A 144179-nucleotide genomic window follows, 5' to 3' on the forward strand; every position below is an offset into this window, starting at 1 on the left:
GTTAGAAAAAAGATCATGGTTTGTGTTAAAATAATAATGTAACAACGTAGCTAGCATAAGCAAATAACAACTGCCCTCAGCGGATTTTTTTATGTAACGTTACGTAACAAGCGTAACAACCAGGTCTCCTTTGGAAAAGAGATTCTATCTTAAGGGATTTTCTTGTTAAATAATGGTTAAATTAAAAAAAATAAAATAAAAATGAAAAGTCCAAATAGTTCCACTGTAAGGAGGTCAAGGGAATTATTCATGACACCATTATAAAATCATTTTCCAATGTAATAATACTTAATGACATCTTTATGACAAGTCCAAATGGTTCCACTGTAGTTGAGCTCAAGGGCAAGAGTCATGACACAATTATAATGGCCTCATGACAGCCAATAGCAAAACCATCCACATATGACAGTATAATGTAAAGTTAACACATAAGGCTAAATATAGTTTCTTTAAGTTTGATAATTAGCTATGACATGTTTATGTTGTCTTGGCTAATGTCAAGTTGTCATTACAAAGAAATCTCCGACAATGTCACCATTGACCGACACTCAATGACAACAGTCATAAACATTCATAAAGACTACTTTGTATTCATGACACGTGTCATGTCAGTCTTGCACACCCCTTCAATTTAAGCGTTACCCAACTCTCTTTAAAGTTGTGTTTCTTGTCCCTCCTAAATATTTGTCTTGAGATGTCTTAAATGGAGTGTTGCTTTGACCCAATCTGCTCTTATTTTTCCTTTGTACGGTCAATTGTCTGTGCTTCAAGTACATACCTGGACTGTTCAAAAGAGACTTGCCCAAAGGCTTTGACTGAACTTCAGTCAGTTTCACATCTTAACATCTCAACATCAAAGACAGCTCCTTCTTACTGTATGTCCAGCTCGGTCTCAAAGGTCAGCAGATCGACTGCGGCTTGGTTTCTTTCTGTCCAATTAGTCTGGCATAGTGTGAACTTTGAGCGAAAAATACTGTTTTTAAAATTTAGTAAACCTGATTCAAGTCTAGACTGGCCAGTACACTGCAGGGATGAATTCATGATGATACAGTATATAATGAAAATCAGCTGGTGGGTGGAGGGGGTTACAGCTTTTGTGCATCAACTTTACTTTTCCATTATAATTTATTTTAACATCATAAATCATCATAAATTCTGAGCACCTGCTAAATGTTGCCACTCTTCAAATGCTGGTTGGGTAGTTTCAGCTCTAGATCTAGATTCAGCTCTCTGAAAACTACAAAGCGAGGAATCTCTGTCTGTCCGTTCCTCTGTGTGTTATTCACATATCTCGAGAACTGCTCCTTCGATCCACTTCACTCTTGGTGGGTGTATTGCTGGGGACCCAAGGACGTCCAGTGTCGAATTTGGTGCTATTTGGACAGGCGCCACGTTCAATATTAATAAACTTTGAATAAACAAACACACAGCACGGGGGAGGGGCTTCAGAGCTCTGCAGACTGAGATGAGCATGTCGTCCACAGCGGGCAGACCACGGCTCCACGCTCCGACTGGGCACAAGCCCCCTCAACAATGCAAGCAGCGGTACGTAGTTGCCTAATTTATTATACTGGTACAGTGGGGTCACATTTTCTGACGACAGCCGTCAGAAATGGTGACCTCATGTGTTGTGGCTCTCTCTGGTCACTGGTTTCGGTCGTCACAGATTTCGGTGTAACACCCAAAGCCTACCGGGAGCCAAGCAATAGTTCCGAACGGCCGCGGCTCATTGACTGCCGTTCACTTTACAACCAAACTCTTCTTCCTTGGACACAGGAATTCCCCAGCATTCAGCCCGTTCAGAACAGGCATGTTTTGAACGGGCACTGCAGTAGTGTTCATCAATTTGAAGAATTGTTTCTTTTGGAAAAGTGTTCTCCTTTGATTAGCTAAATCACTGTAAAAGGAGCACAACACAAAAACAATCAAACAACAGATGAGAATTTCCAAGTGAATGCCAGATGCTGCACGGTCCAGCTAAATATTTTTAATTACTTTCAAGCGTCTTGAGTTCAGTCGGGCCTGTCAAAACATCCAGCTCTCTCTTTTGGCCCTCTAATTACATTTTAATTGAGAACAAGGTCCAATTTGCAATAACAACGAGGGGGAAAAGGTTCTCTTTAGGCCTTCCAGCGACAGGTGGACAATGTAAATGCTATTACGCATCAGAATGATACAACACAAGTGTGCGCATCCCATAGACGTCTAACGGAAATCTTAAACAATAATTTACAGGGGTTATTTTCCAGAGTCTGTGTTCTTTGTTTGTTCCCTTTATGATCCTTAATTTGCCATCCATCCAGCAGTGATGAGGAGTCTCACTTCACTTGTTCCATTAACTTTATTGGTAATAATATATTTCATTATGGCCTGTTATTGGAAAGAATATTGCAATCTGCTCGTGATAGCTCACGTCCAAAATTGTTAATTAAGTAAATGAATGGTGAAGCCAAAATAAATAAATAAAGAACACAAATTAGCATACCGTAATTGAATGTCACTCTTGGTTATTCTGCTCTTTGAACTGATGGATGGGTACCATCCACACCATAGGCTGTAATAGGAAAGAGAACAACTCCTCAGCACAAACACACATTGGGACACAGAGTCACACACACTGGTTATCTCGGCGCATTAATCTGCGGTATTGACAACAACACTCAACATAACATGAGGAGTCTGCGGGCAAACAGGCTGTATCTGATGTGTCGTACACACTTAATCGCATCTCAACAGGCTGCTTTGCTATCAATCAATGGAGCGTCCAAAAGATTTATTTCACAAGGCCAACGGTCACATAAAAACACAACTAAAGGAAAAAGGAATAACATTTAACAGTGACAGTGACACCTTGACCTTTCACTTCTGATATGTAGCCATTCTCCGCCATATCAGGGTCACGGTGAATACAAATTGTAAAGCTGTATAGACAAAGCTGACATGTTGACACGCAGCACCATCTCACCAAATGGTGTCTGAATGGCATTACAATTTGTAAGTAATTTCGTACACAATCACAACACCGTTCTCGCTTTTGGCGTGTCACTTCACGCCATATAGTAGCTACGCTCAGAGCTAGGGACTTTGAATAAAAAGGGAAAAAGACTGGTTATGGTGGATGGGTCAAAGAAACAGTTCAACCAGGAGACCGGTGTTTGTGTTCCAAAGTGCTGTTGAGTTATTTTGATGTTTTCCGTACTTATGTTACATTGATTACGTACTATTTTACTTAGTTTACGTATTTATCTTGGCCCAAACATTACGTTTTTCCAATACCTAACTAAGTGGTTTTGTTGTTTAAACCTAACTGCAGCCGTTTCACAGTAACAACTAGGGGTATAATGATACCATTGATCTGGATCGATGTATCGATTCAATGATATAACGATCCAATATCATCGATGCAAAGTGAAAACATCGGTACATATCATCATCTTCAAGATACGCCTTTATTTTGAAATTCCCGTGGCAGGTCTGTTTCACCATTTCCATCCAAGCACACCTCATTCCTAAACATCCAAACAGTGCTAGTAGCATTAGCAAGCGGTGCTCGGAATTGTATCGTGGAAAACGTTGTGATATCGCCAAATATTGTATCATTGTCCAAAGAATCAATAAAATAATGTGATGAAACGACGTTGAGTTAAAATACTCATCCCCATCCTTAAAATGGCGTGCTATTTATACATCTTCCCATGAGATCAGGTTGTGAAACGAGCATTGAGGTACAATTGTCCGATTTTGAAATTTTCCAGTGCAGAGAATTGTAATTTGTGAGAATACATAAAAAAGTTGCATAAAGTAATTTCATATTTTGACACCTCGTGTCCTCCTGAGTGGGCCAAAAGGTTTGGCTGTTATTGACAGCTCCAGCTCATGAGAGTGGAAAACTGTTAATGCAGGTGTAAGTAGTCCCACAAGGGAATGCTGCTCCATTAAGGTGCTGCAAAACGTAAAAACTTGCAGTAAAATGTGTTTAAAATGTAATAAATGTTTTCATTGTGACCAATGTTCTGTTCACAGAGCAAGCCCATTATTATTGTACATTACAGAGCTCCCTTTGCTCCTCACTCTGTCTCTGCTTTCTCACACATGCACCTTGAATTGGAGCAGGAAGAAAACGAGTTTTGTGTGGACAAATCTAAACTTGTGAAGGGTATTTTTATACTGTAATTGATCAAAACCACTCCATGTGCTGCTGGCTAGTTTAAACTCTAAGGATGGATCACGTTTCATGAACTTGCATCTAAAACTAACAATTATAGCTCTCTGATAAAGATGTTGGAATAGAAAGTACAGTATTTCTCTCTGAAATGTGGTGGAGTAAAAGTCTCACAAGGCAAAGTATTTAGGTTCATTGCATGATATAAATTTGATTCTATTCTTACCTACTGCAGATAAACACCTCCATTTTTCACCTTTTTATGATGCCAAACTCTGTTGCATCCAGATGGCTGTAACTGCACAATAACCAAACTAAATACTGACAATATGAAACGAGAAAAGAATTGTAACTACCCTTGCAGAATTTATAGGTATGTTAGATACTGAAATGGGCTTTAAAATGTGAAATGATGCCGTCACTACTTGATTAGTAGCCATTCCTGCGGAAATTATTGCCTGCGACTGTGAATACAAAGCTGCACGACGTGTGAGCTCAAAAAGCTCATTCCTTTCCCCTCCTTCGGCTGAAGTACCTTTTTCTAAGCATCAGTATCGCCAGAGAAGATCACACCCTGTATGGCACCAGCTCCATCACGGCTCCCTCTGCCTGGCCTGGAGACAGATTTAAGAGACAAAGGCAGGCGGGATGGCCGCAAGAAAAAGAAGGGGGCTCTTTGCTAGCGCCTAATGAGGATAAGAAAAAATATGAGGTCTTTTTCTTTTCCTTCTTAACTCCTTGAGATGCCTGGGCAGAGGTGATAAAGAAAGCGAGAAAAAATGGGAGTTTATAGAGATGGAGGTTTCCAGAAATAGAAAAGTTCAAAGGTGTTGTCGCCTGCACTGATGGACAAATGTGTCAAAACAACCTTGAGCTGCTTCGCTGCTGTTATTGACCGAGGAAGACTGTCCGCCTAACTTCAGTAAAGAGTTTGCTGCTTTATTTTCTCACACTGGTTTTCCTTTCACTCCTCGGCCAGTTTTCTTATTCATTTTTCCATCATTTTTGTTTCATTGTAGATGAATGCTGCCCCGCTCTAAATATCCAAAATGCTAAATGAACAGTGTAGGAATTCATCTCGGTGCCATGATGATAAAATAGTTTGAGTACATTTGGAAGACTTGACATTAATGACAAGTGGACACTTAATGGTATTAGTCAGATTGAACAAACCATATTGGTTTAGTTGTAAATCTGCCTCTGACAGACAGGTTGACCCTGCAAGTTTGTGGCACTGAGAAACTGAAACTGATCAAAAAATTATATTGTTAAAACATGGCTATGCCTCGTGGCCTTCAACTGCCCAATCAGCAGTTCAGAGGCCAAACCGAGGCAACGTTCCAATTTGCATACTTTTTCTTTTTACTTTTAGTACGTACTGCAGCTGCCCTTACAAAGTACGCACTGTAGGATGCGGTATACATACAATTGGGAGTATATATTATAGTAGTAGTGGAACCATGTTGGGTTTGATTGGTTGGTTGATAACTTTTCACTTTATGTTGAATGTCTTGTGCTTCGTTGTGTTTTCTTTGTCTTCTAATTTGTCTTCACCATGTTGGAAATAAGTGTTTTCACTTCAACATGTTATCCTTTGGATATTTTTTGTGTTTTCTTTGTCCAATAATCCATAAATAAAATCAATCAATCAACCTGCACATGCACATGCACACTTCGAAATGAATGTTCTGCAGCCGTGTGATACTTTTATGAAGCCCCAAAACTGAACTTTGTATATTTTTGTCTGAAAACCTTTTACTAAATTGTTCTCTGCGTTTTTCCTTTAATTCGTCACCTATCTATTTATATAACCTATAACCTGGATATATAACCAGTGTTCGTCTTCCTAGTCTGAATTTTCCAGACAACAGTTTTGGTTCTATTTGGTGTTTTCATTGCCAACGATTGATGGATGCCAAAATAGTGTAGCTGACCTTGTTGGCTATAGTGGGGTTTTTTTCTCTTTTGCCAAGATAACAGTGCATCTACAGTCTACAACTACACTTGGTTCAACTGCACCATTACAGCTGTGACTGTCACATTGATGCCACCTAAACATAACAATCTAATTTGCAATGCATCGTGGCCAACAGCTAAGTTCCAGCATTACCTATTTGAGAGCTACTGTGGTTTAGAACTCTATTATCTTTTATCCATTCGCTGCTGTTTTTTTCGGGGAAATCTTTAGCTACTGGAGTCCAAGCTATAGCTGCTCATGCATGACTTGTGGGTAACACAGCACACAGATGTTAACTATCCCTTTATTACTCCCCTCAGACTGCTTGGTGGTTGGACAGAGATGAACTGTGGCTGTCGGCAGCTTTCAACTGTGAATAAATGGGTTTCACAGTGTGAGTGCAAAAGAAAGAACTACCAGAGAAGAATAGCCAGATTCCCCAACAGATCACTTCAGTCGCCCTTCCCCTCACAGTCACCCCTAACATTTCCCTGGTAAACACTGTGCCGAGAGAGCTACAGGTGCTGTCCTGTCACTTCCAATTAGATGCCAGCTATCCACATGTAGAGCTCCGTTAAGCAAGTGTCAGGACATCATTAGCAACGGGTCAAACTGCATTATGCTCAGACACCCCAATCGTTATGGCCAAACAGGCTGGCTTGTCCACGGCACACAGAAAGTAGGTGTCAGTGGAAGGTAAACAAGACTTCACTCAAACATGCATACCATTCCAGGGAGATTTTCCCACTCAGAGAATCGTACAGTAAGCTGTGTTTTCTCCTCAGACAATAGCTTGAATGTCCGGCTTCAAGTGCAGCAGCCAGCGTTTGAGCAAACATGGTGTCTGGTGAAACTGAAGAGCGTGTTTGATGTCCTGCCAAGCCTCGAGGACACAAGGACGGCTTCGCCAGCCGTTTTGCTCACGAGTCTCCAAATGTTTACAGGTAAACCTGCTTACTGAGACCCGGAGAAGCCAGTTGAACTGACAGGATAAGGCAGGATGTACATATGCAGCGTAAGGTAATTACTGCACGGCTGTCAGAGCTGCAACAAGCAAGATGAGTCACAAACTGCCTTTATACAAAATACACAGCTTCCAAAGATGCTGAAGGTGAAGCAGCTCTTCTTTATGTTTCAGTGGTTCCATTTTCTAAAGTGACTTTGTTTAAATAGACAATACATACATGACACCATCAATTAACACAGTACAATACAATAATATCATATGATTATTATTATTATTATTATTATTAGGCTATTTTTTAGTGATGTTGGAAATATAAATATTGAGTTGTCAACTTTCTGACTTTATTGTACAGTTCAAAATCATGGGAGAAGAGGATTCAAGATTCAAGAGTTTTATTTGCCATTTGCACCTAATTACATTGGAAATTCTGAGCAGCTTACACTTTGATTACCGAATACAATAGCCTAAAGATCCTCTAGGAAACTTAATTCAAATGGGTTCTTTGAGGAACCAGTTTTCATACTTTGGAAGCCCAAACGTTCTTGCAGTCACCTCTATGTTCTTGGAGCAACCGAGAGGTTCTTCAAGGAACTACTCCAGTTTTTACAGCGTAGACCAATTGAAATTTGGATGATGGCACTAGATGAAAAGTCAAGGGGGTCACCAGTGTTATTACATTTTATTCTACAGAAAACATGTCTTGGCCAAATTTCATGGCAATCCATCCAATAGTTGTTGAGATATTTCACTTAAAATCACAAATGGGAACCTCATGGTGGCGCTAGAGGAAAAGTCATGTAACCACCAAAGTCAGTAGGAATCATCCTGTGGGGACTATGAAATTAATATTGGAACCATATTTTCTCAATTCAACACTTGTTGATATATTTCAGTCTGGACCAAAGTAGTGACCTGGCCAAGCAACCCAGCAACCGTATAATAATAAATAATAAATAATAAAGATTAATGAAAAAATAATTACAAAAAAAGACCAAGCCTAAAAAAGCCATTGAAGGGTCAGTTTATCTAGTTGTATTTTAGTTCTATTTGCCCAGGTTTTGAGAAGCCTTTAGATGTTTGAACCTGATAACACCAGATGGATTAGAGCTGCACCCAAATCAGAATTTTTTGTTTCGACTCAGATTTGGCTGTTCAATACCAAGATTTGACTATTCATTCTTTTTTTTCTTCATATAGTAGACTATCTGGCAATCAGATGCAAGCTACCTTGATTTTAATCTCCTGGACCAAAACATATACTGTATATTTTTTCTCATTTTCATCTGTTGAAACATTCAATCAGTCTCCAAATCCCACAATTCTGATCTGGACTGTCATCCTGTTGACTTTCCATTGACTTTAATTTAATTAGAAATAGTTACATCAGATTATGTGTACTGGAATGCGGCTCACACCTATAATGACATACAATAATCTCTAAGCAGCTATCAGTCACAGAATTCATTAGTAACCATCCCTCGATGTTAAGCGAACCGGTGTTTTGCCTTCAGGCACTTTCCATTAACCTTCAGCTCCTTTTAAAACACACCCATAATGATAAAATTCCCTCAGTGCAACTTCCTATAACAAATCTATTAGTGTCCAATCCAGTATGTTTCTTCGGGCACGTCCCAAGCTAAACGCTTTCCAGAACTAACGTTTCTCATTACAGTAGTAAACATTTGAAACAGTATGACCTGTTAACTCAAAAAACCTGTAAACCGCTGTAGGGCTAAATAATTCTCTCTATTAAATCTTCTACCGGTATAAAGCTGCAGTCAGATGAAACCCTTGTAGCCTCTAACAAATCTAATTTTCTGGACTGTAGAGAAACAGTCCTATTCCTTTGCTCTGACTGATAACAATGCACGTTTGAAAGTTTGACAGGAGTTTTGATTGTGTTTCATAAAACCACTAACACATTGCATTCAAGGAAAAAAAATAAAAAGGTGTTACAAGGCAGAGAGGAGGAGTTCAGTACTGTCGCTCCTCTGTGTGCTTGCCCGGGACAAATCGAGCAGAGCAAAGCGAAAAGCAACGGGACGTTTTGAAATGGATTAATGCTCCCACCGTTTGAGGTTAACAGCCTGTCGCTGGGCTTCCTTATCAGATGGCTAAGATCAATGGCACAAACACATCCGCTCCCCAAACAATCTTGCCGAGTAGCGCTGGACACTGCACTGAGAATGAAATAAAATCATTATCCAGCAGCTCCCGAAGCTATTTTATAACCATTTGTCTTCCGCATCTCACACGGCGTAAAGAGCAGCATCCATTGACCTGTTTGGGAAGACTGATATTATTGTTGGAAGACAGTTTCAAAACTTGAAAACAAGGTGACACCTGACACTATAGAACAAAACAGTAAAATCTGAAATGCACTGGGTGATTATAAATGTTGGATATGTGGACTGACAGTATTATGTATTTTGAATCCCAAAGCTAACATGAGTGGGAGTAATGGACACAATATGCTTGTTTCATCGGCGCAAATGGTCCCCATCTGTAGATATGCAATTTTGAATGATACAGCACAATTTTATAATTTATAGCAAATTATTTTGCGGACCCCCTGACAGAGTGCCACGGACCCCTGGGGGTCCCCGATCCCCAATTTGAGAATCACTGATGTACGTCATCATTGTTTCCAAACTGTAAAAGGGTCTACGGAGTAGAAGCAGGACTTAATTTGGGCCAGAACATGATCCACGACCTCCCAGATTGGGACCGGCACCTATTTGATTGGATTTGGCAACCTCCTTTGTCACTATCAAACTCTGTGAATCCATTATGTGTGAGAATGTTAATGTGATCTGTTCTGTCGTTCTTTTATGTCAATCCCTCAGGTCATACAGTGACACCTGAAGTGTGAGTTATGTGCATATGAGCCACTGCGATTTGAATTAGGATATCCTCAGCAACAAGGAGGAAACTGGTAAAACGTGTAAATCCCGTTGTTGCGAGCCGGATATGTGGGTGTAATATTGTTGGCATAATACTGTAACCCCCACAGCTAATGGGTGTTGTGGTGAGATGAGTATGGTCAATTATGTCAGAAGATGCAACAATATTTTCTAAGGGTGTGCTACACATTGCATTGTTCATTATGTAATCCTTGTTTAGTTTCAGCACAGCAGCACTCCGGTGTTGACTGTGCACTAGGCACTGTGGTTTTGATGCGTTCCATGACTTTTTTTCTCAGATCAGCAGCAGCTGTGTTCAGGCACCTCCTGATTTACAAATTAAGCACAGAGTAAAGAAAACGAATGCTTTATTATCCTTCCAAAATAGTTTCAAGCAACATTAAGCTTATAACTTATGGAACCATCGAGTGTTTTCCTTGATATACTGTCATAATTGTGTTTGTTGTACTTATGTATTCCTTCCCAGTAAATAAACGTGCTAGCGGCTCTATGTATACAGCTACATTGAGCCCCGAAGGAAAAACATGTCAGTCACCAACAGCACTGATTGAAGCAAGATAAACTTTGACACACATTAATGTGTAACACCGTTTGGTAACACCGTTTAAGGTTGTGACACCGTTTAAGGTTGAAATGCTTCCATTTGGATTAGTGGCTTGCAGGTTGGTAAAAATAGAGTAGAGTAGGTGGAGAAGGCGGGAGCGTTTGTCAGTATCAGTCTAAGTGTGGCTATTTCTTGGAAGCAGAATGTGACAGAGCAGACCTCGTTGTTGAAAAAGTTGAAAAAGTAAAGTAAGTAGTAGCAGATTTGTTCCTTTGGAGCATAAACTGTGAATAAAGACGGACGACATGATATCTCCATGGATGTATGAAGAGAACTGGATACACCGTTGGAGGCGGGCTCCCGTTCATTCCTATGAGAGTTGCTCATTGGCGCATTAAGCCAAAAAGGCTCGACTGCTGAGTGATAGAGTACCCGGATCATCAACGTTTTTTTCAGCAAGATAATCTCAACAAATGAACACCACTTTTAGGAGTTTTTTGAAGTGTGAATGCAATCACCAGAAGTAAAAAGCTAACGTTAGGCTATAAACAAACTACATCACGGTCACATAAGTGCGAGTATACACAACCAGGCTGTAAAGGAAGACGAGTCGGCGTGATGACGTTTAGTAGTCTCATCTAGCTACTTTTAAAGCTTTAAAATTCAAGAGTGGGGTATTTATTGATGCATTTTATGTCTTAGAATAAAACGTTAAAATCTCTCTGATCATTGAGTCAGGTAACTGGCGAACAGAGTATTCCTCAATTTTGAAGGTAGAAATTAGGCAATTATCCCTTCAGGCTGTGTAATAGAAAAGTTATACAACAAGGAACATCTCTCGGGGTGCAAGCAAATAATGAATATTATTACTTTTGAAGAAATAATTGACATGCAAATATAGACAAACCCCTGTGTTTTTTGTCATTATCATACAATTTAACAGTTCTTTTAGGACATTTTTGAGGAGAGTAATAAAGATTTCAGAGCAGGTTTGTGTGATTCTTTGGCGATGGTCTTCCCAACTTAACTTCACACACTGCGCAAGATGACATCTAAGCTCAGCTGTGATCAGCCTCAGCACCCTCGTTTCTCTCCTTTCACAATGAAACTAAATCAATTCCTTCATCACAAGAAAAGAAACTCAAGATCCTTCTGTGCCACCTGACACCTCAGTCCCAAAAGTCTGACAAGGACACTTCAGCACGAATCAACAGGTGATCCTCTGGTGCCAAGAAAAGTTTGTATGGAGTGTTGTGCAGCTGCTGAGCTTCTGCATTTCATTTCTGAAGGACTTATTGTCGAGTCTAACTGCAGCTGAACCACTTAGTATAGCGCTTCTCTCTCATTTGAGCATTGATAATACACAATATATTGATTAACACAGCTTTAAATGTAAGATGGCATTAATCTGATTTGTGTTAACTGTTGTCGCTGCACATATCAAACTATAGTGCCTCATTGTTTTCAGGACCAACACATAAATACGAGGTGTGTTACAGGCAGAAGTTTAGTAACATCTCAGCTTGAGTGCTGTGATCACGTCTTTGTTTTCTTGACATTAATCTTGAAGTAATTGTGTTCACATCAGTTGGTAAGGCGCTCAGCGTCTCTCGGGAAATCAAAAGGGGACTCTGCTGAAGCACAGTACTACAGTATGCTGTTGAAATGGGATTTACAGATGAAAAAAGAAAACTTTGGGGAACATAGCGCTCCTTAAAAAAGCATCTCAAATGTTGAATATTTCAAAACAAACCTTTCATAGTCTCAAAATATATGCAGCTACGGTGAAACACATTTTGCTGTTACAGTCAACGAATAGTCTGTCCAATAAATCAATGTAAACAGAGTCAGCTCTTGACTTGCCAAGACGAGGAGCCCATATGGCCTATACGTTTTATGTCTTGGTTCTGTAACCATATTCTTTCCCTAACCAAGTCGTTTTTGTGTCTAAGCCTATAACTAAATCTTAACCATAGCGTTGGCACCATGGATGTATAAAGAAAACTGGTTACAACATCAATTCTTATGAAAGTTGCTCAGTGGCGCATGAAGCTAAAATGGCTCTACTAGCAAATATAAAATTACCCGGATCTTCCGGCAATCTTCCGCATCCATTTGGCCCATAGAGCAGGTGCAGGAGTGTTTTCTTTAACCCCGCCTCACAGTCCTCAGTCCAGCCTCGTCCTGGGGCTCATTCACATGAACGGAGGAAAGAAAATAACTCTGGATTCGGCTATTCAACTGTTCGTACTGGGAAGTTGATTTACCTAAAAAATAATTTTCCGCTGATTTACGGACGTCTCTTTCCCAAAGTAAGTCTATGGGAAAAGTCTTTTGGGCCCAATGGCATCAGACATGGAAGTTGTAATCCACGGTTTGGCCACTGGAAATATTTGCTTCAAACCCTGGCGTTCTTCCTGGGGGCTTGGTTGGCACATCACAAAACTGAGTAATTTTCAACAGTGATTAGTAACAGTTTTGGAAGACGCATACAAATGATGTAATCCTGCTGAGAGGGAATTAGATCACAAAAAAAGTCTTTGTGTTGTTCTAGAGGGCATGGACAGATAATGTATAAAGTGGTTCAGGCTGTTCTCATACACTGTTCGTAGCTATACCTTCGAAAAGAAATAATCTATAATTCATATATAATCTATACGTAATCAATTTGTATGTACTCCACGTAATCGTGGACCAGGACAGGTGACGTAGTATAAAGAGCGATAAAGTCAGCGTAGGGTGGGGGTCAGGGTCGGTGGGTCTTTCACCCAGCAGGCCGCTGTGTGAAACCAGAAGTCAACGTTGACCTATTTGTCACGTAACTTCCATACTTCTGTAACGCCACTGCGGTAGTTATTTTAACCCAAACCATGATTTCCTAAACACTTTCCTAAACCTACCCAAGTAGTTTTTTTTGCCTAAACACCGCAGGAGCTTGTGGATGCAGGTGCAACTGATTGCTTGTGTTGCTGAACATTTGTAGAGATATCATAGGGACCGTTGTATGAGAATACGTTTCGTGGTTTCATTTGGAGGACTTGTTGCTATCATCACCTCACCCACTTGGGGCAGAAACACTGGGCCTTGTGCAAGAACATTTCGTAATCTTATCTCAAATTTCTTACTTTTTTTGTACCGTGGGTTTGTACGAGTGTGCCACGTCACGATTAAGTAACGCTCCTAACTTCCGATAACTGTGTAAATGACCTGCGTACAGTAAACATGATAGATGATAAATGAGCGTGCGTTCATGCGGATTGTAAATTAGCATAATTAATGCTCCAATGATTGAACCATATAAGGCTATGCATCCTGCACCATTCATCTGTCTCTGCCATAGCACGCTATCTAAAGACACGCTCTCTTCAAGGGGCCTGAGGCGCATCCAGAAGAACTAAGTCAGCCATGACGCACCTGGTTACACTTCCCCCGTTGACCTTATTACTGCATGTACAGACAAATTAACCTTCAATTAGTGTGTAATTAATAATGTAATAATCAAGTCGCTTTGCAGTTCGAGATGCTCATATTGATATTTTCGTGTTATACAATAGCATCAATTTTCCAATTTAAATGAATGATGATATCGTTAGGCTATATGAATACATTTAGATGTATATTAGGCTATAATTTGAATTGCAGAATCAAACAGGATAATGTCAACATAATTATGAAGTCTAATTTATATACTGTAGGAATTTCAAACTCAAAATTGCTTCAAACTGCTCAAAGTAAAAATATATACAAATCATTAGTGAAAAACTTGGTTTGGTTTTGATAACATCAGACCAAGCAAAGCACAGGATTCCTACAACAGGTCTGGACTGCTCATAGATTTTGTTTGTACCGAAAATTCTAAATACGCAAAAATTGGTGACAAGTTCTCCTCACTCATACCAGCCACCTAAGAATGAATCTGTTCGTATGAGTGGTTCTTGCTTGAGGTCCAATGTCGTGGTAGAAAATCCATTTGCTAAACAAAAGGGGATCAAGAACACCTGCAGCTCTTTCTCAGGAGTGCCATCGATGCTGTTCATGTAATAACGGAGCCAAGATAAGGAGAAAATAAATTCAATACGGCCAGGGAGGTCAGTCAAACTATACATTTTGCTGGTGAGTTTGATTCTGTTTTAGCCCAACAGCTTTAAAATATTACATTATTGCGTTCCATTTTAGACAGGCTTTAAATCAATATTTTAGATAGATATTTAGTTTGATTTTAGATTTGGACTAGTGTCATTACTGTAGAAAAAATAACTCTCAAACTTGAGATAGGTAATCCATCACAGTGAACCGTTTCTCAACTTTATTTAATTATTGTCAAAGTTACAACACCATCATGTGGTACTGCTGCTGCTTGCAGATCATTTTACAGACTTTCTTTGGTGCTGCATTCAAGAACACTCATGCATGTGAGAATTTTCAATTGGTGGGGTGCCACGGTAGCTTACCTGGCAGAGCAGGCGCCCCAAGGCTGAGTCCTTAACGCAGCGGCACAGAGTTTGAATCCGACTTGTGGCACTTTGCTGCATGTCATTCCCTCTCTCTGCACTTTTCACAACTATCTCTCTCACTATCAAAAAAAAAGTATTTCTAACCGTATAAAGGTTTGCTGTTCTGCAGCCGATTCTTGAGACTCAGAGTTTAGAATGCTTACAAGCACTCCTCTGTGGGGAGTTTTTTAACAATCAGGTAGCTGCACCAACAAGAAGAAAAAGTTCAGAAATCTATATTGTGATGGAATAGTATCTCAGGTCTCTTTTCACATTTTAATGAAATAAATGGAAACCAGTGGCCCCCTGTAAAGGAGAAAATCATCCTAGAAACCTACGGTGTGATTTGGAAACATGATGGCAGTAATATGAAATGTGAACTGGGGGGCTGCACAGATTTGAAAAAATATCTAATTGTGATTATTTTGACTGGTATTGCAATTGCGATATGATTTGCGATGTTAGAGGGTATGATGATTTTTTAGGGCTGTCAAATTTAACGCAATAATAATACGTTAACACAAATTGGTTTTGACGCCACTAATTTCTTCAACACATTAACCCAAGTTGCGATTTTTAGGTTGAAGCGGGCTCAGTTTTTAAAGCTAGTATGGTAGCTGGTATCATATGAAACTAGAAAAACCTAAGGAATCCATTGGTACAAGCCATGTCATACTAGCTTGTCGAGAAGGAGGCTAAATAATGCTCTAAGCTTGCGATAAATTTTGGCGAGGAAAAACTGGTATGGTCATTTTCAAAGGGGTCCCTTAAACTGAATATGGGTTCTATGGGTACCCACGAGTCTCCCCTTTACAGACATGCCCACTTTATGATAATCACATGCAGTTTGGGGCAAGTCATAGTCAAGTCAGCACACTGACACACTGACAGCTGTTGTTGCCTGTTGGGCTGCAGTTTACCATGTTATGATTTGAGCATATTTGTTATGCTAAATGCAGTACCTGTGAGGGTTTCTGGACAATATTTGTCATTGTTTTGTGTTGTTAATTGATTTACAATAATAAATATGTACATACATTTGCATAAAACAAGCATATTTTCCCCCACTCCCATGTTGATAAGAGTATTAAATACTTGACAAATCTCCCTTTAAGGTATTTTGAACAGATAAAAAATGTATGATTAATCACGATTATTTTTATTGATTGACAGCCTTATAGTTTTTAAATTTTTATTCTCAATTTAATTGAAAAACATGTTAAAATGATTATGGTGTGATTTTTGCAGGGATCTGTACCAAACAAAGATGTTTTCTTAAGTCTGTAGAATATGATGTGTAAGCCAAAACATCTCTGCAGCACCACAATATTTAATTTAAAATTATTATTAATGTATTTTGACACACATTTGAAAATTGCAGGAGGCCATATTGCAATTTCAATAAAATTTCAATTAATTGTGCAGCCCTAGAAATATGGTATGGAAAACCCCCATATGTATGACCCTTTTATGGTTATAAAAATCAAATGTAAACAAACTGCAGCACAGCAGATGTTGCTCCTTCTGTGACTTCATTACATTACTGTGATTATGACAGATAAGTTTGATTTAATTATGCATAAGAACATATTTTCCAGCCCTGTAAACAATACATTTCTTCATGCACTACTGAGACGTAATAGCTCATTCTGGATTCAGTCTGTGACATCAGTCTGTGTCCGAGTCTGATTCTTACCGTGAACACCTTGTCCAGCCAGAATCTGGACAAGTTAAAGGACTCCAGTTAAAAAGAAAAGGTCAGTGTACAGCACTGAGATGCCTTAAAAGGTTACATCCATCAAATTTTAATGACATCAGAGCCACTGACGGGACCCCCCGGCAGACAAATAAGTCCATTTAGCAAAAGGGGTTCTTTAAGACGCCTCGAGCACTGTGATGCAACACTTTGTTGTTCTGCTTCAAACTGATCCTTTCTGTTATATTCTCACTTTGTGCAGCTCTATCTGTAGTACCTCAGCAAAGCCTTGGCTGTACTGGATGTACCGGACGCAGCATTCCTGGATTTCTTTTAAAAAGGTCACAGGCAGGCGGACTGTGACTTCTTGCCCTTATACATCCAGTATTTTGTATTAACTTATCGATCCAGTCAGCGTCAACGAGGGAAGCGTAAAGGTTACAGACGAGTGTGCTATCTCTGCACCCTGCCTTATTAACTATGCAACTGGTCTGGAGACATTATACCCGGCAGTAAAAGGAGTCAAAGCTAATATTTTACTGGGAACAAATGCCCATAAATAAACCCTACCTCATCCTTTCCATAATGGTATACTGGCAGTACTCCTACAAGAAATTATCTGAAACGGTGCAACTACGTCTCCGATTCATTCCAAAAATGGATATTTTGCCTCGGAGAGGGCAGGAATGGTAAACACTGCAATAAAAGATGAAAATGCAGATCAATCTTTTTCCTGGCAAAGTCACAACACTGCTGTTTACCTCTTTCCAAAGTTGCTTCTGACTTATTGTAACCCGAGATGAAGGCTTTTCTCTGTGGGGTATGACCATAAAGAGATGCAGCGAGGCAGTTACAGGTGTTGGCCAGATGTTCTTGCAGAATGCTGGGAGATGCATTCAGTGTTTCAGATGTATTTGTCATTGATGTCATTGTTTGTGGCAGCGGAAATCTGCTTTTTTAAGCACACAAAGGACATAAAAATCACCCAAGACAAACTGAATTTGTGCAGAGTGAAAGCCACAAAAAAATACAGTTTCAAGGCAGCAGCTCCGTGCTCAATAATAAGTGAAACCAATCAATCTTTTTACAATGAAGCCAATGACAAACTCCTCAAATTTTCATCTAATTTTGTCTGAAATTAAAGGTTACAAGTATCCTCTATTTTAGCACTTATTACATCTCACAGTCCGACCTCATATTGGATTAATATCCTGTAGTTTCCGTGCTTTAAGAGTGGATAGCACTGGAAAATCTGGCATTCAGATTGAATGCAAATCAGGAGTAGCTCAATTTGTTGCTGGAGGCTCACTGTGTAGAGTGTTTTTTTCTGCGCTCTCACCCAGTACTCACATTTGGCGCTGAGCTGTTTTGCATCTTGTTTGGGTATTGGATTTATGAAACATCTTAATATTGTACAAGTTGCAGAACTATAGCACCGGTACATAATCTAATTCTTATTTGAAGGTAGGTGTTACACACACAACAAACCATCTCTGAATAACGCATTTTTGTATAATAACCTGCTGCTGGAATTCAACGGGGCCTCTTCTCAGAGCAAACATGCACATACATAAAGTGGGGTATTTTCTGTTGTACTCTGGTTTAAGTCTAAAAGAAAAAACATAACAACATGATGACTTGTTTGGAGTCTCAGTGGAACCACTGCAGCTTTACAAAAAGCCTTTTTCTGCCTCGTGCTCTTTTGACCGAGTCATAAGGTCAGAAAAGTTGCTGTTTTCTTACAACACACTCCCAAAACAACTAAACCTCAACACCACATACGTTGAGGATGTAAAATTAAATATTCCCTCCTTGCTGCTTTTATATCCTCAATCCCTTCAACCCATTGAGATGAACCCTGTCGACCCCAACAGCCCTGCGGGTGCCCTCATCTTCCCTCAGCTTTGATCCGGTGCTTAATAATAGATTGTGGTCAGCTAGTCAAGTCTTCCTCTTGCTTTGGGGGGCCTCCAAGGCCTGCAGTTACAAGGCTACTGTACTGCACCTCTCTTTGCACAGCGCACGGACGGGGAGAACTGGCTTCCCTGCCCACGGCTCCTCGCTCTGCTTTCCTGTTTGTTATAGCTTCTGCGGCGAGTCGGAGGTTCATGCCGTCACACAGGGGGACTCAGAGACTCGAAGAGGAGAAATTCTGCAGTTCATTTCCATGTGAGGAAAATTAACCGAGAAAAATAACCACAAGAAATTGCTTTATGTAATCTTTTATGTCTGAGTCTGCATCCTCAATTTATGAGGCTGTAAACAGTATGCGCATATTTCATCACCGCAAGGCGAGAGAGCGAGAGACTGTGTGTCTGTGTGTGTGTGTGTGTGGGTGTATGTGGATGCGTATGCATGTGGTGGAGAAGGGAGGGGGAAGTGGAGGTTTTGTAATCATACCACAGTATTAGAATGTGAATAATGCATATAATCCACCTTTTCAGTGCGAAATAAGACTGGGCCATTAAAAAGCTGCAAACTGAAATTGATGATAAGCATCAGAATTGCCAGGCAATCCACCACAGCGGAGCAGAGCAGTGTGAGTGGTCTCTGAGTAGTTAGATGAAGCTGTTTGGCTGTAGTCGAACATGCAGTAATTGACTTATAGTCTATCTGGAAACACTCTGTCTGGGACGGCTACAGCCTAAAGGTCTTTTCAGACCAAACTTCTCACTAACCCTGACAGATGTTCTGCACGTAAAACCTTTGTATCAATCTTCTAAATGCTGTCTGTGAATTTCATCTTGTGATAATGTCTGTTGTGTTAGTCATGTCATGAGTCTGAAGTGATGTTGATGTCTATGTTTTGATGTTACTGACTCTGTTTGAGCCAGCCCGTTCGCTTGAAAAGGTGTATGAATGCCACAATAATGTTCAAGGCATTTATCGTGCAATAACAGCGCCTTTCTTGATTTCTGCATCATTTGTACGCCATGCATCCTGAACTCTGTCTAAATCTGATTGGTTCTTTCCATTTCAACCAATATAACAAATAGTGTATACTGGATAACATCGTCAACCCTGCCTTTAAGCCCAATTATGACTGTTTTCCTAAACCTGACTATGTGGTTTTGTTGCCTAAACGTAACTGCGGACGTTACCGTAGTTTTGTTGGGTGGTGTATAAATGACGTGTGAAAAACCTAAAATGCGTCCTCATGACACATGGAATGTCCGTGTGATGTCGTGCTATTTATTCGCCTTCCCGTGAGACCAGGTTGGTCACCCTTGGCGCCCTTGGTCGTGTGGTCATTAATAATAAATGATTGATTGATTGATTGAATAATTCTAAAAGACTGAAACTTTGGGAAAAAATCCACTTGACCAGCCTTAACTCAGACTGCTGATGCCTCATATCACCTTCAGATAAACTTTTAAATACATTTTTGCACAGAACGAGGACCACGGATCAAATATATCAGAAGCTAATTATGACCTCTTAATAGCCAGTATGAACAGGAGGAATGATAACAGCGAGCAAAACCTGTTTTAATATTAATGTGGGCACCATGTAACTTTGTACTTATGTAACACCACTTCTAGAGTTATTTTAAGCCAAATTACGATATTACCCGAAACATAACTAAGTAGTTTTGTTGCCTAATCCTAACCAAGTCGATGTTTTCCTAACCATAACTAAAAGGTTTTATTGCTTAAACCTAACGAAGTTGTTTACTGTGAAGACAGAAGTTTATCTTGAGAAGACTGTATGCATGTAACGAGCAGAAATTGACACAAGTTCCTGGACATTTGTAGGAAAACTTTTTCATAAGATATACAAACTGTTGTATGAGAATACGTTGAGCCTATGGTTTTTAAATGACATGCGAAATGCCTAAAAATGCGTTAACTTGACACATTGAAATGTCGTGCTATTTACACGCCTTCCCATGAGATCGGGTTAATGGACCTGTTATGCTTTGTACACATGTATATTCATGTGTGCATGTGTGTGTGTACATTTTTTATTTATTTTTTTGATAGGTGTTTCATTTAGCCAAGGCTGGATATCAATTTGTGAGTGTGCGCTGGAGAAGTCTGGGAAGAGAGCATTGACGTATTGATGTACGAGTTAAGGTGAGACTGCACCATGGGAAAATGGGAGCCACATCCTGTTTACATGTGAATCAATAATGTTACAAGTCTAAATGGTGAGAAACGTCCAGGTCACACTGGGGAGAAGGAATCCAGGATAATGTTGGAAAAAGCAGCAGCGAGGGGGCGAGAGTGTGTGCGAGTGGATGGTGTTGTAGATTCATAAATAGATAACGGGTAGAGAGAAAGAGAACATTGTGCTCTTTGCCATCCTGAAAACACTGTGGTGTGATATAAGATAACTGTAAAGACATAAAACAACACCGTGCCTGGTAAGCTGGATGACAGACCAGAGAGTAGAGAGGTAAATTATTGCAGTATACAGAGGCCTGTGAGAAAGCTTTATGTGAATAAAACCCATCAACTTTTTATCACCAAATTTCAGAGGCGACATCAGCTTTCTCTAATTAAGTGCCAAAAACTTCAACAACAACCTCTGCAGATCTCAGAAAATGGTTCAATAACTGTAAGTAAAAGTGGCTTTTCAGTGTGCTGTCATCCAGGTAGAAGAAGTTCTCACTCTAATATTGTGTCAGAGAATGCTTTGCTGAGCATGCACGCTTTTTTTTTTTCATCCCTGTTTCACATTATGCAACACATGGGAGCTCGTAGAGCTACAGATTTCTGCTGCTGGCCAATGAGCAACTGAATCAGAGGAGATGGGATTGAGGTACCTTGCTTTAGATGGTACCTCGTGGAGTTCATTAAAATGGTTTGTTTTGCATTCAACCTCTCTCATCAAAATTCACTTTGTGTATCATTAAGACTTAACAAACATCATGAATCCTCCTTCCCTCAACTGGCCTTCAGTGGAGCTGTAAATAGCCACTGCAGCTCTTTAAGAATGCAGCCAATGGAACGGACAATCATGCGATTCATCGAGATTAAATATTTTAATCGATTGACCGCGCTATCTTTGATGTTTAACATATCTCATCCGTTCCATTGGCTGCATTCTTAAAGAGCTGCAGTGGCTATTTACAGCTATACTACATGCTAAACATAAAAAATAGGGCAGTCAATCGATTAAAATATTGAATCGCAATGAATCGCATGATTGTCCAGAGTTAATCGTGATTATTGCAAATTAATCGCACATTTTTTATCTGTTCAAAATGTATCTTAAAGGGAAATTTGTCACATCATTATACATCATACGTCACTACAGTTAAAGGTACAGTGTGTAGGATTTGGCGGCATCTAGTGGTGTGGTTGCAGACTGCAACCAATTGAGTACCTTTCTGGTCACTCCTCCCTTTCCAAGACTGCGGTAACGTGAGCTGCTGAGAGCAAAACTGTGGTAACTATTCGCCTCGCTCGGAGGCCACTCTTACCATAATAACACTACTTCAGGAGCAACGGAAGTCAGACGGCGGCAGGCATTATCACGGTTTTGCAGTCTGAGGCTCACATTACAGCCAGTATTTGGTTTGTCTGTTCTGAGCTACTGTAGAAACATGACGGAGCAACATGGAGGACTCCGTAAGGAGGACCGGCTCCTTATGTAGATATGAAGGACTCGTTCTAAGCTAACGAAGACATGATTCTTAGTTTTAGGTGATTATATATTATAATGAAAACACAGTTATGAATATTATATTCCATTTCTGCTAATAGATCCCCTAAAATACTTCACACTGTTCCTTTAAGGTGACCCCTTTAACAGATAAAACTATACAAAATAAACACGTTTGGGTTGTGTTACAGCTTACCGTCGCTGTATTTTTAATACCTGACTGATAAATGAATCGATTTACTGAAACAATGGACTGGAATTATTATTTAACACAAAAAGATCTGTTAATGTTGTGAAACATGACGTACAGAAAAGGGAGGGATGCAGCTTTTTCACATGGAGCAACACAGTGACCCTTCCTATGACTAAGTTAAATCCTGGTTTTCCATTATAGAGGAAGCATGCACACCCTCACTTCTTCATTGAAATAGCCTACCCACAGCGTATCCCCTTGGAATATTTAGTAACTGTATATCCCCCCCTGGCTAATACCGCTGTTCTAAATTCGTATGGTTCTGATCCCCACATCAGCACGAATTAGCACTCTCCATCACTTGTGTGTTTTCGAAAGAACAAGCTGGGATGGTACCATGGCATCAATTAGTCATGTAAATGTCATCATGGTTATTTAGACTGGGTTCTGACACCTCTATTCTGAGCGGCGGGGTTTAAATGAAAGCTTAAAAATGAAATGAGACGAATGGGGAATCTCATCTGATGGTATCCACACAGCTGCGGATAAAATATTAAACAGAGACCTCCGGGGCACGACGGCTATCTGATTGGCAATAAAAACCACTTGAACAATTTGAAACCGAGCTAATTGGGATGAGGAAGACGATGAGGCATGGCAGGAGGGGACACACAATGAGAAAGTTAAGAGAGCTGGGGGCCGACAGCATGTGATCAGCTTATATTTCCTTACCTCTGATTTCATCTTAATCAAAAACAATATGCCGTGTCTTCCCTCCCTGCTCCGGACCGCCTCGCCATCTGTTGTTTTTCTCACTGAATTGTTCTCTTGTGTTGCACTTTGCTCTTACAGTGGCCACGATTGTCCAACTGTACCTCAATTTCTACAGAAATGAAAAAATGAAATGAACAAAAAGCCTTTTTTCGACACAGATACATTTTCCCTCGGCCCAGAATGGAATGAGTCTATCTGTTGGCCCTCACAGAAAAATGTAATCACACTTCAAGAAAAAAAAAGAAAGCGCCCAACTTTGGCTCCGGGTGATGTCGAACTCAGGATGAAGGTAGATAGATAGAGCCGCATACCTCCTAAAAATCTAAGCGCTGTCAGTGCTCGGCATCAACAAAGTACTTTTCTCAGTGCTTCCCTCTCAGGCCTTTGATATGCTTTAATAAATGTTAATAGAATACAGAGAGCCCAGGGTAGAGTTTAGGAATTACAAATTGCTGAGCTCATTCGCAGGCATCCTCATGGGACTTCTTGGACTCCCAACACCTTGACACATTCCCTTGAGGGCTCATACGGGAAGGAATGAGAATTGTGCAAGAATGTAAATTGACTGGAGGGAGAGGCTGCCAAGTGAATGCGCAGATGGTTGTGTCAAGCTGGCAGAGGACGGCGGGGAGGGAGGGAGAGGGCACGGGGCTGTCTTTGGCACACTGCGAGCATCTGGCACTGGTGGCACAGGAAAAAACGTGAATCCCCACTACGCCACTGCCGACAAACCCACCTCCCTCTATATTCGGTTTATCTCACCGCCCAGCATCCGGGGAGACAATGGGGCTGTGAAAATCAAGCCTGTGTGTCCCGTCGCTGCGGGGGCCTCTCCGTTTGTGCTGTGAATGTGGACGGCTCAAGGTTTATGGTAATCTCATCCCAGGGCCGACAGTGTTATGCAGGACTGGGTGGTCACGGGCAAGTGAAGCATAAAGGGAGAGTTGTAGCTGCAGTAAATGAGAGGTTTCGTTAAAGATGGAAACCTTCTCCCGCAACCTTCTCTTGAAGGAGGTGATGAAGTTGTACACGGTGAGCTCCCCTGTGGTCGCCTCTCACGCACTGCATGGCTCATCTTGGCCATGCAGACCTTGCTGGATGTAATGACTGTAATGACGGATCTGTTTTCCTGGTCCTCATTTGTAGACCTTTAAAAAAGATGCCTGAAATGTTCTTGCCCAGTGTGAAGTACACAAAAGGCAGGACATAAATTAGCAGTTTTCGCCCCCTGAACAAAACATTTTGGATCTGAAATGGATCTACAACGCTCCAGACAAGCAGCCCGGTCTCATCAAATGGCGTATGAATGACACGGTAATTTGTAAGTTTTTTTGTGTGCAATAACAATGCCTTTGTTGCTTGAGAGAGACAACTTATGGTGGGTAAAAGGGTCCAATAAATACAGGACTTTCAACCAGGAGACTGGTATCTATGTCCCATTTATTTTTAAGTTACGTTTGTGACATGTTTACCTTTACATAGTTACGGTAAAAATGTAGCGTTAACTGAAAAAACCTAAGAAGCACAATCATGACAAGTGAATGTCGTGAATGACACACAAGGGAATATATGATTGAGCAATGGTTGAAAGCAAGATACTTACATTTACCCAATTACTGCTCTTAAATACAATGTTGAGGTACTTGTACTTTAAGTTAGTACTGTTATTTTTATGCTACTTTATACTTCTACTCCAAAGATTTTGTACCATTTACTGTGCAACATTTACAGACAGCTATAGTTACCAGTGAATTGGCAGATTACAAATATTTTAAAGGCACGATAAGTCGCACAAATGAGGGAGAAAAAGTTAATATTTGGTCTGAGATTATCTGCTCAAATAATCAAATAAGACAAAAAGAAATTGTGTAATTCTCAAAGCATCCTTAAAGGGTGAAATGCACCAGTAACAGTGCTACCAAGCAAATATTGTCTTGGTACTCCTGTGCTATTTGCTCATATTTAAATTAGGTAATATGCAGACAATTGGTGCAAAATTGGCCCCATTCAATGCAAATGTGCCACATTGCAAAAGCAGTCCAATTCACAATGATCAGCGCTGATAGCCACACACAGCTACAGTGAAATTATTAGCGTCTTCAGAGAGTTGGTGGTAACTGAAATGCATTTTGTGAAAATATGTAGCGTACACATAAACTGATATTGATTTTCTTTTTTTTTAGGTGGCTAAAATACGTTTGTCTGGTCAAACTATTTTTTACTTTAAATTAGATTCTCAAACACTCCCTGTCTGGCAGAGCATTTGCTATCCTCAGGGTTGATCTTTACCACACACGGGTTAGTAATATCATACCAGTCTTATAAAGAAGACTTTAATGCACCCAACCCAGTCCTCAAATTCCTCCTGTCCTTCAACTTTTATCTCCAACTCTACTAGAATTCACTGTAATGCAGAAAAAAATTCACTTACCTCTAAACAAGCTCCACTGTACAGCAACCCGGTACTCCACGTTGAAGACACAAGTTGTCACTGCTGTCCATTGTTCATAACGACACTTCCCTCAATGGTCTGTCATGATTGAACGTCCTGAAAATGAAAAACGACAAATTGTTACTAAATTACCTACAATATTTATGTCAATAACCTCCATTGACGACTCTGCACCAGCAAAATGAACTTCACTGTATTCTTAATGGCACCATTAAGATTTTATTACTGTTTTCACAAATTCAATATTACAAGTGCTTACAAAAGTCACGTACAAAATCAAGTCTGTAGGTGTGTGAGTAAATGAATGTGCATGGTTATCTTTGTTGCTCTGTTTGAGAAACCGATGTAAGATAAAAATAGTTTGGCCTTAAAGGAAAAACTTGTTCCATCTATCTTCACAGTACAGTTATGTAACAACCTAAGTTCAGGTGGGCTTTTTACACTAACTTTGATAATGAAATCCAGCACTCTGCGTCAATGACTACCTTTACATGCACACTAATATTCCACTATTATTCTGAATATGACAATATTCAGAATTTGATACGGGTCATGTAAACAATATATTCTGTTTAGATATTCTGAATGAAGCATTTTCTGATTAAGACGTGACATGGGATATGCCGATATTACACAGGACATTTCTGGTCGGAAGGAGAAACACACGTACTGTTAAACATTATGAAAGACTTGGCTATCAATAGGATATGTGCAAATATTTGTGCAAATATCACAACCCCAATCCTTTCAATAAGGTGGTTGAAGGAATGTGGTTGCATGGTGCTCGCATGGTCCAACAGGTCCACCACCGCTGGAAAACATTTTTTTTGATGCAAATAAGCAAAATCGAACAAGCGGCTCCTGCCGTTCCACTTTTCTATATTTTGTCATGATAAACAACATGTTATGACATAGACCCCTGTCAAACACTGCCGAGAATAGCGTCGAAGTGGGATACCGACGCCGGTGATGAGGATGGTAAGAACAGGGAAAAAGACAACCAGGTAGCCAGCTGACTTGTTTAGCTAAATGGGTTGTTTGTAGGTCTGCGTGACGAACGTTACTGGGATGTTTTACGTTAGTCGGAGTATGCACAGCTGCATGTAAATGGGAATATTAATGGAGTATTCATGTTCATTAGCCATGTAAACAGCTTAGTAGGATTATTGGGGTTTCTTTTGGAATAAGTGGCAAAAAACTGAATATTTGCTGCATGTAAACGCAGTCAAAGAGTAATGAGGAGGAGTCAAAAATGGAGTAACCTGGACAGCTTTCGCAACTGTCGCAGGATCAGCACCCTGACAGTGGTTGTGACACTTATAGTTTGTAATGTTAAAAAGCTCCAACAGTGTAAAATGTACATTGTGCGTTTGAAATGATATGTAGCATATCCTCACTATGAAAGATGTTAAAAAAACATCCCCTTCTCTGTGCTGCTGGGCTTTTACTAATAGTAAAGATCTGAATACTTCTGATTGAGACATGTGATCTCAGCTAGAGACAGGGACATATAAAGACTAAAGAGATAGAGACGGATAATAATAAAAACACTTAGAGCCATAGCTGTATGTACTTGAACTGCGGATATGGAGAAGCAGCCAGTGGGAAGCATGAGTCATACTCCCTCTCATGTTTAACACACAGAGAAAACACTGCTCAGCACTCTCCTCCTGTGTCTGCTCTGTTCTTTTTTGATTTGCAACAAAAACCCGTTGCATTGCATTCTCACTGCCGACCCGAAAGGTTTCAAACTGCCTAACATAGCATGTTATCAAAGTAATACTCTGACATTTTGGGAAATACACTTGTTCAGTGACTTAGCAGCATTTGTATGAGAGTTAGGCTGGATATCAATTTCATTTTTTGTTAGCTCAGTTTGACGTGCCGTAACTCTGTGACGTGTTTAGCCAAGCTTGGCACAAAGACTGGAAGTTGGGGGAAACAGCCAGCTTGGCTCTGTCAAAAGGTGACTACAGATTTACATGGTGTCCTGGCTGTACCTCAAGTCTTAAACAACTCTGGAAAGGGGAAACAAAACATTGTGGTTTGACAAGCAGTAAGCTTGCACATTGCAGCTATTGACTGACCAACAGCTGCTGGGCTTGGTGTCACACATAGCATCTCAGGAATCCTGTCCTCATAGTGAAGTCTTTTCATAGGTTCCTAAATCTAAACAAAGCCAAGGTGGTTCTTGAATGTATTGGTCGACAGCTTACAAAAATTAAATAAGACACATTTTGAGTTATTGGAGGCATATTTTGTACAGTGATCAGACGTCCCAGATTGTCCAGGATTGTCCCAGATTTAAGCTGCGTGTCCCGAGCCCCGACAAATATCTGTAAAACACTCAAATGTCCCATTTTTCAACAGTCACTACAAAATGGTCCCGGTTCTCCCCACAATCAAAATAGTGATAATAATATTCTACCTGTTTTCAGCACTTACATAGATATTTATTAAGTTCATTAATACTTAACTCAATATAAAAACATAAACAATGCACCACCCGTCTGAATTCAACACTGGTTTGTCTGTATATGTGTCAATCAATCAATGTGTTGTTGTCAGGCCTGTTGCTATGACGCTTGTGGTTAGCCATTATGCCAAGAGGAGGTGGCCTTTTCTCAAGAGCTCCAGAAGGCTTACTCCTTCCTTCTTAAAGTACCCATCAACATTTTTGATAGCGCACAGTGGAAATGCCGATATAAAAGATTATATTAAGACGGCCAGGTAGCAATATACTATAACTGGCAGAGAATGTGTCACAGCCTGCCATTTAGCCAGCAGCCAATAATTATTAGGGCTGCCAATCGATTAATATATTTAATCACGATTAATCGCATGATTGTCCATAGTTTAACCCAATTAATCGCAAATTGATAACACATTTTTTCATCTGTTCAAAATGTACCTTAAAAGGAGATTTGCCAAGTATTTAATACTCTTATCAACATGGGAGTGGGAAAATATGCTGCTTTATGCAAATGTATGTTTATATGTATTATTGTAAATCAATTAACAACACAAAACAATGACAAATATTGTCCAGAAACCCTCACAGGTACTGCCCTTAGCATAAAAAAGATGCTCAAATCATAACATGGCAAACTCAAGCACTACAGGCAACAACAGCTGTCAGTGTGTCAGTGTGCTGACTTGACTATGACTTGCCCCAAACTGCATGTGATTATCATAAAGTACGCATGTCTGTAAAGGGGAGACTCGTGGGTACCCATAGAACCCATTTTCATTCATATATCTTGAGGTCAGAGGTCAAGGGACCCCTAGCCCTTATGTATTGTTGTTATTATATTATTATTATTATTATATTATATTCAATTATTATATATTATTTATTATTATTTATTGATGCACTGTTGACTATCAACAGTGCATCACAAGATTTGATTAGTTCTACACTACCGTCTTTATATCACTTGAACTCAACACTTGGAGTCACTTACAATCTTGTGAGTGAGCATACATGCAAAAAGAAAAGAAAATAGAAAACTAACAGAGTTCTCTGCACAGACAGATAGCACGAATTGCTGGAGCACCGTGACACCATTATCTCACCCAATCTTCCAAAAAAGTTCAAAGCTATTTAATCTTTGATGGATTGTGGGTAACCATCGTTCCCAGAAAGTGAAATTTGCTTCAAAAGGATCCAGCCTACCTGGTTTTAATACAGAACTTTGATGTCAAATGTCCCATGTCAATAATTCAAATTAGCTTTTATCCCACAGAAAAACCTTATGATTGTAGTTTTCATTTCAATTTCTCTACTATGCCCAGAGGAACATGTACAAAGAGATATTGCATTTCTGCAAAATCACCAGAGTATATGGAAATTACAATCTGATCAGTCATGATTATTAACATTAAATGCATATACCATAAATGCACATAAATCTATCCTAGATAGGGCTGTGTATTAGCAACAATCTGGTGATATGATACACGGGTTACGATTCAATATATTCTGATATATTGCAATACTGTAAGCAAGGTGATATATTGTGATATTTTAAATAAAAATTTCATGAAAACTGTCATAGTATAAAGAACACACCACCATATGCATAAAATCTGAGTTTTTATTAGTTTTATATGTTTTGCATATCTTTGCAAATGAAATACAGTATTGACTGAGTTAATCTTTACATGTAAACTATTAATTAAAAATCGTAAGTGTTTTGAAAATCGATACAGTATCACAAAACATAATATCGCTGTACTCGATATTTTCTCCCATAATCGTCGTGGAAATGAATAAGTAAATAAGTCAAAGATATGTTTGTCCTACTCTTACACTTTCCATCTTAAGCTGCTTTGCACTAAAACATCCCACTCCTTAAATAAGAGTGACATTGCTGCAGAGATGCGTTGCCAACTGACAGTTGCCAGCAGATGCTGATACACGCTTGTCATGAATGATAAAAAGAACTCCCACTGCAGAGGGACAGAGCGAGGCAAGTTCAAATTTTTTGTATCATCTGCTCTCCAGAAGAGTCTTCTGAGAGACAGAGGATTATAGAACCAGTCCACACTCGCCACCAGCCGCTGTGCTGGGGAGGAGGGGGTCTGCAGGGGGCTCAGAGACAATCGGACCATTTCAAGAGCTTTCAGACAGAAGCACTGCGCTGGTTTACCCAGCAGGGGGTGTTTAACCAGCTCATCACGCTTAACAGAGCTACTGGGACTCATCGGCTGCCAGATGACCTGTCCTGTTCTGCAGACTGACAGATTAAAGGACAATTCCCACTTTGGCCTCTCTGATATTCAATGTATTCTGGTTGTTCTGTGATCAAGTGCTGTAATTGAATTCCTTTCAGACCCCTTTCCCTCAAATCTCAACCTTTACTGCTACATCTGTTTCTTACATTTCCGCGACTTTCTGTTGACCGTCCACAGAGAAAGTGCCTGGAATTATTTGAATTAGCTGTGGGTAGAGGAAGATATATTGATGACAACAACAACTGCAGTACAGCAACAGCAAAAGAGCTCACTTTTCAAGGAAATTAAGAGTTTCCTATTTCTTAAAACAGAACTAAGAAAAACTGCAGTGCAGACACTAGAAGACCCCCGAAATCCATTTGCTCAGGCCAGTTTGCTATATTTGAACTGAAGAGCCTCCACTTAGCAGGTTTAACGTCAGTCAGAGGAGCTGCTGTCGACCAATCAGGGACCAGTATTGTGACTTTTCCACCTGTGGGGACTTAAAATACTATTTAGATATAAAATGCATTGACACATAACAGTTAGGAGCATTATTCTGAACCAAAAAACTGAATGAAATGGTGCTCAAAAAAAAGCAATTGAAAAAGTCGGATCGGTGCATCCCTAAAAATGAAGAGTAGCAAGACCGGCATAGTCCTAATAAATCCAGATATTTAAACTTTCATAATCATCATATCATAAAGTGCTTCGACTCAGAGTTTCTATCGTCCCAAAGCGAATGTGGGTGGGAGTAATGGACCCAATATGCTTGTTTTAAATGGTCCCCATCTGTAGATATGCACTTTTAATGCTACAGCACATTGAAAATTATTTCATGGACCCCCTGACAGAATGCCAAGGACCTCTGGGGGTCCCCGGATCCCACTTTGCGAATCACTGGCGTGGAGGTTTGTTTATATTTGTTTGGAGATAAAAATGACTTTTACTGAGTTTTGATGGATTCAGAAAAGTCAACAAAACAAACCTATTGAACCACATAAATGAAAACACTTGATGTTGTAAGACTTTGCTGATGGTATCTCTGAAATAATAACAGAGCAGCTAAGGACCGAGCCGAGCCCATTATTACCCACGAAGCATTTCATTACATCATCGACCCGGTGGTAAGAATTATTAGGTTTCAGGCTCCGCTGGATGACAGTTTGTGACGAATGTGGTTAAAACTGAGAGTGAAGTTCATCCATTATTTCAGTGTAAACAATACTTCAGCAATGATCTCCGAGACTCTGCTGCATTGTTGTGTGAATGATTGGCTTCACCACTGACTGAACTGCTCCACCATTCGGGGCTTGTGTTTTTGAAACAATATACTACACAACCACACACACACACACACACACACACACTCAAGAGCCGGCCTACCGCAGCCTGGCCACGACCCTGTTTTAAATTACCACTTTCTGATGCAATTACCTCCCTTGCTACGGTGGGTGATGTTGGCTTTTTGTTTCACCGCCATTTGTTTTCTGTGTGCGTTCTCTCCGGAGCATCCTGACAAAGACTCCATGACCTTACCTCCCATTTAGACATCGCTACCCGACCGCGCGCAAAAAACAAAAAACAAAGGCGCTACTCTGAGAGAAACGACATTGGGAAGAAGAAGCCGCCGGAGAACTGCTTCCTTCAGCACTTGTTCAAGTTACTAAAATAAAATGTAAAAGTTTGCCTCACTTCACAGAGACTCTCTCTCTCAGCGCTCACACACACACTCTTTGCCTGCCACTTCACAGGAGCAGAAATACTTCCATGACTGGAACTAGTTCTGCTGCCACTTTTGGAGCCCTACAAGGTGGGAATTCACAAATCATGGTTGTGAATTGATTTATATGAATCCCCATCACAAGTTACATCCTGATTATAGCATAAAATCCAAACCGAACTGTTGCCAGCATCACTAACAATGGGTGCAATTATCTGCTTTTTGGGTTCATTCAGTCCAGTGTGAGCTGTTTGGCCCATATAAATCAGTGTGGGCAGATGGCAGATCAGTAAATTGCATATAAAAGCCAGCTAATGCTGAAACCCACAGACAGAAAACAGATAAAAGGAGCAAATGAATAAAGTACTGATAGTCATTATTACAATTCATTTATCACTTTATGCGACCGCCTTCGCTGTCCTCACTTCACCCACTGCAGCGATTGCGATGTCTCCTGCCTGCTAATAACGCGACCGCGGTGTGAAATCAACACAGAGCTGCAGCATCTGTTAGCAGCCTCCAGTTACTCTGGTAATAAACATTTACCTTGGAAAGAAAATGCTTTCTTGGCAACTTTAATTTAGTCTATACAATGCCTGAAAACGATGCTCATCAGGGAGCTACAGTACCAATGCATTGTCTCAAAAATCCAATGACAAGGCACAATCGGACAGTTTTTGACTAACCGGTTTGTACAATTTCCTCCAAACTAAATGATAAAACACATTTTTTTGTCATTACTTTACAAAATATATGTTGGTCATTTGTAACACCAGTCACATATGACCATTAAGGTTTGGTTATACAGGCTCTAAAAATAGAAAAGATTATGGCGGGGGTTAAAAGAGAACAACAATGACTGTTGGTAGGAAACAGGAAATGAATAGCAGTCTCCTGTGTTCAAGTCACACGCTTTGTTGACTAATCCATCCACTCAGACTTCCTCCCGACAAGGCTTAGCGGCACTATAACAACTTCACGCTACTTACGCCTTTGTCACTGACAAACAAGAGTCATAATTCACATGGTCACTTGAGGTCCTTGTAAACTTTAACATATAGGTTTAGGTACTGAACATGCATCTGAACAAACAACAGATGCTGTTATTTTTTCATGTGAGGACAGTCATAAGAGTTAAAATATATGTTTTTCAACATGTGATTTAAAATATTGGCCTGTTTTACTTTTTTGTAACACTTGTGAACTTTAAAGCAACACTAAAAATGTACTTGTTTTAGTACAAAACCAATGAATTTGGGAGTGATAGTCTCCAATCCTGTGTTTTGATTCATGAGGCCTGGTTTACATTTAAAGGGGACATACTGTATTGTGAAAAACTCACTTTTTCAGTGCTTGCACACAAAGGGTAGGAATCACCAGAGGCCCCACAATACGATATTTCCACGATACTTAAGTCATGATACGATCTTATTGCGATTTTAAACATTTTGCGATATGCTGAGTATTGAGATAAGACATATTGCGATATAATGTGATTTAACTTTTCCACAGTTTTCACTCTGCTCATCTCAGTTTTCATTCACATATCTTGAGATCAGAGGTCAAGGGACCCCTTTGAAAATGGACATGCCAGTATTTCCTTTAATATAGCCTAAATTTGGAGCGTTATTTAGCATTCTTCCCGACAAGTTAACATGACATGGTTGGTACCAATCAATTCCTTATGTTTTCTAGATTCATATAATACCATATCTTAATGCTAGCCTTCATCTTTATCTGTGTATCGATACAATAATGCTACGAAAAATATCGCAATAATATGCTGTATCGATTTTTTCCCACCACCTCTATTGTACACATATATTTGGGTATCTGGAGAAATAAGACAACCCAGTCAGTTTTTTTGTGGGCTGCATTGATCAGAAAATTGATTCAACAAGCCATTCACATTTGGCTCCCCTTCCCATGTCACATGCATGCTCGGTAGAATATACCGGCAACAGCTTGAGAACTACCTTTGCAGAGGTGCACCATATTTTTCTCGCAAGCCAATCAGAGCAGACTGGGCTTTTAAAGAGACGGGCGCTAAAACAGTATTTCAGACAGAAGATTACAACCCTGTCTCCTAAAAAAATTACATTCCCATACAACTAAACTGCATTCTCAATTAAGTTTTGAGGGAAACATATTTTCTTCCGGATTACGGTCGCAGTTTTAAACATGTGGTTAACGTTGTAAATTTAAACGAAACAAATCAAAAAACAAAACAAGACTACTTCGTTAGGTTTAGGCGATACAACTATTTTGGTTAGGTTTAGTAAAATATCATGGTTTTGCTTAAAATGACTATGTTTGTTATGTTATGAAGCTATGGACGTAAATTAAAATAAGTGAACGTTGACTTTTAGTTTCACACGAGACACTAACAGCGGTCTCCTGGGTGGAAGTCCTGTGTTTGTTTGACCCATTCACCATCCCGACCTTCTTACAAGGCAGACTTCCGCGGACTACCATTACAAACGTATTTGCGATACGTCAAAAACAAACGTAATCCCCGACAAAATACGTTTCCCTCAAACGTAATTCACATTGTAGTTTAGTCGTATAGTAATGTCATTTTTAAGAGACAGGGTTGAGGGTGAATATTCAGACAGACAGAATGAGAAAAGTAATGTGTTTTTTTTAACATTAAAGCATGTAAACATGTTCTAGAAGAAACACAAAATACGATAATATGAATCTGAAAATGAGCATGATAAATCCCCTTTAAAAGTTGTACCTTTAAAGAACATTTTAGTTATGCCTTTCATTTCTGGCCAGTTTTGTTTGGTGGTGTATTTTTCTCATTTCCAGCCGCTACAATAGAATTTCTAAAACATCAATGGCAAACGTCAGACTTTGGTGTCAGTCACTCAGAATCAAAGAGCCCAGGGCTTATTTCTAATCTCACAATTCTGCACCGACATTCAATAATCAAACAGGGAGAAATCCATCACAGAAGGCGCACAGAGACTAATTTCTCCACCAACAGTTGCCCCAAGAGACTGAGTGCAATACAGCCACGTGATGTGTCTGGAGTAAAAGGAAAGACTCATGTATACTGCTCTATTCACCAATACACACAACAGAAACTGCTATCTTCAAGATATCTGTGGATTTACTCCAAACGTCTGGTCATCTTAATCTAAAAATATCAGATTTTTAGTTTTTTTTGCATAATAAATTATTGGTAATAAAGCTGATTGACAGATACTGAAGGTACACAAATGCACTCCTAGTGGGAAAGTTAAAAAAAAAAAATGTAATAAGTTATCATATTATTTCACGCTACAATAAAACACTATAATGCTGTGGAGGTTCATTCTTGACCTTGGAAACACATGTACTGGGATGAAAAAAAACTCAACGTTCACTTACTATTCCCAAAGCTTTCAGCCACAAGTGAACCTTGAGTTTCCCCTAGCAATATGGTTTCAGTTTTATTTACTGAGGTCATGAGACAGAAAGTTTCAGCATGAAGTTTGCGGATTAGTAAGGAAGTGAGTCACTGTTTTTGCTGCAGAGTCTGAGCGGTGAAGATATGGAAACATGAGCAAAGAAAACCCACAGTATGTGGATGGCTGCATACAGTATAGGAGTCATTTGGACCTTTTAGGGTGCTTCCTCAAGACAACATTTAGTCCACTCTAATCGAACTCTGGTGCGGACTAAAACAATCGATCCGAGTCCGCTTGTGAGAGGTGGTCTCCGTTTCCACACCAACCAAAACGCAGGTTGCTTGTGTTATGATGGACACAGGTAAATGACAGGTTAACATGAGCGAGAGGACTGACCTGGACTTCTGCAGAAGTCCGATGTTTGCTTGGCATCTGGGCCGAAGAGAACATACAGAATGTGTTAAATAAAGTCCACAAAAATAGTGATGTTTATAAAGTCATAAACTGGAGGAGAAGGGATTCGTGCGCACAGTAGATCAGTGCCGAGTCAAAATGAAAAAAACTTTGACAGCATCAAAGTCTGCGATTCCCTGCGTAGACCGGGCAGCTCTTGAGACGGAAAAGATAAATTAGCTTTTTTTAAATTTGGTCCACTTTGATTTGTGCACTGTTAAACTGAACCAGACTAAATAAAAAACAAAAATATTAGTTTAACTCTGGTTTCGGACTAACCAAACGGACTATGGCCTGCAAAAGTGCCCTTAAATTCTGTCTTCACATGAATCTGGATCCCCTCAGTGCTGAGCAGATCTACTGAATCCGTTTGGTTGAGGTTTGACTGTAAACTCATGGATCATAGGGCTATAATGTATTATGTGTCAGCTGATGTTGGGAAGTGACAGACAGGAAAACTCAGGGCTGCACCGCATGATTATGGCCAAAATGATAATCACAATTATTTTATCAATATTGATATCACGATAATTTATCACGATTATTCACTGATTTTAGCAACAGCATATTTTATTGCACTTTCACATTAAAAATAAACAGAGCACTGTTTTCACTTCCATGCTGTGCTTCATCTCTGTTAATGTACAAATTTGGGCTGCACGATGTTGGAGAAAACTGACATTGCAATATTTTTTTCTGCTATATATATATTGCAATATTAAAAAATATAGGATATATTCACCCTACCCCTTTGTTAACTACATTTTAAAGTTAAATGCTTCAATCTGGTGCACTTCGAGAGCAAAATTAGCAACATTAAGAAATAGCAATTAATACCAATTTTATGCTCTCAATTTAATCATAAACATATTGGTTGTTGGAGCTGTTGTAGATAATATCTATAAGTGAAGCCAAAACATGTCGATCACCGGCTGGTGGCTGGCTGTTAGTTTAGGAAGCACTTAATTTGATATGCAGCAGATTTTTTTAATAGCAGAACATGCATTTTAAACGTAAATATCACAGGCGATCATGTTTATTTAATTGTGGAAAGCCAAAATTGTGATCATTATTAATATTCCATTAATTGTGCAGCCCTAGTGTGCAGTCATAGATGGATAGGTTTCACATATGTGTGTGTGTGTGCATGTACTGAACCACACATGGCATACGTGTGTACATGATATGTCTGGATACTGTATGTGACCTTTTAAGAGTATGCGTGCGTCACTTGTGTGTTTGTGTGTAAGTGCACGAAGGAGGGGGTGGAATCGGTACACAAAACCACGTTAGAGCTGTCACAAGCAGAGCTGAAATTGGATTAGTGTCACCCGTGATAAGGCGAAGGGGCGAAAGAGGGAAAGGGAGAAAATTGGAAGAAAGGAAACGGCTATTTCACCACCACTACCTCACACTCCCCACCTCCACCTCCCACAATAATTTCATTTCAAATTCCAGGCACTGAATGCATAACCGCACCGCCATGCCGTTATGGAGCCGGCTGAAGTTAATGGAATATTTATATGCAGACTGTGGAACCCTGAATTTCCTTTCTTTCCCGAACAGCGTGCAACCCACCCCAATCCCCACCTCCTCTACCTTTCTCCTATCTCTCGTTCAAGAATTGCCTTTGTTAGGATTTGACACTATTTTTACACCTCCAACAGCACTGCATTTCCATCGGCTGTAGTTGAAAAGGCCTGTAGAGAGACAGAGGAGCAAAATGTGAGCAGCTTTCGCCACGTAGAAATCAATGCAACGGGAGTAACAACAGACGACCCCGGCATCATGTACTTTTTTAAACGGCGGTGGAAGATTCAATTAAGCTAATGCAGAGGGAGACCAACCGTAACAATACTCTGGACCGATATCGCCAAAACTCTGCATTAAATACTGATGGAAGGCAGGAGAGAGGCCGGCGTTAGAGGAGATTGAGTGCAGGTCTGCGTGGAGAAAGTGTAAAGAGAAAAGTAGCAGGTGGAGTAAAGGATGCTGGGGGACTGGAAGGGAAGATGGAGATGCTGACAGGTGAAACTGAAAAGAAACACGTAGGGAGGAAGGGGGAGGGGGAAGAACTCCCAGAGGAGCTATAAATATAATAAATACAAGAGAAAGAGGCCCTTGGTTGCTGCATAAAGCCACAATAAGATGCCCCGACGTCGTTAGCATTCAGCCAGCGTGGCATAATAGCCCAAGCTCCTGCTGTGTCTATAGTAAAACCAATAAGAGGGAGGTATCATGGGATTGTGCTGGAGAAATATGGCACATTCTTTCGCAGTAGAGCTGCTGGGGCGCTGAGCGAAGGGGATTGAGAGATAGGACGACTGGGATACAGATAGTCTCCCATTAAGTATTCAACCACGGGGTCACAACAGTTACAGCTACTCCACAGAGGCAGAGATTTCCATTTTTGCCACATCCCAGAATTCATCCCTGTAGCTTTCACAGTCCTGCTACACCGAAGGGATTTACAATGTTATCTGGAGGGGCTGCTGGTTGTAAACAATAAGAAGCAGTTTATTGCGGGAGTTTGTCACCCAATAACTTTGCGGTCTGACTCAGTCGAAATGTTTGTGCTGATGCTTTAATCAATGTCCCGCATTTGAATAGTGAGCGCTTTCCCCTGCTGTGACGATAAATAACAAATGATATCAGCCACCTCAATATTTTTGCCGGAGCTGAAAAGGTCCGACTATGCATGGCTTCCTCCGGTGACCCTGATATTCTCCCCAGAGATTGGATCATCCCTCCGTTAGGCTGGCTGAGCCTGATAACTCCTTTTAACAGATAACAAGCAGGGACAGAAAGGAAATACATATGAGAAAGAGTGAAATTCACACCACCTGTATGTGTGGCAGGAGGAAGAGAAGAGGGGAAACAGTGTGTCCGTTTGTGCGAGTGTGTGTCTGTGTGGGTTGTTGTTCACATCAAACAATGGGAGGGAGGTGTTCCTTGGCTCCCTGTTAGCGTTTGAAAAATGACATGAATGGACACCTTTTGAAAAAGCAGCACCTCTTCTCTTTGTGGGAAAGAAGGAAGGCAGGGTGTAATATTGGTGGAGCGAAAAAAAGAAAAAAAAAAAGATGAGTCATGTCGTCTTTAATGAAAGCGTCCGCGGCATCTGTGTGGAGTTGCGGGTTGGCACCATCAGCACATTGTTATCTCCCTCTGTTCCCTGGCTACGAGGCAGCGGCGGACCTCCCAGGCCGCCCGTGTGGCACAGTCGCACTAGAGGCCATTAAAGACAGGCAGCAGCACCTGGCAAATAGGGGAACACTGGGGAGGCCGAGGGAAATGAAGGGAAAAGAAGCGAAAAGCCACACAAGAAATGGAACAGAGAGCGGCTCATTATCGCTCAGAGGGCTAGCTGTCAGCACACCTTTGGTTCCCTGGTGGAGTGTAGGTGTGAGGAGGAAAGTGGTGGCTGGATAAAATTAATTCAGGCTGACAGTGTTTTCATAATTAGACCTCTACATGATAGGTGTGAGCCTCCTAACCTTCCAGATCGGAATTTAAATATGAAAAAAGTAGTAATTTTTCCAGTGTTCATGGCCAAGTCTGGTCCTTTTTATGGTGGAAAATTATGTTTTGAATTTTATTTTGCAACAAGACAGATATTAAAAAGGCCACAAATGTCATAAAATAATACAATGTCTGATCTTCCTTGTCTGGACTTACCAAAAGGCCAGAGTGACACAATTGTTTTTCTTAATTTCCAAGCTCATTTCCCCCCAGCGGAAACATTGAACAAAGCAATAATAAATCAAAGGTGTTGTAACAGTGCCCCCTAGTGGACATGGTGAGAGAAGTGGTGAGCTTTAACCTTGAATCTGCAGGTGCTCTGTCACCTCACTTATAGACACGGTGAAGCAGCACACTTGTTGACACTTGTTTAATAAAGCTTCAGCTCTTGTTTTACCACATGTACCTGGTTTTATAATGCTAAAATATTTTTTTCAAAAACAAAAAAAAGCAAAAGTAGTCCCTGCAGGTCAAAACAGACATCATGATAGGAGTCAAAACACAATTGTTTTTCACATTTCAGTCTTCACTGATCGGCGGTAGATAATGGCAGCCTTAACGGGAGGCCCCGGATGTTTTGAAAGGATTTATTCAGCTTCACTTCACAAACGATGCAAAACCCTTTCAAATGCCGATCTCGACACAATGCCCGTCAGTTTAATGTGCACCTGACCGTAATTATGCAAATTTGAAGTAATTAGCCAAGAAACCTGCTCGCCCTAATGAGTTGTTGCGAAAAGAGTACAGGCTAATTTGGGATAATGAGCCTCACATTGTGCGCTTCGGTTTACATAACACAAAATGTCTTTTTTTAAGGGATTCCCATATACAGTATAACAGCCACCCACAGACTCCATCTCCATACAAATGTCTTACAAATTAAACCCAGTATGTTTGCCAGTCCACGCAGCTGAGAATCTGAAAAACATTTTTTTTTCCTGCTACCTGCCACAAACATGCCTTGGTGCTGCTATTTTGGCCCCGGTCACCTATTGACCTGACAAGAAAGTGTCAGAGGAGAGCACACATGTCAGCTGCAGGTGGAAACTCTCAGCAGGGAGCGATGCTGCGGCTGTTTGGCTGGCTGGCACAGTTGCACACCAAGATATCACAGGAGTCAGGGACTGCAGGTAAGGGGACTTCTTTTTTCACTTTCCCATCCTGTTTTTTTGGTTATATTTTATGTATGTGTTACTGTAGTTAACTGGTGGGATGGGAGCATCACAGGCTGCCTGATTTCCCTGTGATATTTTTTTTTCAGTAGCTTGTATTTGCCACGGCGGTGACATTTTACTGCGAGTGTAGAACAAAGCAGCTGCAGCAGGCACAGCACAGTCACGAATAAAATACTTCCATTACGGAGAAGCTTGCTCTTTTCTTAGAGGTAGCTGGCAGTCTGAGAAGGTTACCTGAGGTTTCATGAGGCTGTGTGTGGGCAAATTTCCTTCTTTCCGGCCATTCATGCAGGTGGATAGAGCAGTATGCATTTACATTTTCTTTTGGCACTGAAAGATCTCGTTACACTTAAGCAAAATGTCTTATTTTAATCTCACAAGAAGACGGTGCCAAAGGTCTGTCCTCTCAAAGAATAAAATGGATTTTAAAGAGATTTTCTCAACGGTGATATTTTAAACTGCTGACCCGAACGAAGATGAGTCCAACCTGCATTTTTGATCATGTCATTTCTTCCCTTTGTCTCTCCTCAGTTGAGCAGTTAACTTCGGCGTCAATCTGGAGGTTTCCAACCCACTTAAGATGTACGGCCTGTACTTAGAAGCAGTGAACGATTACATAAATGAATCCTATGGAGAGGATGTGTGGAGGCTGATCGAGAACCGAGCCGAGATACCACACCTCAAGTTTGTCCGACATCAGATGTACAAGTAGGTTGTTGTTTTTGTAAATCACGTTTCCCCATTATACTGTGGTGCTTAATACTGTGGGTTTTCACTGCTTGAACAGCAACAAACACTGTGTTTTGGCAAAAGAGTCAGTAGACACACATAAGATTACAGTCATGCATAGCCTATAGCGCCCAATTTATGAAACTACGCTGTAGCCGAGTCTGATCGCTCCAAACCAGTTGATGGAAATGCGCCCAATTCGCATTGCTTTTTTTTGCGACATTTCGAAAGTTTGCTTTAAATTCGCTCGACAAATGAATGGAAAGACGACTATTGAACACTGTCATAGCATACAAGGATAATAGCACAGCAACCTTACGATGCTTAGACGATTGCTCCATTTAAGTGCAGCATTTCAAATATGACAATATTGAGAATTTGATACGGGTTATGTAAAAGGCATATTCCGTTTGGATATTCTTTATTAGGCTTTATTCCAAATGGAGCATTTTCTGATTAAGACATGTGGGATATGCTGATATTATTCAGGATTTAGGAGCATTCTTTGGATATGTGTACAGCTTATTCAGAATATGCGTCTCAATTGGGGTTTCTACAGCAGTTTGCAACACACGGCCTCTTGCCTGTTTACAGCCAGCTCTGAGCGTTGTACACAAACCAACCAGCCAACAGTTTGCAGAGATGTATGCCGAAAAGAAAAGGAGAAACACACCCACTGTTAAACATTATGAAAGACTTGGATATCATTAGTTTTTTTGTATCTGCGCAATATCACAACGCCAACCTTTTCAAGAAGTGGTTGAAGGAATGAAAGAGGGAGGATGTGTTCACATGGTCCAACAAGTCCGCCACCGGTTACGTTAAACACAGTGGTGCTAAATAATTATACATTTAAAGCTTGTATTGTTCATTTATTGTTTTGACAATTTAGAGACTGTTTACAGACTCGATGATGTTGTGCTCACTCCTGCATTAAATTGTTTGATTGAACTTAATCAGGTTTTTACAGTTTGGTCATGTCTCTACTGAAAAGCTGAGTTTAAAATCCCATCGGGACAAATAGCAGTTATAAGCAATAGGGCTGTCCCCAACCAAAGAAATTCTCAGTTGACTAACACTCATACGATTTTGTCGATTGTTGATTTAATTGACAGATCTGTAAAACTGAGTTTCCTCAACAAAGAATCACACAAAAGCACCACTTTAAATCTTGTGTTTACCAGAGAAATAAGCCACTCCGCATTGACTAAGAGGAGGCAGCCCTAATAAGCAAGAATACGTCAAAACAAAAATGAATCAACGAGTTTCCCTCTACTGTACAGTGACAACCTGATCCTGCGGTTGGCGAAGGCAGCAGGAGAAGTTCTGGGAAAGACCCACGATGAGCTGATGTACGCCTTCGGGGTCTATATGGTCAAGAGGATCGGAAACTACGGATATGAGCGGATCTTAAAGGTTGTCCTTTGGTTGTCTTTAGCCAACAGCAGCATTGAATTCATGTCCTGCCTTCTATGCTCCATCACTGACTGACAATACATTAGTGACTAAATGCATATCCTGCTCACCTGGTCTCTGACACTTGGGTCCAGTGGGCCCTATATACCGATCATACAGTGGGGCCCATTTTAACAATCTATAGCGCATGGTCTAAAGTGCATGGCGCAAGTGCATTTAGGGCGTGTCCAACTCTACTTTTGCTCGTTAAACGGTGCATAATCTGGGCGCAAAGTAAAGCGCAAGGGGCGAACAGGTTGTAATTAGCTTATTAATTAATCATATGTGTGTTTTGGGTGTAGCAGGAATCAAATCAATCAGTGTCATCTCCCCTTTCCTTTAAAAGCCAGGTATGCGTGCACATTGGTGCATTGTTTTTCAAAGGCAGATTTGGCAAATTGGAGAAGTGAGCTGTTTTCTGCTGAGGAAACGGATCTGCTCGTGTACAAAGTGAAAATGCGTGAGCAGATGTATGTGGTGCTTGGCCGTCTCCTAATTCAATGCAGCCGGGCACTGCCGGAGAGGCGGTGCGTAACGCGCGGATCCATCAGCCTCAAAATGCCGCCATTAAGGGGGAGAGAGTTCGCAAACTTTGAAGTAGCCAACGTCTACACATGCACACACAGTGGGATGATGAGAGGAGATACCAGAATTGTCACCTGATGCCTGAATTTTCTCATTCAAAAATAGAACAAAAATAGAAAATACAACACTGTGTCAGTATCAGTATCTATTGTGGGGTTGAAAAGTGAGCTTTCGGAAGTGGGAGGAAACACAAGAGCAATGACTGCTTAGCACCAAAATAGATTCTCACTACAAAGTATTCTGACAACATGGAAAATTACTTTATATTGAAGTATTGTTCACATTATATAAACCATGGTTAATGTTTACAATTTAAATATCTCCCATCTTTTCTAGGTTTTGGGGCGAAATGTGCGCGACTTCATCAACGAGCTGGACAACCTGCACGAGTACTTTCGCTTCTCCTTCCCCAAAGTGCAGCCGCCGAGCTTCTGCGTGGAGGAGGAGTGCGAGACGAGCCTCACGCTGCACTACCGCAGCACCCGCAAGGGCTTCACTCAGTTCGTCAAAGGTAACAAGAGGCTGCACGGCGGGGGAAACAGTGGGTGATCAACAGGAAGCTGGGTTTGATCCCCAACCCCAAGACCTCTCTGTTGTGCAAAGAGGAGATCTCCACCCAGTGTTTATGTGTGGGTTTCTGCTAGGGCTTTGCAATCAATCCAATTTCAATCCAATTTTAGCTTCCCAAAATTATGAAAATAAGATAATCGACATACTGTATAAAACATCACGGTGCCATATTCCGTTTCACAATCTCATTTTGTCTAATTTATTATCATTTCAGTCAAAACGTGCTTGAGATAGACAATGAACAGTGTATAACATGCCTTTCATTTGGTTGTAATACACTACAAATAAACCAATCTGCACTTCCAGCTGCATTACCACCGAAAGATCATTTAACTTCGATGACATAAAAGCAAAATTATGTTCACCGTGTGTGGAAAATATACTTTCCAAGTCTCTGCGCATTAATTTCCATACTGTAGATATGATAGTTGGAAAAGTCATTCAGAGCACTGGAGTGTGATTTCCAAAATAGTAATGCAAAATAAATGTAAATTGTAGTAAACAGAATAACATATCCAAGACATACAATACATTAATGAACTGTAGGTTTTGAGCTTATCACATTCGGTTTCAATTGTTTTAATTGAAAATGTTGAAAACGGATGAATATGGGATCAACAAAATCAATGATACAATAGTTATTCAATATTTTTATATGGTTAATAATTTCACCTTTTCAATTTCTTCCCTCCCGTTAAAAAAAATATTTTCAGAAACTGAAAGTGATGAGCGTTATGTACGGTATGCTGTGTTGAAAAGTAAAATAAACGATGAGTTGCCATGCCAATCAGACAAGGTCAATCTATTCAATCATTGATTCAAAATGACTCGAGTAAATTCCTCAGTTTACTCTGAAATGAAGTGTCCACAAGCCCATTTTGTCTGAATGTCTTACAAGCAAAAGTTGACCTCTACACATCCATAACCGGCGTGTGTAATTGTCTCTTGCAGGGCAGCTCTCTCAAGTGGGACGGCAATTCTACAACACAGATATCGAAGTGGAAATTCTGTCTAAAGAGGAGACGGAGAAAATGACGTATGTGGTATGTACTCAAGCTATAAGGTCAAGTATCAGTCGAGCTGTCGAGCGTCCGACCTTGACCCCCGTGTCAGCTCTAGCAGCACGGAAATGATTCCATCACCTCCAGCCAGGCGGAGTTCTTGTTGACACTCAGACAGCAAGTGTTTATTGGATGGAGATAAGTGTTTATTGGGATGGGACTCTGGGTACACTATGAATTTACAGGAGAACAAATGTGAATTGTGTAACCTCTCATATGTCTGTTGTCTTACGGTCTAGTATCAGCTAACATCAATGTCACCCTGTTGTTGAAGTGTTGTTCTCATAATCAGAAAGTCACTGTTTGGATTACTGAAATAGCCAGCGAGCCTTTCACTATCCACTAACCCAAGGTTACACTTATTATCATACAGTACCTGATGAGGTCCATTGGTATCCATTTCATTTTTATTTTGGCCTCACTTTTTAATACGGCATATTTATTTATAAGATGTAAATAATTACTTTATTGATGTTAGTAACAATTTAATGCTCTATAGATCACAAATAAGCTATTTGTAACTATAACGTTTTGACTTCAGTTATAGAAGGTGGAAAACCCACAACTTTTAATTAATGACTCACACATGTTTAACATTATATTTAATGGCTTATTAGAAGGTGAGACATTCATTAATAAAACATTCTGGAAATTTAAAGTTTTAATAATTTAAATTGTAAATATAAATATTTTGGTATGGATGCTCTGGTGCTCTTTTCCAAAGGGTAAATAGCTGTTTCCAGAAAGAAAGAAAAAACATATTTTGTGAGATTTTTTTGCTTTTTAAATTATACACATCATCAAAAGCTCAAAGTTATAAATAAAATAAATACTATACTATAAAAATACTTCATTACATCAATAATTTTGGTTTATCGACTGTAGTTAAGAAGTTAAGGTTGTTTCAAAAGCACCACAAAAACATCAACACTACCTGACTTGTATTTCAAAGGTTTAATTAACTTCACACTGCTCATCCAGGTTTATAAGATGAACTTCGACAACGCCGCCTTCAAACACCGCATGCCCCAGCAGAAAACGGCGCCAGGCTACGAGAAGCTGCCGATGAAGCAGGGCATCTTTTTCGACATGTTCCCCTTCAGCGTCATCTTCCGCCGCGACATGACCATGTACCGCATCGGTGACGGCCTCAAAGAGGTCTTCTCCGACCTCCAGGGCAAGAAGGTGGACGAGGAGTTCACCCTGATTAGACCCATGCTGGAGTTCAGCTGGGTTAATGTGAGTTCACAGGTCCAGTTTTTCTTGTCATATTTGTAAATACTAAATTTCTCACGTGATTTTAAATTACTGCCTTGTGAACTTACTAAGCCACACAAATCTTTTTTGCTTTCTCTCCTCAGATCTACACCCATTTGAACAATGTGTTTGAGCTGTTGTCTAAAGCGGTGGTGGAGAGCAAGCAGAAGGTCAACATCCCCAAACTGAGCAAGGAGGAGCCCGAGGAGAAGGAGGAGAACGAGAGGGAAGAAGAAAGAGGTACTCATCCTCTCCATTTCAATCATTTCAAATGTATTATGTATAAAAAATAGGTTCATTTCAAATGGATGGGATCAAGAAATGTCCATCGAGTCACTCCCTCATTTTGCCTAAGGTCATTGTATCTGGACAGAGCAAAATAAAATATTTATAATATATTCAGGTGGAAATGAATATCAAACTGATCGGAGCCGAATGACTATTGTTCATTCAACAAGAAAGTTAAATGCACTGCATCATCAAAGCACATATAACTATATTTAAATACATACATAATGAAACAGTAACACATCAAACAGCCTGGTGAATGGCAGAATAAAAGCGGATGAAAAGATTTGAATAAAGAAGAGTCATTTGTTGCATATTGCTACGGGTGTAATGTTTTCAAGAAGAAATGACAATACCAGTTGTTATCTTAGTGTTATGTGTAAGAAGGAAACGTAACAATCCAGAACATAACCATCAAGAACGCACTAGGACAGAACTTGTAACAAGACGATGAATTTGTAATATATTCTCATTGCCATTCGGCTATTGCCTGACTGTGTGATTGGAATTCACACATGTATGCCTTTCACTCACTTGCTTAACTCACAACCTGGTTCATAACAGTCAGGTCTCAGCAAATGCCATACGAATGACACGCCAATTTCTTAAGTCATTTTGCATGCTATGACAACACTGTTCTTGCTTTTGCTGTGTCATTTCACGACACGTAGTCTGTACTGACTGCAATGTAAACGTATCCGCGTGAATATGCTGCGATCAGAGTTAGTAACGTAGAATAACGAACGACGCTCAGAGCAAGCGAGGAAGAGCAAGTGACGTAGTATAAGAAGTGACTGGGGGAGGTGGATGGGTCAAACAAACAAACAGAGGAAGGTCATCCAGGAGACTGGTGTACGTGTTCCAAAGTCTCGTTGACTTATTTTGTGACTTATTAAGTGACGTAACAACGTGGCATTAAATGGCATGCGAAAAGATGTTTCACCAGTGGGCAACCTCCAGTTCTGAAAAGTGGAGCCAATGCGAAAGTTCCTTGAACTTGCATTCTTTCTAATAACCAGCAGGGGGCGACTCCTCTGGTTGCAAAAAGTCAGATTGTTTAGAAGTCTATGAGAAAATGAGCCTACTTCTCACTTGATTTATGACCTCAGTAAACATTGTAAACATGAGTTTATGGTCTCAATCACTAGTTTCAAGTCTTCTTCAGTACAGCATGATGTTCATTTAGTAAATTATGATTCCATTTAGAGTCAAATAGACCATAAAGCAGAGGATGTTTTAGGGCGTGGCTACCTTGTGATTGACAGGTCGCTACCACGGCATTGTCCGGTCTGGGAGTTGTCCCTGTTTTCGTCTTAGAACTTTAACCCTTTGACAGTGTGTTCTCAGTTCATGAATTGGTCGCCTAAAAAATGTCTTATTCAGCGTTCGGTTGTACTCAGCCCCACCCTCTCGTGTCACTTATGGTTGCAAAACACCAAGATGGTGGTGGCCAAAATGGCGATCTCGAGGCTTCCAAACGGCAGTCCACAAACAAATGGATGATGATGCAGAAATGGCTATTTATACGCATTGCCCATGAGATCGGGTTGTTCATTCAGTCATCCATCCTCTCACTGATTCTGTTGCTCTCCCTCCATCAGAGGCCAACGAAGTGGAGGAGATGAAGGGCTCAGACCAAGAGTACAGCGGCGCTCTCACCCAATACAACAGCTCTGCAAACTCTGGAGGGGAAGATATTGAGCTGCTGGCGTTCCAGACTGTCACCGGTAGGAGCCTTTTCACTTCTTGCTAGCATGCTTTTAATTGCCACAGTCCTGTTGACCTGGTTGTCCCTCATGGTTCTTCTCAGGAAAGGTTAGTGAGACCATCTTTGAGGACATGCGGGAGCCTCCAAAGAAACCTCTCCACCTGAAGGGCCAGATGAAATACGTCCCCCAGTGGGACTCCCTCATCTTCTTGGGGACACCAATGTAAGACCACAGCCTATACAGACTGACTGTGTTTAACGGTTTTGACTCAGAACAAGACGTCTTCACGGGTCCACTTGGTTCCTAGAAATGGCCTTTTCTGTGCCAATGCCAGCTGTAACGGGGGTCAGTGTGTATGTAATATTGGAAACTCCTTTTCTTTATTTTATACCAATTGCAGAAAAATAAATTTCAGTTATGTTCCGTGGTGTGTTGCCACCCTATTTATCCTTAATTGTTTCACAGAAATTAGGGTTGCTTTTCCCCCCAAATCGTATATCTAATTTTGGAGATTGAATTTATGTATGCTAATTCAGTGAATTCATTTCCATTCTCTTGCTTTTCTTCTCCTTATTCTTGCAGTATAGAGACAGTGGAGGACATGATAAAGATGGGTGTGTATGTGAATGATCTGAACCTGCATGACTCCAGCAGAGAGCTGATTTTGGCCGGGACACAACAATCGGCTGAGCTGCAGCTGGCCCTCGACCAGGTGATGAAAAACCGCTGAATCCTTAGTCTGCAGGGATGGAGCATCGGACTAACAAAGCAGACTTCAACTATAGGGAACTCAATTGTACAATTGTACAAAATCACAGACCAGGGGGCAGTTTGAGGTGGTTCATATCGCCTTATAAAATGTACTGAAATAAGACTTGTATGATTCAAAGCAGAAGTCATATTATATGATACGCTGAGTGCACAAAATGTAAGAACAGCCTGACCAGGTGAGCCCAGGTGGAAGCTCTGCTCCCGTATTGATTTCACCCATTAAATCCACTTCAGTCATGCAGGAGAGGTGTGGATTAAGAGGATTAGAGAAGGCAAAGAGGGTTTCTTGAGCTTTTAAAGAGGTGAGACTGTAACTGTAGACTCCTTTGTCCCATTTCTGATCCTCTAGGAGCAACAAAAATATGCTCAGCTGATGGTAATCATCAAGAAGCTGGACGAAGAGAAGAAGAGAGGAGATTCTTTGCTGTACGCCATGATCCCTAAAGCTGTGGCCGACCGCCTCAGGAAGGGGATCACTGCACTGGAGACATGCCAGGTACACGGCAGTGCTGTCATCAATGATAGCTGTCCTCGAAAAAACACATATCACTGCCAATATGCACAATGTAACTGCTAAACTGAGGGCATAGATGTTTGCTGCAATCCAAATAATATGCTGCTGTGATCACAGCACACACTTTACTCAAAGGCAGCGCACATCTTGCATTTCAAGCACTTTTAGTTCCGGCGACCCACTGCACATTGAGTTCAGGGGTCAGCCATGCAACAGTGCTCTTAGCTCGGTAGTGACCTCCACATGAAATGGAACTGCCAATTTCTGACGAGCAAAATAACAAGTTTGCAAACAACAGAAGAACAAGACTTCAATCGCAGCAACATCCAACATACAAAATTTCAAAATAAAAATGACATTACCACAAACTAATCAAGAATGAATGTCCATCCACACTAAAATACAACAATAACAATGACTGAGTGACCCTGAGCTACTCACAAGCATCTCTGTCTGGTATATAGGCACCAGGGGAGTATACTGCTGTTTGCTCACAGTGTGAGATTGACACGTCTTTATGTTTGTATGTATCCCCAGGTCTTCCCAGATGTGACCATCCTGTTCAGCGACGTGGTCAAATTCAACGAGATCTGCATCCACATCACACCCATGCAGGTGGTGGACATGCTCAACGAGATCTACATCGTATTCGACACGCTCAGCGAGAAGCACAACGTCTACAAGGTCAGACCAAGAATGCGGCACAGCCTGATGTGTCTGCATATGATTCACTTACTTTAAAATGTCTTGCAGAGTTATCTTTGACATTTTTTTAAGTGTTTATGGTCAGTTTTTGTTGCCTTCTAAGGTTTGTCCATTCCCCGAAAGTAAAATCCTTACATTATGTAGTATAAAATTCCAGCAGAATGTTCCTGTTTCTTAAAGTGGGAAAACTGGGATTAAAACAAGTCAGAAAGTTTTGTTCAGTCTCTTATCACAATGTACAAATTGTCACTCTCCCTTCTGTTCAGGTGGAGACGATTCGTGACGCCTACATGGTGGTGGCGGGCGTGCCCAACAAGACCACCTTTCACGCGCACCACATCTGCGACATGGCCCTGGACATGCTGAGCTCTATCGACCACCTTAAAGACCCCTCCACCGGGGATAACATCCAGATCAGAGTCGGTGAGCAGTATATCTATCTGGAGCTTTAGTGGCTTAGCTATGATAACACAGACAGATTAAGTTGCTATTTTGGGTTTCGGAATGACCCTGATGAAGGCCACAAGCCGAAAGGCATCTGTCTAACAGTAAAGTTGCTCTCTGTACTACAAATTCTTGCTGGAGTTTTGACCTCTTCAGACTTTTTGCACCTTGGAAGTAAGTGGATTTGTGCCAGAAACCACCGCTCTGTTTTGGATTTTGCAATCGGGAGGTCACGGCTCAGGGTCAGACACCCATTACTGATTCAGTGTCTTGATCCCTGTACTTCAGACATGTCCAGGTATTTTTTATCCACTCAACCACCACCTTTAAGTGACAGCCCCCAAAATATAATCTTGAGATCTTGGGACACAATAGAAAGATTTTTCCTAGATAAAGTACACAGTTCGAGACACTGTTTCCTTACTGTCACAAGGGGTCGCTGTTCTGATGTCAACCCTAACCACTGACATCTTTTCACAGTATGGATCACGTTTTTTTATCAGTTGTATATCCCTACCTGTGTTTAAGATTTAGTAAAATCATTTTTTTACCTGAGGACATGAAACAATCAGGCTCCTGGAATTGAGGTGCGTAAATTGTGAGTAAATATTTTGAACTAAGGAAGCATTAAATAAGTTATGAGTTATGATCAACTACAGGGAACTGGCATGACCTGTGACAAATACTATGATCTTATGGTCTGTAACTGATATAAATAAGTCATGACGGCGCATTAGAGCCTAGATAAGCCTACTACTCAGAGCAGAGATCTGATCGACAAACAAAATGGGGAGCTAAACATCCATTCATCCATCTATTCTAGAAACCATTTGTTCTGATCAGGGTCTTGGCCGCTGGAGCCTATACAAGCATGCATTGTGCTAGAGGGTTGTCCCGTGACAGGTCACCAATCGATATATGATACTAAACTCCTGAAGAATACGTTGCTTTTTCTAATGGCAAAAAAAAACAACATCTTTCCAGTCAAGGCTGGAAATTCAGGAAATTAGTATTAACCAACAAATCTACCACTCCTGCACAAATATAATATTGTTTCCAGTGGGCTACCTCTGAGAAGTGAAGCCAATGATGAAGTGCCTTAAACCTGCATTCTTTCTAATAGCCAGCAGGGGGCGACTCCTCTGGTTGCAAAAATAAGTCTGATTGTATAGAAGTCTATGAGAAAATGTCCCTACTTCTTACTTGATTTATTACCTCAGTAAACATTGCAAACATGAGTTTATGATCTCAAATCGCTAATTTCAAGTCTTCTTCAATACAGCATGATGTTCATTTATTAAATTATGGTCCCATTTAGAGTCAAATATACCATAAAGCAGGGTATACTTTAGGGCGTGGCTACTTTGATTGATTGACAGGTCGTTACAGCTGCGTTGTCCGGTCTGGGTGTTGTCCGTGTTTTTGTCTTAGAACTTTAACCCTTTGACAGTGTGTTTTCAGTTCATGAAAGTTAATTGTAACATTTTTGGTCGCATGAAAATGTCTTATCCAGCATTCGGTTGTACTTAGCTCCACCCTCTCTTGTGTCACTTCTGGTTGCAAAAAAAACAACATGGCGACGGCCAAAATACCAAACTCGAGGTTTTAAGACGGCAGTCCTCAGACCAATGGGTGACTTCATGGTGACTACGTCCACTACTTGTATACAGTCTATGATTGTTTGTCATGTTAAGTGACTGCTGCCCCTTTCAAGGTAAAATACGAAGTGCAATTTATGAATGAATTGTTTGAATTGTATTTTCCACTCAAAAACACGGGAGAAAGGATATATTTTCTGCAGGTTGTAGTCTTGACTCCCTCTGTTGTCACTATTGGTTGCTTATAAAGATAACCTTGAAATTTAAGGGCCTGGATGAATGTGGGCTATGTGAGGAGTGCAAGCTAAATAACTACTGTGAATCAGTTTGAGTCCGTAAGGAATATTTGCCAATAGCTGCAATAAAACATGTATTCAGGCAGTTTATGAATAAATCAGTTCATGTTTGGTTCTATAAACTGCTCTCTCTCTCTCTCCCTCTCCCTTAGGTGTTCACTCAGGTATGGTGGTAGCTGGCGTGGTGGGTCTGAAGATGCCTCGCTACTGTCTGTTTGGCGACACTGTGAATACAGCCTCAAGGATGGAGAGCAACGGAGTGGTGACTACACTAACATATTTTACAACCCATCGCCCAGCAAAATGTGCTCAATAACCCAGGGCAATAGTATAAATAACTGCAACAACATCCATGATTTCCCTCCATCAAATTCATGTAGATTAGTATGGAAAACCATTTTCTGTTTAATGACGCCATTGTGCATGCTGCTTTTTAGTTAATGCAAAGGCAAATCGCTTCATTTGCTTTCCATTACTTACAGTAATGTACGCTAATGTCATGTTTTGAGGGAAATGTGTTCTATGATGAAAAGAAATTAAAAGCGAGGCAGTTTGTGCAGAGCTTAATGCCACTTTACTGTACACTCCCATAAGGGAAGAAAGCCCTGAATGAACTCTCATTTTAGAGCCCAAATGTTTTCACTTCCCTTTGTTGATTTTAAAAAAGGTTTCTGTGCAGATGGAGCTTGTGTTTCAATACTACGCTTTAACAGTAGTTGTCTGTATGTGCGTCTGTCTGAGCAGGGCATGCAGATACACATCAGTCAGACGACCAAAGACCACCTGGAACATGAGCCCTATAGCATTGAGGAGAGGGGCAAAATCTTTGTGAAGGTGAGTGGTTAATACCAGCAGGGTCTGAATTAGCATCCGCCACCCGCCAAATGCGGGTAAATTGTTAGCAGTGGTAGTAATATCGTCAGGCCACCCGCCACTTTTGCAGGGAGACTAAATGCTCGGGATTGGAATAGACAATCGGTTCCGTTTGAGAACCGGTTCCTTGTCCGATTCCTAACGTCCTAATGCGAGCTGTAAGCAGGTTATAATGCACAAGTAAAACTACTAATGCCAAGATTTTTTTTTTAATAAAAGCAAATATTTAAATAGAAATAAAAAATGTATGCAAATTACCACTATAGATGACAATAACAAAGTATAGTACATTACTGTGTACAGTACCCTCCCACCCCCGAAAAATAGGGCCCCTCCTAGAATATAAAATATATCGAACATTGAATGACATCAGATCTAAAATGTTATTCCTTCATTTTGCACATAGATTTCAAAAGTGGCAGATAAAATGTATGAGTGGCAGACAAAAACAATACTTGCCTGCCACAGTGGCAGACAGTGAAAAAAGTTAATTTCAGACCATGAATACCAGCCACAGACACACACCTTTTGCTTGTCATTTCTTCCTGCAAATTATGGCTTTCTTATCCACCATCCACTGATTGAGATGGACATTATGATTAATACTTTACATGTCAGGTTTAGCCGGTCATGTAGCTGTAATACTTCAGGCACTTCATCCCAAGATGAGAGGTGTATAATTAGAAAAAATGGCACACCTGCCTGTGCAGAGAGACCAGCTGTTGATTATTACTGAAAATACTAGGGTGTCCTCAACCAAAGAAATTCTTTCACATGCCGCATCTTAAAAAAACGTGTGGAAAATGCCAGCCGTGCCGCGTTCATCCTTTTATCCAAGGTGCTACGAAGGTTGTCCTACCATTACTAAGCAACCAAAACCTGCGGGCTGCGATGACGATGAGTAAGTTGCGGTAATTTACTTAGTTGACTAACACTCATATGATTTTTTTGACTAAGCGATTAGTTGTCTTAATCGACAGATCTGTTAAGGCCCAGACGCACCAACCTGTCACCAAAGAACTATAGCGCCGATGAAGGCCACCAGTTGCATTGCCTCACGTTGCCTTTGTCTTGGCCAGAAAGTTGCACTCGAACACACCGCGAAGACTACAGCCAGTTAGCACGGACGTGAGAGGAAATACCTCTCCACAACAGCAGGCGGCGGTAGTCTGTATTTGTCATTCAAAAAGGGAAACCGGAAGACAGAGGACGGCGGATATATAAGTATTATTGTTATTATACGTATATGAAACAAACTGTGTGCGTCCTCTTGACTTTACTCGTTGGCTTGCTTTCCACACTTCCATTTCTCTTCTCGTGCACCGATTCGTTTAAGCTGAACAGCCAATCAGAGTGATTTCTCTCACCGACGGGCGCCACCGCTGATTCAACATGCTGAATCGGCCGGAAAAACTCTGACAGGGGCAGACTAGAGCCGACGGTGTGGGACACACAGAAAAAACTAGGCCGACAAACGCTCACCGACGGCTCCAAACTGTTCGACGACCGACCGTCGGCTTGTTGTGTCAGGGCCTTAAAACTGAATTTCTGCACAAAGAATCACACAAAAGCACTACTTTAAATTTGTTTACCAGAGATGACCATAACCAGAGTTTCAGCATGAAAGAAACAAAAAAAAATGACTAGTGGACTAAGGAAATCTTAGTCAACGAAGACAAAAACAACGACTAATTGTGTAATTCAGTATGGAGGGCAGCCCTTTATAATACTCTATATATACTCTTTATAATACTCCATCTTGAGCCAGTTCTAAGATATTTTGGACCTGATAGTCAAGGCGTTTTAATATTGATGAATTTTAGAGACATACACTCATACATATCTGATCAACACACTATCTTCCTAACATCTCCCAGGGTAAAGGCTACATGAAGACCTACTGGCTAAAAGGAAAGAGAGATCTATCGTTCAAGACCCCGGCAGAGCTGCGCTACAGCGGTGAACAGAAGGACTCTGAGGACAAGAGCTCTAATGGGTGAGTAGACAAAAGGAGAGCAGTCAGCACCAAATAACCACTTTTCTTCTGTGCACAGTGTGGACTCGGGATGCCCCCTGTTGATTTAGTCAGAGCTGTGCTCATTGCCCCCTGCAGCACCAGACAGCAAGCAAACTGAGAGGCTGTGTTAGGTGCTTTTGTTTGTTTGAAGGAGTCATGCTGACCAGCAAAAACTAAACTTTTACTCAGATGGGGCAGTGCAACCGTCGGGTTACTGAAGCAAGACAAAAACAAAGCGGAGTGAGACAAAACAGGCAACACAGCACTACAAAAATAAGTTCCTTTAGTGTGATGCCTTTGAGACTAGTTTTTCATAAAATTAAAAATGATTCTGCCCCATAACATAGTCTAATTCTACTTTTACTACAGTGCAGTGTTCCTTGTTTCAATATTATTTTTTTTGGAAAAGAGGTGACTATGAAAACTGTACTGTTCTGGAAAAAATTATTATAAATGATTTGATTCTGTTGAATATAAGTGGAATATGGTCAACAAGGACAGATTGATCTGCTGGTTTAAAGCCACCCTCCAGCCAGTTTTACTTCCTGTTTTTTAACATGCTTTCTCAAACAGAGCTAGGTATATGGCACTGAATTGACCACAAAGGAGACAGGAATCAGCACAACACACCGACTCCCTCTCACTCGCTTCCTTCTATATCGTCTCCTTGTGGCGAGGCGGTCGTCTGGCTGCTGCTGCACCGCTGCATGCCGGCCACAGCGCACCGGAGGACAGATAGACATGTTGCCGAGGTCCACCGTTTGAAATGCAGTTTTGGGACCTTTTGGAGGTGTCTATGATCCGTCCTGTGGTGCGGTGTGGCTGGACACAACACCGGCGTGCGGCATCAGCTGCTTTCGATAAAGAGGAGAGCATGAGAGCGTATTACCTGCAGCTTCTTCTATAGTCACATGTTATATTCCTGTTTTAGCAACAACCCTCTTTTTTTAACTTTGAGCACAAATTATTTGTCAAAGAAAATTGGCAAAATAGTCAGGAAATGACTCAAATAAATATACAATATCATAGAAACCAAAAATACACTTGAGGGGGGCTTTAAAGAAAATATGATTGTAGGGCAGGAATAAACACTATCTTAGATCTGAGTGTCTATACAACCGTCATCCCTGGGGCAAAATGTAGAAATATTTGATTTTACACTCAAGACAATTCTTTTTATGTCTTTCATGAATCACTGAGAAACTCTACTAATGTGTAACTGCACTAGTTCCATAAGCATCAACGCTAAGTGCATGGGCTCCAACATCCTCATCACCAACAATGAGGAGCAAGCTGAAGGGAAGTCGAGCCCCAGCGACCTCCCCCTGGACATCCTGCCCCCACCAGAGGCCTCCAACGAGCCCATCGCCGTTTCGGCCGAGCCTCCGGAGAAGGAGAAAGACAAAAAGACTAAGAACAACAAGGGGGCCAGGCTGGATGTGCCCCAAGGAAACGCACTGCCGGAGTTTTCGCCGCCCGCTGAAGGGCTGGAGAACCCGGGTCCAATACTTAAAATGAAGAGAAACAGCGTCAGGCACCAGTACGCCAAGCTACCCACCAACCTGCCCATGCGCAGCGCCTCCTGCTCCATTCTGTGAGCAGATGATGATTGTAGTGTGAGAATACGAGACGACTCCAACATGCGACGACGGTGTGATACGGAAAATATCATTGAAGTTTAATCAGGGGAAAAACAAAACCGGCACTTCAGCGTTTTCAACATTTACGGTTTATGACTGATCTGCATGCTGAATGCCATATCATGCCAAGGGGTTGAGAGAGAGATAGGACTTTTGTGACATTTTGATTAAAATAAGACTTAAATGGCGACTTAAACTGAAGAATTGATTTTTAACATTTCCCACTAAAGTTCCCTTTAATTAAGGTAAAGTTTGTGCAACATTTAATGCTTCAAATTCTTGACAATCAGATGCTGTTATCTTGATTGCTTATAAAAGATGCACTAAAAGTTTAATTATACTTTAAAAAAAATATAAAATGGAGAAAACCAGCATGTTGTTCCTTTGTTTCATTAATTTCATGCATCAGAGGATATGCCCAGTATAGAAATTGGTACTTTTTTGGATATATCAACACCCCGAATACTTTAAATTTACATGTTTCACAACAGGTTTCACAACATGCTTCCTTATGACGACTGTTTCAAAGAAAAGGAAGTACAATGTCCTCTACACGCAAACACTGCACAGAGAAACAGAGAACTTTAAAATTGTACTACAGGTGTTGACAGCCATGACAATTACTTTATTTCTGATTTTCTTTATGCTATCTGCTGTATTATTTTTTGCAGCTCTACAAGCCATTCATGAAGTCACTGCTATTACTTCTACAGGTATTATGTTAAAATGTATAATGACAACAAATTACAGGATGTTTTGTAAGATTAAAGTAAGCCAGGCGGGAGCATACACAGAAACATAAAAACTAAATGATATGGATGCTTCATGAGAGGTTGTATTTTATTTTGTTTAAACTAGGCATATAGTCATTCGGTAGGCATTTGGTTGGACCTTCACAAAGAGTCTTAAAGAGTTTCGGTTCTACTTCCTGTATGTAACTGACTGCATTTGTTTCACTGTATGATAGTGTTTATTTATATAAAACTGTATGTACAGCCACTAAAACTGTCATGTTTTAATTTGTTTATAATTAGGTCATGACCCACATCTACAGGTTAAAGAGGTTTCAAAAAAGCAATGACCTGCCAGTTACAGGTGTGACCAAAATGCACCCGTTTCTGGCTTGTGGCTGGTGTGCACTTCCAACCTGATCACTACGTAACACTTAATTTAACTGGGGCATAGTTTCCTATTAATTTCCTAGGAAGTTTTCTGGAAAGAACTATAACATTTGAGACTAATTATAGGGAAAATATGAATTACCTTGAAAGAACTGCTCCACTGAACCCCAAGTAAATATTCATTCATTGTTTTATTATTAGAAACTTCTCCACATGTCAGCTGACCGTCTATGGACTACAGTACAGGTTATCTGGGTTACAATAGAAATTAATTGGAATTAATTAATTGCAAGTGTACACCATATTTATTTATTAACACAAAACAAAAGGATTTTTTTCTGAATTTGCAAACTCAAATAAAATAAAGCATTACCCAAAAACATTTAGACTCTTACACGCATATTACCATTGTCATGATTTATCAATTTTTATTTCAATTAATTAATCAACAAAATGTCAACATGCAATCATATGAATCAGAGAAAAGTAGAAAATCATCATGTGAAAGACTGAAACCAACAAAATATTTGACCTTTTAGCAACGCTAGTGTGCCCACAGTGTCAATATTATATATACTGTATATCCATATAGAAATAACGCACCAAACAGGTCTACATAATAACTCCAATAACCTTGTTCTACATTATTTACAGCAGAGTCATGACAGCATCATGTACAGCTATTTTGCTGCTAATCCAATTTTAGCTCCTCAAACGAAATAACTAGTGCAAAGCTCTCCTGTACACCACTTCCTCACGTGCGTCAAACACACACATGAAATAAACACAAACAGGTTTCAGTTTCCTGCTGCCTCTTGGTTCGGTGGTAAAGGACTTGAAGCGGCGCGCCGTCATCCTCGCTAACACTCCGGGATCAATATATTTGAACAACAAATCCTTCTGTTTTTGGAGTACTCGCTCCTTCAATAGTCTCCTATTTTCTATTCAGATGAGTCAGATAGTTTCGCTGGTTTAGACATGCTGCAGTAACGTAATGTCCTTATCCTCACATGGCATTTGTTTTTGGTTCTTTCTCAAAGACAATCAAACCTGTTGTCAGTAGACCAGGCTACCATTGGCTCGTGAGAGCTGGGGGCGGGAAGGTAGCTGCAGGTGCATCATGATTGACACATTCCTCTGCAAATCATGTACTACAGAACGGGAGTGAGACTGCAGTTACTGCCATTGGTTACTCCGCCCATATTTTGCTGCCCTTACCAAACTTATTAGAAAAATGAACACTAGAACATACACCAGCGTGATAAAGAACTACCTAAAATGATAGAAACCGTCTTTGGGAAAAATTTATTTGACGTGTACTTTGACTTTTTAAGTTTGGCTCATGTCCCATCCACTAACATGGAGGAGGCAGGATTTATGATCTATACTGCAGCCAGCCACCAGGGGGCGATCTAGCTGTTTTGGCTTCACTTTTGGGGAGCTGTCATGTCGTCCTTTATAACTACACAGTTCCAAAGAACTGCAGAGAGGAAGTGAGTGAATGATCCTGGTTCAGTGTCATCTGTTGACACTACAATGCCTTTGAATAGCCACTAGGAGGTGATGTGATAACCACAAGTTAATGAATAAATGAAAAAGTTAATAAATCAGGGACTGGGAACAATGACCGATTTACTTTCCCTGAAGTTCTTCTCATCTCAAAAACAAGTGAGATGGAAGAATGTTATATCTGATCAGGGGAGAAAGTGAATCTCTGTTAACTGCAGACTGATCAAATTAAATCTCTGGCCTCCCCTGAACCAGCATCTGTTCATCTTGATCTGTGCTCACCATCTATCTCAGATTGCTGCGAGTGGAAAGACAGCAGGAGTGCAGAAAGCACCTAAGCTTACCAAAATCCTCCCTCCAATTCAGGGCCCCAAATCTTCAGGCGTGACTCCCTGACCTCGGTGGTTATGAGGTCAGTTATTCCTGTCTTAGTCATCTGGTGATAACACGCTGCCATTATGTGAGTGACTATACGTGTGTGTGTGCGTAAGAAGGTCCATGCGATCTCTTAATGAAAGATAAGTGACATAATTGATGTTCCTCTCATTATCTCATAACCAAAAGAGGCAAGTGTGTAAGCTGTGTACGGTGCAAAGGTGAAATAGGTAAGAGCTCATTTCAGGTTCAGTGCCCTCCTGCACACATACTGCACGCTCACTTATACTGTACGCCCCAACGCATGCAAGCGTGCACACTTACACACAGATACTCAGCTCCCTGCTGATGTTTCCTTGTGAGATGTCATTACACGATAAAGAGGAAGCCATCAGGAAACCGCTTAAGCACTACTTCCTGTCTGTTGCCACGGTGACAGACCTCATTCTGCAGTTGCAAACTTTACCAAGACTTTACTCGAGTTAATTTCTTGCAGAAGGGCTGAGTGGGAGGCAAAACAAAGAGGCAGGTGTGTTTCGGTCTGCAGCGCTCACTGGTGGGCTGGTGTCCTGTCCAGGCACTCCTTAGTCCAGCTGGGTCTCAGCGTGACCTTTAACCCCGACATCTGACAACGATTAACATTGGCGAGAGTTTATTGGATGGCGCTTTTTGAATGGCCTGTGCTTCAGCCAACAGCCTCTCAGCACAGCTGGTTGCCATTCAGATAAACCTACAAATAAACTTTAGAACCAGGGGACACTTCCTGATTCTAAATGAATCGTTGAATTCTCAACTTCAAAACCTGCAGACATGTTTCCTGCTGTTGCACAAGACTGCTTGAACAATACCAGGCTCAATAGTGGTTACTCATGATTTATATTACCCTCATCTGTATTTATTTTTCACCCACTCAAATAAGATTTTAAAAGGGTTGATACATTTTATGGCATCCAGCTCAAACAAAGCTTTATTCATAAGAGTGATATTGGCCATCAGATTTTATTAGCCTATGCTGTGACTACAATTGAACTGGCTCCTCTATAGGGGGATAAATCACTTTATCAGGGACAAAGTGCACTATGATGTCATTGTGCCAGATTTAGTAGCCAGTCTTATCTGCAGTTAATTCAGCTTCAAGTTGAGATTTTTTGTCATTTTAAAAAGCACATCTAAAGTGTTAATACAAAAAAGACTGACAACATTTAAGAACCCGTAGAGAAGCTACGGCATACCAACACTTTCTCATCCCAACTCATCAGATGCTGGTGCTTTGTCAGACCCCCTCGGCGTCACTTTTCGGTCGCAGTAAACACAAGCTTTATGTTGTGAATTAAACAAAAACACTTTCTTAGGATTAGGCAACAAAACCACTTAGTTAGGTTTAGGAAAAAAACAACATGGTTGGGCTTAATATTACTACATTTGTACAGTGGAAATAACCCTGAATGTTGTGAAGACGGGACACGAATGAACAGCTTATCGTAACGTGAATGTGTAACTTAACACGGGACTGGAACAGCGGTCTACTGGATGAAAGCCCTGTGTTTGTTGGACCCATCCTCCTCCACCTCCCACCCACCGTGTGCGTCTCTTTCGCTCTTTAAACTACACCACCACAGCACTTTCCCTGATCGTTCAATATTGACGGGGATGGGTTTACATTGTAGTTAATGCAACGCCTGGTGCGTCTCATACCGATGCTAAAGGGTGCCTTGTGCTTCGGTATCGAATGCCGACAGCCGTGACAGAGCATCGGTGTTTGACGCCCTTGGAATGAGAACTGGCTGGGCATATATGGCAATCAGTCTTGACAAGACAATTGTTCTGTAATTACAACAACAAAAGAGACGACTAAATAGTGTTACGAGCAGATATAAGACACACAGGCTTGAGAGACACAGATGCACGGAGCAGGATAAAAGTATTACCATCGTGTCGGCACTGTGTTTTGGCCATAAGCTTTATATCAAAAGTACCACAAGTTGGTAAAAGAGTTTAGTTTCAGTGACTGTGTGCACGTGTGTGTTAAAGACCTGTCTACTCATTGTTTTGATTCTACCTTGAATACGAGACACATGGGGAGGGACACACGGTGCTCAGCCGCACTGACAGGAGCTGCATTCCAGCGAAGGTGAACACACAAAAAAGGGGTTAAGCCACTCCCCTTTCAACTGGCTGCATCCCTGGATTATTGCTAAATTCTTTCTGGGGTTTTCACTTGTCAGAACAAGCAGAGAGCACAACGTCAGCAATACAGAGAGGAGCAGGCAGAGAGACAGCCAGAATCAGACAGAGTGGCAAGGTGTGATGAGAGAGGGCAGGAGAGAAATACAGTGGGTTTGAAGAGTTTGAATTTCAGAGGGAAACACAAGATAGGCAAGTGAGAGAGGAAGAGAGAGAGAGGAAGAGAGAGAGACACACACACTGAGGGGTGTGTCATAGCAATTTAGTTCCTCAAGGAAGTACAACTCAACATTATCTTAAGACAGGGTGGCAGCTCTGACAGAAGCGCTGCAGGAGGGCTATTCTTTCAGGTTTTTTTGGTTCTGCTCGTGGTGAAGATGAAGGGATCTCATTAAATCAACCGGCCTGCGCTGTCAACCTGAGACACAGAGCAGAGGGAGATATCTGACACAGACCAGGAGGGAGGGGGACTCAGCACAAACACCACACAGGTAAGAGAACTTCTGCCGTGTTCATGTGACAGTCAGGAAAAAAATCCTCTGGGCTCCAGATTAGTGTTATGTTCTCCTTTTTTTAATGTTCTTGGAAACATTAAGAGTATTCATCGCTGGCACCCAGAAGAGACAGACTGAGTGGAGGACAAATTGTCTCCACTTCCCCATCTTGAGTTGGGAGATATGCATGTATGCGCTTACAGTCATGCTGGAACAAGTACAGTGTCATGTACAAATGTAGAGCGCACACTTGTTGTTTGCACACGCTGGGAGTTGCTCAACTCAAATCTCGAGGCAGTGGACTTTCCCTTCTTCACTGGCCTACTTTGATTTGAAGTCATAGATATAGACAGCGAAAAGGGCGCAATGTCACTCACACTTTAGTGCACAAACAAGCTGTGGGGCCTCTGCTTATGACTCTCTGCCGTTTAGCCAACCGCCATCTGTTTCGCTTCCCTTTTGAGGCATTGTAGCTGGGTGGGTTGAGCAACGAGTTGTGCAATGCTGATAGACAAATTGCAACATGTGCTTTTTGAGGATTTCAAAATGCTTTCTTGTCTATAAATAAAAAGAACATAAAACACAAGATTTGTCAAATGAAGAAGGCAACTAGCCAACCTTATACAGATTCCAATATGTCACTGAAGTAATTGAACATTAGAGTTTAAACAAGATCTACACATCTGAACCTTCAGCCCTGTTGCCTCCCTCCAGTTCAAAACGAGACAGCGGAAGTGGCACAATACTCATCGTGCACAGAAAGCTGCTGTAGAAGGACACAGAAATCCTGCAGCTTTACTGTTTGAATCCTCTTTGGGTTCATCGCCAGGAGAAAGTTTCTACCAGTTCAATACAGCCACCAGTGATGACCTTTCAACAATAGCCTCCTTGTTTTCACCTGATTGAGTGGTATGGCTTTTTCTGTTGTTTTTATTCTGGAACATTCTCATTGTTGAATCTGATCAAAGGCTGCGGGCAGCTAAAAGAGACCTATACCCTCCTCTCACCTGTTGCAACTATGTCTACTCTAGTGGTTCTCAAAGTGTGGGGCGCGACCCCCTAGTGGGGCGCATAGGCATGACAGATGAAGCGGGAGTGACTGAGGGGAAAGGGCGGAACAGTAAACATATCAGCTATAGCAATGGTGTTCATACAGACAGGTAGTCTGTACACAGGTTTACAGAATGGAGAGGTATTTGACAGGGACTGAAGGAAAAACAGATGATGCTTTGGAGACGAACAAGACAACATGCTCGTCTGACGGTAATCAAAAGAAAATATGAACAAAGTAGGGCTGCACCAAATAGTTTGAAACTTTATTCATAACGTTGGCATTCAAATTATTATCATTAAGATCTTACAGAAACATTACATTCCACCTTCTCTTCCCCCCTCGCTCTCAAACACACACAGTACTCACTCCAAAAGTCAAAATTTATTGAAAAGAGATAGATGTAATAATTTCCAAAATTCACAAGATGTTTTTATTTAATGAAATATTCTGCTTTAATCCAATTTGTTGGCTTTTCAAAACAACATTTTCACTGTGGTCAAAAATTTTTTTACTCTCCCACACAGACCGGTGTTAACGGGGCTTTCTAGCAGCAATCTCACAGCACCATAAATCACATTTATATAAATATTAAGTCTGTCAAAGCTAACACGATAATAGCGCGCTGACGCCACTAATTTCTTTAACACATTAACGCAATCGATCTTTCGGTGGTTGTAGCGGGCTCAATTTTAAAGTCGGAGTGAAGATACTGATATCACATGAAACTAGAAACCCTAAGGAATCCTAAATAACGCTGAAAACATGCACTAAATTTTGCCAAGGAAAAACTGTCGAGGCCATTTTCGAAGGGGTCCCTTGACCTCTGACCTCAAGATATGTGAATGAAAATGGGTTCTATAGGTACCCACGAGTCTCCCCTTTACAGACATGCCCACTTTATGATAATCACATGCAGTTTGGGGCAAGTCATAGTCAAGTCAGCACACTGACCCACTGACAGCTGTGGTTGCCTGTTGGGCTTGAGATTATGATTTGAGCATATTTTTTTATGCTAAAAACAGTACCTTTGAGGGTTTCTGGACAATATTTGTCATTGTTTTGTGTTGTTAATTGATTTCCGATAATAAATACATACATACATTTGCATAAAGCAGCATATTTGCCCACTCCCATGTTGATAAGAGTATTAAATACTTGACAAATCTCCCTTTTAGGTACATTTTGAACAGATAGAAAATGTGAAATTAATTTGCGGACAATCATGCGATTAATCGCAATTAATTATTGTAATCGATTGACAGTCCTAATTAATATGAATTATAAAGAATGCAGTGGGAGACGAGGAGAGACGAGGGTGTATTTTATGTCTGAAAACTCAGACAGGCAGCTGACAGTAGAGACCCAACAAATTCAGAGACATTTATAATCTTACATTCCAGTCACGCCAATAAAAAAGTGGTTCGATGAAGTTTGAGTAGAAGTGTGTGTGTGCACCACCACCACCACCAACCACTGGTGTACTCCACCTGGCTGCCGTGGAGATGAAAGTCAGCGAGGATGTCCATCTGTCAAGCTCGCAGTAAGGAGGACCTGCTGCACTCTAATAACAGTGTAGGGCACGTTTTGATCGGCTGAGTCAAACAGGGCTTCATGAATCACCCTCTTAGCCCTGTGAGAAGTTGTATCATCATACTTACACAATCTGGAAAAGGTGAGGAGACAAGCACACACAAAAAAAATTCCAACACGTTTAGTCACAAAAACACCTGAGTGCAAAAACAACCGGAAACCACTTTTACTCAAAAAGGCACAAGTTCATACATGTACGCAAACACTGAGGCCCGATGCTGGAGTCATCTCAGGAATGCTAAATATTTACCTCTCCTGTCTGCCTGGATGGCTCAACCAATCAGCTCTCTCTCTCTCTTGACTGTCCATTAACCTAATGTTTAAACATTCCTCACCGCCTGGCTGTTAACAGTAACTCCGAAATGATGCTTCCACCTGTTATTTTTCATTTTGCTCTCCTGACTGTATCAGATCTCACACAGTATATAGGTGCTTGTCAAACCCAGCAGGAATTTGGGAGGGAAACAAACACTTGAACATGTAATGCAGTCACTCCCTGGTGGGTGCCAACAACGAACCGACGCTTAAAAGCCCTCTTCAATCCATCGCTACCAGAAAATTGATGCTCAACATTGAAAGTGTCCTCGATGTGACCGACGTCCATTACAGAAAAGTGGTTTCATGGCGATGTGCTGCCTGTAAGACAGAAATGTTTCAAGGCTCTCTTCAAACGGCCTCAACCTTCTGATAGATCTGCATAAAACAAACAGTGTAGAAACACAAAAGGCCAAGCAGTCTCCTGCTGAGGAGTTCCATTTCACTATGTGGAATACCGGCTGATGACTACACACTGTGCATGTCCCTCAAATCCCTGTAGTCTTTTTAGCAAATAAATGAGATTGAAGCATGAATCTGAAATAGCTATCACGCTGCTCCACTTCCATTATCACCGTTAAGGGAAATTAATCTAATGAATGTTCTTTAATTCCCCACAGGGAACCCAAAGCTTTTGTAACAAAGCGAGCTATTAGAAATGTGACACTTGTTCGAAATTAATGGTTGTGCATGTAAAATGGAACCTAGTGAGATCTCCTATAAAAGTGATTGTTTGCTTATTATGGATGCCGCTGCTGGGACGGGGAGGGTCACAGCCGGCGCTCCGTATTTGCATGATACGATCGTTAACGCGACCCGATCACTTTTTGGGTTTATTAGCGAGCCGTGGAGTCGTTGGTTCACAGTGCTGACTGTGCATCACTGAGGTCGGACAACGAGAATATCATCATTTGAATAACGCTGTCTAATAAGCATAAACAGGCATGAGAGAAACACATTACAGCCACCATCAGGCTGTTATCATTGAGTAAACTGACGACCCCTGACTAAAGGGCCTTTCACATAGGAAAGCGGGAACGGCACCGCTGGTGCTCTGAAACTCACTATTTGCGAAAGCTTGCGCGGTGCAACAACAGCTTTTCGTAGCGCAAACATGAAAGGCCCATAAGTGACATTTAATGGATATTTCATGTTATATTCAATGCATAACAATAACAGTAGAGAACAACTGATAAACTGTTCAATTAACCCAAATAGTGAACGCAATAACTGCAGGAAGTTTTAGTTAATTAGCAATTTGGATGAATTTTGAGCAGATTATTTCCTGTGAATATTGCATCAGAGATGAGATTGTTTTAGGAACCTTTAATACAAATCTCTGTATTATGTATATACTGTATATTTTATATTTTTAACAATCATACCTACGGCCGTATATGGCTTATTTTTTTTTTACAAATTCAGTGTTTTCTTCTCCTTGACACTTTCATTGTTCTATTAGCTCTTTGGTTGTTTTAACTGCGTACTTCTCTAATTTTTAAATTAACATCTTACATAGGGCTGTCAATCGATTCAAATATTCAATCACCATTAATCGCATGATAGTCCATAGTTATTTATTGCTCAATTTTTATCTTTTCAAAATGTACCTTAAAGGGAGATTTGTCAAGTTACTCTAAACAACATGGGAGTGGGCAAATATGCTTGTTTTATGCAAATGTATGTATATATTTATTATTGGAAATCAATTAACAACATAAAGCAATGACAAATATTGTCCAGAAACCCTCACAGGTACTGCATTTAGCATAAAAATATGCTCAAATCATAACATGGCAAACTGCAGCCCAACAGGCAACAACAGCTGTCAGAGTGTCAGAGTGTCAGTGTGCTGACTTGACTATGACTTTCCCCAAACTGCATGTGATTATCATAAAGTGTGCATGTCTGTAAAGCGGAGACTCGTGGGTACCACTAGAACCCATTTTCATTCACATGTCTTGAGGTCAGAGGTCAAGTGTCCCCTTTGAAACCCCCCCAGAAACCTCCTCAGGTTGGGAACCAGTGCCCTATAGGCCAGTAGTTAAGGCAGTCTGTTTGGGGTGCTCACTTTCTGTTCATGCTCTGTCACTGTTGCAATCTGGGAAAAGCAGGCATGGACCTGCCTCAGCTATGCAACCTTCCTGTTCCTCTCAAATACTTGTCCACACAGGCCAGAAGTGGAATTTAGTGCAGAAAATTACACTGAAAGATGTTCGGTAACTGTTTGAACACTCCGGGTCTATAAACGTGTGATTGTAAGGCCAAATGACACAGGAAGTAAGAGAGGATACACAGAAGTCTCAGTGGCACTGATGCATACAACAGATACTGTATGTCTTTGTAGACTCTGTCTTACTCATCGCAAATACTTTGGATTAAGGTGAAGTTGGAGTTGAGAATTTATAGAGGACTTTATAGTGTTCTTTATGTGTGTGTTTGTGGGATTGGAGACAACTAGGAGTTATTTACCAAGCGTAAGTATTCTACAAGGACACACCGTTGCTTCATCTATCGTAAGAGTCATTGTAATCTGATCCTTTCAATCTGGATTTTTGCTTGCCCAGTCTTCTCTACTTCTCCAATAAGAACATCAGCTAAATAAAGAGTAAACGTAGTTCTCCTTCGTGAATGATCCACTCCAAATCTGCCTGCTTTCATGTAAGAGATTAGAGGAGTAAAATCAAACGTAATTTAAAAGGAATTAATTCAAACTGTGTTGACAATCAAAGATAAACAGTGGATTTTGTCATAGCGTGCAGCATGCATGCTGATGACCTCCCGGGGGGCTTCTCTGTGATGGATGCTAGGTGTGGTTAAAGTCTCAGCGGAGAAATTAAAAGCCTCTGTGGAGTCTCTTCCATGGTACTTTTCCCTTTTGGCTTCATATGTGAATGTCAGATACAAAAACAAACACAAACTGGAACTAACATTACATAAAAGAAGTGTTTCAAATGTGACATGAGGCATTGTATTTTCAGTGTTTAAGGGGAGACAACCCAGGAGAATAGGGAAAACAATTGTAACTAATAGATATGGAAATTATTTTTTGTATTACAAGTTTTCTGAAATGTTATGTTTAAATATGCAAATAAGGCATTATATTATCAAATATGTGCTAATTCTTATACATTTCCAGAACAGAAATCTGAACATTGGATAAAGCCAGCTTCAGTATTATTGTTTCATTTTCTTTACATATTAAAGTCAAAGGTTTATACAAAGGGAATTATTAATATATCTCTTTGTATCACTCCATAAATCAGAAAACACTGTCAACAATCATTAAAAAATAAATTTTTGTGTTATATAAATCAGGCTATGAATGATACAGTATATGGACAAACCCCTCTGTAAAAATCTTCAGAATATAGATACGAATGAAACTGGGAAGTAATACTAATAAGTTTATGTTTAAATATTCAAATGAGGCAATATCTAATGGTAACTTTTGGGGAATTTAGGAGAAATCTACAGACGTAAATAGACAAAGTAGTAAAATAAACACATAAATGTGTATTTTAGATGTTTTCCTTTCCACTAATCTGAAAGAAGACACGTTATGGAAGCAAAATAGCCCAACATTTTTAAAAATTGACCAGTGTATGAAAAACAATGTTTTTGCCTGTATAGTGTCTCGCAGCACTGAGCAGATATCAATTTATTTTTATCTTCATATATGACGAAATATTTGAGCTTCAATTGTTAACATTTGCGTCACTGAAATACTTGTGTGTGAGGTGTCTGAATAGCTGGCAATCTGAAAGTCAGAGACTCAAAGTAATGACTGGAAGGTCGCCAGTTCAAATCCCCAGATCGTCTGTGAAATTTGGATAAGAGAGGTGAACATATGTTGCCCTCCCCAGCCTCCATAACAACAAAAGGTTGGCCCTTGAACATGGCACTTAAACTCCAACTACTCCAGCTGCTTGTTGTCGGCCAGTAAATGACTGAAACTCTGCCGAGCAGCAACCAGATGTTGTACTTCCTCTTCTTTTAAGGCTCTCTCTATAAATATCTTCATTATTTTTGGAAGAGTGGGAACTCACCCTTATATTTAGCACTTGTATTCGTTGGAGAAAAGCAAGTATAAGTAAGAGCAAGTATTTCTATTGTTAATTGCCTGAGGCTCTGGATTAGCTGTAATCTGGTGTCAGGTATGGGCTGTGACAGGGAGTCTTTTTCCATGTAGAAAGAGCACTTTTGGAGGAAACAACTGTCCGTGAGCTCACAATCCGCTCAGAGAAAGCTGGACTTGCAAATGTTAAATATATTTGTGATTGGGAGTATTATGTGCAGTTTGCTAATGTCAGTCCTAATGTATTAGCACTACTAATTTGCAACATTCACTACTGCACTTTTAATCACCAACTCTCTGGACACAATTTGAAAATAGTTTTTTCTTTCTCCCCGTCAATACAGGCAACCATGGACGCCTTCAGCTCCAAGGACATGGCCTTGAGGGCGCAGAAGAAGATCCTCAGCACCATGGCCACCAAAAGCTCCATCCAAATGTTCATTGACGACACCAGCAGCGAGATCTTGGACGAACTGTACCGCGTCTCCAAAGAGTACTCAGGTAATAAATCGGAGGCCCAGAAGGTGATCAAAGACCTGGTCAAGATAGCCGTGAAGATCGGCGTGCTGTTCAAGAACAACCGTTTCAGCACAGAGGAGCTGGGGGTGGCCACAGATTTTAAGAAGAAGCTGCACCAGGGCGCCATGACCGCTATCAGCTTCTATGAGGTACGATTACACATTTTAATGTACACGATATATATGCAGGCTTTGGAAAGCCAGAACTTGAGTGATCGGAGATTAATGTACTCTACGCTGACACAGACAATCCAATTAGTAGATAAATCACATAAGGATAAGGACAGCGGTAAACTTGTTCAGGAAGGAAATTTCCAACAGATGGACTGACACAAAACAGTAAATAACCCCTGTAATCTTTCTATCCTGTATTCAAGAGTCCAACTCGGCTTTCATAACATACGACAGAACATAGATGGGTTTGTACCATTTAGAGTTTAGATTTACAGAAATTGACAACTACAAGAAAGGTTGTCATTACTAGATAAAAAAAATAAAACCTAAAAGTGTGTGCAGCAGTATTTAATAACAGGGTGTAGCATTTTGGGGGATCTTTTGGCAGAAATGGAATATAATATTCATAACTATGTTTTCATTAGTGTATAATCACCTGAAACTAAGAGTCGTTGTGGTTTCATTAGCTTAGAACGAGCCATTTATATCTATCTAAACACGGCACAGCTGGCTCGTAGCTAACGGTACCAGTGAAAACAACGGCAACAGTGCTGACAGAGCCAACAGTGTTAACCTGAGGGGAAGCCTGAAACTAAGGATGGCTTCTGAGCGAGGCGAACTGCGTTACTATGGTTTTGCACTCGGCGGCTCACGTTAAGATGCCACCAAATCCTACACACTGTCCCTTTATACTCATCCCATTCGACTGCTATCAGGCCATTAAATAGGCATCATCAGTCACTACAAGCCCCATAGGGGACTACTACAACTACTACGTTGTTTAAGTAAAACTTAGAAGCAACAACTAACATGTTGTAAAACTGAATGAAACGTCACGTTTTGAACACAAACAAAAGGCTTCTTTAGGTTTAGGCAACAAAAAAAAAGTTACATTTTGGAAAAACATCGTATTTTGGGTGAAAATAAGTATAAACACAAACATATTGTTGGTTTCACACGAGATGCGGACTGCTGTCTCCTGGGTGAAAGTCCTGTCTTTTGTGTCCCATCCATCAAGTTTCACGATATCTACACTACAGCGCCTGACTTGCGATTCTGCTCCTGTCATAATTACTACGGTCACTAAAGGTCACTGTTGTGTTCTTTTGTACCTTCTTTCGGTGATCTACCATGTGAATAGATGATAAAACCTACTAGTAGGCCCCTATTGACCCACATCTATGGTGCTTATAGGGGCTGATAACGCATCTTTAACAGCCTGACAACAGTCTAATCGGCTGCTTTATAAGTGCATTTTAGTTTTTTTCTTTTTAAGGATGTGCAGCCCAATAAAAGACTTGATTAATTAAGGATACACGAGTTTGCTACATCCATCCATCTGTCTCACATTTACAAATCCTCTATTGGATTTTGTCTTTTATCCAATACAGATATTAAAGATGAGCCTCAGTAATAACGTTCTGACATTACATTTCCCCCGACTGGTGCAGGTGGACTTTACCTTTGATAAAGCAGTGATGGCGGAGCTTCTGACCATCTGCAGGGATCTGATGCTGAAGCTGGTCAAAACCCACCTCACCCCTAAATCCCACGGTCGCATCAACCACGTCTTCAACCATTACTCTGATCCAGAGCTCCTGACCAAACTGTTCGAGCCCAGCGGCCCCTTCCGACCCCACCTCACCAAGATCTGCAAAGGACTCGACAAACTTATGGAGGAGGGGACTATATGACGTAGAAACAGTAAAATGTCACACAGACACTGGGAGATCAATAGGCAGACTCACCTAAGACTCACTGTTGGACACAATTGTTCTTATTGCTGCTGAGGACCGGCAACGCAAGACAAGTGATTTGAGAACAAAACTGCTGACCCATCTTTCTCAAAGAACATGTGGGATAGAAATAAAGTTGGTTGAGTCATTCCTCACGTTTTTAATGTCTAGAAGTGATATAGACTGTACAATTGTGATATATTCTTGTTTATTCAGACAAAGTTCACAGAAACCAAACTTGAATATAAACTGGTTTATACTATATCAGCTGTTTTATTAGATTGTGAACATCCGACGTTAAATATTTGAGACCTTGAAATGTTTCATTCAGAACTACTGATGTCATGTATTCTGGAGAGGAGGAGTTAAAACAGCTGGAAATATTGCATAAAGAGGACAGACAGGGAACAAAGCCACTGTAATACAGCACTGCCCTCTGGTGGTCAGGACCATATATTCAGCAACTCAATGTACTGTATTTACTGAAGCGTCCAGAAGACAATGCAGCCAATAACAAAGCAAACAGCCCCACAGTAGACAATTACTTACACCAACACTTTGCAGTCTCCGCTTCAAAACATGTTCAGAACAAAAAGACTGCCTCTTAAATAGTGTTGACTGCTTGACTGTTAATCCTATAATTCATGTTTTTCTGAATATTGGATCACAGACAAGTGTTATTTTTTTGGTTTTACATTACAAAAAGACATTGAAAATCAATACAAACAAGGGGATTATAAATCCCTGTGCTGGACACTCCACCTTATAGAATAGTCAAATACTGTAATTTAGTGTTTAACTGCTGAAATATTTCTTCTTTGTGTGAGCAACAATGTGGAGAAAAGTCAGTTGAAGTTTCAGAAAGCTGTTTTTAAAGATCAAGTGCTTATGAGAGTCAACGGTTTCTGGAGTAAGTACGGACATATATAGACTCTGAATCTAGACATGGGATCAAACATTTTTTTTTTTATTCTAAAATGAACTATACAAAACTTAAATGAAATTAAAAAAAAAAATATGCACATAAATAATAAAAAGATTGCTGTCAAAGAATATTCTAAAAGACGTCTTTTTTTAAACTTTGGATACATTAGAGTTTACATTGTTCAGTAGTATCAGAGAGACTTTGTGCTCTTCATATTCCAGTCAGATAACATGATTCATATATTTTACAGTTTTCAGAAAACTTGGCCGACTTTGCACTATCAGGTTGTGAGGTAGTATTACAAACTGACCACTTGTTGAGTTGACCATATCAAGTCATATGACTAAACCAACTTGTGACTGCGGATTCTCACTTTTCACATTTCACGCTCTTGTCTCCTGCATGGGAAAACAAGCCAAATGGGCCGTAGCTTTTCATAATCTACAGTATATGTCTCAACAAATAAATAAGAAGGCTACACTAGTGCAATATTCATTTTAAAATCATGTTAAAAGACAGTGTAACTTCCAGTTAGAAGGTCTAATATCTAATGGCAATATGACAAGACATTCAAGCTTCAAGTCCATACAGCAGCAGATCTGTTCCTTTATCTGTGATGCTCCATTAGCCTGCAGGCCGAACCCTGCCACACGGCTTTCTAGAAAAAGTTCCTTTAATGATCAGAGCGAGACGGCAAGTCACATAGAGGAACATCAAGTCACAGCTGGAAGATCTCATCTTCCCTGTCTCTCAGTTTCTTGGTGAGTTTGGTGATAGTTAGGGGTACTGCCACGTGTGATGCCTGCTGCTGTTGCATTCTGGAAGATAAAATGACACTCTGCGACCTTGTAAGCGGCCGCCAGTCTGACTTCCTGCTGCTGCAAGCTGCTTCTAGGGCGGCGGCCCTGTGAAGAATAAACAGATGAGAAGATACGGTAAGTCTGAATACTGATATGATTCACACACAAAAATCAGCCTGCGTTCATCTTTAGCAGCTATCGATGAGATTTTGCTGAACCGCCTGAGTCCTGTTAAAATATCAAACAGGTGACCTATAAATTACATTCATATGCAACATGTATTGACAATCTTATTTTCAGTAGCAACTAGGACTGACCCGAATGCTTTGAAGCTCTGACCTCTGCCATGGTAATTGAAGTATGTAAAAATGATAATGTATAAATCCCCAAAATAGCCCATGAAATAAGGAATAATCCCACATTATTCATATTTAACATAAATTATTATTAGTTATTCTCAGACAGATATCGCTGTTTGTTGTGTGTAGAGGTGCGTGTAGGTACAGTAGTGTGTCAGCTGCACTGTTTCGGGCACTGAAACGGGGGAGATGGAGACAGACAGACAGAAGAACATGTCAACCTGCTGCACTGCGCCATGAAGCTTTGAATATTCCCATCGAAGCTTCGAAGCCCAAAAAATGGTATTCGGGACAGCCCTAGTAGCAACCTTTGCTGCCAAAGCAGGAAGTAGTTCATAAGAATGCAGGCCAGTTAGATGGAAAGGTGTGTTAGGTAAGTATTTGACTTGGACCATAGCCTTCAACAACTGGTTCGTCTTTGGGGGAAAATAAACAAATGGCGACATGCTATATATGAAATATATTAACACTTTGAATGCCAAACAGCAGCACAGACGCAACTAAAATGGCAAGACTTGAGCACTCAAACATGGAGAATGACTGTCTTGTGCCGTGCAGTCATACCTTTTCTCTGCTTCCTGGCATCCTTTGACAGCAGCCTGCTTGGACTGACTTATCAAGCCATCCAACCTTTTCAGAAAATCTGCTGGAGAAAGGTCTGACGCTCTTTCTTTGCCATCATTTTGTTTCCTCTCAGAGGAGTTGCCCGTGTGCCCATTTTGAGCAGAGGCACAGCCAGCACTGTCTTCTTCACCGTCCTCTTCCGCCAAATCCACCCCGTTACTACAGCGGTCCAAGTCTGACAGCACGGGGATCGACAAGGACTTCTTCAGGAATATCGACTCGTTGGTGTACAGCCTGTTGGCTCTTTTGATTTGCTCCATCTGTAAGAGAAGATTACCTCGTCAGCCTTTTGTAAATAGTCTCACTTAATAATATAAAGTTGATTGGTACTTTTTGCTTTTTTTACTAAAACCAGGAGCAGGACAACACTACAATTAACTCATGCAAATTGGCAACGGCTGAATACACAATCTAATTAAAAGTGCTGTGCTGTTTGTGATTTTGGATATTAGGGTTGAGACTGTTGATTCATTATCAACTTAAAGCTGTGGTAGGCTGGTTAGAGCATGTTTAAAAAGTTATTTTTATAAAACGGTCACTATGTCCTGACAGAAATGCACGAGACAGGTTATCTAAAAAAAAAATCGTGTGCCTCTGTGTCCTCCGGTGTCCTCCGGTGTCCTCCGGTGCTCCTAATGGCATCTGCAAGATCTCACAGACCGGAGGAAAACAACCAATCAGAGCTGAGCTGGAGCCTTGCCGTCTCCGAGCAGCTGTCAATCACTCGCGAACTCCGACCAAACGGTCAAACTAGGCAGCGCTGATCAAATATGAATCCATATTCTGTTACTGTAATGCCTATTTCTCGCCTCAAATGTTTTCAGCAACATATTTTAGTGTACTGTTTAGCTGTAAAATTAGAAAGTTTGTGACCTTGCCACCATGTTGAGATGAGTGGAGGAAATACCAAGCACATATATAATATATTAAGCATATATATATATATATATATATATATATATATATATATATATATATATATATATAAATGCATATATATATATATATATATATATATATATATGCATATATATATATGCATATATATATATATATATGCATATATATATAAATATATATATATATATATATATATATATAAATGCATATATATATATATGCATATATATATATGCATATATATATAAATATATATATATATATATATATATATATATATATATATGCATATATATAAATATATATATATATATATATATATATGCATATATATAAATATATATATATAAATATATATAAATGCATTTATATATATATATATATATATATATATATATATATGCGCTTAAGGAACAATAAAGATAAAGAGTTGACTTGAATAGTTTGAGGATGAAGTAATACTTACAGAGACTCCATACTTCAGAGCCAGTCCCTGCAGAGTCTCTCCAGGCTGGATGTTGTGTTCAACGCCTCTCTGGAGAACGGGACTCCGTACCAGACTGCCGTAAGACCGGGTGCGGCTCCCCCGGAGCAGGCCGTTAGTCCCGGTGGGCAAAGCCGCTCCATCCCCGGACATGGTTCCGTTAATAAGTTGGCAACCGAGCAACACGGTGGTTTAATGCGAGTACCAGCAAACGTTCATGTTGTTCATATCATATGAGAATACACAGATTCTACTTGTTGCATGTGAAGTAAACAAACTAGCAGTTTAGTTAGTTAGCCTGCTAAGTTGTGAGCTAATTAACGTTAGTACTTTTTTCCGTGTGTGACTGTTGCCTGTCGAACCTCTGCCACAGCTATATAATAATAACTTACTTGACAACAAGTTTCACCTCCCATATCTCCCAAACAAACACCTGAAGAAGTAGCTTGACAGTGTGTTCACGTCTCCTGCAGTCAGCTGCTGGCTGCCATATGTTGCCATGGCTGCCGAGTAGTGATGTGCCGCTCAAGAACGAGCCGGTTCAAAGAGCCGGCTCTTTTAAGTGAACGATAAGAGCCGGCTCCCGTACTAGAGCCATATTTTTTTTTTTTCTTTAATTAATTCAAGGCAGAATGACAGGACGATCTTCTCCGTAGGGATATTACGTGCTGTGCCGAGGCTTCGGAGATTGTCGAGTAATGCAGGAAGTTTTCTGTGAAATACGTATCAAGGCTTGTATCGTTTTAGACAAATGACGTCATTGAAGACGCCCGAAGCCGAAATACAGTTGAGAACTTATTATTCCTGAATAAAAACGAATAATGTCTCCCATCTCACATTTTCCTTTAGTTACACACGCACATTCACTGCCCTGTGCCCGGTTAAACCACTGCCACATATCGGGAATATATCTGCCTGTTTTACTCTATTTGACCGATAGGTGGTTTTCGTGTACATATTAAGCCTCCTGGGATGAACCTTTTTGCGAACCAATTTGCTGGAAAGCTTCAGTGCTTCATGAAGCTTCATCTCGCCATCATTACTTCTCCACGCCACGGGCATTCCATGCACTGACTGTGACTGAATGTTGTGTTAATGACGTCCTTGCGACCATCAGGTGATGACAGACAAGGATCATACCATCAAACAGGGAGGGGCGGGGGTGCGCGGCGCTCTGACGGTCTACAGGTATAGAGCAGGAGGAAGAGGAGGAGAGAAAGAGAGTGTTGTGCGCAAATAGCAGACAAGATGAGTGACAATCGGAAATGAAGGAGCATGTAAAATTACGGTATTCTAAAAAAATTATAAGGTTTAGTATAATTAAATTGAATAATTTAAGTGATATATCTGCACACATACTGATCATAGGTCAAAACAGCTAAAGCTAAATTTGGCTGAATTATAAAAGGCAGAAGTGGTTAAATAAGGAGCCGTTTGGGAGCCGAAAGAGCCGGCTCTTCTTGGTGAGCTGAGCCAAATGATCTGGCTCACTAAAAAGAGCCGGAATTCCCATCACTATTGGCTGCCGAGTTCAGTCTCATGAGTCGTCACATGCGCTGCATTCAAATCAAAATGGAATAACCGAAACACATTGAGGTCCTTGACACATAATTAATCAGCAATTGAAGATTTCTGCTTATTTTAATGTTTTCTGAACGTTAGGTTCACTTAAGACATGTGGTGCATTTCAAATATATATCAGATCTAATTTAAGGTATATTGAACATTTCTAAACCGTACAAATGCAAACTATAGTAAGTGGCTTTGCCTAGCCATGTCGTTGTAATGATTATATGGGTTCTGCAAATTAAGAGAAACAAGTAGAAATCGGTGGTCACTGGCAAACTCCGAGATCAAAACAATTTAACACCACAAAACTGAGCTGAACGGTATTTTTTTTAAAATAGGAAGCTTGTATTTCCCCATTTCCCTTTGTTGACAGTGAACGCAACACTGCTATCAGGATGTTATTGTGGTGAAGTAGCAGCTAGTCAGCTATGCTAACCTGCTGTTACTGACATCTGTTTTCAGATTAACAACCAAAATAATCATGTCTTTTAAAAGGGAAGGTGATGACAAGAGTCAGCTGAACTTACTGAAGGTAACATTTTACTTTTCAGCTTCTTTTAGAGGAGATTTTAGGAGGTTATGCATGTTGTTATGGTTAGCATCCAGTAGCCACGTGTTAGAGATGCATCTTTACTTTAATTAGGTCTACTAACTCTATTGTTGCTGTGTTTCAGAAACGACGTGTGGCAGATCTTCTGTCTCATTTTATTCCAGAAGATGAAGCAGCTCTTATGAACAATGGAAGGTGAACACTCACATGTTTGGGAAAGTGTAATCTGAGCTTGTTAAGTGGCTGTTTAAACACATGATAACAGATGACATGAAGCTGAAATCCAACCTGTTTGTTCCGTTTCTAGATACACTTGCCTTGTGTGCTCCTACCGGCCTGTGTTTGACACGGTCGACACGCTGACAGTCCACAGGAACGGGAAGAGACACCTGGAAGGTGAGAGGCGTTTAATTGACTCACACTTAATGATGCTGTTTAGTTTTTATACCAGCAGGTTTTTTTTGTGGCAATGTGTTAAAGTAGTGATTTCCTTTCTTTCCTAAGATTATATCTAGTGTAACTTTCTTATAAACAGCCTTTTGTTTTGATGATTTAGCAAAATAATATTTATGGAATATCTGGATATAAATTATATCCTGACATAATTTGGTTGAAAAATAAAACCATAGTGACAAACATCAAAATTAGCCTAAATGTGAAATCTACTGTTCATCAGTAAATTAATGTGATAACTGATTTTCAACAGTGGCACATCTAGACGATAAGATAAGATATTCATATAAAATATGAACCATTTAAATAGAAGGAAGTATAAAAAATAGGAGCAGTATATACAGTATTGACAATAAACAGACTATTAACAAAATTGCACAAGTGGAAAATGATATTGCACAATGAGAATGAATTAATTAAATTCCACCTGAAAATATCAGGTTATTGTCAGTTTTTGGTGTGTAAGTGTATGTGGTCTACTGGGAGCAGTGCTGGTTGTGGAGTCTGACAGCTGCAGGAAGGAAGGACCTGCGATAGCGCTCCTTCACACACTTTGGGTGGAGCAGCCTGTCGCTGAAGGAGCTCTCCAGTGCTGAGATGGTGTGCTGCATGGGGGTGGGAGTCATTCTCCATCATGGATGACAGCTTAGCCATCATCCTCCTCTCTCCCACCAACTCCACTGTGTCGAGGGGGCTTCCCAGGACAGATAGAAGGAGGCAATACAGATACAATATTGTACTCTATCACAGTGTGCCATTTTTATTATCATGCCAAATCAATTAAGAGGCTGGCTATGCATAAAATAACCACTCTGTTTCGGCTAATTCAGCAAATAAATTAAACTCCTGACAATAAAGTCAATTTGCACAATGAAGCAAAAATCATCTAAAAATCCAACATAACCATAAAACTGTCCAGCTTATTGATTTTCAACATTGCTCATGGTGGCATAATACAACCAGAGATATTGAAGGGATAGCAAGTACTATGGTATTAATGAAATGGTAAATTGTATGATGGTTGACAAATGTATATTGTCTCACAGTGTATATTTTTATATTGCCTAACCATATATATATATATATATATATATATATATATATATATATATGCAACTTAAAGTAATTACATATTGCTTAGAAAATAAACAGTTGTTTTTTATGTTGTATTTCATTAGGATTAAAAGCATTTTATGGCAAGAAAGCACGGCTGAAGAATGAAATAATAAAAAGGCGCCATGAAAACTACGTCCAGGCTGAAGAAGACACAAGGCAGGTTGGTTACTATAACAGTAATGAGCATAAGGTGCCTTTTCTCTGTCAAGTAGCTGTTCAGCTGACTCATCAGCAAACTTTTCACAAAGTCTTGATGCATGTGGTTGTATGGAAAAGTTGTTTCTGGAGCGCAGGAACAACAGACGGAGTCAGCCTGATTATCCAACAGGCTGAAGGTCAGTGAGTCATCATTGGAGGAAAAAAACATGAGCTGAACAAACTTAGTCTTTCTCTGAGACTGTTGAACCATGTGGTTGTCTTGTGTGTGGCGCGCCTGTGACTACCATGTGACCCTGACATATGACATCCTACTTGATACAAATTTCCAAGTTATTGTCTGTTGTGGAAAAGATGAGCAACACTTGATGGAACATTTAGGAGAGCTGATTTCTGACTTTTGAGACACTTCTACGATTACACACAGTGTTTTGTTGTGTTTTTAGGAACCGTCCTGTTCAGCCCCTTTACTGGCACAAACACGGAAGCTTACACATCATGCTTTATTGAAGACTGTCCCATATAACAGCTGCCATACAAAAACCAGGTGAGTGAGATGGTTATTTCATATAGAAATCATCACAAACATTAAAAAAAAACACAGTTTTAAACATAAATCTGTTATTATTTTCAAGTACAAAATCTGAAAAAGGAGCGGTGAGCAACGGCTCAGGTCCCAGCGACAACTCTTCCAGCAAAACGGCATCCGAACTAGAAAAAGCTTGTCGGAAAACTGAATTTTCAAACAGTTTATCACAAAGCACTTCTAGTGGCTGCACAGCAGGTAAAGTCTGCCATAAGAAAATCTTTAATTTTCAGATTTTGTGTTGAAGAAAACCCTGGTCCGATTGTGCTTTAATTGCTTGCATGTTTTGTGTCCTGTAGACAGTGAAGGGTCACATCCATCAGAAGACACGAAAGAAGCTCAGGCTGCAGTGACACAGGAGGCAGAGCCTGTAACGGCCGAGAGGAGGAGAGAGCTGGAGCACTACCTCAAACTGAAAAGGTACACAACTGTTTTTAGCTGGACCACAGAGGGCCAGCACTACAAACGCAAGTCTGTCACTGACTGACTGACTGAGTGATGAAGTTACACGATTTGTCGGCCGAGTGATGGAGTTTCCTCATCGGCCGTTGCTCTTTCAAAATGAAAAGGACCTGGTGGACATGTAACGCCGGATTTAACATCATAGACATGACCACTGACTAGTTGTGTAACAATTTAGCCACAAATTCACAGACTGACCGTACACAGTCCAGCCATATATTCGGTTTTGACCGAGTCTTATTTGTTGTGCATTATCATGATATTGAGTATCGATGTCAGCTCAGTATATTTGACTGTGCCAACATCATGGCTTTCATCTTGCTTTGTGTATTTCTTAGTGATGGGTGGTTGAAGGACCGGAGCGGCCAGTGGGTGAGAGACGAGAATGTGGAGTTTGATTCAGATGAGGAGGAGCCGACTTCGCTTGCCACCTTACCTACAAGTCACTGAGAGGACTAAGAACTGTGGGGAAACACAGATGAACTTGTACCACATTGGTGCATTCAGAGGCAACAATGCTGTTTGAAACAGCCGGAGCTCCACGTGCAAGGACTTTTGTACCATTCATCAACCTTTCACTGAATTCCTCTGCTGATTCTACAGCGCCTGTGTAATCTTGAGACTCAATCCTTAGTTGTTATAGAAGCCTGCTAGTCACCAGTATTGATGCTTTTATTTTAGCAGGAAACTCACAATTTAAGGAAACGTCATTTTCACAGTCAGCTGATATATCATAACATACGATTTACAGAATCAGACTCAACAGTAAGAAAAAAAAGTCCTTTAATTTTTGAAATCCTGTCACTAACTTACTGATGAGGTTTGATACTGTTTTTGTTACTACGTGGAATATCAAGCAGATTTGAAACCATTATGATCTCAAGAGAAAATAAAATTTTTGAACAAGGCTCTTCTTGCTGTGGTGTTTTTCTCAGTTTCCTCTCACAAAAACTCCAACCGAAGTGGTGTCCTAAAGTCTGGAAGACACTAAAGAATAATTCTGGTTTATGACTACTTGGGCACTATTTCCATATGATAACACTGAATTCACCAAAGTAGTCAGAGACAACAAAAAAAACAGACAATCAGAAAACAAGCCAATAGTTCATTCAGATTATCTAAACCACTGGTTTCCAATCTGGGGGTCCCGACCCCCACTAGAGGTCGCCATAGCATCATGGAGGGTCACGAGGCCTTCTTGATTTCAAAAGGGTGTAAGACAACTTTTCTAAAAAAAAATATACATTTGGCCGATATCTCAACATTTCATTCATGTGAAATTGTTATTTTTAAAGTTTGGATTATTATTTAAGATATAAACAGGATAAGGGTACGGTGAAGACCTGAACACAAGTTACATTCACAACCTTCCCTCTCTGCTGAACAGCCTCGTCCTGCATTAGAGAAGTACTCAGTTAAAACAACCAAAGAGCTGATAGAACAATGGCCAAGCGTCAGGGAGAAGAAAACACTGAGTTTGTCCAAAGAAATAAGCCTATTAAGTATGAATGATTGTTAAAATTAACAGAAAGACAGAGAAGTCCATTAAAAGTTCCTAAAAATAACAGAAAGACTCGTCTCAGGAAATAATCTGCTACAAATGCATCCAAATCGCTCGTTTTACACAAACTTCATGCAGTTATTGCGTTCACTATTTGGGTTAATTGTACAGTTTATCAGTTCTGTACTGTTATTGTTTTGCATTGAATATAATATGAAATATCATTAAAATACGTCACTTAGTAAGGGGTCGTCAGCTTACTCAATCATAGAAAAGAGGTCCCTTAAGGGAAAAGGTTGGGAACCACTGATTTAAACCACTTTAATTGGAGCTCAAACTGAAAGGAAGTGCATCCAAAATATCAATAATCACTCATTGCACACAACTACGGCAAGTTCAGTAGGTCAAAGTTGAATTAGGAAGTCAGGTCTGTAAACTGAATGGATGTTTGCAAGAGACAGCTTGGGTCTCAATTTAAACTCTTGCCTTTGTTTCCACTTCACAAAAAAGTCAGATTTTTTGACTGCACGTGTTTCTTCTCCTGTCTGACGTCTTAATGCCATCTTCCCAGATCTCAGCAGTTAACTTGGTGTGACTATAGACAGTGTTACAAACTGACTGAAACAACATCAGCCTAATGTCTTGCTCGTGGATCATTCAGGATCAGAAGAGCAGCACTGAAAGCTGAACCAACACTTGACTTTTCAGCTGAATGCCTCTTATAACCTACAGAATACTATTTTCATCACCCTTTGCTGTCTATTAATTTTTTACCCCTTTCAATTGAGTTCCATCTCTTCTCTGGTAGGACTAATCCTCAGTCAGCTTCACCATAAATCAGCAGCAGATCGGCTGTATTGGTGCTAATCTTGGTAGCGAAGCCACCGGTTAGCATTCTTCACAGGGTGTTCGTTCGTCTCTCTCCGAACAGTTGGAATAAATTGGATAACACCGTCGGGGTCAGCTGGACTTAACATGGGTTAGATTCTGATGACACCGCTAATATGTGTGGAAAGCACGCTCACTTCATTAGTTTGGAGCCTCAGAGCGTCACCACAACACGGGGAGACACTTAATATGTTGAAGATCTCCCTCACTTGTTGTGGAGACTTGGCAGTACGACATGTAAACACTTGTAAAATGCACTGAAGATACATGTATCAATGTCTTCTGATGACCTTTAATGGTCCAGTGTGTAGCATTTGGGGGAACCTATTGACCTATTTGTATACCTATGTTTTCATTAGTGTATAAATCACCTGAAAAGAAAGCCGCTCACACATGATCAGTAGCAAAATCGTTCTGCGTTGGCTGTGCCATTGTTTTGCTCTGGTGAGAGCGGTAAGCGCTACCCTTGGCGTGCTGCACCGCTTGAAATTGCCATCGAGCGCTCTAAATTCAAATTATTTCAACTTTGACCTCGGTGGCCTCTGACCTTTCAAAGCACAACCAATGAGACAACAGCTACAACTGTTGTTGTTGCCTAGAAACAGTGAAGTAGCTTCCTTGCACACTTTTCAATGACATATTATACCCGAGCTGCGCTTTGCCGCTGCAAGGCTCTACTCCCTGCGTCGCAATGAGGGAAGAGCAAATGTCTTATCATGTGAAAGCAGCTTAAGAATCGTTGTGTTTTCAGTTAGCTTAGAATGAGCCCTTCATATCTACATAGGGAGCGGGTCCTCTTCTTGGAGTCTGCCATGTTTCTACAGTAGCCCAGAATGGATAAAACCAAACACTGGTTCTGGTGAGAGCCTTTCGCGTTTTTACGTTAACTGAAGGCCACTTTAATTCTCCGACACACGTGTGAAACTGCGGTAACGTGAGCCAAAGAGTGTAAGACTGATACCGCCAGCCGCTGTCTAACTTCCATTGCGCCTAAAGTAGTGTTATTATGGTAAGAATGTGACCATGGTTTTACACTCGGCGGCTCCCGTTACCGCCGTCTTGGAAAGGGAGGAGTGAGCGGAGGGGTACTCAGTTGGTTGCAATCTGCAACCACACCAGTAGATGTCACTAAATCCTACACACTGACCCTTTAATATCAAGTCTGCTGTTTCAGTTATACAACTTAATTAAAAAAAACGGAAGACAATATGGTAAATACGGCTGCCACAGCATGCATGGCACCCAGCATTACAAAAATACCCGTTTTACAGTGTAACAGCGATCAAAGGGGAGAGAAACCCTCAGAATAGATTGTGGCAAGGGAACGGCACCTTTAAATAATTTCAAGATACCAAATGTCAGCGAAGCCTGTAATGGCTTTAATAATGTGACCTTTGAGAAGTCTAAAAATCAGCTTTCTGCACATTACTTGGTGGTCATGTCAAACTTGACATTAAGTCAGAGCGCTTCAAAGAAATGAGGAAAACAGATTGAAGAAATGAGGGGAGGTAGTGTAGGAACCCCAGCAATGCTGTGAAAATCCTCAGAGGTTAGCAGCTGTTTCTGCTCATAAATCTCAGTGGGTGCACACGTTTGCAACCCTCTTCAAGTTGGTTCTTATATTTGGAACAAGGTAACTCAAGCCCAGTGGACAAGGTTACGTTTCCCATCAGGGTTTGGGGGGTAAAAATAGCTCAGGTGCTTGAGGGATCAGGAGAGACTTTAAGGGATTAAAACGCTGTGATTCTTTACATGAAGGGTTCATCCTTAAAATGCTGCAGTAAGTGTCAATCCTGGGGGGAAATCCTCACTTAATGTTCACCATAGACTACATAGAGAATCCAATCATTGATAATGTTATGATTTTGAAAAAGTCTGTGTTTTACTAAGTTCCACGATATCCTGCTGTACAGTAATCCTGGATCTAATACGGATTAATATGACACAATTAAAAGTTTGTTTGAGCTTCTGCAACACATTCTGTCCAGTTTGCTGCAGATATTCACATTGACCAAAGTATGTGCTTCTTCGGTGCATTAAAACTAATATTTGATATTCATATATCCAATATAAAATATGATGTTCTGATAAAGTGTAGAAACAATAAAATTAAACTTGCCAAACATTTACAAAAAATACTTGAATATATATTTTTATTTAAAGTATTTACAGTTTGTTTTTCTTCCCACAGATAGCACCACATTGAAAATGTTTTCATGAGTGAAAAGAGTTGACCTTTTGTTTGGGATGATGTTGGCGATGCACAAACTAAAAGCACAAAAAATAAAGACACTTCACATTTTGCTTGTGACCTATACATGCCTTTATGATGAATTCAGCAGTCTACAAAAAGCTGGCCGCGGTAAATGAAATGAAATGCTTGGACATGGATGTTAGGTGGGTTGCACCATGCACAACGACCCAGCTTAATTTGGGAGGATTCGTTCAGCTCTGGCGCTCCACACTGAGAAAGCTGGCGCGAGGCTGTCGGTGGCAGTCTGTCTGCAGGCTCCAACGGGCTAAAAGGGTTCTTCTGTTTGCTCCTTGCTGCTTTCATCTTAATCTCTGCTGGCGAACTGCAGAGAGAAGAGAGATGAGATATGACACAAAATAACAGTAAAAAGATGGTTGCTCATACGTCATAAACTTATTACCCCTAAAAATGAAGCCCAAAATCTGTATTTGAGTTTACATTTATAGCATTTTTTAAAAACCTTTTTTTTACTAGGGCTGTCAATCGATTACAATTTTTTAATCACGAGTCATTTTTTATCTGTTCAAAATGTACCTTAAAGGGAGATTTGTCAAGTATTGATTACTCTTATCAACATGGAAGTGGGCAAATATGCTTGCTTTATGCAAATTAATGTATATATTTATTATTGGAAATCAATTAACAACACAAAACTGACAAATATTGTCCAGAAACCCTCAAAGGCAATTAGCATAAAAAATATGCTTAAATCATAACATGGCAAACTCAAGCCTAACAGGGAACAACAGTCGTCAGTGTGTCAGTGTGCTGACTTGACTATGACTTGCCCCAAAACGAGAGGTGATTATCATAAAGTGGGCATGTCTGTAAAGGGGAGACTCGTGGGTACCGATAGAACCCATTTTCATTCACATATCTTGAGGTCAGAGGTCAAGGGACCCCTTGCCAGTTTTTCCTCGACAAAATTTAAAGCAAGTTTGGAGCGTTATTTAACCTCCTTCCCGACAAGCTACAACCAAAAAAATCACAATTGGCATTAAAGAAATTACTGGCATTAAAACAAATGTTAGTTTTATCTATCTATCTATCTATCTATCTATCTTTCATATTTCACACACTAGTCTTCCCCAGTACATCTTAAATATTTACTCCAATCTTTCCATAATTCTACATTGACAATAAGAATGATTTTCTGAGCGTGTCTCACTCATGTCGTTGTTTCGTGTCAAGGCCATGGCAGCTCTGGCGCGGGGACCCTGCTGGGTGAAGTGGTAGCCGAACTTAAGGATGCTGGAGTTGTTCTCCAACATGGAGGCGATCTCCATCTCAACTGAGTCTCCCAGCTTCTGCCTCTGTATGGTACAGGGGTTACCAGCGTTACAACTCAAAACACATTCAATCTCACTTCTTGTATTTATTGCGGGTGGTATGTCACCCATCAGTCAGCGCAGTGAGATGCAGAGTACATCATATAGTTTCAGTTACGCGTTTCAGACCTGGTTGTCAATCTTGAACTCCACCAGTGTGGCGTTGCTGGCCATAGCTTTGATGATCGCCATCATGCCGTCTGAAGTGATGAAGTTGGACTCAACATTAAGACTCTGCAAGCTGGTGTTCTCCTGCAGCATCTCAGCACATGCCTGGTACACACACATGTATACACATCGATACAAAAACTTTAGGGCTGTCCACGACCAAAGAAATCAACTAACACTCATACGATTTTGTCATCTAATCGATTGATTTAATCAACAGATCTGTAAAACTGAGTTTCTCCACAAAAAATAACTCAAAAGCACCACTTTAAATCTTGTGTTTACCAGAGATGTGCTTGAAAGTGTCTTGGAAATAAGTCATTCAGCATGAAAAAAGCATAAAAATGACTAATCGAAACAACCAATTAGTCGACTAATTGACTAAGAGGGGGCAGCCCTTAGAAACTTTATTTAAAGGGCCTTTATGTGAAACATACGACAGCGTATTAGGGCCATTGTAGGTAAAGAAAAATAATTACAGAGCCTGGGTGAGGGGGTAATATTCAGAGAAAAATACTCAATTTCCGAGATTAAAGAAAATGGATATTCTCTGAGATTAAAGTGGCAAATTTATGAAATAATAGTCGGAAATTTGCAAGAAAAAAAAACTCCTTAAAAAGATCCTGAAAGATACATATACCCATTTTCTTTCATGTTCTTAATGTGTTCCTTTATGAACATAAGTAATAATGTTGTAGAACTTACAGGAAAGTAGAGACAAACAACTTCTATCATTGAATACACAAATTTATGCAAATTTATGATTTTATAACCTCAGAGAATATCCGAGTTTGTTTCTCGTAAATGTATGACGTATGACGAATGTAAATTCTGAGGCTATATTAGCCCCCTCCCCCGGCTCTGTATTTATTTATTGTTTTATACCTACAATGGCCCTAATACGCCGTCGCAGAAACATTACATTGTACCACAAGTTGACATTTATTTTATTTGAGGATGGATAGGATTATGGGCTCAATACTGTATATCTGTAAATCAAATTCTCACTGTAACTTTGGAACTAACAGCTATAAATGGCAGAGATGCAGAACAGTATCTGCTTGCTGGGTTTAAATATTTACGTATGAGATCAGTGGCTCTAAGAGTATTTTTCCATATCAACAAAATTAAAACCAGACAATAGAAAATACACAGCATTTGTCAGCTGTCCTGTTGTCATGGTCACTCACATAGGCCACCGGGTCGTTGCTACGGGTCGCAGCGATGCTCAAAGACTCCACGAGAGAGTTTCCCTTCATCGCCTCAAAGATCTCTTTCAGAGTGGGGATGGGAATGTCCTGCAGCACAGACGGAGGGACGTCACCTTTACCAGCTTTATACATTTATTTGGTAATAAGGAAAGATCTGGTGTAGTGTTGTCATGGCAGGTGGTAGAGAGTCACTTTCAGAGAGTGTGTTAACAACAAAAAGTGAAACTACGTAACTTGGAAAGAGTGTAAAGTTTGATGCATGGTTCAATTAAATGCAGAAGCTGATATTTGCATTTCTGTTTGCATTAGTTTTTTTCCCACTCAGCTGACCTTGATGTTGTTGAGGTTGACTTCAGTCAGGCTGCTGTCGTTGTTGTGGATTCTCTCCAGGGTTTCCTCCACGTTGGTGGGGTTGGGCAGCTCGTCGGGGAAGATCTTGAATGGATCTGGTTTCACCACACCTGCAGGAGACACAACATCACAGTTTAGGCTGCAGAGTGGCGTACGTAGTAATCCAGTTTAACGCTTTGTTAGTAATGATTATATACAGTATTAATGTTGAACATAGAGGAGGAAACATACATAATATCACAGATAATATTTAACAACCTGTTGCAGCCTCCCTCAGACTGTTAAAAGAACAACATTAAGACAGAGTGATCTTTTGTCACCTCATGTAGTTTATATACAGCAACTTCCAATCAGTTCCTGTTCAACACATTTAAGGCACGATACGGATATCATTTGTATTACCAGTGCCAATACGATACCAAAACATGCTTCAATGACCTTTACCTTACTTTGAGGACTATAAATATATTTTGCAACTTCTCAATTGCATCAGTGTTTGACTTTTTCTTAACATAATGCACATGATAACTAATTTAACATTATTCAACCATTTAAAACAAGCTTGGAAGAAAGCAACGCTATGTGATGTCATCCAACCTGCATGCGCTACCATGTGACGTGACTTGTGTTCACGGCGTTTCCACAACATAACCGAGCAGCCGAAATACTCTGGTCCATAAACTACCATTTGAGCGTTAATATAATCCTGAACATAACTTTCAGATGGCGATGGAAAGCTTTGATAGATAGCCTTTTAGTGGTGTTAATCACAAGTTTCATCACAACACAATATTATATCAACTCTTTAGAAAACAATTCAATATTTGCAGACATCAAGTGTGCCACATCACGATTTGGATTTGATTCAATTCAATTCAATTCAGGGACCTGCGATCGATATGAGATGATATTATATGCCCATTTAACACAATCGGTTACATTTATATCAACTCACAGAAAGCAACTAAAATATGATTTGACAATTTCATTACTGGTCTCTGTGGGAAGGAAATGGTGACACAGACGCGCCATGGGAATTTCAAAATAAAAGCATATCTTAAAGATGACGATATGTATCGATGTTTTCACTTTGCATCAATGATATGGATCGTTGATCATTGAATCGATATATCGATCCAGATCGATCGATCCTTACACCCCTATAGCCTAGTATTTCATTCTCAGCTAAAGGAAAATAGGAGAATGTTGAAATAATTTCACAGGACATTTTACTCAAAGACTGGAAAACTGTTTTCCAGGAGGCGTGGGGAACCCTGTTAAGGTTGAAAGAGGGAAAAATCTAATCAAAAGACGATGTAAATAAGATTAACAATCTGACCAGCGGTTTATTTTTCTTATGACTTTCATTTATAGCTTGTAAAATATCTCCATACCAATAAAACAAAGATAAAACTGTTGTCATACGTACTGTTGATGCCCTCTGTGTTGGCGATGGTGCCCGTGCATCCCAGAGCATCGTAGTACTGCTTGTTGCTCATCAGCGTGTACATTCCAAGGATAGCTGCAAGTACAGGAAAACAATCACTATGAATACAAGATAACAATGTCTGTGATATTTGAATGAGATCATACTGAATGTTCTGGATTGTGCTTTTGTCATGTTTGTTGTTGCTGTTGCTGTGTCCGTGTACTGATATCCTCAAGACCAATTCACTGCTGCATCTGCAAATAACATGTTTTTACTTGAGACCCAGTTCTGAGTCCAACACAAGAAGAGGCCCAGTTAGTCTCTTGTGTGTCTGTTTGATGAGATAAGGATATTAATGCCTGAGCTCAGCAGGAAACTCAGTCACTGGTTGTATTCTCACAGGCGTCTCGAGGAAGTAACGATACCACACATTTATTACACAAGTTTGAGGGTGAGGGAGTGGGCCTCTAAGCTTCTCACTGTTTTTCTAGCAGACATTGAGTCAGTGTTAAAAGACCACACACAGTTTAGGAAAGGAGAATACTGCTGGAGTCTTGGACAACTTGAGCAACTTCCTCCTAAAGAATGAAATCAGCGAGTTCAGAGTCAATGTTGTGATTTAATCAGATTTGATGAAGTTTGACATTGGCCCACAGAGAGTGAAATGGGAAAAAAAAAATTTTGGCATAGGAACTTTCTGTACATTTTGGTGTATTTTCATGACACATAACAGAACTATTTCTTATTTCTGGCTCTATTTATATATAGGTAGAATCTTTATGGACATCTACAGCATGTGACATCTGAACCAAGAGAGCAGAAAGTCAAATTCTTACTTTACAATTGTCCCTAAAAATACATAGTGGATGCTGAAAACAAGACCCGGTCCAAACCGACTATATGGCTGGACCGTGTATGGTCAGTCTGTGAATTTGTAGTTAAATTGTTACACAAATAGTCAGTCTATGATGTTAAATCCAGCGGTACATGTCCACCAGGTCCGGTGAGGACACAAGGGGACGCGCAGCTCCACTCAGCTGGCCGTTCAAGCGGTGAAGTACCCTATCGTGAAATGCACCTGATTGGTCCCTGGTTTTCTGCTTGCCGTTTCAAACAGGAAACATTAAAACTTTCTGTTATTCCGTCCAAACAATCTTCCAAAATCTATTTCTGAAAACATTTTAAGTGAGAAACAGGCGATGCCACTGCTGAATCTTGTTTCATTTTAGAACTAGATCACCTAGTTTGACAGCTTTGGTCCAAGTTTAGTCGCGCTGGACGGGCTCATTTGCATAAAGGACTGCTTCCGCCTTTTTTTATTTTGAAAGAGCAACGGCCGATGAGGAAACGCCAACACTCGGCCGACCAATCGTGTAACTTCATTAGTCAGTCAGTGACAGACTTTTGCGTTTGTAGAGCAAAAATATGTATGTTTTCTTTAGTGTATAATCACCTCAAAATAAGAGTTATGTTTTCGTCACCTTAGAATGAGACGTTTATATCTACATAGGGAGCGGGTCCTCTTCAAGGAGCCGGCCGCCATGTTTCTACAGCAGCTTAGAACGAGAAAACAGAAAACTGGCTCTAGAGAGGGTCATTCGCGATTTCACATTTTCGCGTCGGCCACCGTAGTTCTCCTACACACCTGGCACACGGGAGAAGTTTCTGTTGGTTGCAATCTGCAGCCTCACTGCTAGATGCCGCCAAATCCTACACACTGCACCTTTAACAACTCTTATAATCTAATAATCAGCCATGGTGGACAAGGTACTCATTTACTTTAGTAAAAGTAGCTTAGTGTAAAAATTCTCCATTGCAAGTACAAGTTCTGCATTTAAAATGTCAGGCAAGTAACAGTACAGCACTATCAACACAATGTACTTAAGCCCAATTGGCCAACTAGCAACAAGCTGTAAATATAACACTGACACATCACCGCCTTTAAAGATGATATGGCAAACGTGTTGGCAAACAGTTGCCTATTAACACATCCAGCACACATGGAGCAACATTAGCATTCATTGGTAGTTGTGTTTCTGGCCTCCTGGTGAATGTAAGCCTAATATTCTCTCTCTTTTTGCTCCGTTTCCACAAACTGCTGAGGGAAATATCTGTCTCTTTAGCTGCTAAATGCTCCACTATGTTCACCAGCTAGTCGCTAACTTAGCATGACTTTTTTATTTTTTAAACAGCTTGAACAGACACTACAGTGAGAGAACAAACCAATGAGCTGGAAGACGGTAAAATTCTTTCTAGAGTCGAGGAGAAGAGCAGAGTCGGATGATAATTATCTTTCGGATCGTCACTACAAGCAACCCCATTCACTTTATACATAGTAGTTTTGTACATTGTTAATATTATGTGTATGTTAATATTAGGGCTGTGTATTGGCAAGAATCTTTTAAATCTAATTTTAGGAAAACTGTCACAGTATAAAGAATACACCAGAAATACACCATTTTCGAATAGGCGAAAATAACACATGCAAAAAACTGCTTTTTTTGCACATAACTACACGGTATTAGCATAATGTGGGCATGTATGTAAAGGGTAGACTCGTGGGTACTCATAGAACCCATTTTCATTCACATATATTGAGGTCAGAGGTCAAGGGAACCCTTTGAAAATCGCTATGTCATTTTTTCCTCTTCAACATTTAGCCTAAGTTTGGAGCGTTATTTAACCTCCTCTGCGACAAGCTAGCATGACATGGTTGGTACCAATGGATTTTTTAGGTTTTCTAGTTTCATTTGATGCCAGTACCTTCACTTTAGCTTTAAACCTGAACTACAGCCTCTGAAAAACAGAATAGCGGTGGATTCTTGAGAAGTTAATTAAAAATTGATACAGTGTTTTGGAGAATTGATACAGTATCGCAAAACATAATATCGTGATACTCATGTGTATCGATATTTCCTTACACCTCTAGTTAATATAATGCCCCCTTTCAGAGCGGTAAATTATTTTGATGCATTTTGAGCAGCTAATTTTCACTACTTTATATACTGCTTTATAGTTTCATCTAGCATTGCATCATATTTTATGAGCAGATCCCATGTTTTGTATATACAATCTGAATGTGCAGAGTGAGAAGTAACTGCAGCTATCAGATAAATACAGTAATGTGAAGTTACAAGTACAATCTTTCCTTCTGAATTGTAGTGAAGCCCCAAAGAAACACAAATTGAAAATACAAGTACAAGCACCTCAAAATTGGTTGATTGCCAGTTAGTGATATATTTTAACTTGTTAGCACTGTAGCTTCATTGGTTTGGAGATTAATTGACATTGTATGTATCTACACATAGATATAATGTTTTAAAGTGATCATCTTCCTCATCATTTTCACTGAACAGATAATAGACAGTTGTCTGTTCTCCTGTTGTTACCGTTTATGACCAGGAGGAGGCAGACCTGCTGGTTTGTTTCTTCCTCCTGTTGTAACCTGCCAAACTGTGTCACACACTGTGACAGCAAACCGCCCTCCCCTCCAGCCTCACTCCACCTCACCAGCCTCCTGACCTGGTGTGGGGAACCATGGGAAGGGCCTTGTGAGGAGAGGGACGCTAGGGAGACAGCTGCCTGCTCAGGAGGAGGGGGGGGGCAATACCGACCATAAACACCCCCTCGTTATCCGGTTTGGCCCTTAGAATAACCCACAGTAGCTTTACAGCGCAAACTAGACTGCAGCAACTAAAAAGCTCAATATAGCAACATGGTGATGATATAAATAAAATGTGGAAATTAACTTATCAGGCTCATGAAGCGGGTTGGCCCAGCTATTCAAACCCCTTTTAGTGTGTTTGTCAAAAAGCCCAAACAAAAGACTGACAGAGGCTAACTGAGGTTTAATCCTCATCTGGACTTCATCCAGGGTTAAATCTCTCTGACGGAGCCGGACAAACAGGCTCCCCTGCTCTGCCTTTCCGGATGCCTGCCTCTCTGTTTGGCCTGTCAGAGGAGTGTGACCTGGTATTCAAAGGATCACACTCAATAAAGAAAACACGTTTTACGATTCAGTCTAACCTTCCTGGTGTCCTCGGGTCAAATTTGACCTGTTTTCAAATTTCACTATATCATAAATATGGATTTCTTTCATCTAATTGCCCCAAAATAACGATGGTCTTTGCAAAAAAATAATAATGACCACTACATTCGTTGAATTATGGGTGTTTTATTCAAATTTATAGCATCTGTGGTCTTCCCGGGTCAATTTTGGGGACTACAGGTGTCATTATGTGATGCCATTAAAACAAATTTAAATGGTTTCAAACCAATATTCTGACTAAACTTTTACATATACCCGTCTGTGATAATCCATCCTCTGAAAATAACTATGGTCAAAATAATTCATAATTTCTGCTTTTTTTAAATAAAAAATTAGGTAGAATTTCATGGAAATGAGGTTTATTAATATAAATTCCAAAGAAAAGTGTAAAACTTATGGCAATGAGTTGTACTGTATGCTTTATAAACAGTCAAACCAGGCCGGGTCGAGACAAAAGTTGCACGGTTGACGGGAAGACAATAGGAGGGTTATTAACCTAATTTCTGAACAAGGAAGTCTGTCTAATACAGCTTTTGTAATTAACGGTAGTTAGTTACAGTGGCTCTTTAAGCAATTCAAAGTGTCTGCTGCTAGAAGATAATTTTGTTAAAGCTAGTCTAGTAATCTTTTTCTTCACTATGCAGCTCTTCCGTGCCCTACATCTTTATTAGTTATTTATCAGGGACAATGCTTTAGAGTTTGGTGTCTTTTTTTTTTACCTTTTCAAAACCAGAAACACTTGACGCTTTAATTTAAGTGTAGGTATAAGATTTCACTTTGATAGGCAAAATATATTTTTTGAATTAGTTCAGACTTTGATTCAAACATATCATCGTTTTAGTCACATGAGGTTGGCACATGGGTTACCATGGTTACATGTCTCCAACCAGCAAGGGCGGCTCAAAGGAAGTGATGACATAAACTAATGCTCAGTGCGTCCGAAAAGGTACATACTACTGTTTATTCACACAACAGTATGCTGAATGATAGTACACATTATGGGTAGGTAATGCATAGTTTACGATTTCAGACGAAGCCATTGTCCAGTCAGCTACCATCGTTAGCCTACCCTTTCTATTGTTTGCTTGTAATGTTGGTGATCAAGGAATACTGCTATTGTTAATACTACTTTAAGGTGATCGTCTACAGCACGTTAATAAAATGTCACATCCACAAATCTTAAATGAGGTCATGTTGAAATAAAGGTTTCAAAAAGACTCCCACAAGACTTGTCCCATTTCATTGTTGATTCTAAGCTCCAGTAAAATGACTTTGAGCTTCACGAAACATGAAAAACGGTGGTTTGTTGATCTGTAACACAGCAGCTTCCCAGTAGTCTGTTTTAAACAGATACAGTATCTTTGCCCCCACCATCCCCATGTTCACTCCACCCTTCCTCTGGCCGGGGGCCAGGCTTATTTATTTTTGTGTTGCTGAGCGTGGGGAATTGGACCCCATCGCATGTCTGGCCATGTCGGTTAGCTTGGGACTACTGGAGCTGTCTCAGTGTTGAGGGAAACAATATAAACCAAACGGTAGAGTCAGTAGAACAGTAGAGTCTGTATAATTGGACTATGTGGGTCAGAGCCACTATGACGAAACACTGAGGTCTTAATCAGAACCTGCTGCTGGGAACCAACATGAGGATAAACAGATGACATCATACGAAGAATAGAGCTTTTTCACAGCACACATTTTGAAATGTCATGGCAGTAAAAGCACAGGTGTAATTGATAACATTAAGAGTGACTGCATTCTATTTAGATGATCTATAGTTCCAGGGTCCTGCTATTTGTTTCACATGTGCTTTTTTATACTTTGAGTCAAAAATCCAAGTCAAAATGTCAGCCAGTGTAGTGTTTGTCTAACCTGCAATGTCACACATCTCTGCGTCAGTGGCATTTTTCAGAGCCTCCTCCAGCTCCGGCTCCAACAGCACCTGCTCGTGCAAAGGGATCTCCGGTGCTGCCTTGGGCACGAAGGTCTTTCCTGGAGATGGAAAGAAAGAAATAGATGAGTTAAGAGATGAAACGAGAAAAAAAGACAGAGGGACATTCAGAAATTAAAATAGGTGGGAGACAGAAAGAGGGGAAACAAGCGGATATCGACAGAGTCAGACGGCTGGGTCCAACGTTGTCCAATGTTTTTTTCGCCTGAATTAAATTTTTACTGGCCCCTATACAATTTTTTTTTAATTTATTAGCGGTTATCAAATAACAACAAAGACAGAAGTTAATTGTCATGTTTAAAAGTAAATGAATCTGGAGTTTCACCGGCATCCTCTAACGCCATCCCACTAAACTCCTGTTTGCAGGATAATTGAAATGCTTACTTGCGCTTCAGCTCATAAACTTTGTCTTTACCTGCCGCCATTTTCTCGCGAGTGTCCGATCAGTTCTGCGCATGTGAAACTCTTAACAGAGATGAGTAGGAAGCGAGATGGCTCGCTCCTAAAGGTAAGTTCACACTACCAACTTTCAAAGTCTTCAGATCGCTGTACTGTTCACAAAACTTGCGGTCTTGTAATCAGGAGTCTTTAAGTCGTTGTGGTTTTCACACTACGTGACTGACCGGTGACCGGGTGTCACACACTACAAGATCTTTCACCAGGAGGAATCTCTGATGAGGTCTCCAAACTATGTTTTGTCACAAAACACACGTGAGAAATACACATGATATGATACGAGAGACACATTGCTGATGTTGTTGGCACATGTGTGTACAAAATAGCCTGTTTCCACCAGTTTGTACACTCTTTTTTACTAATTATTCCTCTAGGTGCTACAACAACTTCACTCCGTGTTGCAAATGCATATTTAGCATGATAGATATCTGGAATGTGTCAGCGAGGCATCGGCGAGTGTTGGTGAGCATCTTTGAGCAGTTCACACATGACGAGTGAGCCAACGCCAATTTGCCTCTGTCGTGTAACGTGAACTAGGCATTAGCTACTTCCATCATCAGCTCCACAAAATACAATGTGTTTCATTTTTTTTTACCACTTGCCCAATTTGCTAGATTTACTAGCCCAACATGGCCATTTTACTTGCCCTGGGAAAGTTGGCAATCCTTATTGTTGAGCCCTGGACAATGTCTGGTGTATTTATGCATCAGTCTGCCAACCAAGTTTCCCAGCATTTTTTCTTTTTTGTTATTTTAATGGGGTTTCTTCAGTCTGAATAGTTTAAACCGTAAATGTGTCTCTGTTTTGGTAAAAACTCTGTTCGGATCATGTTTCCCAAACCACGAGTAAGCCAGGGCTTATCACGGATTTGTGGACCAGCTCTAATAAACTCCAGTTTTTTTCCACTGGAGCCTGGAGATTGTGCTTTCTTATCTTTTTCTTTGTGCTTTTCTCATTCATCTTCACAATTTAAGAATTTTAGACAGGACTTGCAATAGATATGCCTGTTGTATTATTGGTTTCCGTTTCTTAGATGAGTTCCACAGGAACTACAGTACGCATATTCTCAGCCAAATTATTTCCTGGTGGAGGTCTGGACATGTCAGCCTGTGAGACTACGATGGAAATGACCCCAAAACTCAGTGAGCTGCAAAAACCCCACACAGACCTGAAACTAAGAGTCTGAGCTGCTGTGCAGTGGTGCATCGCAGAGTACAATACTGTACAGCTGTCTGCGCCAGAGGGGTTGGAGATGGAAATCTGTGCACACACAGTTGCATGTCCTTGTTGTTACAGACAGGACGGCTGCTCTCTCACCTTTCTTCTCCCTAGTGAAGGGCACCAGGTCCTCCCTGTCCTCGTGCTCCAAGGCCGTCTTCTCCAAGTGCTGCTGCAGGGCGTCACGGTCATATTCCCCCGTTGGGCCCTTCTTCGTCTGGTCACGCTGCCGGTAGCCAGCGGGCAGCATGGCATTCTGGGAGAACAAGAGGTCAAATGTTATGTTGATGTGGCATTAAGACTAGAGAACATGAGAGAATGAACTCATTGTTAACTCAGTGCCTGCATGAAAGGAGGGAGTAGATTAGTAGTATTACATTCATTTTTAAATGTATATACAACATTTTCATCTTCCTAATTACTGACTTTGTCTTTAATTTGATGCACCACTTAAAGAATTGGTCTATTATAAATATGGTCTGAGTATTCAGTGAGACCTGTCGGTATAAAACACTGAGGTGCATTCACATGGTTCTGCAGTGACGATACAAGTTAAAGCATCATTTTGAGGTAACGTTGTAAAGTATACTTATAGTGTTTCTTTATTCTGAGGTTATAATGTAGAATTGAGTTATTCACCCAAAACTGACAACATGTATCACACAATTTGTAACATGTGGGTGGGCGATCATGTACAATGAAGGGCTGAGAGTTGCTCAATCCAACCAGTCGCTGCACCTGCCTGAAGCATTTTCTGTTATCATTTTTAATTTGGGAAACTTTGTTATGGCAACATTTGCTTTAACTGGTTGAGTTCGCCGCTTGATTTCACTTCAATTGATCTTTTGCCCTCGACTCTTATGCTGCTCACTTCTTGTACAGTATGTAACAGATTTAATCACTGCGTGGGCTCACTGAAGGGAAGACATTGCAATAAAGAGGCCCTGAATGCACCGCTCTTCTTTGATGTCCTTCATCCTGCAGATTTTTGTTTCGCTGTCAATTAACAAGCTGCACCACGTAGATACAGAGCACCAGGGGAACAAAAACCTGCAGGACTTGTGGACCTCAGGCGCCAGATCTGACCACCGAGGCCTTGTGGCATTGGAGACCAGAAGCCGACCACCTGGCTGGTTTAAGAAAAATCAAGCGCTTCCCGTACCTCGGGGTCCATCTCCTGCAGCTCCTCCTCCAGCTGATCCAGCTCTGCAGCACTGAGGCCCTTGAGGATGGCATCCTCGTCGATGTCCCTGGGGTCCGACATGGCTCCTGAGGTTCTGGCTCACATACACACACACTCACTCATACACACCGTTGCACACCTCTGGGCGAGAGGGCACTGCGAGAAAAGGGAAGAGAGAGGAGGGGGGGGGAATTAGAGTTTGTTTTCTCTTTTGGTGTCTTGTGTCCTCTGCTCATTAAGAGTTGTAGGATTTAACTGAATCTGTACCCCAACCTCAGTTTATACCCTTAGCAACACATTTAGTGTAAATAAAGTTACACAGTATCATATCTTATTGTGTTTGTATCATATTTCAATGTATAAAATCGTATTGTTTTGTTTCATATTGTATCCTTCCTTATTGCATCATATTATTGTAGTGTTACATACAGTATTGCATCATACTGTACAGTTACAGTATTGTACCATACTGTTACATATCATTACATTTCATATTGTAGTATCATATTGTATCAACTTTGTTCAGTATTGCAACATATCGAAACATACACTATTTTGTTTTATATTCTTGTATCTCATATCTTAAGGTGTTTATATATCATATTGTATTGTGTTGCATCCTATACCTAATAAACAGTATTGTACTATATCGTACATTATTGTATGGTATCATCCTAACATATAGATAGATACAAATTAGTTTTTTTAAACACGGGAAAACCCACAAACATGACTCAATCAAAACCGAGTATATGTCTGGACTGTGTACGGTCAGTCTGTGAATTTGTGGCTAACTTATTACATAAATAATCAGTGGTCATGTCTATAATGTTAAATCCAGCGGTACATGTCCACCAGGTCCGACGAGGACACTAGGGGACGCGCTGCTCAACTCAACTGGCCGTTCAAACGGTGACGTACCCTATCGTGGAATGCACCTGATTGGTCCCTGGTTTCGTGCTTGCCGTTTGAAACAGAAAACAACACGGCGGCCTGCTCGTAAACTTTCTGTTATTCCGTCTAAACAATCCAACACAGTGAGGCATACAGCTTATTGATTAGACAGTGGTATCGGATTGGTACGCGGTATCGGCTGATACCCAAACCCCAGGTATGGCTATCGGTATCGGAACTGAAAAAGTTGGATCAGTGCATCCCTAAACAGGGTCGAAAATTTGCGTGACCACATTGGTGTCATGTTTCCATCGCCGTTGATCGGAGCTCGAGCCGATAAATTCCTGTGACTACTGCAGAGTCATTAGTCCCAGGAATGAATGCTAAATGTAACCTTTCCCACTGAAGACAAAAGCCAGATGTTAGTGGGGTTTTTTGTCCAGTGGGAATGGGGCTATACGGTGTTCATATAAAATTGTATTGCTGGAGGGATGTCTCATGGTCGGCACCAGGCTAAGGACACCAGGGTGCCCCCAGGTTATCAGAGAGACGAAATTGAGGAAATTAGAAATCACTCTGTCCTCATTTTACCTGGGGACTCCCCTGGAATACTACTGTCCTTGCCAAACAGTTTCATGATCTTCATTAAGCTTATTGGCTGCCTTATCCAGAGAGCTTCAATAATGTAATGATGATAATAATAGATGCATTTCCAATAACAAATCTGCAATACTCAGGAGGGCAGAGACTGTATAAATATGCTGCAGCGGCCTCCAGGACACACGCTTACAGTATATAAGCTTCATTCTCACAGTAAAACACACGGAAGGTGAGCAACCATCCACTGATGCCCTGCTGTGTGAAAGGCGAAGAGGTAGAGCGAGGCAGAAAAGTGAAGAGTGTGAAAGGGAATAGAGAAAGAGAGCAAAGTCTTTGTAACTCTAAACCCTTAGCTCACCACACAGCAACTAAGAATAGCAGAACGGAGAGATGAGAGGGGTGGAAAGTGCAATCCCTTATTTATCACTGACGGACACTCGCTCATACAGTAGTGGACACACCCGAAACATATCTGCACCCAGTGATGAAAAGGCACAAACACATAACGGCAGTCTCCGATACGGCAAAGAGCAGCGAGTTCGAACTACACAGCAAGGAGTCCCACAATGATTACTCTGTCAAAGTATGAGTAATGCAGCTATCAGGTTTGTGAGCTCCAATGTTTTCATTTTCAGTCCAAATTTCATCCCAACTTGGCCAGGGAAGAAAACCCATCACAGCTCAGGTCACATGTGGTTTCATTCAGCCAGTCTGCTTGTATAATGTCGGGAACCAATAACATCTGTGATCTGTGATGGCAACAAGAGTTCATGTAAAGCAGGCAGCTTTCTGCATAAGTATATAATCACTATGTATGCTCAGGGATTAATTAAAGGGATATTTAGTTACACAGGCCATTGTCAACTTGTACTTTTACCAGTAGGTATTACATCAATACAACTTTTCTCCAACTACATAAAAGGTCTGTTACCCCCAATATAAGAGAAAATGCCCCCAAAAAGTCTGAAGAAATGGTAATACACTGCTGTCCTAAATACTGTAATGTTAAAGTCCAACTGAAATTACAATTGGCCCTTCGCTAAGCCCCGCCCCCCTCTGCTACTCGATCAAGCTGTCAGAGCTACCATAGAGCGCACACTGTCAATAACTGCACTCCCTGCATAAATATGCATGGGAGTCTATGGAGCAAAGCCGTATAGTTGTCGGACCCTGCTCGGGGCTGCTTCGCTATGATTGGCCGGTCTGCGTACGAGGGGCAGGACTTAGTAAAGGGTCAATTATGTCCAGGCCACACTGCCTGCATGAGCAGCACGTGACAGCTACCTCGCTGAACTGCTGCGTCCCTCACCCGTGTGGTGTTCACACCGAGAACGTTCCTGCTGCTGCGCTGCTACAGAATGTACTTTGTGCTATTCCAATGCATGGTAAAGTTATTATAAATATAAATACAACCTGTAAACTTTATATGAGAGCATCAAGACTCAGCTCAGCTTAGAAGATGATCCACTGACACTGAATCAGTGAGCGGCTATGTGAGTCAGACATTTTGATTAAAATTTCCCATTCAAACCAAGTTCATTTGAATGTAATGTTAAACAGGGCTACAACCGGTCTCTCTGCTGTACAATATAATTAACTTTACTAGATTCTATTTTAGATTGGATTTCCATTTGAGTACTGCTTTATTGTTTACTTTTTCTCTTGAAATTATATATGTTGCATTCTTTGTGTTCAAAGACAAAAGTTGAAATTTCTGATATACAATAGTTGTCAATGAGTTATTGGTATTGACCACGAACCTGGAAACCACTCTGCTAATACAGTGTATAAATGGTCAAATATCTGCCAGGGTTGTGTAAATTCTATTTTAATAATAATATAATATTATATAGAACTGAATGTAATGTAGCACTAAATCAAAATTATATGTTTTCTTTGTGTCATTTTGTGTGTTTGTGGTGTCAACGGATCAACTTCCTGTTTCTATAGTCAAATGATCAGGTTTCCATGACAACAATACTTTGCTCCAGTGACACACAAACTACGTGACCATTACCTTGTTCATGTCAAGGTAACGCCTGTTTGGTTGGACTCACTGATCAGATTATATATATTGTTTATTTGGGAATAAGGGAAAAAATAATATGTTTTGCATGTAAACGTAGTCACTGAATCAAAGAATGACAACTTACTATGTGTGTGCGTGTGTGCAAGTGTTTCAGATCTTCTCCTTGAACAAGACCTTTGAAACTATCACTTAAAAATTAGTAATAAGGGGCATATAAAACGTAAAAGTGACAGAGATGTGATGTGGTATAAATAATACAGTATAATATATTACAAAATATATAAAACCAGACCAAAAGTTTGTATTGATTTATATATGTTGTTAATATAATAATGAGGGGCTCAACTTTTCCTTCCTTTTCCTGATTAACGGATCTGATTTAGTGACATTTTGTAATTTAAACATCTTCACATTAGCAGAAAATTTCAATTACCTCCTTTACCCTGCATTTGCTCCAATGCATTTCAAACAGCAGACCAATTTATATAAACTACAGAAAAGCAAAGCTTGCTATAGAAACTTGCTCCTGTATGCCTGGCAGCTCTTCGTCGACGCTGTGTGGCTCTAATGCATAAAGCCAATGACACAAACAGCGGATCACACAACCGAGTGCAGCGGAAGATGGAGGAGATTTAAAGGGATGAGGACAAGGAGGCTGCAGCTCAAAGGACCAGCTGGAGGATAAATCTACAGAGACTCACTTTTTGTCTGGGATAAAAGGTTTTACTAGCCTTTACCACCTCCGAGCCAAAACACAGCCTCCAAGTGTTCTCACCTCTTTACATAACCTTCATTATTACCAAGAAACTATTTGACGGTATACTAGTATTATCTGTGTAGTTAGCAGTGAGGTCACATTTAACCAAGAGTTTAAGTTTTAAAACATCAAGCATCCTCACTGGGGGAAACATTTCCTTGGAGCATCACTAAAGAATTAACTCTTTATTACCTCCGCCAAGGAGGTTATGTCTTCTGTTTGGTTTGTTTATCTGTTTTGTCAGCAGGATTACAGAAAAACTACTAACTTGATTTTCATGAAAATTGGTGAAAGGGTTTAGCATGGGCCAAGGAAAAAAACATTATATTTTGGAGTGGATCAGAATCACGGGGTGGATACCTTCACTTGTAGAAATTGGCCTTGGTGGAGGTCTGTGCTCCAAATTCTATATTTCTGTAGTTGTTCATCAAACTACAATTTTCTAAATTGATTCTAATTGATTAATTTTTTTTTGTATTTAATAATTCTATTCTGCTTTATGTAAATCCATTTTCAGGCCGTATTCTATCTCAAATCTAAGACATTTTGGCATGAAAATGTAGTAATTCCTCCGTTAACTGTTCCCAATCCCCTTTGTAACAGTTTTTTTTTGTTTTGTTTTCTACTGTATTTAACGTATAGAGAGCAATCTGTGACTTAAGAAGTGAATTTGAGCCTGTGCTCCATCCAAACAAGGATCATGTGATTTGCCTGCAGTCAAGCCTTTGAGCCGTGCTTATTGTTGAGTTAAATGCATGGCTGTTTTCTGACACTTGAGCTAAGTGTGAGGGCTCAGACAACTGTGTTGCCGGCAGCCTGCCAGTCAAGGAAGCAAAGAGCAAAATACTTTGACATATACAGTTTTAGAAAGAGATCATACTGAATGGTTTGGTTTTTACAACAGTGCATTTCCTCTTCTAGTATTATATCTAATCCAGATTAGATCAATACTTTTTCGTTCAGAGGGAATATGTGTTGGCAGCAGTAAAATATAAAATAGTTAAGCTATCAAAAAAACTGCATGGACTTTGGCAGATAACAGAAAATGGCATCATGGGGGCGGGAGGGTTAAGCGGACAAACAGCCAGGCCCAACATTGTGTTTTCATTTGTTTTGACATTTCATTTGGCACGTTCCGCATGCCAGGAAGCCTCACTGGAAACAGACTGGACGTTCGTGAATGTGCATCTGTCACCAGCAGTCCCAGCAGGATTTCTATATGAACCACAACAAACTGGGGAGTGGTGGCTTTCACCTGCCGCTGCCAGCTGGCTCTCTTTTTCCAGTTTAAATCTCAACCATCTCCTGCACATGCAGTTGCTGTCTTTATGAGAGCCGTGACATTAGCTGAGCCTGGTTATAGATGTACAGTACGTCTATATTTTATTACGGTCGGTTAGTGACAGCTACCCAATAATCAAACCCCATCTGAACGAGTGCCAGGTCTGATTTTTCCCTCGTGTGTGACACAGGACTAATGTTCCTAAACGATGTCAATGCCAGAAAAAGCTCATGGAGTCATATTTACAGTGACATGTTACCTACGTGTGACTCTTCTTGGCAAGTCAGAACAGAATTTGTCATCATTATTACCACAACAGTAAGTAAATAATGTTAGCATTCTCCTGAGATAAATGTCGTGATTACAGCTATCTGGGACAACGAGGGGACTGAGAATAAAACAGGCAGCTTGATTTAATGAGAAACCTCAAATCATAGTAGGCCTCAGGGCTCATTCTGTGACTAGAGTGTGTTTTAAACAAAGTTGGGTAAAATTAGAGTGAGTGTGAGCTAACTTTTACTTAGAACTGAGCCCGGGGTTCAGTAGCATTTCCGACTTCTGAATGTAAAATTAATGCACTTTATGTACAGTAGTGCCGTCAAATAGTTTGGGCTGTACACTACTTTCTGCAAACAAACCCACATAATGTGTCCATATATACAGAGAAGTAAATGAGTGAACAAGCGAGTAAATTAGGACACAGCCCTGGACATTCAACCTGAGCAGTGCTGTGTCTCGATTTACGTACTTCCGTACTTAAACTTGCTATTTTGAGTGCATAAATGCATTCACACTGAGAAGTAGCGCAAAATGCACTCTAAGTACCCAGATGTTGTACTCAAAACGGTCAAAACGTTGAGTGTGGAACGCTGGACACTTCTCACCCTCATGGTCGCCATCTTCGCTATGTAGCGGAAGGAGAGGGGCCACCAACCTATTTCAAACTTGTGAAAATGGCGGGTGAGGAAGCTGCAGCGGTTGCGATTGAAACGGCAAACACTGAACTATACAAATTTAAGTTATATATGCATTTTTTTTCACTAAGTACCACTCTACTGTAGTCAGAAAGAAGCCATTATTGAGTTGATTTATCCGTCTTAATTGAATTACTGCCGATGCGGCCGTGGCTAACTATCACAAGCTGATCTACCGAGTTTCCGGTGAGTGCACAGCAGCCGTGTGCGATTTGAGACACTACACTACCCTGTTGAAATTCACGCACTACACAAGTAAGTGCATAGTGTACACAGTGTACTACATGGATGTGTACTAACGGAAGTATCCAAATTGAGACACAGCACAGGTGTAATCAACCACAATAACTGAACAAATCTGTGCAAGTTTTATGTTTGCAGGGCCTTTAAAGGAGTCGCTGTCACATTGACTATTAAAAGGTATAGTCACGTTAATCTTCTGTTCAATAAAACTGCCCTGCACTCTGCTCAGAAACAGGATGTGATGTCACGGTTTTGATGTGGGTATATAAATAAATAATAATCAGAGCGATCCCAAATTGTAAATCTGTGAGAGCGATGCTACAGTGTGTTGAACGACATTAGAAAAATAAACACGGTGCATCACTATAGGTGGACATCCATTCGGTCAAAGTTGAACAAAGGTGAACTCTGACCTGCCAGCCCACCAGAGCCAGCTAGAGATCACACCAAAACAGGAAACACATGCTTGAATTAGTCTGTCGCGCAGGCTTCTATAGAAGTGAACGGAGAATATATTTGGAATTGAAATGTGACTGTACCTAAACAATCATCATAAATTACAGCTAACATGTCAGACATCTCATGGAGCAAATGTTTCCTCCAACAGCTAAAGCAGCTGTTCCAACTGCCCTGATTATTGCAACCACTTTGGTCCTTCCACCTCCAACCATCTGTTAAGCTTTGTGCTTTGGGCACTTTGGTCACAGCAGTTAAAGTATTCAGAGATTTCATGATTCTGATTCAGTAAATGTTTGTGTAGTAATTTAAAGAACACACTGTAGCAGAGATGGGTGGATGTTTGTGGAAAAAAGGCACTTATTTTGGAGTAAATAAGTGCAGTAAATACCTGATTCACTGCATGTGAGCTGTACAATTTGTTATTGTCCACGTCCATTAAAGACCTCCAGTAACTCTACGTCAAAAGTAGTGCATTGAGACAAGAAGCAGTGAAGAGTTACTTTGTGTTTTATAAGTCAAAGACCATTACAAGGGTTTAGATTTCACAGTGACAAAGGTTGTAAACTCATAAATGCTCCTCGTGATTTACACTCGGCTTCTGTGCCAGGGCGTTTGTTTTTACTGGAGCAGAAAATAAACTTTGAGGTCATTTCTCTCAGTTTCGCTGATCTTTGTTTCGATGATGGGTCTATTTTTTTGCGAAATGGTAGCAGATTTATTTTTTTAATGAATAGGCTACAAGCCGACTGCTCAGGAGATTTGTCACCATCCGCAGGTCGCCTTCTCCACGTCTTACCGCCCAAGTGAAACATTCCAAATCTGCCCTGAGATTAATTTTAGCTTCACAAGTCAGCTACTTCCAGCCGTGTGAATCCTCACCCAGCTTGGGTTGCTCCTTGAGACTGTACAGGAGCACCATTTTGAGGCCCAGAGAACAACTTGGCTGCATAGGTTCTGCTCCAAAGTTTCATTTTTTAAACAAAGTCAAATAATGTGGAACTGCTGCAGAGCACTGATGCAGATATTCATAAAAAGAAGAGCAACAAGTGGAACTGTATGTCAATAAAAAGACACTAACTGTGTTGACTCTGCAGTAAGGTCATATCTAGATAAAGAGTGAGGTGCCCACTTCATCTTTAATGAAGGCAGACAATTTAATCCAGTGACAGATATACAAATGTCACACACTAATGGACCTTAACTGGACGGGCTGTGCAGGCGGAGGGCAAACTTAACTCTCCTTCCCTTGTTTCCAAACTCTGCAGCCCACTGAGACAACATCTCCAAATCCCCTGTGATGAATTAACGGCACAGCGATGAACAGCTATTGGATGGCTCATCCCCTCCACATACCACACTGATAGCTTCATTTGAGCGACAGCATTTCAGTTTTCAGCTGACCCTCTGCAGAAGCCTCCCACAGAGAGACACAAGGTTTCAGCCTGGAAACTCATATCAGCATCAAAATGAAAATAAATCCAGTTGAGCATCAAGTCACCAAACTTCTGCACAGATACATCTGATTTTTTGGATTCACGTCTCCCATTCATTCTGCAGCTTTGTCCTATTTCAAATCCAGTCTAACACAAGGGTTTAAGGAAATGGAGACCCCCCAAACAGACAACCCAGAGAGAAAGATTAAGGTGTGGGTCACCCCAATTTGCCAGCAGGACCCCCACCCACCCTCCCAAAAGAAACACACAGAGCGACAGAAGGGAGCAGCCTCACACCTACCTTCACAGAAGCGCAGTGCTGAAGCCCCTCGGCAAGGCAGAGCCTGCAGTTAGAAACCAGAGAAAGTTTTTTTTCCTCTCCCCCCTCCTCTCTATCTCTCTCTCTCTCTCTTGCTCACACTCACTCTACCCCCTCTCTTGTGTGTCAGGCTTCAGGGCTGCTTTGCTGAGACAGGCATACTGACGGACAGCACTTTGAGAAGTCAGCATTTTATTATTTTGGCTGTGTGAGAGAGAGAGAGAGGAGGGGGGAGGTATAGAGAGAGAGAGAGAGAGAGGGGGAGAGAAGTGGGGCATGAACTCATATGTTCATCAGTCATTCAATTAAAACTGAGAGCAGTCAGACAGAAAGAGAAGGGCTGACATCTAGTGCTTTGAGTTGAGTTGTACCAAATGGGACTGCACCTGTCGCTTTCTCTTAAAAGTGATTTCACCACAATTCTGTTATGTATTTTCTTACAGATCATATTTTATCATTGTTTTATTGTACATTTTATGATTATTTTTTATTTCTGCATGGATTGAAGAAGAAAGGTATTTATTGATCCCAGAGGGGAAATTACATTTTTTCACTGTTATTTTATACACACAGTATTTTTTTTACACAGGCCCGAAATACACACACATGCACAAACAGGACCTATAGACATGCATTAATGGAGAGATGAGGGGGCTGCCCCTGACAGAAACCTATATATATATATATATATATTTATACATATATATATACACATACATACACACACACATACATACATACTGTATATATACATACATATACACATACATATATATAAAAATAGAAGAAAAAATAAATAATAATACAAATAATAATGATAATTAATAAATTAATTTAATTAAATTTAAAAAAGGAAAAAGAAGATACTACTACTGGCTACTCAGAGATTACTGTAGTGGGTTTCTAAAAAAAATGACAAAAAGGTGACAGCTATGTTTCTAAGGAGTTAACTAGTGGAGACCAAACCAGAGCAAAAAAAGAGAGTAAATATTGGACTTACATTCAGGAGATAAACACAAAAGTGACACCAAATGAATGCAAGTGGCGTTTTTAGTCGAATTACACCATTTTCTCAATTTGACATAATGAGCTATTTCACATTACCTGTACAATTTAACACACAGGTGATAAACCGACAGGGCACATACCTGTTCTCCACAATGTCCTGTTACACTGCTCCATTCCTCGTTATGTTTACCAGAGGTTTGGTTTATAACAATAAGGTGTTTAATCTCAAGTTTTGTCTACAAAATTAAGACTTTTAAATGCTGTAGAAGACCATCAACGTCGTTCACAGCAGTTAGCTAGCTAGCTACTAACTACAATTACATGCTTAATGACGACACTGGGCAAACAGCCAATCAAATTGCAGCAATTAAGGGCCACAGCCAATCAGATTTGAGCATGCTCATTGTTGTTAATTGCCACACTTGACATTGTGAGCATGGAGCTGTCCTCCATCAACCACTGGACTTAAATTGTGGAATATATTCATTAGTTCATTAGTCACTTTTGTGTCACCTTTGTGCAATGTAAATACTGTAAATCTACTTTTACGAATATGTGCAATAACATATGCTGATCACTCTGTGCAATAATTATATGATGCTGTGCAATAATAATATAATTATCTGACGGACACTTTGTGCAATAATCTGGCAGAACTGTCATCTCATCAATATACATATTGCATTTTTTAATTTTGTATTGTATTATCTTTTCATTAGCACCTATGCGATTGTCACAATCTAATTTCATTGTACTACACAATGACAATAAAGGGCTTGAATATTGAATTAATCCAGAAATATATTAATTTCTTAATTACTCAGAATCACTAAAACCACACTTTTTTTTTTGTTTTTTTGTTGCCAGCAGGTGGGGCAGGTAGGCTTTATATTTACACCCAGTAGGCCTGATGGTGTAACTCAGCTGAGCTAACTGGAACAATTAACAAAACTAACTGAACCTTAGATTGAAGAGGAACAAAATCATGTTTTGACCTTGATTGAAATGCTGTTTAATAAGTATCTAATCTGGGAGGATTTTAATTAATCCACACACAAATAAACATAATTACACAAATTATGTCTAAATGACCAAAAAACGCTCGCTAGGCATAATAATATATTTCCTATTCACGCTTAATGCATAATAATAATAATAATAATAATATGAATAAACTTTATTTGTGTAGCACCTTTCATACAAGAAATGCAACTCAAAATGCTTAACAATAAAGACAATACATGAGTGCTTCACATGAAAAAAATGAACATAAAAACATATTAAAAATATTAAGATGGAAATAAAACCAGAAAAAAAACACATCATAAAAGATCAAATTAGTGACCTAAACAATCCACTAAACTATAAACTGTGGGTTCCTCAGTCTACGTCAGTGACCTAAACAGTTGCTAAATGTGCTACTATAACATTTACTCCCCCAAAAACTGTTATGTTTGGAAGTTATTTCATAACTTGTGATGTGACATAACTTCTGAGAAATCTGATTGCTTTTGATAAAATGTTGGTACAGATGTTTTGGTGCAAGTGATTTACACATTATTGAAGTCTAGATCTACCAGCTGATCAGCTTGAAAGGTTTCTAAAACATATAATCTTGTTTATTTCTCCTCTTACACCTGCTTTTGCTCCTTTTTTGCCACTTATTGTTCACCTCTTCCTTCCCTTTCAAAGGTTTCATCTCCCTTTTCGTTTTCATTGAGATTTGTATCAATTCCCACTAATATAACTTTGCTCTGTGATCTACTTTACACATCTCTCTTTTGTGTTGCTTTCTGAGTTTCTTCTCCACTGTTAAGATAAGATATTTCTTTATTAGTCCCACAGTGGGGACATTTTTTTGTTCTTTTATCATTTCATCTTCCTTGCCAACTTCCTTGTCATTTAATGTTTCAGCAGCAGTCTTGTTGAAACACCTTGCTTTCAAAAATGTCTCCTCTTATTTCTCCTCTCTTGTCATTTCAGTTTTGAACTGAGCCCCTCTGGTTCAGTTATTATTAATACATGTGTGTCCACCTTCCTCTCTCATAACTTCTTCAAGTCCGAAAGTCGTTTATTGAAGCAGTGTCACTTACAGTAGTGTCAAAAATCCCTCATCATATTATCGTAACACCATTACTTACAAGAATTCCCAGGTTAGTCATTGAAGGATGTGAAATGAAACCTCCAGTGTATTTCCCCTGTCTTCCCTGAAAAACCCTTCACAGAGTGGAGTTTTTTTTTCTTTTATGAAATTGTTCCTAATATATATTGCCAATAAATGGTCAATTATACATTATCCTACATTTACAACAAATGTTGAATCATTTTATGCATTTTAGAAATGTATATAAATGTTTTTTAACCAGACTGTACACAATACACTCCTCCTCTACTACCACTAGATGGAAGCAGATAAACACTAACAGTGTAAACACAGCAGCTCTGAAGTTCTTATGAAATTATTGCCTTCAAACAGGCAACCCTTGTGTTTTGACTGTACAATGCCCTCCAGTGTTTGGCACTCGGGCTATAAATGAGCCAAAGGGCTGCATGAGAAAAACAAGACATGCAATGAGCAATAGTGAGCTCATTATTGGAGGAATAAACAAATAATTTTGTTCAAAAATATTATTGTATTGATGATTTCCAAAGTGGGACTGATTCCATTCAACATTTCAACTTGTTATTAGCATAGTGACATATGTCTATTAAGAAAATGATTGGAGAGACAAACTTAAACTTAACCTTGGGCGTAGACTTTCAGTTTACGCCCTGACCAAACCCTAAAACTTATTACATAACACAGAATGCCATTCATCTTATCCTTGACGCATGCTTCACATACTGTTCACCTTAGTGGGACAACAGCATCACATACATGTTACCTGACTGCATTCTACTCATTCTCACCATAGAGATACCAACAACAAACAAAAGCATGTTCATTTTCATGTTTTTGTTGTACCAGCAGTGGATGTGATCCGCATAATCCCATATGAATGTGAACAGAAAAACGACTGAGTTCTCACACCGTTTGCAACTTTTATTTCGTCGTATAAGCATTTACTTTATGTGTTCAGTTTCTCTGTTATTGCAAGTCTCACGCATTCCTCTGCACGCCCTGATGTGATCTATTGCACCTGGCTGCAGCATGGGAATGATTTTCTTAAAGGGCTGCTTCGCCCAAAACATGCGCTTCAAATTACAGCTGAGGAAAAATAATGGAAGAAATGAGTGGAGGAACAAAATGATGTGGATTATATGCTATGGCCTCCGTGACAGGTTGGTCTCATACACCGTTCGTAGCTATGAAAAGTAATGCACTGTAATTCATATATATCACACAAAATGAATTTATGTGCAATTCACGAAATCATGAATCAGGAAGGATAAAGAGCAGCGAAAGCCAAGTAGGGCGGAGGTCAGGCTGGATGGGTGAGTCAAAAACACCAGACTTTTCCCCAGGGGACCGGCGTTCATGTGCCAAGAGTCAAATTAGATTTATTTGTCATGTCACTGACGTACTGAATACTGAACACCGCCTCTGGGGTTATTTTAAGCCAAACCACAATCTTTTCTTAAACCTAACTAAGTGTTGCTGGACATTCATAGAAAAACCAACGAAAAACTTTTAACGTCCCTTTCCAAAAGCTCGGTTCCTCTGGATAACCCCCGGACCTCACTCTGGATTTGTTTTGTTGGAACTACTTTCTACCAAAGAAATAGTCCCTATGAAAAGTGTTAACAGTGTAGGCGTTGGGATTATCCACAGTGACTACGAATATGTTTCTGGAGAAACACATCGAGTTTGTATTTTTGTAATTTTTCCCCCTTGCTTTGAGCACCACAAATGAACCTCTTGTCACCTCAGATGTATTGGATTGGAGGCAGAAGGAAAATATTAATAACCAAAAACAATTTGCATTTCTGAGTGGAATTTTTTTTTTGTGTGTGTGTGTTATTTTGGGTGAACTGACCTTGATTTCGCCTTTTTGCGAAACTGTATGACAACATAATTTACTGTATCTGCTTGACGCAACATCTTCCCTGGAATTAAATGTTGTTTACACCGAGCTGTATTTTCTTTGGAACCTTAACTATAATTTAAAACAGAGTGTGGGTTTGAACTGGTATGTAAAAATGCACAAAACCACAATCCGTGCATCGAAGAGGTTAAATAGTTTCAACGTGTAATATTCTGTGAGGAGACAATAAAACCTGCAATGTTTTGAACTTTATTGTCAATAAAACCTACATTGTTTTATAACAGGGGTGTAATCGAGGTGATATTGTAATGAAATATGTTGTTCCCCCTCAAGGTCAGCTTCCTCCTACTCTCATTTTCAGTTTCACTCAAAGTGAAGCGAATCCTAAAAATCCTGAATTTATTATGTTTTTGCACGGGTCCACAGTTAGTCTGATCAGTACTTAAACTTTCCAAAAGTCACTTTTAGACCATGATTTTTACCACAAAATAAGTGTGTGTGTTGTGTGTGGGTGTGTCTGTTGTGCATGTATTGTGCGCGTGTTGTGCGTGGGTGTTTCCAGTTAAATGACTCAGTCACCGTAGGGAGGGGGAAGTGTGAGCCAGTTTAGTGATCTGAGACAGAAAGAGTGCGTAAGACCGAGAGAGAAAGAGTGAGACGGTGTGAGATAGACGGACAGATATACTGGCGTGAGGCTCTGGACCAAATTAGTAAAAAAGTAACCATTTGGCACCTCCTACAAATTGAAAGTAAACTTCAATGCTATTTGGCTCTGTAGAGACAAGACTGATTATCTGACTGATGAACACATGAACTATACATGAATACACTCTCTGAGTAACCACAATCTGGACATCATGACTGGCCAACACAATGCAGACAAATGTTGCAATGCATGAAAAAACCCACAGACTTGTGTCAGTTCTGCTGAGACAGAGCCACCACTTCCTGCTGCACTGCAGCTTCCAGAAAGACACGTTCGCAGAGTTTTCTTTACCAAAATAAAACTCCAAAAAAACTAAAAACTAAATTCAATATTTACATGAGAAGAAATTATGTCAAAGTAAGTCACAGCCTGAGGGGAAGCACGTGAATCAATAACACGTGTAACCACTATGTTAAATTTTTAAAAGAACAGTTCAACATTTTGGGATATACATTTATTTGAGTTCTTGTCAAGAGTTGGATGGGAAAATACCTCTCACTCATCTGTACAGTAAATACAAGCAGCCATTAGCTTAGCTTAGCACAAAGACTGGAAACAGGGGGAAACAGCTAGCCTGGCTCGCTCCAACGGCAGCAAAATCATCTCATCTTATATTTATTCTTTCTATTTATTCTTTATTCCTGCTTATTTCACCTGTCAGCTATACAACACTGACTTAACTCAACTGTACAATAATTTGTGCAATAATTCACGTGTGCAATACTCTGTCAATAATACTGCATTTATACTGCACAGTACTTCAAGAAATACTTTTATTTCATTATTATTTATAGCATCCTGGCATTTATATTTAACACACTTAATAGAACCCATTTCTAAACATTTTATATTTACTTATAAGCATTTTGTATTAACTTGTTCACACTGTGGTTATTTGTTATATATTGCATATCTTAATGCAAATATTTGTACATATTTCTTATTTTTAATTGTATTACTTACTTATATTTCTTTACATATATTGTGTATATACTGTAGCATTATGTACAATATTGAATTATGTACATAATTTACATGCAACTTACTCCTTAACATAAATTAATTCTGCAAGTAAATTTGTAACATACAGTATTTCAAAGTGTTGCAGAGTATATGGATGGAGTATGCTATTAATCTAATATGAATATATTAGTTGTCTCTAATTTCAAGTGCAATTGCAATGCAAATGCAGTACTCATAAAATGTATTTTAATTTCCCTGCAAGTACATGTAGGCTACAGCATGTATGAAATGTATATAGTAGTATGTTTGTAGTCTACCCAAGTATACTTAAAATAGTCCCATTTTAGTATAGTAAATTACACTAAGCACACCTCAAATTGGGGTTTTGTACTACCTTTGTACAACTAAAGTATAATAAGTTCATAAAATAGTTCCATTTTAACACTCGTTAGTGTGCTGCAGCATACTAACATGTAGTATACTTTAGACTACTTCTCTTTTTTTTTACTAGGGGCTGTACTTTATGTTGTCATGCCAATGAAGTAAATTCAAATTTGAATTTGCAAGAGGCTGAGGCAAGGCAGGGTTCTCTGAGTTCAACAGGAAGTTCTGCGGGGCTCTCCCCTCATATTCAAACTCAAGAACCTCTGGGGACCAAATGAAAGCAATAACAAGGACTCTGTTTTCTTTTTGGTGATAAATGATCACAACTATTTCCTTGTCCCTCACAACACATCCACATTGTTTCCTCCCACAGACACCTCCAGACTGGAAACAGGATGTCAAACTATACCTGCTTCCTCCTTCACCGAAAAGGGGAAATACATAGATGGAATTCCTGTAAAATTCGTCATCATGTGGGATTTTTCCACCACTAGGGGGGGGTGAACGACATGTTTCGTGTGACATTTTCCAAACCGGCAGACAAAAGGTCTTTGTCTCATAAAGAATGCAGGCCATTCTCCTGCTTCCCCTTTGTGTGTGTGTGTGTGTGTGTGTGTGTGTGTGTGTGTGTGTGTGTGTGTGTGTGTGCAGTGTGATCACAGCAGGAGTACTTTTTAGCCCCTGTTGACAGCAAACACAAGCGCTGTCCTTCACTGACTTCACTTTGTGTTTATGGTGTTCCCAGTGGAGAAGGTTTCATCCCGCTTGGCACCAAAACACTGAGTGAATATCAAACAAACCACATGAGACACATTCCACTGCGTCAGACTGTACGAAGATTAATTCAACCTCAACGCTGGCCCGAACCTGTCTGTCAGAGCTCTGCATGCTCTGTGGTGAGTCTCACCAACAAGGTGTTGGCCTTCAACCTGTCTGCCAAAGAACAGTGATAATGTGATCACGTTGTTGCACAATCATAGGTGCGGGGAAGTGCTCTACTTACTCACACACAATTGGACGGGGATTTAAATACGAGTAATTAGAGAGAGGAGGTGCTGATGTGGCTTCCACCCATTTAGCATACCAGGTTATAAACCAATAAGATGGAAGTTACATGTGGCAAAGGTCAAACTTTATTATAGCATAGGTTAGCTGTTAGCTGATGATAAGGTAGGGCTGCAGCACATGCACGAAAGGTCAAAGGTCTTTGTGAGACAATTTTATTTGCAGTGGTGGAAGATGATTTATTACTTAAAGCTGTAATACTGTAATAAATACGTTTATATTGACAATGACTCAAATAACTATGAGTCATGTGACATAGGTCGCTCAATGTGACAAAGCCACAGACAATTATCACTCAGCTTTGTAGTTCCTCTTTAGCGTCTGCAACATCAGTGTTCTCAATGAAAATCTCTAAAAGCACCAAAGCTAGTTGTGAACATAGTGGAGCATCCAGCAGCTAAAGAGCTAGATATTTTGCAAGAGGAAAACTACGGAGCCCAGGAGTGGCCATTGAGAGAAAAAAAATCTAGGCCACAATGTATTAATGTGTGCGCACAAGATATAATTATTTACCTCAGTGTAATTACATTGTTCCCACGTTTTGATTAATTAATGCGCACTGATTAAATAATGAAATCATTTTGGAAGTGCTGTTGATAAACCGGTGTTACCGATTACGCCTTACATTTCAGAAGAACATATGTAGATTGCTAACTTTGATGTTTAACGTTGGATTGCTGTGTGTCTGGCCTATCCGGTCAAGCTTTCGCTATTAGGCCACAGGTTTCCACCCGGTGCCATTGCACCGTGCACACCGGCTGTGAACAGTACATCCTCCACACAACGATTGTCTCATTAACGTTATGGTTCCCTTATAGCATTGGGTTTAAATCCAAACTATTGCCAAATAGGCGCTTTTGCTTTTCGCTTTGACGCCAAATCCTCCGCGATCGTCTTGTCTTCAACTCTCTCTCGTTCTGTGTGTGAAATCTGACTCCTGCTGCTCTGTGCTGACACTCCGCACGGAGCAGATGCTTTCACTTTCACGTTTGTAGCGTCCGACTATATAATGATAACACGAAACTGATACGTGAAGAGGAACTAAATGGTTTTGGTTCTATAAAAAAAAAGCAAAATGACAGTAGGGGCGACGGGGAGGTACTGTTATGAGTGTGTGCCCGAACACCGTGTAACACCAGTTACACCGACTACCGCGGCAAGCCTACTGAAGGCCAAGTCATTCATTCCAGCCGCCACCTGCTTGCATCTGGTGCACACAAACTTATAAATCATGACCTCTATTTATTTATTTTTTTCTCTCACTCTGTAGAAAACAGAGCTAAAAGGCGTGAATATTGAACTTACATTGATCAGGTGGTCACAAACACGATTCCAAATGCTAATGTGTCTGCTGGATACTGTATGTAAATAAGTTTGCCATAGTGTTTACAGCACGTTGCACTGCCCCCCCAGTGGTCAAAACAAGTCTATTATAGCAAGTTTAAGTAAAAGTAGCAATATCATGATGTAAACATACTAAATTACAAGTAAAAGTCCTGCATGTAAACTTACACTGAAGTAAAGTACAGAAGTATTATCAGCAAAAAAGTGCTCATTCTGCAGAATTACCTATTTTAGAGTGTTATATTTGATTTTTGATACTTATGGATTATGACGTACTTGGACACGTAAACAGCATTTTAGTATTGTAGTTGGAAAAGGTGGAGTTGATTACTCCTCTCAAAGCCTACGCTCTTTAGACTGTTTGCCAGGTTGCTCTGAGGTTTATTGTTCCTATCGTTGTGTACTGTATGATAGGGTTGGCTGGAGAACTCATGCACATATTCACTCAGCAGTTCACGCTAATCTACAAAGACTTTCTGAGCATTTATTATCTCAAATAAGGCTGATAACTATAGTTCACGCCCCGGAACTGCTATATAAGGATAAAAGCAAACTCAGTATGACTGACGGAACAGCTTTAGTACAAACACATAAAACTTATCTTATCTCCTTGCAGGCTTTAAAACCTTCTTTATGATTTGGAGGTGACAAAGACAATTTTAAGACACAGTTGGATCATCAGTTGTCTGTCGTATGATTTTACATATCCGTTTCCGGTATTTATTTCTTATCATTTAAATAAATTCATTGCAATTTCCTTGTTCATATTTCTTGTGTTTTGATTTTTATTTGATCAATTTTACATTATCCTTCTGGTGGTCACATCTGTTTTATTGATCCTTATGGATTGGTCAATTTTCACTCCAAAAAAGTTTCCCTGTGACACTGGATAAAAACACCCACTAAATGTCACATTGTTTGAGTATAAAACCATAAATGATTCACTGTCTCACAGTAAAATAATAATAATAACTTAATGGGTAATTAAATGCATTATATGTTAAACTGGTCAGTAGAATCTTAAGCTCTGCAGCCATGAACAGAACAGCATAGTTTCAGTGACCTGTAGTTTACAGTCTGTTGTAATCACACACAGCGTCAGTGTAAGGTGTGACCAATGACCAAGTCAGCTGATGCAATCAGGATGTCCTTTATAATATGAATCCTTCAATGGATGACAAATTAAATGGAAAGCTACAATAAAAGTGTTGTAGTAAGGTGTTGGTCCTTTTCCGGTCCTTTTTCAGAGCTCATAAGTAATGGATCGCTGTCGGGGTGTAAAGACCATTTCAACCAATATAACAAATAGTGTATATTGGAGAACATCATCAACCCTGCCTTTAACTTTCATGAACTGAAAACACACTGTGAAAGGGTTGAAGTTGTAAGACAAAAACACGAACAACACCCAGACCGGACAATGCCGTGGTAGCGACCTGTCAATCACAAGGTAGCCACGCCCTAAAGCATACCCTGCTTTATGGTCTATTTGACTCTAAATGGGACCATACTTTACTAAATGAACATCATGCTGTATTGAAGAAGACTTGAAACTAGTGATTGAGACCATAAACTCATGTTTACAATGTTTACTGAGGTAATGAATCAAGTGCGAAGCAGGATCCTTTTCTCATAGAGATCTATATAATCAGACTTCTTTTTGCAACCAGAGGAGTCGCCCCCTGCTGGCTGTTAGAAAGAATGCAAGTTTAAAGCACTTCAGCTTTGGCTTCTCTTCTCAGACCCGGAGGTTGCCCACTGGAAGGGACATAAAAGTCATGCATTAGGTAACCCAGTATTTTGTCTCTGAGGCTGATTTGGATGGACAGTTGAAAACATTGACTGTGAACCCACAGGAGAACAGACAACAGGAGCTTCCAGACATTTGGTGATGGGGAAAAAATTCCTGCATTACTCAAGCACCTGTAAACACATTAGTAGTCCCTCTGCCGTGGGCGTGAGCCTGACATTTAAGGTTATAAGTATCATGGAAGAACACGCTCAGCTGGACATGTTGAGGCAAATAATGTTCTTGATGATGTTTCACTTTGTCACCCTCCTCTTTACCTGTGTTTTACCGCATTACGGAAGAGCCTGAGTAATGTGTAAAGGCTCGCTGTGGGGCATGATGTCACCATGGTGAAACAACAAGAAAGTTTGTCTCTGGATACCAGACCCCAAAACGGTGTCTAAGACTTTACATTGTGATGACGTCACATATTTTTAAATCGCTTTTCTCGGCTCAAGGGTAGTTTTACAAATATAAAACATTCATGAATCAAAAATTCATAATAGAAAGAGTCATACTTTCATAACCTTGTTTGCAGTTCGAGGTGATCTATGGGGAAAGTGCTTTTTAGGGGGATTTTTTGCTCCAATACTGCAAGTGGCCACTGTGAAAAATCAGAAAAAAGGCTGAGCAGTGGCGTATCCAGGTCTTATTATTGATCCATGAGCCAGCCAGTGTGTTCATGGAAGAACACGCTCAGCTGGACATGTTGAAGCAAATAATGTTCTTGATGATGTTTCACTTTGTCACCCTCCTCTTTACCTGGGTTTTACCGCATTACGGAAGAGCCTGAGTAATGTGTAAAGGCTCGCTGTGGGGCATGATGTCACCATGGTGAAACAATAAGAAAGTTTGTATATATATATATATATCTATATATATATATATATATTATATAATAATATAAAACATCCATGAATCAAAAATTCATTGTAGAAAAAGTCATAATTTCATAACCTTGTTTGCAGTTCGAGGTGATCTATGGGGAAACTGCTTTTTAGGGGGATTTTTCGCTCCAATACTGCAAGTGGCCACTGGGAAAAATCAGAAAAAAGCCTGACCAGTGGCGTATCCAGGTCTTATTATTGATCCATGAGCCAGCCGGGACATGCTTGTGCTAGTCAGTCCAACCCGGTCTCACTACCAACTCATCAAATACCGCTGATTGGGCAGCGCCAATCAACTGTGTAATTTCTAATATTGGCAGTTTTACGAAAATTGATGGCAAATCGAAAATTTGCTCCAACGTTTTCGGAGTTGAGAAGCTTATTCAAAAGACATATTTATAACATCAATCTGTCTACTAATTGTCTACAATCCGTGCCTCTTTAGTGGAACAGTTTATACTGTGACAGGTTAAATATAGCTTCATGGTGCAACAGCTAGAACGATATCTTCCTTCATTTTGGACACTCCGATCCTTCAAAGGTCAGCCCTGTTGAGTCTGTTTGTTGTTGGTCACCAGCGCAAATTTATATGTCAAAGTTCAGCAAAGTTGAAACGCAAAAGTCTCACACAGATTTACCCCACCCCCATGGGCAAATCCACTGATCGCTGTGATACCGTTGAAATGAATTGATTTGAAATGGTGGTGTGAACAGGCCTTACTGCTGTTTTCTCAATTTCTCAATTTGGTGGAACAAGCAGGACACAACTGGGAACTGTTTCAAATTTAGAGACTCCAATGCTCAGAAATCATGTGACTTGGCTTTAATGGATTACCAGCATAAAGCATGTTCACCAACCCAGCTGGTTTTTGATGTTTATGCCAAACAAAGGTGTAACTGTCATTTCAGCTTTAACAGAGACGTGTACTGAGAACGGCTAAATCAACTACAGCTGCAGTCTTCACCAACAAGAGCTGTGTGTTTTCCAAACAGGTGCTACTCATGTGTGTAATACACTGCATACTAACCAATAGGGACTTAACACATCAGTGTAGAAACAGACATGTACTTCCATTTGTACAAAATATTTAAAATAGTTATATAATAAATATGTGTTAATGTTGATGACAATAGTGTTACATTCGATTGACAGCCCTACTTTAAAATGATCTTATTACATTATTCCATTAGAAAAAGTACCAAAGTACCAAATTGGGTCTTTGTCAGGTACTGTATTTCTTTTAATGTAATAAAAAATAGAAAATTTAAAGGGAGCATTCAACAATGTTGTGAGTTCACAGGAGGCAGAAATCACTATTGTTGTATCTTTAAAGGTATCTTTCTTACAGAGCCTGGGAGTGGCCATAGAGAGAGAAAAAAATAAGAATAAATCAAGGCAACAGTTTAGTAATTCGTGCACATGAGATATTTCGTGGCCTCAATTTAATTAAATCATGCGCACGAGATAAGTGTTGACTATATACAGAGAGCCAGCACAACACACCAGCCTTTCTCCTTGAAGTGCACCTCTATAGGACTAAATCATCCTGGAAAGACATAACCGGGTATGTTGCAAAGCAAGTGTTGTCAACATGTCTTGATATCTTTATCTAGAGTACAACCAAGGACAAGAGCCTTAAGCAGGTGAAAACTGGAATGAATGACTTGACCTTGAGCAATGCCAAAATGATTTCATCATTTAATTTGTGTGCACAAATGAATCAATGTGGGAACGAGGCATTTGAAAAATAGCAGCATGCAGACTACAATAATGGAGATAATGTAGAGCGATAATGTAGAGTCAGACTTCATGTTTCTTCTTCTTATAACTGTGATTGTGATGTGACCATGAATTTGACTAAACAAGTAAAAAGTCTGCAGTACTTGCAGTCTCAGTTTTACACCCCCAAATATTTTTAGGTGACTTTTCTGCAATGTTTCACTCTGTCTTTTCGTGATTCTACTAGGCCTATAAAACAATAAGACATGTAGGTGTCAAAGAATGGGTGGTTTCCCACTAAAAACAGAAACCACAAACAACTCCAACATATTAAAAAAAAGGGAACAAAACAGACTTTAACTAACTCAACCAGACAAAAGACAGAGAAAAAAACATACAAAAAACACTAAAAACGAACACTCAAACCACAAAATACTGTTTTAAATTAAGAGGTCCGAGCGCCTGTCGTGGCACTGGGGCCTGATAAAGTTTGAATGAGTGAAAAGCTGAATGGAGCCAGACAGGGGAGGCATGCGTGGCGTTCACGGTCACGTGGTGGATCGCGTTTCCTTTGTCTCCGAACCTCGCGGCCTGCTTTGTCTGAACGAGGGGATCCAATTTCCCCTTGTCTTTGATGTCTCCTCCTCCCACGCTTCCACGCCTCCTCTCTCCAGCTCTTGTTCCCCCTCCTCTCCATGCTCCCCCAACCCCATACCAACCCACTCGCCCTCCCACGCAGTTACACACACACACACACACACACACACACACACACACACACACACACACACACACACTTGGCCTTGCCTTCTGCTTACGGGAAACCCGACACAAGGCTGCATCTGGAGGTGAATGCACGGCCATGAGCCTGAATGGCCTCGATCCTCCTCGAATGACCGCACGCGGAAAAAATGCAGGATTAAATAAACAACAGGCCAGGAACCAAAAACTGTAGACGCCATCAGCTCTATGTCCAAACATGAGCATGTACTTTCTAACTGAAAAGTGGCATTACTTATCTTGAAAACAATGCAAGTATAATACAATAAAGAGAGATCTGTTGAATGTCTCCATGACCCTGGCATATTGTTGTTGTTCTTTTTATCCAGAGGAATGAAAATAAGCAATCTATAATCTTGAATTCCTAACCAGTCCAATCCAGTTTTAGCCCTGCCGAACTGAAGGTCATTCTTTCTTTGCCCTAACAACTAGCAGACAGATTGCCTTATAAGGGAAAATTAGTTTAGAGCAAAAGATAAATCCACACCAGGAGAATTACTGCTTTTAGAATGAAATCAATGCACACATTATTCATAGAAACTAATCGATTTAGTTGCTTCAAACAAACATAAGAAGTTTCTTTTATCAGTGGTGATGCTCCCAACTGCCTCTGCTCTCACACAACCACTGAACACACTCAGCATGGCTGAAACATCACACAGATATGGTGTAGCGGTTGAATAAATCCTCTAAAACATTATGTCTGAATTCATCACAAGGGTCTAATGATCAAAAATAGTTGTTTTAATTTAGACGAAACAACCCCAAAAGGTAGTTGGGTGTTAAAGGGTTAAATACCTGTGCTCCGCACCCTGTCATTATATATCAAGCTGTCCAAACTTAAGAGACTTTGAGTGCTGGGCTCATCTTTGGTGCAAGATAACAGGTTATTAGTGGTTCCTTCAGTCATCAATATAATGTCTGGTACTGTTGTATTTAGTGTTATATCAGAAATAGATGTTTTCTTTGGCTGGACCGCAGAGGGACAGCCCTACAAACGCAAATGTTAGGTTAACGTTACGATTAGGCAACCGAACTACTTAGTTAGGTTTCAGAAAAAGATTGTGGTTTGGATTAAAATAATTCCAGAAGTGACGTAACTTAAGTACGTAAATTACGTGACAAATAAATCAACATTGACTTCTGGTTTCACACGGGATGCGAACAGCAGTCTCCGGGGCGAAAGTCCGGTGTTTTTTCCACTCGCTCATCTTTCACTTCCCTACGCCGCATTTGTCGCTCTTTATAATTCCTGGTTCCTGATTACATATGAATTTGATTTTGTTGGTGATACGAATTACAGTGCATTACTTTTCTTAGGTATAGCTACCAACGGTGTATGAGAACAGCCTGACATGGTAAGCGTTATACCCTCTAAGCCTGCTAGCACGTCATTGTGAACATATTAGCATGCAGAATTATGCATAGAATTATAGAGCAACGCATTTGTATATCTTACAAAAAAAGTTACTCCTCCTTTTTTGTTAATTTTCCTACAAATGTCCAGCAAAATGTGTCAATTTCCACTCATTACATGCATACAGTCTTTTCAAAATAAACTTCGGTCTTCACAGGAAACAACTTTCTTAGATTTAGGCAACAAAACTACTTAGTTAGGTTTAGGAAAAGATCGACTTGGTTAGGATTGGGTTAGGTTTAGGAAAAGATTGTGGTTTGGCCTAAAATAACTCCGGAAGCGGCGTTACTTAAGTACGGAAGTTACGTGACAAATAAATCAACGTTAACTTCTGGTTTCACACGGGACACAAACGCCGGTCTTCTGGGCGAAAGTCCGGTGCTTTTGGACCCATCCATCCACCCCGACCTCCTCCTTACACGGCGTTCGCTGCTATTTATATTTCTTGGTTAACAATTACATGGATTACACACTAATTGATTTTGTGGAATATACACGATTTACAGAGCATTATTTTTTTCGTAGGTATAGCTACGAACGGTGTATGAGACCAGCCTGTATAAAGATACAGACTAGTCAAACCCAAGATAGAAACATTTTTCCACAATGAATTCACATAACTCTGGAAGTAAAAACTTGATATGTAGCCTACAGCTTGATAGTTAAAGAACAGATCTAACACAAACGTCACTGTGTATTAATATGCTAAAAGATGACGTCTATACAAGAACAAAATGCTACAGGCCTGAAAACCAAACTAAACAAGCCGTCAGTCGTCAGTTGCCTTCACGCTGCAATTTTGCAAAGCATAATATTTACATTCAGCATGTGACCTAAATTTCCATATGGCCCGTCTATGTGGGGATAATCCATCTTAACCATAGCTGGGCATCTCCATCTAATTTATGCCGCAAAACAACATGTGGTATGTAAAGCATTCCTTTGATTGCATTGTTGTGGGGGCTTGTGCTGTCAGAGATGGCGGGGGCCCCCACCCTGCCGGGGTCCGCCAGCCAGACTGCCGGGTCAGGAGGGGGCCTCTTCCCGCACACAGCCGCTTCGCTATCGAGGCAGCGTCCTTCCTGCAGCCGGGCTGATGTCAGGGCCGAGGAATGTGGAAAACAGAGCACACTGGGGGGCCTTGTACTCCCACAGTGAATAGTCCTTGGGCAGGAATTCAAACCACATGCCACACACACAGCGTGAGTGAGGGGGCAGGGAGGGAGCCGAGTGGAGGCCAGGGAACAGACTGACAAAACAGACTGTGGCAACCTGCAACGGATGCAATGTAACGGACAGTCCGAAATATGCATAGAGGAAATGCCACTTTAGGAGAGAAGTTCTGAGTAGTTGCAAAAGTATCACGTTTAACTGAATTTAAATTTGGATTTCTTAGAGGCAGAGTCATCCTGGGAAGAAAAATAAGCATATTTCCTCTTAGACCTTTTTCTTTTTTCTTTCAGTCATGATGATGGAAGGTGCTAACTCCAGTGCATAGGCTCAGTGGTTTGCAGAGTTCAACAACTTTCAAACAGGAAGGTCGGATCAGGTGCAAACAATACAAACAAATCAAGCACTGGCATAGAAATGGGGCACACAGAGACGACTTTAAAGGGAAATAAGTCAAATCAATGCATACTAAGATATTATTTTTATTTGTTTATCTTTATTTTATTGTTCCTGGATTATAGTTTTTTTTGTACTTTATTAAAGGCAATGCTGTTCTTTTGCCAACTTTCTATGATTTGATATGTTTTTATTGGTTGCACCTTGTCCTTCCTACATGTGTAATAGCAGTTAAACAGTGACAATCATTGAGTCTGCACATGATCTGCAAATATTGTTTTATTCTATCTAGTATAATAATATATATAATATATTTGTTTGTACTAGGGCTGTCAATAAATAAAAAATATTTCATGGTTATTAATCACATGATTGCCCATAGTTAATGATGATTAATCGCAAATTAATCACACATTTTTTTTATCTGTTCAAAATGTACCTTAAAGGTAGATTTGTCAAGTATTTAATACTCTTATCAACAAATATGTTGCTTTGTGCAAATGTATGTATATATTTATTGTTGGAAATCAATTAAAAACACAAAACAATCTCAAATATTGTCCAGAAACCCCCACAGGTACTGCATTTAGCATAGAAAATATGCTCAAATCATAACATGGCAAACTGCAGCCCAACAGGCAACAACAGCTGTCAGTGTGTCAGTGTGCTGACTTGACTATGACTTGCCCCAAACTGCATGTGATTATCATAACGTGGCCATGTCTGTAAAGGGGAGACTCATGGGTAACATGGAAAGTTATATATATAAATGCAACCCCGGAGTTTTAAAACTAAAACGGGGTCAGCAGCGTTCTTAAACGTCTCCGTTTTAGGGCCTCAAAAACGTCGGAGTAGTGTGGAACTTTGGGCTTTGCTTCTATACTCTTTGACGTCAAGTCACATTTTCTCTGTACAAACGTAGCAATTTTAAACCCAACCATGTTGATTTTTCCTAAACCTAACTAAGGGTTTTGTTGCCTAATCCTAAACAAGTGTTTTTGTTTAATTCACAACATTAAGCAGGTTTACTGCGACCAAAAAGTGACGCCGAAGGGTCTGACAAAGAGTCAGTATGTGACGAGGTGGGAGGAGAAAGTGTTGCACCTGTCATGTCTTGCTTCACTAAAAAAAAAAAAAAGCTTGGTCTTACGTGATTTCTATTACTTCAACATGTTTCGAAACAAAATTACCTGCAAACAGAAAGTGAAAATAGACTACAGGTGACAAACGGATTGGTGTAAGATCTAAAAGCCCCAAACCAACGATCATATTATCTGTCTGCAGTAATTAATGAGATGGATACAGTAAATGAAGGAAAGGGGACTTCTTCAAGTGGTTAAAGCATGTTACATGCCAAGTTAAATAAAGCAGACTGAGAACGCAAAGAGAAAGGGAGGATGAAAGTGAAAGGAGGGGACTGTAAGAACAACAACAAAGAGCAGGCTCGTAAAAGCCTCTGGCAGCTGTAACAGGCTCGGTGGGAAAATGGTCTTGATCCAAGTTCAAATGATGCAAATATCTTAACATGCTTAGGAAAGCCCTGCAGGCTGCTCCATAGCAGAAGCCAGACATGTCTTGTGAGGATTTTTGTAGGCAAATGTTTTCAAAAGAAATCAAGAAAGATGAAAGCATAAAGAAATAAGTAGATCAGGCACATAGATAGATTATGGTCGTCAAAACAGACATTACAGGACTGGCTGAGTCTACGTCTGAAACACGATGATATCACATCATGAAAAAAGAAACCAACCGAAAAACAAACAAACATACACATATCACACAGGTATGACAGAAGCCGAGGGAGAGTCTCTTTTAGTTACACCTAACAACCAGAATGTTACAACATAAAAGCATGATGTCTCCATCCTCAGATAGAAGCTCAATGTTTTCAGGAGGTGTATTCATCATCTGATCAAACAAACTAAGATACACATCATCCTGTCGGGAACTCGATGTTCTCATGCATTACACACTGATGAGACACGTGTCCTCACCAAGCCTTGACGTGCCAATGACCACAGCATTCCTGACAAAGAATGTGTCACAAAACATCTGTATGTTTCTCATCCTCTCCACTGATACTCCAACATGTTCTCATCCCAGTTCATCGCATACAGCCGCTTGGCATCACTTCAGGTTTAGGCAACGAAACCTCTTACGAATCTTGATATTAATCATATAGTGAGTAAGGACTGGTCTAATCCTGGTTTTCCTTTGAAAGACTTGTGTCTACATCCCCTTATAAGGACCTAAAATGATTACAAACACATATGGAGACAATCTTGCAATGGGATCACATCAGCTGCTTTGCCAAATCAGGACAGGGTTGTAAAGTAGGGGGAAAGAGAATAGAAGCAAAGAGATGAAAGTCCCGTGTTTTTTTGACAACAGCCACTTTGGACGTCCGGTAGTCGCTTTCAGTCCAAAATGGCGGAAGCGTAGCTTTGCTGCTGGGTGCTGATGTTGCAATGGAGCGACCAACTGAATTTCACTTCTTGGCAATAAACGTTCTTTGGAGGGGGGGAAGAATGGCCCCTCCCCTACATGCGCCCTAGCTCAGACCACTCCCATCTTCCAACTCTGCCTTTATTTTGATCTCAACCACACACCCAACACATTCTCATCCCAGCTTGTCACATCCTGCTCCTTTGTCATGCCTCTTGGCGACACTTTATTTTTGGCACCAAAACCAATTAGATTCAGGTTTAGGATAAGAACTACTTGGTTGGTCTTAAAACTACTTTGTTTGTACAGTGAAAAAATGAAACTGAACGATGAACAGCAGATTGTAACGTCAAAGTGAAACTTAACACACGGGACACAACAACAGGTCTCCTGGATGAAAACCTTGTGTTTATTGGACCCATCCACCTCCCCTTCAGCCCGTCCGATCTGTGCTCTTTAAACTATGTCACCACAGCACTTTCTCAGAGCGTTTACTGTTGCCGCAGATAGCTTCACATTGTAGTTAATGAAACGCCCGATGCATCTCATACTCATGCTAAAGGGTGCCTTGTGCGGCGGTATCACACTCTGACGGATGTCACAAAGTGGAGAAGGACTTCAGGGGATTTCTAAGGCTGATTCACTGATATTTGACATAAAACCACCAGAAAAGAGTTGACACACATCTGTCGCCTACATACAACAAGTGGTATTGTCACAAACTAGGCTGAATGGCCATGACAGGAGAGGGAGATGCACGCAACAAAGCCAATTAACAAGTTATAAATTAATTTAAAGAAAACATGAGAGGAAAACTTAAACTAAGGGTGGCATGTGGAATCAGTAAGTTCAGCAGTATAAGAGTGAGTGCATGAGTGGAAAAGAGTGTGAGTGCAATGTTGTAAGATGCAGCAACACAAACCTTAATGCCAACCCAAAGCCAAATAGGTGTCTCAGGAAGGAAAGGGAACCAGCAACTGAGCTCCAACAGTTGCTGGTTCAAAGGAGCACTGGCACACAGGGCCCATGTGTTCAGGAGCTGCCATTTCACTGACGACCCTCTGCCACGCCCATCTCCAAGACAGCAGTTACACAAGCCATGTAACAGGCAGATAGGGCAGAGGGGGTTGTAACGGTATGAATGAATTCCATCCATCCGTTATCTGTAACCGTTTATCCTATTCAGGATCAGGGGGGGCTGGAGATTGGGTGAAGGCGAGGTACACCCTGGACAGGTCGCCAGACTATCACAGGGCTGACCCATAGAGACAGACAACCACTCACACCTACGGGAAATTTAGAGTCAGTATGAATGAATTCCTTCATTTTTTTTATTACTTACGTGTCATATTATGTCAGTGGTCCAACCTACATGGGATTACTTGACGTCGCACATAAACCAAATACCACATAAATAAGGATGTCCGGCAATTGACAAAGACTAACAAGTCATTGCTGTGACCTACGTTCTGTACATGGTTCCTCAAGGAAAAGAAAGTAAAACAGGTTTTACACATAACAGAAGTGAAACAAAACTGATCAATAAACCACAAGTTTTACAATGAACATCATCCAGACACTTTAATTGTGTCTTGTCGTTATTTCAACATGTTAAAACAAAAAGTAATTTGAATGACGAAACCTTTATAAGGCTATAAAATTACAAATAAAGGCCTGGTTCTCTCTGTAGTTGATGTAAATAAAGGACCCACATTTTGAGAATTTGCATTATATAAATAGGGACCCATGTGAACTCGGGTTAGGATTAAAGATATTTGGCTTATGAATGACGCAGCAATTTGTAAGTCATTTTGCGTGCAATCACAACGCCGTTCTTGCTTTTGGCGTATCATGTGTACGCCGTGTTGTCTGTATTGACTGCAATGTATACACATCCATGTGAATATGCTACGCTCAGAGCTAGAGACGTAGAATAACGAGCGACACTCAGAGCAGGTGAGGAAGAGCTAGTGACGTAGTATAAAAAGTGAGAAAGACTGCTTATGGTGGGCGGGAGGGGAGGTGGATGGGTCCAACAAATAAAGAACTTTTTTTGGTTTACGTACTTATGATGTTGTTTACTTAAATTACGTACTTATTTCAAGCCCAACCATGATGTTTTTCCTAAACCTAAAATTTTTAGTTGCCTAAACCTAACTGTGACCGTTTCACGGTGACGGCTGTTCTCATACAACGTTTGTAGCTATACCTACATAAAGAAATGCACATAATCCGTAAACAGTATATCCCCAAAAATCATTTTGTATTTAATCCATATAATCGTGAGCCAGGAAATATCAAGAGTGACGAACGCAGCATAGGGAGGAGGTCGGGTTGGATGAGTGGGTCCAAAAACACCAGACTTTCGCGTCCTGTGTGAAACCAGATGTCAACGTTGATTTATCTTTAACCCACCACGCCCTTTTCCTAAACCTAAAGAAGTTGCTTCCTGTTTTCTTGGAGATTCGTGGGAGAATGCACGGCAAATGAGGAATAACTTTTCGTAAGATATCATATGAACTGTTGTATGAGGATAAGTTGCATGGCAATGACTCAGCGTTAAATGACATCAACATTAACATTAACCCTGCAGCGTGAAATGATTTTAAAAAAGCTCTGTTATTCGTTATGATGAAACGTGGACTGTCCTTAAAATGCCGTGGTATTTAAACGCCTTCCCCTGACATCAGTTTGGATGTAAACACATTCCAGAGAGCACACCCTGACTGACTGTGACTTTGCTGAGATGTGTTAAACCTATAACGACATGCAGAAGGCCCATGTGTCTGTAATGATGCTGTTTGGCTGAGGCAGCATGTCATGTGAAAATGCCCAGCAGCACTTCTTCACATCTTCATGCTCTGTTTTTGCTCTGGTGTGTCATCAGTAACGGTTGGAGAACGGCCAGCATTTGACCTCCTTCCATCTTAACAACCTCCCATGTTATTGTAAGGCCCAGTCACATCTGATGGGATTACATCCACCTCTTATGTAAGACTCAGCATGTCCAGACATGCACTTTCAACCAGTTATTTCAGCCACGTGCAGGAATCTGCCTCGCTACTGCGGTTCAGAACAAGATGTTCCAAGCTACTGATGCAGCATTTATGTGAAATGTCAGGCAGCCTCAGAACAAGCTGCAGGCCTGCACTTCTTTAAAAACACGTGTAAGGCCATGTTTTGGTGAATAAAACTGCTGTTTTTTTTCTTTTTGCAGCATTTTTACCTTCAAATTGTTCCTGAATATGTTTTTCCTGGACCTGGTTTCTGCACAAACTAGTAAGATTTTTCAAATAATGCAGGGAAATAGTTATTATAACTACATTTTGAGCATTTCTAGCACCATTGCTCGAGGGATGGCAATGTCTGGATCAAAGTTGCGGACCGACCAACAGACTGAAATATCTCAACAACTATTAAGTGGATAACCAAGAAATTTGGTTCAGATATTCATGGTCACCAGAGGATGAATCCTAATGAATTTGGTGAGGTTGACATATGTGGTTTCATTGCCATAAAATTTGGTAAATACATTCCAGCCTGTTCTCATTCCCAGTGCATTAAATACCATCACAGATGTTGGCGTTAGATACTGCCACACAAGGCACCCTTAAGCGGTGGTATGAGATGCACCAGGCTTTCCATTAACTACAATGTAAAGCCATCCTAACTAAATGGTTTTGTTGCCTAATACTAAGCAAGTGTTTTTGTTTAATTCACGACATTAAGCACGTGTTTACTGCGACTGAAAAGTGACGCCGAGGGGTCTGACAAAGCCTCAGTATGTGACGAGTTGGGATGTTGGACATTCATGTGTCCCATTAGGATGAATTGTAACTTTGGTGATCCCTTAAAGGTACAGTGTGTAGGATTTGGCGACATCTAGTGGTGTGGTTGCAGATTGCAACCAACTGAGTATCCCTCCGCTCAATCCTCCGTTTCCAAGACTGTGGTAACTTGAGCCGCCGAATGCAAAACTGTGGTAACGCCGTTCTCCTCGCTCAGAGGCCATCCTTAATAACACTACTTTAGGAGCAACAGAAGTCAGACGGCGGCTGGCGGTACCACGATTTTGCACTCTGAGGCTCACGTTACTGCAGTTTCACAAGCGTGTTGGAGAACTAGGGTGGCCTTCAGGTAACGTAAAAACACAAAAGGCTTTCTCTAGAGCCAGTGTTTGATCCCCGAAATGTAACACACTGTTCCTTTAACTTTTCGTTTAGCGCAAATCTTTATTTGTCAAATACTTTGGTTTATGACCAGATAACTGCAAAACTAATGTCAGTCCCATCAGCCTCAGCTGGACTTTGTGTTCGGTGGTAATTAGCAAATGTTGCTAATGTTCCTAGCATGCTAACATGTTAAACTAAGATTATAATCATAGTAAAAAACATCTAATTTTGTCACATCTTCAACTGGTGGCACCATCTGCCTCCTATAGGAGACCTCATCACAGACAATAGAGCTCCATAGGTTGTGCAATGCCGTTCATTTAGATAACAAAGTAGGCCAACTGTGTTTTAAAAGGCTTATATCCTCACAGACGTTCCGTTCCCACCGACGTGATGCAACACTCTATTATACACAGCTTACAGTTGGAGGTGTCTAATGTTAAAAACGCATATAAACACCACTTTAGGGTACGTCATGTCTGCTGGCTTAGTGATTGGTTGACGCAACAGGAGAGAGTGGCTAAAAAAACAGTCTTTATTTCACAGAAATCCAACAGAAATCCCCTCCATAATCCAGCAGACTCCCCAGAGACATCCAACAACTGTAGAGAGGAGAGAAAAAAAACACATTCCCGCCCACAAGCTTTTGCTCGTATTGAAAGCATTTGAGGAAATATGTCTGATTCCAAAATCATGGCTTGAGGATGTAAGGAGGGATTTAAAGGACAGGAACGTTTGTAAGAAGTGAACAACACGGTGGAGAGTGTTAAAGTCAGGATAAAACCTTATTTCCATTTGTATAGATACAACCACGAGAACAAAGAGCTGAATAGTTTAATTCCAAAATGAGACATCCACCCACACAGATGTGAAATTAAAGGCACAATCTGTGGACCAAGTGTTTGTAGAAAAAATAAGACAGGATTGCATCGTGCAATATTAATACTAACACAACATTCACATAATAATACAACCATAAAATACTTTGTAAAGTGCAAACAGCATAGAATTTCCATGTAGTGATACAACAGTTTAAAAGCTTATTTTCTGTTTTTACATTCTATAAAACAAAGGAACAAAATATGGAGGATCATTGGTGCCAAATGAAAAAAAACAAAAAACAAATACATGTTTGAGATTACTTTCAGAATTCTGATTAAAAAAAAACTAGTAGTACTTGTGTTGCAGAGGGTTGAGGGAAGGGCTTCATTCTGTTTAATGGATAATATACAGAATCACAGTGTTCAATCACATGGTGATGGAAGATGCAGTTATTGGTGCTGTAGAACAGGACCGCGACAGTCTTTGTGTAGTTGCAGTTTCTTTACGGGGGCTCGATGAACTTCCTTCCAGGTTTCATTCCAGTGGCGAAATCGGAAGATCACTGGTCACATTTCATTACAGGAACTGCAAAAGTCAGAAAACAGAGGTTATTACATCATTCCTCAGCAAACACTATAAACCCAACAAGTATCAACCATCAATCAGAAGGCCTGTAGGTTTCACCACTTGGATGCTTAATGCAAAATTAAATTGAAAAACAGATTAAATAATGGGCCTTATCATTTGAGCTGTTAAGAAACCAATCATGCAATCATGTGACATATTAAATATGTTGTTTAAAACAATAAATGATTCACCAACCGCTGCAACCAGATAAGAGGTAAGGTGTTTTCATTGAAAATATTGGCACCTATTTGGTGCAACCACAAAAACTCCTACAGTACAGCTGCCAATCAGTTATGAAGCTGAGCGGGCCTGTAAACATCCGTGTTTGAAGCACCAACCCTGACCGTCAACGCTGCTTGTAAAATACTCTTTTGTTTTGTCAGCTTCTCGGCATGGGTGCGCTTCACACACATGACTGTAAATCAACATGGCGATCGCTGTTTAATCTGTTCTTGTCTTTACAGCTTTGTGGATAGATTGTACCACAGCCAAATTACACTTGGCGTGGTCATGTTTGAAATATTCTTCCAAGGATTGCACTGGGTTGTGTGTGCAGGAAGGTGTGTGTGTGTGCAGCAATCTGGTTGGTATGAAGAAAATAAATATACTTGCAAAAACTGAACTACATGGCATCAAAACAAACACACACAAACAAACATTGCATTTCCTAAAAAACATCTGGAGTTGACATTTCTAATGCACATACAAGTTGACATGCAGTATGAAGTACACGTTTGATTTTACTTCGATCAATGAAGCCGACACACCTAGACAGGTTAGTCTCGATGTCATTTTCTCCTTCATGTAACGTGGCACTAAAAAGCATTAACTTGCATCCAGTCACCCAAAATAAACTCTGCTTGTTGTGGTGCTACCTGAGGACATCCTATTTTATATGATGAAATCGCTCCGCAGATAAATCAACGTGAGGTTAATTCTGGAGACGGGCCTCAGCATGGTTCCCTTGCCAACTCACGTGTCATCTCCTCTGTGTGCATTGTCTGCAACAATTAATGTGCAAACTTCCTTGTGCACTTTGTATAGCAAGGCCACTGTAGGGGAATAAAGCAGGAAAAGCCCAGCCCAGTCGCAAAGCAGTTTGTGAAATAGACATAAAATTGAATGTATTCATTCATGTACATATACACAAATGTCACGGCATGAAATCAATTTGTGTCCTGTGTGAAACCACAAGTCAAAGTTGATTTATTTGTAATGTAACTTCTGTACTTAACTTACAGCACTTCTGGAGTTATTTTAACCCAAACCTCGATCTTTTCCTAAACCTAACTAAATAGTTTTATTTTGAAAAACTGGAGCGAAAATCAACACGTGCGTCACGTGTTGCTGGACATTGGTAGAAAAACGCACAAAAATTACGTTGTTGAAAGTCGTGCTGAGCATCACGGAGAAAAAAAGGGAAATTTGTGTACATTACACGAACTGCCGTGAGACGGTGTTGGACAGCCGCACTTGATGAGGGTACCACAGACCTAGGTGCCATGCACTGGGCCTGATTCTCTTTCTTCCTCCAGTAATGGCCCAGATAGTCCACCAAACTAAACAACAGGTTTAGGGCTACGCCCTAAGAATTTTTCCGGCATTGTAACGTTATGCTTCTCTGTCGTTTGTTTCCGAGAGATAAAAAACATAATTTACAGAGATCTGTGTCCTTTAATTCCCCAGCCAGACTACACAATATCAGACTGATGATGCCTCTTCATGGCAGACATGCGGTGTTGGGAACAAAAACATGCGTCATTTGTGATAACAGCTTGTTTTATCCATAGACATCCATATAAGAAGTGGACGTAGTCACCGTGACGTCACCCATTGGTTTGTGGACTGTCATTTTTTTTTACTGTCGCCATCTTGGTTTTTTGGAACCAGAAGTGACACAAAGGGGTGGAGCTAAGTACAACTGAACGCTGAAGAAGAGATTTTTAGGCGACCAAAATGTTTCAATTAACTTTCATGAACTGAAAACACACACTGTGAAAGGGTTAAAGTTCTAAGACGAAAACACGGACCCAGACTGGACAATGCCGTGGTAGCGACCTGTTAATCACACCCTACGTTATGATCTATTTGACTCTAAATGGGAACATAATTTCCTAAATGAACATCATGCTTTATTGAAGAAAACTTGAAACTAGTGATTGAGACCATGAGCTCATGTTTATAATGTTTACTGAGGTAATAAATCAAGTGAGAAGTAGGCTCATTTTCTCATAGACTTCTATACAATCAGACTTCTTTTTGCAACCAGAGGAGTCGCCCCCTGCTGGTTATTAGAAAGAATGCAAGTTTAAGGCACTTCCGCATTGGCTTCACTTTTCAGACCCGAAGGTTGTCACCTGGTCATATGGGTCATATATCACATTGAGCCATCGGCTTGGGTCTTGCAGCCTTGATAAAATCTCGTAGGCTAGCTAGGAACACCTATAATTGCGTAGGTTGGTCATGTTCATTTTTAACCAATAATCTAGAGATACAATTGATGTAAATTTAAATTCACAGTCATCTAACCTTTTGACAGCAGAAGAAAAATACTGTACATCTAAACTTTCATACCTCAAAATATTATTTTGCTGAAAACTTCTGCTGAGATGAAATTGATCCTGCTCCTTTTCCTCAGGCAGAGAGAAAATCCCACTATGCATGTGCAGATTAAATGCCACTTCTCACCAGTGCTATGCAAAAAATGTTCCGCATGACAATTCAGTACACCGGTTGGGGTGCGAATTATCCACACTACCTTGTTCCATTTTTTTCAATGAGGTCTAATGAGTTTCCTCTTAAATAGTGCTGTGTCCACTCCACACAACAAAAACCTATCCAGACAGAGAATGTCTGAAGGGGCTAACGTGAACTACAAAATACATAAACTAATCAGACCCCAAATTTAATGCGAACGCTAGCTGTCGTGGCTGGACCCGTTCTGTGACCAACATATTACGTTAGCAAGTGCATATCAGCTACATTACCATCTTCATCGTATCCCAGCTGCTGGGCGATCTCAGGCCATATTGTCCTTTATTTGGTTGTTGAGGTAGTGGTCGCGGCGTTTTGTGGTACATTATTGGGTGTTGAGAAGGGGACGACCCATGGTTCCGAAGGCCCATTATTCTGAAACACAAATAGTCCGAAAATGTCCCATTGGTCTGAAAGCCCATTTGTCCGATGGTCCATTACCCCGAAAACAAAACGCCCATTGTTCCAAAAGACATCAGTGGTAACAAAGGATTTCATTGGTCAAAAATATATACCCGCAGGCGGTGAAATCGACGTTCGTCTGAACGAATGTTCAGCAATCAGGTTGTATAAATTTCCATGCACATTTTTCGGATGTAAATCTGTAGTGAAACGGTTTGAAGTATCATCACTCTAACTTTCAGATTGGAGAAATTGAGTGTGTTACAATTGTCCCCGGTCTCCATGATTAACAAACGTTGGTTTGCTAACACACTTAACTGGTGAGAATGCTAAATGTTTCAAATGATGCTAAACATCACATATTAATGTTATTGTGAGTATGTTTGAATGCCGATGTTTTAGCTCAAAGCACCACTGTGCTTACATACAGCCTCGCAGAGCTGCTAGCGTGGCTGTGAACTCTTGTTTTGGTGTTTTCCCAAAATAAACTATTGTAGCCACTGCGGCGGCTTTGCCCAATGTGTTTCAAGCTATCAGATTGAATTCTGCCGTCTGGGAATTCTCGCCCTTCTCTGATGTGGACAGGCCTCTGACCAGCTGCCCTTGAGCAAGAAACTTAATGCCAGACCTCCTCAGTCACTGGAGCGGCTCGGTGACCGACAGTGGACTGTGCGAGCTAAATGTGAATCAAGGAGACGCCAGACAAAAGCAGATGAACTCAGCAAAAGCCCTTCGCCATCTAAATATAGGTTAAAGGGATATGAGATGACAGCCAATAATTCACACAAGTGGTCTTTAACTTGTTGTGCAATCCCAATTACTCATCATGTGGGCCCTTTATTTAGAGTGCATGTTGTCATCCAGCTTTTCAGAGCCTTGATCCTCTCTCAGCTGTTCGGCTCTGCTGAAGAGACAGCTGCAGTGACACAACACGGGAGTTAAAAAGAAACTGCTTCTCTCAAACTTTGGTATTAATCATAGCGAGTAAAGACTGGTTTACTCATGATTGTTTTCTTTGGATAGACTTGTGTCTACAGCTCCTTATAAGGTGAGGCTAAAGTGATTACATACACAAACTACAGACCATCTTGACATGAGATGCGAAGCCAAATCAGGCTAGGGGTGTAAAGTGTGTGTGTGTGTGTGTGTGTGTGTGTGTGTGTGTGTGTGTGTGTGTGTGTGTGTGTGTGTGTGTGCGTGCGTGCGTGCGTGCGTGCGTGCGTGCGTGCGTGCGTGCGTGCGTGCGTGCGTGCGTGCGTGTGTGTTTGGTAGGGCACCCTTGCTCGGACCATACTGATCTTTATACTCCTTCATTTTGATCTCAACTACACACTTGTAATGTTTTGTGACTGCATCTTGCACATTTGTGACGCTATCCAGCCTCGTCTCCTAATTACGATCCCATACAACGAAAATGCATTGTCAATTATGTTTCAAAGGAAATGTATTTTCTCATCTCTAATCATAGTCCGCATAAGTCTGTGTAGGAGGGAAGTGGGGAGGGGTGGATGAGACAGCTGTTCCAACACGTTCTCATCACAACTCGTCACATAGGCTATACGGCTGCTTTGTCACGCCCCTTGACGTCACTTTAGGTTGAGGCAACAAAACCCCTTAGTTGTGTTTTGGGAAAAAACAACATGGTTGGGCTTAAAACTACGACGTTTGTAAAGTGAAAATGTAACTGAATGGTGTGATGATGATGTGACATGATGAACATGAAAGTTAAACTTAACGCACGGGATACAAACAGCTGCCCTGTGTTTTTTGGACCCATTCACCTCCCCAAACCTCCCGCCCGCCCTTAGCGTTTCTTTTTGCTTTTTAAACTACGTCACCACAGTCACTCCCGGTGCACTTTCTCAGGCGTTTACTGTCGCAGTGGATGTAATTACAATGTAGTTAATGGAATGCCCGGTGTGTCTCATCCAGCGCTTAAAGATGCCATGTGCAGCAGTATCAAATGCTCACAGCCGCTGGGAATGAGAAGTGACTGACACACCTGTACAGTTTTGTGACTGCATGTTGCACAGTTGTTATGTAATCGTGGTAACAAAATGTTCACAGACAGACTTATAAACACCTGGGAAAGTACTCAAAACCATGTCTGTGGTAGTTCCCCGCCACAGCAGGCATCTCCAGGACCACATTTTGGGTAGTGGTCAACGAATTAAACTTATTAAACTAAACTACATTACTATGAAAACAGAATCATGAAAGCTGAAACATTCAAACTGAATTATCTTATTTGAAGGTTTTAAATGTAGCTGAATGTTGGTGCATTTATGAGCCTCAAATAGATATTGCCTGCTATGCTACAGCTCTTTCCTTGTGCACAAATTAAAGTTTTGCATGCTTTGTATCTTTCCATCTTTAACTCTAATCTTTTGGGGAGAAACAGGTCCTAATTTACATTTAAAATATCACCAGAATGCTTAAATTTATAACTCTCATCAGCTATGACCCATGATCCGGGACTGAGCTGGAGGATTATAGCAAGCAGCAACCTGTGGTGCTGAGAAATGAAGCCAACGCGGACGTGCCAAAAACTGCAGTACTTCAAGTTGCCACTTGAGGCTGGCTCCAAAAGTGATTCAATCCCCATAGACACCCATATTAAAATGCCCAATTTTACAGCAGAAATAAACATGTTTGCAGCCTGCTATGACTGGTAGAATACGTCCATATTTTATACAGGCTATGGATTATGATGATACAAAATGGAGATGGTGGCTCTGTCATTGGGAAATCTTCTTATACACAGGTTTAGGCAAGTTTATAGTTGTTTCAGCTGCAACACCAGAAAACAAAAGAAAAGGGACTTCACATTACAGCACTCACTTTGATTGTCAGAGCTTCTTTTGGGAAGTCCGCTGTGGAAACACCACATCAATGAGCACTAAGCAACAAAGATGGAAACACAATCAAAACACCAGACTAACTAAATACAAAGATGCTTTTTATAGCCTTTCATAATTACAAGCGTAACTCCTTTAACCTTCCCTTCCTTTCTTTTATTCAGTTCATACTGACTAGACTGACAGGAAGAGACACACCTCTGATAATAATGCCCCAAGTCTTTCAGGCTACAGCTGCAGCGTTCTCAGCGGCATTCAGTCAAATATATCAGTAAACCGAGGTTAGAATAGGTCAACAATTTCATCTTGGTTGCAGTTTTGTGTTCACAGGTATTTGTAACTGACGGCAACATGTAGGTACTTTCCACTGCACCGAAAAAACACCAGCTGCTACGGGCCAGTAACCAGCCAGGAGCTCCACCCCAACGCTTTCTGTGGCGTAGCATCTTCAACAGTCCAATAGACTCAAATACAGTGTGGTTATGACCTGTTTCACCTTTAAATTGACATATTTTGTATTTTAATTATAAATTTTTTACAGATGTATAGGAAACAGCATGCTTTTCAGTTAGGGTTTTGTTCTTTTTTTTCTTTTTTTTTTTAAATCATTTTGCCTACTTTATAATAAGCATTATTATTAAATCATGCTGTTCAGCCTCCCCAGGGCAATTTATTTATTTATTCACCAGTACAGCAGCTTAGAGCAAAAAAGACAACGATGAGCAGAAAAACTATACTGGTCATATCAATAATAATTTAAATAAGTGGGAGAATTTTACTGTACTGTGTGTGTGAGATGGAAGTGCAAGTGTAAAGTTGTAGTGCAGTTATGGATCAGATCATTTAAAGGTGCTGAAAGGGGGAAGTGTGAGGTTTCACCTCCGGATCCCCCTGTCTGACGCAGAATGGTCTCACACTGTTCCTAGCTATACCTACAAAAAGTAATGCACTGTAATTTGTATATTTCTCACAAAATCAATTTGTGTCTAATCCACGTAACTGTGAACCAGGATGTATAAAGAGCGGTGAACACCGCATAGGGAGGAGGTCAGGGTGGATGGGTGGGTCAAAAAACACCAGACTTTCACCCAGAAGTCCGGTGTTCGTGTTCCGAGTGAAACCAGAAGCCAACGTTGATTTTAAGACAAACCACAACCTTTTCCTAAGCCTAATTTAGTAGTTTTCTTGCCTAAACCTAACTAAGTAGTTTTGCTGCCTATTCCTAACCAAGTTGATCTTTTCCTAAACCTAACTAAGTAGTTTTTTTGCGTAAAGTTAAAGAAGTTGTTTCCTGTGAAGACAAAAGTTTATTTTGAAAAGATTGTATGCATGTAATGAGTGGAATTGACACATGTTGCTGTACATTCATAGAAAAAATGAACGAAAAAGGAGGAACAACTATTTCGTAAGATATCATATGAACCGTTGTATGAGGATACGTTGCCTGACTCAGAGGGGACTGGTTGTAGCTGGATCAGTCTTTTACTGAAAGTGCTCCGCTGTTTGACCATGACAACCACCAGGTTCATGTATGAACATAAGGTGCCTGAAACAAGCCATTCAGTCCTCGTATAACTGCAGTGGAACCTGTGTCCATATTCATGAGAGGAAGTCAATAATGTTGGTGTTGGGCTCAGCAAGGGGTTTCAGAATCTCTCGGTTTAGCCGAGGAGTGAAGCGTGAACTGTACCGCATGTCTACTTTTTGCTGATGATGTAGCTCTGTAAGGTTAACTGAAATGTGCATGCGTCAGGGCGGTTTGCAGGCAAGTGAGAAATGTGCAGAAACACAATGTATTCGGTAAAAACCAAGGGGCTATTAGTCATGGTGACATAGGCAGTTTGGTTTTTCTTTCCGACAGAGAGAAAGACGGCTTTATTGGTTAGACTGTTAAATTGCACCCACAAGCGCAGTCTGAAGTCACCACTGAAGATGTTTCCCAAGAGGTGGCAGAAATAATAGCGTGAAGAAACGTCAGCAGTGATGCAAGTGTTGTACCAAACTGCTGTGGTTAAGAAGGAGTTAAACATAAAGGCGATGCTTGCTTTAGTAGTCAGAATATTTTAAAAAAAATATAGAAAAACAAGGCTGTAAAAGTTTTCCTTTAAAAAAAATTCTCAATCAGCTAGTTACTCTGAGCGATGGGATCCTATTTGAACAAGAAATAATTGTATACCAAAGTTGGAACAGTTTTTGTTATTTCATTAAAGTCTTCTTCTCTATGTGTGTCTGTTGTCGTTTTTTACTGGTGTGACGTTGGTGTTAACCAATCAGAGTCTGGCAACATTTTAATCAATATGTGTTGCTTATTAATAAATTAATATTTAATTTTGTAAATAAATACTTGATAATTTGAAACCGAGATTTTAATGGGGTTCAAATGTAAGAGTAAAAATGGAAGTCTGAAGTTTCCTAAACAAAGTATCTCTTGAAAGTTAATATTAGAATAAAAAAACGTTATGGTTTTAAAATAATAAGAAAAAAAAATATTATTTATTATTTAATATTATTTATTTAATTTATTATTATTATTATATTATTTATTTTATTCAAATAATGTTATCATGCCCATTCTGTTCACATATTCATTTTGCACAAAATCATGTTATTACAGTATTTATGTAATATTATTAAAATCTGTATTGGTGTTTAAAATGTCTTGACCAGTTGTTTTAGTTGTGTGAGATCAGTTGTTTATTTTTATATCAATTGTTTTCTGACGGTTAGCTGAATTGAAGGAAACTGGTCAAGCAAAATAACGACGTTGGAAGATGAGTCACTTCCTGAAATTGAAGTGAAAAGATAAGATACCAGCATGGACACAGACTGTGGGAAACGTGGGTTTAACCGAGCGAGCATTCTCTCGGCTGTGTTCCCACCAATCACACACCCACACACCCACACACATACACACACACACACACACACACGTGAATGCCTGCATACATATTTGCAGGGGTGGAAAAACTACTCAGATCCTTTACTTAAGTAAAAGTAACAATATCAGAGTTTACAGTATTCTATTACAAGTAAAAGTCCTGCATTTAAAGTCCTACTTAAGTGAAGTACACAAGTATTTCCCGCTAAACGTACTCAAAGTAAAATGTTCTCTCTGACTGATGTACTGTATGACGTCATTAGATTGTTGATGCATCAGTGTCAAAAGCCTCATGCTTTCGGTCACATGGACATGAACTGGAAAAAAGGTACAAAAGAACACAGCGACCGTAGTAATTATGACAGGAGCAGAAGCGATGTTTTTCCCTAAACTTAACAATTTGTTTTGCCTAAACCTAAAGAAGTTGTAGTTTTGTTGCCTAAACCTAAAGAAGCCTTTTGTTTGTTTTCAAAATGTGACGTTTCACTCAGTTTTAAACATGTTAGTTGTTGCTTTTAAGTTTGACTTTTACAACGTAGTAAGTGTAGTAGGCCCCTAATAACCCACATCTATGGGGCTTATAGTGACTGATAACGCCTATTTAATGGCCTGTCGAATCGTGGTGGTTGAATCGGGTACTTACTCTATACGGGTTTCTCCTCACAGCAAACCAATATTCTCCCAAACTGTAGGGGGCAGTGTCTTGAAAACCCCTGTCTACAGCATGGTTTCAGCACGGTTTCCAGCCATCCACATTTGTGTAGATAGAAAATGTCGGATGTGCACGGACAGGGAATAAATCAATCATAAATCAAGCACATTTTAGTTGTAGCTGCACACAAGTTTTTTGGTGTAAATTCTTAATTTGAAAAGTAATTAAAACTGTTAAATAAATGTATTGAAGTAAAAATTAAAATGTTTCTCTCTGAAGTTGAATAAACTAGCGCATGACAACTATGTTTACATGCACACCAATATTCCACTATTGTTCTGAATTTGATACGGGTCATGTAAACAGCATGTTCTGTTTGGATATTTTGAATTAGGCCTTATTCTGAATAGAGCATTTTCCAATAAAGACATGTGGGATATGCTGATGTTATTCAGGTTTTAGGAGCATTCTTTGGACATGTACACAGCACATTGAGAATATGCATCTCAATTTGGTTTTTACATCAGTTTGCGACACACGGCCTCTTGCCTTTTTAAAGCCAACTCTGTGCGCTGTAC

General features: G+C 40.2%; 5 protein-coding genes and 1 long non-coding RNA gene across 8 annotated transcripts; 3 read left to right on the top strand and 3 right to left on the bottom strand.

The window, feature by feature from the left end:
* The first annotated feature begins 40564 nt into the window (after nt 1–40564).
* Nucleotides 40565–58567, top strand: LOC141778634 (soluble guanylate cyclase 88E-like). 3 transcript variants are annotated; one of them, XM_074653015.1, is made up of 17 exons: nt 40565–40714; nt 41291–41467; nt 42772–42904; nt 43865–44039; nt 45050–45141; nt 46141–46398; nt 46521–46656; nt 48306–48431; nt 48515–48635; nt 48996–49125; nt 49534–49680; nt 50236–50382; nt 50670–50826; nt 52894–53003; nt 53486–53575; nt 55492–55610; nt 56860–58564. In XM_074653015.1, exons 2-17 carry the CDS (start codon nt 41340–41342, stop codon nt 57227–57229), a joined length of 2439 nt encoding a protein of 812 aa, XP_074509116.1. In that variant the 5' UTR covers nt 40565–40714; nt 41291–41339; the 3' UTR covers nt 57230–58564. The 3 variants fall into 3 exon arrangements, with proteins under 3 accessions (XP_074509116.1, XP_074509117.1, XP_074509118.1); XM_074653016.1 differs by lacking the exon at nt 40565–40714 and adding an exon at nt 40825–41051 and having other exon boundaries at nt 56860–58565; XM_074653017.1 differs by lacking the exons at nt 40565–40714; nt 41291–41467; nt 42772–42904 and having other exon boundaries at nt 44030–44157; nt 56860–58567.
* A 3930-nt stretch (nt 58568–62497) lies between these two features.
* tnfaip8l2b (tumor necrosis factor, alpha-induced protein 8-like 2b) lies at nt 62498–73472 on the top strand. The gene is made up of 3 exons (XM_074653020.1): nt 62498–62951; nt 70336–70659; nt 72135–73472. Exons 2-3 carry the CDS (start codon nt 70342–70344, stop codon nt 72375–72377), a joined length of 561 nt encoding a protein of 186 aa, XP_074509121.1. The 5' UTR covers nt 62498–62951; nt 70336–70341; the 3' UTR covers nt 72378–73472.
* On the bottom strand, nt 72551–77641 carry lysmd1 (LysM, putative peptidoglycan-binding, domain containing 1). The gene is made up of 3 exons (XM_074653019.1): nt 76494–77641; nt 75068–75387; nt 72551–74249 (listed from the first exon to the last, which is right to left on the bottom strand). Exons 1-3 carry the CDS (start codon nt 76662–76664, stop codon nt 74063–74065), a joined length of 678 nt encoding a protein of 225 aa, XP_074509120.1. The 5' UTR covers nt 76665–77641; the 3' UTR covers nt 72551–74062.
* A 785-nt stretch (nt 77642–78426) lies between these two features.
* scnm1 (sodium channel modifier 1) lies at nt 78427–82307 on the top strand. Its single transcript, XM_074653018.1, has 8 exons — nt 78427–78612; nt 78755–78825; nt 78938–79026; nt 80262–80359; nt 80802–80902; nt 80991–81139; nt 81241–81361; nt 81742–82307. The coding sequence occupies exons 1-8, from the start codon at nt 78562–78564 to the stop codon at nt 81851–81853; spliced, it is 792 nt and encodes a 263-aa protein (XP_074509119.1). The 5' UTR covers nt 78427–78561; the 3' UTR covers nt 81854–82307.
* Nucleotides 82308–85928: 3621 nt separating this feature from the next.
* On the bottom strand, nt 85929–108499 carry tmod4 (tropomodulin 4 (muscle)). The gene is made up of 10 exons (XM_074653021.1): nt 108359–108499; nt 99366–99542; nt 98303–98459; nt 96451–96570; nt 90534–90626; nt 89084–89214; nt 88733–88840; nt 87504–87647; nt 87215–87359; nt 85929–86368 (listed from the first exon to the last, which is right to left on the bottom strand). The coding sequence occupies exons 2-10, from the start codon at nt 99465–99467 to the stop codon at nt 86346–86348; spliced, it is 1023 nt and encodes a 340-aa protein (XP_074509122.1). The 5' UTR covers nt 99468–99542; nt 108359–108499; the 3' UTR covers nt 85929–86345.
* Nucleotides 108500–133130: 24631 nt separating this feature from the next.
* On the bottom strand, nt 133131–137470 carry LOC141778640 (uncharacterized). Its single transcript, XR_012596115.1, has 2 exons — nt 137045–137470; nt 133131–134015 (listed from the first exon to the last, which is right to left on the bottom strand). It is a non-coding gene; the product is annotated as an uncharacterized LOC141778640 (long non-coding RNA).
* Between the last annotated feature and the right edge of the window lie 6709 nt (nt 137471–144179).

Source organism: Sebastes fasciatus, chromosome 12, assembly GCF_043250625.1.
Source record: "Sebastes fasciatus isolate fSebFas1 chromosome 12, fSebFas1.pri, whole genome shotgun sequence".
NCBI lineage: Eukaryota > Metazoa > Chordata > Actinopteri > Perciformes > Sebastidae > Sebastes > Sebastes fasciatus.

Excerpts from the sequence above, each read along its gene's own strand:
- LOC141778634 (XM_074653015.1), top strand. The coding sequence starts at position 41,340 with ATGTACGGCCTGTACTTAGAAGCAGTGAACGATTACATAAATGAATCC. Across the intron at positions 49,681-50,235 it reads CTGCACTGGAGACATGCCAG|GTCTTCCCAGATGTGACCAT; the intron begins GTACACGGCAGT and ends ATGTATCCCCAG. Across the intron at positions 55,611-56,859 it reads GAGGACAAGAGCTCTAATGG|TTCCATAAGCATCAACGCTA; the intron begins GTGAGTAGACAA and ends TAACTGCACTAG.
- tmod4 (XM_074653021.1), bottom strand. The coding sequence starts at position 99,467 with ATGTCGGACCCCAGGGACATCGACGAGGATGCCATCCTCAAGGGCCTC. Across the intron at positions 96,571-98,302 it reads CTTCACTAGGGAGAAGAAAG|GAAAGACCTTCGTGCCCAAG; the intron begins GTGAGAGAGCAG and ends TTCCATCTCCAG. Across the intron at positions 87,360-87,503 it reads AGTTCAAGATTGACAACCAG|AGGCAGAAGCTGGGAGACTC; the intron begins GTCTGAAACGCG and ends TGTACCATACAG.
- tnfaip8l2b (XM_074653020.1), top strand. The coding sequence starts at position 70,342 with ATGGACGCCTTCAGCTCCAAGGACATGGCCTTGAGGGCGCAGAAGAAG. Across the intron at positions 70,660-72,134 it reads CCGCTATCAGCTTCTATGAG|GTGGACTTTACCTTTGATAA; the intron begins GTACGATTACAC and ends CGACTGGTGCAG.
- lysmd1 (XM_074653019.1), bottom strand. The coding sequence starts at position 76,664 with ATGTCCGGGGATGGAGCGGCTTTGCCCACCGGGACTAACGGCCTGCTC. Across the intron at positions 75,388-76,493 it reads CTCTGAAGTATGGAGTCTCT|ATGGAGCAAATCAAAAGAGC; the intron begins GTAAGTATTACT and ends CTTCTCTTACAG. Across the intron at positions 74,250-75,067 it reads TGCCAGGAAGCAGAGAAAAG|GGCCGCCGCCCTAGAAGCAG; the intron begins GTATGACTGCAC and ends TATTCTTCACAG.
- scnm1 (XM_074653018.1), top strand. The coding sequence starts at position 78,562 with ATGTCTTTTAAAAGGGAAGGTGATGACAAGAGTCAGCTGAACTTACTG. Across the intron at positions 80,360-80,801 it reads CTGAAGAAGACACAAGGCAG|GAACCGTCCTGTTCAGCCCC; the intron begins GTTGGTTACTAT and ends TTGTGTTTTTAG. Across the intron at positions 80,903-80,990 it reads AGCTGCCATACAAAAACCAG|TACAAAATCTGAAAAAGGAG; the intron begins GTGAGTGAGATG and ends ATTATTTTCAAG.